General features: G+C 39.1%; 1 protein-coding gene and 1 long non-coding RNA gene across 23 annotated transcripts; one reads left to right on the plus strand and one right to left on the minus strand.

The window, feature by feature from the left end:
- Positions 1-4,957: 4,957 nt before the first annotated feature.
- On the plus strand, positions 4,958-104,630 carry ELF2 (E74 like ETS transcription factor 2). Of its 22 annotated transcripts, XM_025462249.3 has the most exons (13): positions 8,240-8,634; positions 8,804-8,890; positions 9,070-9,140; positions 34,181-34,268; positions 36,525-36,760; positions 54,773-54,938; positions 92,358-92,489; positions 93,972-94,145; positions 96,720-96,758; positions 97,128-97,214; positions 100,479-100,671; positions 101,695-102,039; positions 102,433-104,630. In XM_025462249.3, exons 5-13 carry the CDS (start codon positions 36,689-36,691, stop codon positions 103,058-103,060), a joined length of 1,836 nt encoding a protein of 611 aa, XP_025318034.1. In that variant the 5' UTR covers positions 8,240-8,634; positions 8,804-8,890; positions 9,070-9,140; positions 34,181-34,268; positions 36,525-36,688; the 3' UTR covers positions 103,061-104,630. The 22 variants fall into 22 exon arrangements, with proteins under 22 accessions (XP_035557991.1, XP_025318035.1, XP_048953163.1 ...); XM_035702098.2 differs by lacking the exons at positions 8,240-8,634; positions 8,804-8,890; positions 9,070-9,140 and adding an exon at positions 4,958-5,027; XM_025462250.3 differs by lacking the exons at positions 8,240-8,634; positions 8,804-8,890; positions 9,070-9,140 and adding an exon at positions 7,248-7,394.
- LOC118351474 (uncharacterized) lies at positions 79,976-82,670 on the minus strand. Its single transcript, XR_004806942.2, has 2 exons — positions 82,233-82,670; positions 79,976-81,083 (listed from the first exon to the last, which is right to left on the minus strand). It is a non-coding gene; the product is annotated as an uncharacterized LOC118351474 (long non-coding RNA).
- Positions 104,631-106,505: the final 1,875 nt, after the last annotated feature.

Here is a 106,505-nt window from a genome sequence, read left to right on the forward strand (position 1 = left end):
TAGTAAGATGATGCTAAATTTCACAAGTATTTTGCTGGTATTTAGGACTCTGATCGCATATAAGGACAGACATTATCAATTACAATGCCTATCATGAACTCTTGAATATTAACTTTAACTATAGAACTATTATTATTTCCCTCTTTCCTTCACATTATAGGAGTTTCCAGTCACTCGTATAGATTCACAGTATTTTAAGGATTTATTTATTTATTTATTTATTTATTTATTTATTTATTTATTATTTATTTTAGAGAGACAGAGAGAGAGCATGCCAGAGTGGGGTGGGGGTGGGGGTGGGGGTAGAGAGAGAGGTTGAGAATCTCCAGCAGATTCTTGCTGAGCATGCAGCTCCTGGCCAGGCTGGATGTCACAACCCTGAGATTATGACCTGAGCCAAAGTCAGAGGCCTAACTGACTGAATCACCCAGGCATCCCTAGGATCACAGTATTTTAAAACTCTCAACCCATCTTCCCATTTATCCCATTCTTTTTTCTGCCTGGTATTCACATTTTAATTATAGTTCTTCTTCTTCTTCTTTTTTTTTTTTAAATTATGGTTCTTCTTAATCATAGTGACCCCTTCATCCTCCATATTGATTGGCTTCTTCTCCTGACCCTAATCTCTCTCTTTTTTGCATACCAGTCAGTGTCATCAGCAGATGTGGGAGGTCTATTCAGACACAATAAAGCAGACAGGAAGGACATGAAACAGGAACTGGAGTAGAGGGAATATGTTGGCAACCCGTGGACGAAGGAGTGTCTGGAGAGACGGAGATAGGGAAGGTGGCCAGAAACACTCAACCATCATCTGCAGCAGCGTCTGCTACATTAGGCAGAACAGGGACCCAAAGAGAGGTGAAATAGAGCTGCAAGGTGGCATCTAAGCCCCCAAAATTGGGGGAGTAAGACATGAGGCTGGTGTCAAAGCTGAGGAAGAGGGCAATGCTTTTTGTCCTTGATGTTTGGTGATGAACCATTAAAACACACCTGCACTTTAGAAGTACTGGTGGTTAAAGCATGAGCTCTGAAGGATCCAGTATCCAACTCTATTGTCAACTGTGTAACTGTGAATGAGTGGCTTGACCCTTCAATGTGACCTGTAAGATGGAGATACTTGTAGGTAATTCATAAGATTAAGAATACAAAGTATTTAGCACTATACTAATTGTGGTCAATATTATTGTTATTATTGTCATTATTGTCATTATTATTTCCTCTTACTAAAATATTGCCACTCACTCTGGTTAGTTGACCAGTAAGAAAAAACTGCAGAGGGGAAAGCAAATAAATCGTGGAAAAAAACAGAATGATTAGTTTGCCTTTCTAATCTTTAGAGTGATCCAGGAAATGAATGGAAAGAAAAATTTCTATTAATTCATTTTAACTTAGTAGCATGGAAGAAACAGTTACACGCCCTTGAAAACTGGTCAGCTCACAAATATGGAAATTTATTTCAGAATTTTCCCCATGGACTATATTTATCTTTGTATTTTAATTAAGTACTATGGCATTTATCCTGAATTTTATTAAGAAACCGATTTCATTCAGAAACTCTAAAGATTAATATGATCTTAAATCACTAATATCTTTACGTACATTTCATTTGGATTTTTAATTTTTATGATAAAGACAAGGAGGGCAGCCCTGGTGGCTCAGTGGTTTAGCGCCGCCTTCAGCTCAGGGTGTGATTCTGGAGACTAGGGATCGAGTCCTGTGTCCGACTCCCTGCATGGGGCCTGCTTCTCCCTCTGCCTGTGTCTCTGCCCTTCTCTCTCTCTCATGGATAAATAAATAAAATCTTTAAAAAAATAAAAACAAGGAGGCAAATCTGCTTACAAAAATTGGTTTTATCATTGAAAATATTAGAAATTATATCTAAAATATAATCTATCCTAACCCTTCAAATATTTTAACAGAGCAATAAAATGTATGCTAAAAGTAATTTGCTGATAGAATAAAATGCTTCCAACTAAAGCACTATCTTAAAGAAAAAGCTACTTTAAAAATATATCATGAACTCAAAGTATGAAATGATTTTAAGGACTTATTTTACTAGAAAACATTACATGGTAAAATCACATGTGTACTTCTTGAGGATTTAGCTTCTCTTCTATACTCAAAAGTTTGTACTTCCTTATTTTATCTGATTGCATTTGTTTTCTTTTTTATTTATTTATGATAGGCACACAGTGAGAGAGAGAGGCAGAGACACAGGCAGAGGGAGAAGCAGGCTCCATGAACCAGGAGCCCGACATGGGATTCGATCCCGGGTCTGCAGGATCACGCCCTGGGCCAAAGGCAGGCGCTAAACCGCTGCGCCACCCAGGGATCCCTATCTGATTGCATTTGATGGCACAAATTTCATCCTCAAGAATTGTTTCATTGGATTCTAGAAACATAATAGGTTCCCCACCCCCTATTATTTTGGTTTTGGCCATTCTCTGAGGAAAGCCTCTTATAACTTGTTTACTACATAATATTTAAGAGATTCTGATTCATACAAGGCAAAATGATGCCTAAAACAAAAGTGAGTCTGGAGACTGGGTTCCTTTGCAGAACCAGAGTATGGGAGAGTTAGGAATAGTAGTCATCTTTGCAGAAGCCCAGAAAGGGGTAGTGGAAGGGATGGACATAGTGGCTTCTAAATGTAGGTTAATACCAGGATATAACTGGACAATAGCACCCCGAACCACTTATTCTGTAGAGAGAAGCAAAAGAAGAGATTTTTCTGGCTGTTCTTGTAAAGTCTAGTTGTTGGTAAACCTAGGGATTTGCCCACCTGGGATGATTGGAATCCAACAGGTTTTAAGACTGTGTCAGTGGGGATCCCTGGGTGGCTCAGTGGTTTAGTGCCTGCCTTTGGCTCAGGGCGCAATCCTGGAGTCCCAGGTTCAAGTCTCACAACGGACTCCTGGCATGGAGCCTGCTTCTCCCTCTCCCTGTGTCTCTGCCTCTCTCTCTCTCTCTATGTCTATCATAAATAAATAAATCTTAAAAAAAAAAAAGACTGTGTCAGTAATTCAAAGTTCACTACTGCACAATGTCCTTGTGGTAGCCAGCTTCCAACAATCCTCACTGGCGTGTGTGTGTCTGTGTGTGTGTGTGTGTGTGTGTGTGTGTGTGAGAGATTCCTGAGGCTACGTCAGAAAAGGTAGCACATCATTCCCTTCTCTTGACTACTCGCTCTGGAATGTTGTAAAGGAATATAGTCTTATTTAATCAACCCTAACTCAAAGTGTCCAAGGATTATCCCAAGCAAGAGAATTTCCAGTTTGGGAGAGGAAAATGATTTACTGGCTAGCACTAGAAGAATTTAGTCTTCTGTATTCCTTATGTTGATTATCACTTCCATCCCTAAAATGGCTCTAAAAACTCCTTTTCCCATTTAACATTAAAAAAAAAATTTTGAAAAAAAATAAAAAAAATAAAAAAGATTTTGAGAGAGAGAGAGAGAGAGAGAGAGAGAGTGAGAGAGGGAAAGAGACAGGATGAGAGCAAGGCCAAGCAGGGGGAGTGGCAGAGGGAGAAGTTGGCTCCCCACCAAGCAGGGAGCCCGGGTCAACTCCAGACTTGGTCCCAGGACCCTGGGATTATGACCTGAGCTGAAGGCAGACGCTTAACAACTGAGCCACCCAGGTGCTCCCCATTTAAGATTCTGGTATAAAAGCAGGAAAAACCTCGTAGTTAACCCATCATACTGAAGACAGGCTGAAATTTTAAAGACTTTCTTAGGTAAAAAAAAAATGAACAAAGGGTAATAAATGGAGAAAAGGAGTATAAAAGTGTCCTGTTTTTTTTTAAAAAAGTGTCCTGTTTAATACACATACCATTTCATTTATAGTTGGTCTACATAATTACATGTGTATGTATATAAAAGCACAGAAAAATGTCAGGAAGCTGAAATGCTAAATTATCATTCATGGTTACCTATGGAAGAGTAGAGGTGTGGAAAGACCACCATGGATGCAGGGTGAGGAGTGGAAAGGGAAATAGAAAAGGAGACCTGACTCTCTAAAACATCTGTTTTGTATTACTTGAAAATTGACGATGAGACTGTATTAATGAAGCACCTGCGTAATTACAAAATAAATTGTGTGCTATTAAAAACAGAAGAGCAACTTAAAAAAAAAAAAAGATTTATCTTAGAAAGAGAGGGAGAGTATGAGGAGGGGGAGGAGCAGAGACAGACTGACTCTGCACTGAGTCCAGAGCCCAGTGAGGAGGTGCTGGACTCCGTGACCCCTGAGATCATGACCTGAACAGAAAGCAAGAGTCAGGTCCTTAATCCACTCAACCAACCGAGGAGCGGCCCAGGCACGCGGGAAGCAAGAGCAGGTGAGCGACCCCCTGCAGATCTCACCGTCTATATTCCTAAGCCAGGACCACTGAGCACATCACCCCTTTCCCACGGAGTCTGAGGTCTTAATGCTTTGCTACAAACTTCCTAGTCTGCTTCTACGAGACGTGCCTTTCCAAGACCTACTAGGAAGTTTTTAGAGCCAGAGGCATCAGTTTGGCGCCTCCAAGGCCAGTACCAAGAGAGCAGGTGGCTCCATCTCCTGTGGTTCCGGCCAGCAACGGGGACACGGATCCTGGGTAGCAGAGCGCTCCCCAATACCATTCCTTTTTTCCCCCTGCAGGCCACTGGCTGCAAGCTGGGGGTGGGGGGCGGGGGTGGGCTGGTTCTAGGGCCGCTTGCAGGCTCTCCTCCTTGTACCCGCAGACTGACTACCGGGCCGGTTCTTCCCACCGTGGAAGGCAGGCGTGGGGGCGAGGCAGGCGGCGGAAACACGCCGAGGCCCCTCCCGGCGGGCTCGGAAGCGCGAGCCGTCCTCCGCCCGGCCCCGGCGGCGCAGGCCCGGGGCACCGCACGGCCACCCGGCGGGGTGCAGGCGCCTGAGGCCGCTGCTTGGAACCGCAAGGCCGCGTCGCAAAGGGCACGCCGGGGAGGAGCGCGGAAGATCCGCGACCGACGAAGTGCTGCCCCGTCGTTAGCCACCTGGGACTTTCCAGGCGCCTTGCAGGTGCAGTAGGAGAGGGGTGGCCGCGGCAGGGGAGACCCGCTCCCACGGCCGGGTCGGGCTGCGTCCCCGCGGCTCCTCGGCCCGAGCGCTGCTGCGCGGGGATGCGCAGGGTCACCCCGGGCGCCCCGAGGGCGCAGCGGCCCCTGTACCCGCGGAGGGAGCGGACACCAACTGCCCTGGAGGAGGCGGGGGGCGCTCGCGGGGCCCGGTCCCTTGTGCTTAAAGGCTTGAGTTCCTTAGTTCAAGAGAACGCCCGGGCTCGCCGTGTTTTCCAACTAAGGGGCCCGTGAAACTTCATCGGAGTTAAGAGGATCTCTTCACGAACCCCGTTTGCTGTCCGGCTGCCCCCCACGTTTAAAAGTAAAAAAGAAAGGGACGCCCGGGTGGCTCAGCGGTTGGGCGCCCGCCTTCGGCCCAGGGCGTGACCCTGGGGTCCCGGGATCGAGTCCCGCGTCGGCCTCCCCGCTGGGAGCCTGCTGCTCCCTCGGCCTGCGTCTCTGCCTCTCTCTCCCTGTGTCTCTCATGAATAAATAGTCTTAAAAAAAAAAACAAAAACAAAAAGCAACTCTCTGAAGAAGTCACCAGAGTGGCTTTTCCAGGTGGGGAAAGAAGAATCCCGCCGGCCCCCCCCACGGGGCGCCGGGAGCCCCAAGAAGGAAGAGGCCCCACCTTCTCGGTTCCCCGGGGACAGCGGCGCGGCCGGCGGCTCTGAGCTGAGCCGCACCCCTGGGGCATTTCCAGGGCCCCCACGCCCTGCCTTCAGGGGCTTTTCTGGCCTCGCGGCTGGCCGAGGAGCCGCGGGGAAGCTGGAGGCGGGCGCGGGGAGCCCGGGCGGGCGGGGTGGGGGCGCGGTGCGGGCCGCGTGGGTGCAGGGTGCGGCCGGGGGGGCGCGGGGCGCGGGCGGGGCGCGGGCGGGGCGGGTGCAGGGAGCGCGGCCGCAGGAGGCGGGAGCGCACGCGGCCGGTCGGTCCGCGCTCCGGGGCGCCCGTCGCTTTGTTCCGGGAGCGGCGGCAGGGAGCGGGCGGCGGCCGGGCGTGGCGGCGCGGGAACCGGCCGAGGCGCAACTTCGCGTCCGTCCGTCCGTCCGTCCGCACCAGCGCGCGGGAGCTCCTCGCCGCCGGCGTCCGCGCACCGGGGCCCCTCGGTGCCCAAGGGGGTCCGGGGCGTGCGGCTCCCGCCGGGTCTCGCTGCCGGGCTCCCCCGCCCGGGGCGCCCCCGCCGCCTGCCCGCCGCCCTCCCGCCGCGGGCCGAGCGGGGCGCGACAAAGGCTCGGTGCGGGGCCCTCCGCGCCCCGCAGCTGCGCGCTGAGCCCGCCGCCGCCGCCCCCGCGGGCACCAACCGCCGCGCCGCCGGGCCGTTGGGCGGGGGTCATTTCTGGGAACGGGGCGGGGTCGCGGGCGAGCGCGGCGGCGGCGGCGGCGGAGGAGGAGCGGGCGGCGCCGAGGCCGCGAGGCGGGGGGGCGGGGCGGCCGGAGCGTCACGGGCGGGGCGGGGCCGGGGCGGGGCCTGGAGGGGGCGGGGCCGCGGCGCGCTCGGTCCGCCGCGCCCCCGCCCGTCCCTGGCGGCGGCCGAGGAGTGGAGCCTGGGCGGGCGGCGGGGGGGACCTGCGCGGGGAGTTTTCCCGAGCCCCGGCCCCGGTAACGGCCGCACTGGCCGAGCGCGGAGCTGAGCCCGGGAGGGGCCGGAGTGACAGCGGGGCCGCGGGAGGCTGTGCCGTGCGGCCCGGGCGGCGGGGAGCGGGAGCGGGAGCGGGAGCGGGAGCGGGCGCTGCAGGTGCACGCGCTGCCCCCGCCCGGCGCACGGCGGGGCCCCCGCGGAGGGCTGCGGTGGCAGCGGCGGCTGCGGGAGCCCCGAGCGGGGACGGGACAGGTGGCCCGCCTTGACCTGGGCGAGCGGGCTCGGGAGAAGTTGGGGGCCGGGGGCGGGCCGGGGGCGCGGGGCCCCGCGGGGCGCGAACTGCCGGCCCCGGGTGACAGGCGCGGCGGCGACGGGCGGGCCTCCCGAGCCGCGCGGGGAGGGGCGCGGCGGGGCGGGGCGGGGAGGACGGGGGAGGCGGACGCGAGTGTCCTGGTGGCGGCGGCAGGAGGCCGAGGGGGAGGAGCCGAGGCGGGGGGCGGGGGCGGGGCGGGGGCGGGGGCGGGGCGGGGGCCCCCACTGCTCCCCGCGCCGGGCTCTGTGTCGCCGCCGTCGCCTCGGCGGTTGGGCATCGCGGGGCGGCGCGGGCGGGGCGGGGCGCTGCGCGGGGCGGCCGCCGCTGTTTTGTTCGGTCGTCTCCCGGCGGAGCGGCTCGGGCTGCCGGGGAGGCCCCGGGCCCCTCGGGGCGAGTCGGCGGCCGGGCCGGGAGGAGAGCGGCGCGGCGGAGAGCAGGTAAGAGCGCGGGCCGCCGGGGCCTCGCCGTCCGGGTCCCCGCCCCGGGCGCTGCCGGCGGCTCCCCGGAGGCTGCGGCGGTGACAACGGCCGGGCGCCGCGGGGCAGCGGCGGGGCGGCGGGACTCGGGGCGCGGGGGGCGGGGGGCCCGCGGGCGGGGGATGGGCCGCGCGGCCGGCCCGCCGTGTTTACATCTCCGCGAGTCGCCCGTGCGGCCGGGACGGGGCTGAGCCGCTGCCCCGCGGGGAGGCCGGGCGGCGGGGCCGGGCGGCGGGGCCGGGGCCGGGCCGGGCCGGGGCGGGGGCGGGGGCGGGGGGCGGCCCGCAGGAAGCGCGTCCCGGGGGCGGGGGGGCCGGGGGGGCCGGGGCGGGACCGGGCGTCCCCGGGGCGGCGGGGGGCCGGGCGCGCGCTCCTTCCCCGTCGGGCCCTCCGGCCGCCGCTCCCGTGCCCGCCCGGCGGCTCGCGTGGCAGGTTGTGCGCGGTTCTTCTTTTATTCTCGGCTCCGCGCCGGCGCCCGCCCGCCCGCCCGCCCGCTGCCCCCGGGGGCCGGAGGCTCGAGGCTCGGCGCTGCGCGCAGGCTGGGCTGGAAACCAAACAAAAACGGGCTGTGTGGCGCGCGTCCCGCGGCCGCCCTGGGTCCCCGCCGGGCGAGGCTGCCCCCCGGGACCGCGCGGGAGGGGGCCTGGGGCTCCGCCGGGGCGGCTGCTGCGGACTCCCCAGCGCCTTCGCGAGCCGAGCCCCCGCGCCCCCCGTACTCCCCGAGCCCCCCGAGCCCCGCAGCCCCGCACCTCCCGAGCCCCCCGCACCCCCGCTCGGCTGGGACATCTTTACTCCATGTCGGTAAAGGACGGAGAAAACACCCCACAAGGGCCCAGAGCAGTCCCGAGTGCACCGTTCCCCGCGTCTCCCGCCGCCCGCCCCCCGGGCTCCCTTCCCAGGACCTGGACTCGCCGCCGAGCGGCCCGAGAGTTGTTAGTCGTCGTTTAAACGAGGGGGGAGGACGGGGGGGAAACACTTCATTGGAAAACCTGTAAAATTTCCCCCCCTTCGTGGCCATTTGCTCTCAGCTGCGTGGTTTACATTTTAATCCGGTGATGATACAACAGTAATCTTGCGTTTGGTAATCAGATTTGCTTTCCTTTTTACCTGTGAGTCACTGTAGAGAGGGAAATGCGCACTTTCTCTAGGGCCGTGACACAGAGCAGGGCCAGCACCGCGGAGGGACGGCCGCTTTGCCAAGGTAGGATGGGGCACTCGCGTTTCAGAGTTTCTTCCTTTCTTTAAGAGGGAGAAACGACTTTATGCAAGCCTGGGGATCACTAGATTACATGTAAGGAATTTAGGGACGACTGAAGTTTGTATGTCGTGCAATACAGTTCATGCAGTGTGTTGCTTTGAATGTCCCCGAGCTCTCTCCTAGTGCACACATTAAGTAGAAGATTGAAATATCTTGGGCATATGAAGTTTGAACATTTACTGTCAACCTATGTTTAAAGGTTAGTGACTGAACTAGTTACTCTGATTAATCATTGCTTCCCATTTCAGATATGTATATATACATATATATACACACACATATATATGTGTATATATACAGACACACTAATTTACCAAATTATCAGAGTGTGATTGGAAGGTATTTATAACTTTGAGATTTTTCTGTCCTAAATATTAGGATGTTAACTTTGGATGTGGCAGGCCTAACCAGTGTTGTTGGCTTTACCTACTCACCGGTCATACACCAAGGTGGGGTTTTTTGTTTGTTTGTCTTGGTAGCAGTTTTATTGAGATATAATTTATGTACCATTCAATTCACCAATTTAAATTTAACGTGTAAAATTAAGCGGTTTTTACTATATTCACAGAGTTCTTGCACTATCACCATAATCGATTTTAAGACATTTTCATCATCCGGAAAAGGAATCCTATACCCATTAATGGTTACTCTTCTTTTTCCCCTAAAATCCCTAGCTCTAGGCAACCACTGATTTGTCTCTATAGATTTGCCTATTGTGGACATTTTTTTTATAAGTAGAATCAGGAGCGCTGGGTGGCTCAGTGGGTTGAGCTCTGACTCATGATTTTGGCTCAGGTCCTGATCTTAGGGTGGGAAGATGGAGTTGGGGGTGGAGCCTTCTTAAGATTCTCTCCCCTGCCTGGCCGCCCCGCCCTTGCTTAAAGCACACACACACTCAAAAAATAAAAGAATCATATAATATGTAATTTTTCATGACTAGTTTGTTTTAATATACTGTTTTAAAAGCCCATGTTGTAGCATATGTCATTGTTTCTTTTTATTGCTAATATTCTATTGTATGGATATACTACGTTACTTATTAGTGGACGTTTGAGTTTTCACTTTCTTGTTATTATGAACAATGCTGCTTTAAACATTTTTGTACACTTTTTTGTGGTTATGTTTTCATTTCTCTTGGGTATGTACCTAGCATAGAAAGTTAATATGCAAAAAATAAAAATAAAAAAGAAAGTTAATATGCATAAGTCTATTGCATTTCCATTCCCAAATATGAACTATCAGAGAGATTAAGAAAACAATCCCATGCACAATTGCATAAAATACTGAGGAGTAAATTTAACCAAGGAGTTAATAGACCTTACTCTGAAAACTATAAAACATTGATGAAAGAAATTGAAGATGAAAAAAAAAAAAAGAAATTGAAGATGATACAAATAAATGGAAAGATAAACCATACTCATTGGATTAGAGAAATTAATATTGTTAAAATATCCGTACTATCTGAAGCAATCTACAAATTCATTGCAACCTCTATCAAAATTTCAATGGCATTTTTCACAGAAGTAGGAAAAATAATCCTAAAATTTGTATAGAATTTTATTTGTATACAAAAGACCGTATAGCCAAAGCAATCTTGAGAAGGAAGAATGAAGCTGAAGATACTAATCTCCCTGATTTCAAACTATACTACAAAGCTATATAGTTAAAGCAGTATGGTACCTCCCCAAAAACAGACATAGATCAATAGCACAGGATACAGCCGAGGAAATAAACCCATTCTTATAAGGTCAAATAATGTTTGACAGAGGAGGCAGGAAGTTACAATGGAAGAAACGTCTCTTCAATAAATGGTGCTGGGAAAACTGGACAGTTACATTGCAAAAGAATGAAACTGGACCACTTTATTGTTTTATTTTTAAATTTTTATTTATTTTGGAAGTAATCTCTCTGCCCAGTGTAGGACCTGAACTTATGACCCCAAGATCGAGAGCCAAGTACTCCACAGATTGAGCCAGCCAGGTGCCCCTAGACTACTTTCTTTCTTTCTTTTTTTTTTTTTTTTAAGATTTTATTTATTCATTCATAAGAGAGACAGAGAGAGAGAGGTAGAGACACAGGCAGAGGGAGAAGCAGGCTCCATGCAGGGAGCCCAACGTAGGACTCGATCCCGGGACTCCAGGATCAGGCTCTGGCCTGAAGGCAGCGCTAAACCGCTGAGCCACCCGGGCTGCCCGGCATTGGCTATTTTTACATATAATTATTAGCCATTAATGTATCCTTTTTGTTGAAGTAGCCATCCAAATCTTTGCCCATTTTTATTTTATTATTGAGTTCTAAAAGTTCTTCTTTTAAAAAATGTATTTACCTGAGAGAGAGAGAAAGAGAGAGAGGAGGGAGGGGCAGAGGAAGAGGGAGAGAAAATCAAGCAGATTCCCCAATGAGTGGGAAGCCTGACCTGGGGCTCAGTCTCACAACCCTGAGATCATGCCCTGAGCTGAAATCAAGAGTCAGATGCCTAACCGACTGAGCCACCCAGGCCCCCTGAGTTGTAAAAGTTCCTTATGTGTTCTGGATGTAAGCCCGTTATTAGATACATGATTTGCAAATATTTTCTCCTAGTCTGCGGCTTGTCTTGACCTTTTTTTATTGGAGCCCTTTGAGATGCAAAAAATTTTAAAATATATGTATTTTTAGAGTTTTTATTTTTTAAAGTATGCTCTAGGCTCAATGTGGGGCTCGAACTCATAACCCCAAGAGTCCATATGCTCCACTGAGCCAGCCAGGTGCCCCCCCCCCAAATTTTAATTTTTATGGAGTTTAATTTCCCAGCTTTTTCTTTCATAGATCATGCTTTTGTTGTAAGAACTCTCTGCATAATCCAGGGTCTCGAAGATTTTCTCCTTTGTTTTCTTCTAGATGTTTTATAGTTTTTGCTCTTAGATTTAGGATCTATTTTGAGTTAATTTTTGTTTTTGTTTTTGTTTTTGTTTTTGGTTTTTTTGAGTTAATTTTTATGTATGGTGTGAAGTAAGGGTCTAAATTCATCTGTTGTAATATGGAGTGTGTTAGAACAATTTGTTGAAAAGATACCATTTCTCCATTGATTATAAACGTAAAGATTTATTTCTGGACTCAGTTCTATTATCTATATATCTATCTTTACACTAGCTGAGACTAACTCCGTCTTTATTATTGTGCCCAGTGGTAACTTATGAAACCAGGTAGTGTAAGCCTCTGGTTTTGTTTTTGTTTTTAAAAGTTATAGCTCTTCTGGGCCCAATGTAAGAATTTTAGGATTAGCTTATTAATGTCTGCAAAACAGTCTTGGGGTTTTTATGGGTAGGCATTGAATCTGTAGGTCAGTTTGGGGAGAATTATAAATCTCGGAATATTTACTTTTCTGATACAGGAACATGAAAATTTCTCTTGATTTATTGACCTTTAATTTTCTCAGTGATGTTTTGTAATTTCAGTGTATAAATCTTATGCTTAATTTTTTAATTTTATTGTGGTAAGAACACAACACAAAATCTACTTCCTGAACTTTTTAAGTATTTAATGCAATACTGTTTACTATAGGCACAGGTGTTGTATAGAACATCTTTATATTTGATAGAGGATTCCTTTTAAATCCTAGTTTGTTCCTGAATTTTTATCATGAATGAGTATTAGGTTTTGTCAAATGCTTTTTCTGCATCTGTTAGCTTGACCAACTGTCACAGTTTGCCCAAGACTGTTGTGGTTTTAGCACTGAAATTCCTGCATTTTGGGAAACTCTTCTGCCCTGAACAAACCAGTATGGTTGGTCACCTCAGTATCTTAAATGATCATGTGGTTCCTGTCCTTTATTCCATTAATATTGTGTGTTATATTAATTGATTCTCAGATATTAAATTTAGCCTTAGTCCTAGGATAAATCTCACTTTGTCATGGCATATAATTCTTACTATAGTTGCTGGCTTTCCTTTGCCAATGTTTAGTTGAACATTTTTGTGTCTGTGTTTATGAAAGATACTGGTCTGTAGGTTTTTTTTTAAATATATTTTTGGATTTTGTAACATAGTAATACTAGCCTCAGAATGAATTGAGAAGTATTTCCTCTTTTATTTTCTATAAGAGTTTGTGAATAGTTGATATTATTATCTCTTGGAATACATCTGATAGAATTTACTACTGAAAGCATCTGGGCCTGGATTTTCTTCTTTTGGAAAATTTTTAAACTGCTAATTCAGATTCTTTATTGGTCATAGGTCTGTTCAAATTTTCTGCTTATTTTTGAGGTAGTTTCTGTAATTGTGTTTCTTGGGATTTGTTTGTTTCTTCTAAGCTATTTAATATTTTTGGCACATAGTTCAGAATGTTCTTGGATGTACTTTTAATTTTACTAGTGTAGGTAGTGATGTCCCTCCTCTTTTTTTTTTTTTTTAATTTTATTTATTTGAGAGAGGGCGCATGAGGGGCAGAGGGAAAAGCAGGCTCCCCACGAGCAGGGAGCCTGATGCAGGGCTGAATCGGGGGACTTCAGGATCATGATGTAAGCCGAAGGCAGATGCTTAACCTGCTGAGCCACCCAAGCATCCCACTCCTTATTTCTTTTTTGTGAATTTGACTTTTGGACTGGTTATTTTCTTTCAGTCTAACGGATTTCGTGTAAGATTTCTTGTGTGGCAGGTCTGTTATCAATGAACTATTTCAATCTTTGTTTTTTGGGATTGCTTTTATTTTGCTTTTATTTTTGAAGAATAGTTTTGCTGGATATAGAGTTCTTTGTTACAGATTTTTTTTCTTTCGGCACCTTGACTGTGTTGTTTCCTGCTTTCTGACCACCATTGTTTCTGATGAGTTGTTTTTCTCTTTGTGCTTTCATGATTTTCTATGCCTTTGGCTTTCAATAATGATATGTCTAGGTGTTGATCTCTTTGTGTTTATCCTACTTTGGATTCATTAAACTTGAATCTATAGATTTCAACAGTTTGGCAAGTTCTGACCATAATCTTCAAATATTTTTTTCTGTCCTTTTCTCCCTCTTTGTTCCTTCTGAAACTTGCAATAAATGTACTTTGGTTGTTTGATGGTATCCCGTAAGTCTCAGGCTGTGTTCATTTTTTAAAATTCTTTTTTTCTCTTCTTCAGAATTGGTAATTTCTGTTGATGGATCTCCAAGTTCACTGACCCTTGTGTCATCTCAAATCAGCTATTGAACTCTGCTAGAGAATCTTAAATTTTGGTTGATTACTTTTTAACTCTTTTTTTTTTTTTTTTTTTTTTTTTTACTTTTTAACTCTTGAATTGTATTTTCACCTCCAGAATTTCCATTTTTTCCCATATTTTTAATGTAGTAGTAGTGTATCTTTTTTAAGATTGCCCATTTTTTGAGTTATAGTTGTCATGCTTTCCTTTAATTCTTTAAACATGATCTCTTTAATTGCAGATAAAGTTATATTTTAGGTAGAAGATGATATCTAATCTATGTTAAATTCTAAAACGTTGCTTGTTTTATTTCTTAATTATGTTCAATAATTTTTATCTATCTTATGATAGACAGGAGTGTATATTACTCATAAATGCTAAATTTTATCTGATAGTTTTTATTTAGACATAATTAACAATTCACTTATAATTTCTAATGTTTACTGATATGTAGGATCAGTGTATAACTTGAAAGATATACCATTAATTCTGAAACTTTGAGGGGATCCCTGGGTGGCTCAGCAGTTTAGCGCCTGCCTTTGGCCCAGGGCGTGATCCTGGAGTCCCGGGATCAAGTCCCACGTCAGGCTCCCAGCATAGAGCCTGCTTCTCCCTCCTCCTGTGTCTCTGCCTCTCCCTCTCTCTCTCTCTCTCTCTCTCTCTCTATGTCTATCATAAATAAATAAATCTTTAAAAAAAATTCTGAAACTTTGAGTCAGTTTCTGAGCTGCTTATACAGTATAACATCTTCTTGCTGTACATATTTTTTAGTTAACCAGTTCTCTTACTGTAAGTGTTAATGCATAGAAAAAAATGGAAGATGCCTTAAGAGAGCCATATGTGTGAGAATGGTTATAAAATATCAAAATCTTCATATTAGGGACTCACTTAGTTTTGATATGAAAACCTAACTGATATTAATTTTGCCAAAAAATATCAAAATCTGCCTGACTTCTGATCATTTTGCTACTAAAGATGGTTCTATCAAGGATGGTTTGTCTCTTGCCAGAGTTAAGCAACTTGGATGCTAACAAACTATGGTTACATACTAACATGAGAAAAGATCTCAAAAGGAGGTGGAAAATAGTGATAAAGATAGAAGAAACTTGAGGGCAGCCCAGGTGGCTCAGTGGTTGAGCATCTGCCTTTAGCTCAGGGCATGGTCCCGAATCCGGGCAATCAAGTCCCATGTTGGGCTCCCTGTATGGAGCCTGCTTCTCTCTCTATCTGTGTCTCTGCCTCTCTGTGTGTCTCTCATGAATAAATAAATAAAAATCTTAAAAAAAACCCCAGAAATCTCCATATTAGCCTGTACATTTAATAGTATAGTATTAATTCATTTTAGGTTCTTGAGAGATTGTGGTGAACAAGATAAATGCAGTACTTGCTCTTATGGAACTTACATTCTGGTAGAGAAGACAAACATTAAACATAAATGAGTAAGATAATTTTAGTGATAAATATAATGAAATAAAATAGGTTATTGTGATATCAGATAGAGACTGATGAGGGAGCTATATGGCGATGGATGATTGGAACTGGGGAGCCATGATAGAAATGGCTCTTTATTTTTAAAAAAATTTTTTTCTTAATAATAAATTTATTTTTTATTGTTCAATTTGCCAACATACAGAATAACACCCAGTGCTCATCCCGTCAAGTGCCCCCCTCAGTGCCCATCACCCATTCACCCCCACTCCCCGCCCTCTTCCCCTTCCACCACCCCTAGTTCGTTTCCCAGAGTTAGGAGTCTTTATGTTCTGTCTCCCTTTCTGATATTTCCACACATTTCTTCTCCCTTCCCTTCACTCCCTTTCACTATTATTTATATTCCCCAAATGAATGAGAACATATAATGTTTGTCCTTTAAAGGGATGGTTCTTGAGGTGATATTTGTGTAGTGGGTGAGGAGGATTCAGTCTGTGGATGACCTGTAGAGCCTGTAGCCTAGGGAATGGGAGGTCCAGAATAAGCTTATTTTGTTGCAGAATAGGGCCACCGTAGTTGCAGCTCAGGAAGCCAGTGAAGGAGCTGAGGTCAGAGAAGTGGGGTGGGCTAACCTGAGATGCTCTTTATATAGACCATGTTTAAGATTTTAGATTTTTTTTTCTAAATGTGGTGGGAACCCACTGGAAAAATATTATAGTGACCTTCATTCTTATTTATTTATTTATTATTATTTTTTTTAGTGATCTTCATTCTTGACTAAAGAGTTAACTCAGTTTGTTTTTTTTTTTTTGAATTAAAAAAATTTTTTTTTATTTTTAATTTTTATTTATTTTTTATTTTATGATAGTCACAGAGAGAGAGAGAGGCAGAGATATAGGCAGAGGGAGAAGCAGGCTCCATGCACCAGGAGCCCGATGTGGGATTCGATCCCGGGTCTCCAGGATCGCACCCTGGGCCAAAGGCAGGCGCCAAACCGCTGCACCACCCAGGGATCCCGTTAACTCAGTTTGTAATTTTATTCTGTAATGATTTTTGAGTATGAGTAAATGTATGTCAGATTTTTGTCTAAATGATTTTAGCTTTATAAAGAGCAATAGGGAAAATCACTTTTCCTAATGTTTCTAACTTGAAAATTAGCTACCTAAAAATGAAATAAAATGTCAATATCTACAAAACTTTAAATTTGTTATACAGTTATAACAATGACAGAGATTCTTATAACAATTTTATTTATTTATTTTAAAGATTTTATTTATTTATTCATAGACACAGAGAGAGAGAGGCAGAGACACAGGCAGAGGGAGAAGCAGGCTCCCTGCAGGGAGCCTGACATGGGACTCGATCCAGGGTCTCCAGGACCACACCCCAGACCGCAGGCAGCGCCAAGCCGCTGCGCCACCGGGGCTGCCCTGATAACAATTTTAACCAATTTATGTTAATATTATAAAATTATACTCTCAACTATTCATAATTATGAGCTAAAATTTACAGATGGCATGATGTAGTTAGTTGTATGGTGACTTTCTAAATAGAACTATTTTTCCTCTCTGTTCCACTAGCAAAAACAGTCACAGTTTTTTTAAAAAATATTTTTAAAGATTTTAGTTTTTATTTGAGAGACAGAGAGAATGAAGGAGCCTGGTGGACAGGGGTGGGAGCCAGAGGGACAACTGGACTCCCTGCTGAGCAGGGAGCTGAATGGGGGGCTCCATTCAGGATCCATCCCAGGATCCCGAGATTATGATCTGAGCTGAAGGCAAACACTCAACCAAGTGAGCCACCCAGGTGCCCCAGTCACAGTTATTTTTGTTTGACTAATATTAACATAAAATAAATATGACTTCAAGTCACTTCAGATTAGACAAAGTGGAATATAGTCCTCTAAAGCTTTATGTGAATAAAATTTATGAAGATAAACTACTTTTTCAAAATATTACTATTTGTTAAACGACAGTAAATTATGGTTTTTGTAAGTGAAAAGTGAAAGTGAATAGTAACCTCCAGTATTTCCCCTTATAATGTCATGTATATTTTTAATATTTAAAATGTACTTTTCTAGAGGTGCCTGGGTGGCTCCCTTGGTTAAATGGCTGCCTTTGGCTCAGGTCATGATCCTAGGGTCCTGGGATTAAGTCCTGTGTTGGGTTTCCTGTTCAGTGAGGAGTCTGCTTCTCCCTCTTCCTCCGTGCCTGCCCCCCTTTTGTGCCTTCTCTCTCTCTCTCTCACAAACAAACAAACTGTGCTTTTCTATAATATTTAAAATATACTTTTTTGGTATTAGAAATATATTGAAAATTTCAGATAAGCTAGCTATATCAAACCAACTCAGGTATAATATAATTTGGAGGGTACTTTTAAATTACTCTAATTCTGTGTTAATATTGGTTTGCAGTGTGTATCTGAATATATTTCTTTGCCTTTTTTATTCACTAACATTTAATCTGACTATATTCAGTATTATATATATAGTTGTTAAAAGGTGCTTCCTTTTTCCCCCCAAATGATTTATTTTTTTATTTTTTAAAATATTTATTCATAAGAGACACAGAGAGAGAGAGAGAGAGAGAGAGAGACAGAGGCAGAGACATAGGCAGAGGGAGAAGCAGGCCCCATACAGTGAGCCCGACGTGGGATTCGATCCTGGGTCTCCAGAATTATGCCCTGGGCCGAAGGCGGCCCCAAACCGCTGAGCCACCAGGGCTGCCCCCAATAATGATTTAAAGAGCCTTAACAAAGGACACACAGAGATATATATTAGTGATAGTAAAATAGAGGAAGGAAGCCAAGAACAAGAAAACTTGAGTCAGGAGTTAAAATTGTTGTCTATTATGTGCCAGACACTGTTCTGAGAGGTGTGTATACGATGGTGATTAAAATAGCTATGGCTCAGCTCTAATGGAGCTTATATTCTAGTTTGTGTTGGTGGGGTGATAGAACGATTTGCATTAAGCATGTAAGAAAAAAACCTTCACCTTTTACTTCATTCCAGAGGAATGACAAGATGATTTGGGACAGGATAAAATCCAGACAACTAAAAAATTCTATTGTCTAATGCCTTTAATATCCTTGATATGATTCACTTAAGTAGAATAAAGCTAATTTGTTTTGGTTCCCACGCTAGCATATGTTACTTTACATTATTGGATTATAAATTTGGTCAAAAAAACAAAACCAAAAAATTTCTCTAATCTGGTAATTTATATGGTCTATAGGTTTCTACTCAGCGATAATCAGAGATGATAAGGAAGCTTAGAGGGACATTGCTGTAGATTGATTATAGGGCTAAGCTATATAAATAATGTAAAAATAAGTTAAATTCATGAGTTGGGATAAAACAAGCAAATAATATAGTAATTTCAGAATAAATACTAAAATGCAGAGTCCTTTGGTTTCTTATCTATACTTGAAGGCCAAAGTTTCTTTTTTTTTAATAATAAATTTATTTTTTATTGGTGTTCAATTTGCCAACATACAGAATAACACCCAGTGCCCATCCTGTCAAGTGCCCCCCTCAGTGCCCGCCACCCAGTCACCCCCACCCCCCACCCTCCTCCCCTTCCACCACCCCTAGTTTGTTTCCCAGAGTTAGGAGTCTTCATGTTCTGTCTCCCTTTCTGATATTTCCTACCCATTTCTTCTCCCTTCCCCTCTATTCCCTTTCACTATTATTTATATTCCCCAAATGAATGAGAACATATAAAGTTTGTCCTTCTCAGATTGACTTACTTCACTCAGCATCATACCCTCCAGTTCCATCCACGTCGAAGCAAATAGTGGGTATTTGTCGTTTCTAATGGCTGAGGAATATCCCATTGTATACATAGACCACAGCTTCTTTATCCATCATCTTTGGATGGACACTGAGGCTCCTTCCACAGTTTGGCTGTTGTGGCCATTGCTGCTAGAAACATCGGGGTGCGGGTGTCCTGGCGTTTCATTGCATCTGTATCTTTGGGGTAAATCCCCAGCAGTGCAATTGCTGGTTCGTAGGGAAGGCCAAAGTTTCAATCTTTTCTTTCTTTTCTTTTCTTTTCTTTTCTTTTCTTTTCTTTTCTTTCTTTTTTCTTTTCTTTTCTTTCCTTTTCCTTTCTTTTCTTTCTTTCCTTTCCTTTCCTTCTTCCTTGCCTTTCCTTTCCTTTCCTTTCCTTTCCTTTCCTTTCCTTTCCTTTCTTTCCTTTCTTTCCTTTCTTCCTTCTTTCCTTTTTTCTTTTCTTTTCTTTCTTTTTTCCTCCTCCCTTCCCTTCCCTTCCCTTCCCTTCCCTTCCCTTCCCTTCCCTTCCCTTCCCTTCCCTCTCTTTCTCTCTTTCTTTCATTTTTACAAGATTTATCCATTTATTCATGAGAGAGGCAGAGAGTGGGGCAGAGACATAGGCAGAGGGAGAAGCAGGCTCCCTGCAAGGAGCCCCATGCGGCTTTGTCCCGGGACCCTTGGATCACACCCTGAGGGAAAGGCAGACGCTCAACCACTGAGCCACCCGGGTGACTTTAATGATAAAGCATCTTAATCTTCACATATCTTTTATAGGAGAAGATGGGGGTCTGTGTCTTCTTCATTCCAGATCATTATGATTTTTATCATCTAAAAGTGCTGTTGGGTTGAAGATAAAGTTAGAAGTTTTACATTATCTGCAACTTTCTGTAGCTCTCATCATTATCATGAAGTGATCTTTATGAAGTCTTGCCATCACACTGGATAACAATACTATGATAGTTACATTATAATAATCATAGTAGCTGTGAGGTAGTTTCTATTGTTTTTTCCTTTTCACAGATGAATCTGAGACTTCAAGAAGTTAAATAACTTGCTGCATGGTAGAGTTAAGATAGTAGGTCTGAGACTGCTCTCCTTGGAAAGGCCTGTTTGCAGGGTTGGCCCATGGTTGGCATCTGGGAACTCCGCTCTCAGAGTGTTTCCAGTAACTGATGAGGTTGATTCACTGTGCCTAGACTGTGCAAACAATATGGTTTATGTTGAACACCTGCTTTCTTTCTGGGGGTCTGGAATTTTGGCATACATGTGGCAGAGGGTACCATGTGAGCAGCCCTCAATAAAACTCTGGGTGCCTTCTCTCTGATGGGCTTCCCTGGGCAGAAACATTGCACATACGTTGGTGTTTTTTTGTTGATGGGCTTCAAGTAAGTTCTGCATGCCCTCCTCTCATGGGAAGGAGAGAGTGTAAGGAAGCCTGCTGGTGGACTCCTCCATTTTATACCTGTCTCTCTTCTTTATTGCCTGCTGCATATCTTACTGTATCCATGAATGCAACTGTATGCTGAGATCTGTGAGATCTCCTGACACACTTTTTCAAGACTAAGATTCAGCCCTGCTGAAGCTGAGGATTTGTGTGTGTGTGTGTTAAAGATACTTATTTGAGAGAGAGAGAGAGACAGAGAGATTACAAGGGGGGCAGAGGGAGAAGCAGACTCCCTGCTGAGCAGGGAGCCGGACGTGGGACTCCAGCCCAGGACCCTGAGATGATGATCCAAGCTGACGGCAGACACTTAACTGACTGAGCTACCCAGGCGCCCTGAAGATTGGTGTTTTAACCTCTGGGGAAGCAGTTTATTTACCTTTGCCTGTCGATTAGAGACCTAGGTACAATGGAGAAGATGCTATTTCGTCCTTCAAATAAAAATAAGCCTGCATTCGTTCAGTCATCCATTCATTATACATTCTATGGGCCCATATGTGCCCATGTTCCAGGCCCTGAGGGGGGAGCTGTAAACCTTGGCTTCATTAGGTAAAGAGAGTCACCTTGTAAATAGTTTAGGCCTCAAAGTGGCCTAGGTCTTGTTGCTTCTGCAGGGGGCCTGCCTATCTATCTATCTATCTATCTATCTATCTATCTATCTATCATCTATCAAGATTTTTATTTTTAGGTAATCTCCATAGCCAACTTGGACTCAAACTTAACCATCCTGAGATCATGAGTTGCATGCTCCACCAGGGGAGCCAGACAGGCACCTCTGCAGGGGACCTTTTTGTTTAGCACTATGAAAACGTTTATATTTTGGTTTTAGATAGTTCTTTTATTTGAAATAATAGGTAAACTTGAACTATACGCCCTATATCTGAGAATATTCGCTTGCTGCTAATACAGAATTCCACACCAAAATTTCTTTCTAAAAAGCAAACTCAACGCTGAAGAGAGCAAAGTAGAAAGAATTTCTAATGCTTTCACTTTCTTCCTAAGGCCTATAGAAATTATATGAGAGAATCTATGAGTTGAAGAATTCACACCCCCCCCCCCCCCGGTCCATGCCCCTCCCCCACTTTTTTTGAAAGAGAAAAAAGATCTATATACTTAATGTAGATAAGATATATATAATTTCCACTTAAAACGTTTTAAGCCTTCTAATTAGCCCATGTTATGAGCCAATTAGAAATAAGGAGAAAAATCTCCCATGGTGGGGTGGGAGATATTCTATGCATTTCTTTTACAGTTTTAATAAAACAAAAACAGACGCCTGTATAACCAAGAGACAGAAAAACTTAAAGATTGAGAGCATAGATGGACTCTGGAGCCAGACTGCTTGAGTTGAAATTGTGACTCTGTCACTTGTCTGTTGCTTAACCTTGGGTAAATTATTTGAATCTCCCCATGCCTCAGGTTTTCCCAAATATAAAATAGGAATGATAATGCCTGTTTTGTAGGATTGTGCAGATTAAGTAGTTAACACATATAATGAATTTAAACCAATGCCTGGCACAGAGCAAGTGCTGTATGAATGTTACCTATTATTATCCCTCTTTTGTTTGAGAAAAGAAGGAAAAATATTGTAAACTAAGCTAATTATTGACTGTCCTCTAGGATAAATTCACTTTAATGGATTCATGTCCTATCAAATCAGAATATTTAAACAGTTTGTGCTCATTTCAGCAGCACATATACTAGAATATTAAAATGATTCTAATATAAGGCAGTTTTTCTTTTTTTTTTAAATCCTGAAAGTAAGGAAGTTGGTTAAGTTTTTAGAATTAAATATACCAAGATGTCAGAATGTCAGTTGCTGGACTGGCAATTTATCCCTCCTTAAGAAAGAAAATTTCTTCCAGTTTGCTTTTTGGAATAGAACTTAACTAGATGTTGGGCTTTCTTAATGACTGGGAACCTGCCATATATCCCAACCACCTCTGTCTTGTAAAGGACTTGCTTGGCTACCATGATGCAGTTGAAACAAGACTTCTAAGCTTTTATGTATCTCTCTCTTTTTTTTTTAAGATTTTATTTATTCATGAGAGACAGAGAGAGAGAGAGAGAGAGAGGCAGAGACACAGGCAGAGGGAAAAGCAGGCTCCATGCAGGGAGCCCGACGTGGGACTCCATCCCGGGACCCCAGGATCAGGCCCTGGGCTGAAGGCGGCCCTAAACCGCTGAGCCACCCAGGCTGACCTATGAATCTCTTTTTGTATAAACAAGAGGCTATTGTAACCAGACTTTAGACTTTTCAAATCTCTGAGCAATAGTTAGGGAATAAGCCTTTACTTTGATTGTTACTTTTTCCCTAACTAAACCTCAGAGTATTTGTCCTTTTATCTGGTTCTGAATTGATTTGGAAATTTGCTTGTTTGCAGAATATGCATGGCTAAACATATTTATTCCCACAATTTAGTATTTCTTACAAATAGTTCATGAAGTCAGGGAATGAATAGTCCCATAAATTTGGGGTTATTGATAAATAATCAAAACTTTGTTGCTTCAGCCTCAAGATAGGTTGGATTCTATAGCTTTTGTTGAAGATTTATTTATTTATTTTGATGGGGGTAGGAATAGAGGGAGAGGGAATAAGAAACCCAAACAGACTCGTGCAGAGCACAGAACCCGATGTGGGGCTCAGTCGCAGGACCCTGAGATCACAACCTGAGCCAGAGACTTAATCCAGCTGGGCTATCCAGGCTCCCTGAGATAGTTGGATTCTAAACTGCACTTGATGTGAGTCCTTCCTCCATATACTTATTCTGACCCTTATTATCGCTGCCCTAGACTTTGAGCATTATGTGAACTGGTAACAGAGATTAGGAAGATAATAATATTAAAGGAGTATAACTAGGCAACAGTATAATTTTTTAGCTTCAATGGTGACTGTGGGCAGCCAGGTCAGGTTTGTTTTGCCTTGGTGTCTCTTTGCTCCTCAGTTGCTGTTGCTGCTGCTGCTGTTGCTTCTTCAAGATTTTATTTATTTGAGAGAGAAAAGAGTGAGTGAGAAAGAGCATGAGCAGGGGGAGAGGCAGAGGGAGAAGCCGACTCCCAGTGAGCAGGGAGCCTGACGTGGGGCTCCATCCCAGGACCCTGGGATCATGACCTGAGCTGAAGGCAGCTGCTTAACTGACTGAGCACCCAGACACCGTCATCAGTTCTTTAAATAACTGTAAAGTTTGAGTATTTGGAGTATTTTTAAATGTTGTTGTTTTAAGAGAGAGCAAGTGCCTTTGGGCGCATGTGCAAGTGGAGGGGGAGACAGAGGGAGAGAGAAAATCTTAAGCAGGCTCCATGCCCAGCACAGAGCCTAATGCTGGGCTTAATCTCACAACCCTGAGATCAAGACCTGAGCTAAAATCAAATTGGACGCCTAACCACTGAGCCACCCAGGTGTCCCCAGAGTATTTTTATATGATATGTCTCTTTAGATTTTAATCATCATACTAAAATATTTTGAATAAGTTATCGTTGATTAGGTTACACCTGGGAACCTGGCCATTGTAGTTCTTAGGTTGAAGAAACCAACCAAAGCATGCTTTCAGGGAAAGCATCAAAATATTGTAAACAATTTAGATGAAGTCAGAGATTATATAAATTCAGTTCTTATATGTCATTCATACGTATTGTGCATAAGAATATATAAAGTTAAGAAAATGTATCTTAGTTGGATTAAGAAAATGTATCTTAATTGGATAACAATATCAGGGCCATGAGTAAATAAGGATGTTAAAAATACTGTTATCCATGGTATGGGACTCTTGAAATGCAAAGCTTTTTACAGTTGGTGAGCTATTTCACTCAATTTTCTGATTATTCTCTTCCATCTAATTTTTTCTTTTATAAAATGAGCTCATTTTCTTTTATCCTGTGCAATTTCTACAACTGCATTTATCGTATAAATTTCTAGCATCCAATTTTAAATATCTGGATCAATCACCTTGCCCTAAAGTAGGTCTCATGACATGAACTCTTGCTGCCAGATTTATTTCCAGTCCTGACTTATGGGCCCAAATATTTCTAAACTGTATGCTCCTTAGACTTAGTGAATGGCTTCACTCCCATTTCAAAGGAATCTTTTTTTAAAAGCTTCATTAACTAACTTTTTATCCTTTTATTTATTTAAAATTTTTAGTTTTGTTTATTTTTTAAAGATTTTTATTTATTTATTCATGAGAGACACACAGAGAGAGGCAGAGACACAGGCAGAGGGAGAAGCAGGCTCCTGGCAAGGAGCCCGGTGTAGGGCTCGATCCCAGGACTGGGATCACACCCTAAGCCAAAGGCAGACGCTCAACCAGTGAGCCATCTAGGCATCTCATATTTAAAATTTTTTTTTTTATTTAAAAATTTTAAAAAAGATTTTACTGTATTTATTTTAGAGCAGGATAGAGAATGAGGTGGGGGAGAAGGGCAAAAGAGGGAGAGAGAGAATCCCAAGCTGACTCAGTGTGTGGAGCCCGACGTGGGGTCAATCCCAGGACCTTGAGATCATGACCTGAACCAAAATCATGAGTCAGATGCTTAACTGAGCCACCCAGGTGCCCCTTATTTATTTGTTTTTAAAAGTGTATTCATTTGTTTGTTTGCTTAATTAATTAATTAATTAATTTATTTTTAAGTAATCTCTATATGCAACATGAGGCTCAAACTCAAAACCCTGAGATCAAGAGTTGCAGGGTCTTCTGACTGAGCCAACTAGGTGCTCCTGCTTTTTATACCTTTAAAATGTTGTACTTAAAAAAAAAAAGTTGTGCTTATTTTTGTCTTAAATCATAAAAATGAACAGCTCAATTTTGCATGAAGAATAGTTAGGTTAGGTTTTAGGCATAATCTATTCTGCTACTGCTTTATTCTTACATCAAGCTTTAGAAATACACAGTTCCAACATTCTACCAAAGAGATGATAATAATAAATTCAATGATATTCAGTGCTCATAATGTACCAGATGCTTTATGTGAGGAGTGAAAAAAACTAAACACACCTACTTCCCAGAGTTGTTTTACTATCTTATTTTGGATGAAGACATTGAAGTTTAAAGAGATAAATAATTGTCCAGGATTATGTAGTCAGAGGTAAAGCCAAAATTCAGCAAATATTTGCTGAGTGCCTACTGTGTTCTGGGGATGCAGTAGCCAACAGGCTCTTACCTGTTAAATCATAGTAGCTCTTAAATATAAAGCATACTGTCAAAATAATCTTCATGTAATAAGGGGGACAATTATACCTACTTCTTAGGGTCCAAGGATGAATAGACAATGCATACAATTGTGTGGTTCAGTAACTAGAAAAATACATGGTGAGACTATTATATTGAGACTATTAGCATTATAAACTATTTATATAATTCCTGTCAGACTTTGTAGATAATTTTTAAAAATGGGACAATGAATATATAAATCAAAAGTATTTCAGGAATTGAGTTCCATATTAAAAACATTTAATTTTACCAGTAAAATGGCTAAGAATAATAAGGATTTGAGGGGAGAGTATTTGAGAATTTACTGATTCTACAGGCAAGGATCAGTTGTGAATTAATTGTGTATGGATTTAGATTACAAGCTATAGTTCTTAACATCATAATATTGTTAATATTGAATAAGAGTGTATCTAATAAGTTAAATTCTAATTTTCAACACTGTCCTCTCCCTCTTTTAAAGTCAAGTTTTTTGAAGTTTATATATAGTGAAATTCATCCTTACATTTCCATGAGTTTTTTTTTTTGTATTTCCATGAGTTTGACAGATGCTTAGCATTCTGCAATCATTACCACAATCAAGATATAGAATATTTCTAGCATTCCAAGGGGTGCCTGAATAGTGTATTCAATTGAGCATCCAACTCTTGGTTTTGGTTCAGGTGCAGATCTCAGGGTCGTGGGATGGAGCCCTGGGTTGGGCTCTGCGCTCAGCACAGAGTTTGCTTGAGACTCCCTCCCACTTGTGCTCTCTCTCTCTCAAATATATAAATCTTTAAAATCTTTTTTTTTTTTTTAAAGAACATTTGTATCACCTCCAGAAAGTTTCCTGGTGCCCTTGGAGGTCAGCTCCTTCCCACTGATTTTCTGTTCCTATAGTTTTACCTTTGGTTGAATATCATATAAATGGAATTGCCCTTCTTCCTTCTGTGTAGTTGTTTAGATATGGTTGCTGCAGTAGTAAACAAGATGACTAACCCCTATGCTGATATAGCTTTCTCACAAATTAGGAATTGCAGTAAGAAGCAATTCGATGAGAAACACATGGCTTGTTAAATTGTAAAAAAGACAGTTTGTCAAAGGATTAGTATTTTTCAGTGTATATGACATATTTAAAAAGAACCGGTTTAGGTTTTCATACTTCAGATGGGAAACTAATAAAATCAAAATGGTTTTGAACCTCCTACCTTGGGCCCCAGTTGTACAAAATTAGGTGAGTCATAATCCTTGATCCATGAAACACTTAAATACTTAGCCCAAGAATGGCTGTTTATTTTTTTTAATAATCTAACAAACACACATTAATCCATCATTCAACATGAGAACTAGAACCTTATCAAGAATTCACTTTACATTTACCCATGTGTATCTTGATTATATAAAAATCTTCTTTTTTTTTAAGATTTATTTATTTATTTATCATAGACAGAAAGAGAATGGCAGAGACACAGGAGGAGGGAGACGCAGGCTCCATGCCTGATCCCGGACTCCAGGATCGCGCCCTGGGCCAAAGGCAGGCACTAAACCGCTGAGCCACCCGGGGATCTCCTATATAAAAATCTTTTAATAGAATTTTGGTTATATATATTTCTTATTAATTAGTAGGTGTATTTTCCCCTCCCTTTTTTGGGAGGGGGAGGAAGGGAATAAATTTTCCCAGTCTCTTGTCCTTCAATTTTGTTTTTGGTTTCTGTTGTTATGCATTAAAAAAAAAAGTTGGCGTAGTCAAGTTCATTAATTCTTTGTTTTTTGCTTTCCATGTCTTACTAGTAATTTTTCCTTAACTCTGAGTTCATTAAGATATTGTATATTTTCTTCTAATTTTGCAAAATATTTTGTATATTTAGGTTGTTAGCATACCTGTAATTTGTTTTGTGAATGGTGTGAGGTGTAATGATTTAATTTCTTATCTTGTATGGATAATTACTTGTCTCAGTGTCATTTATTACATTTTTCATTGATTTTAATACACTCCTGTCATATATTGTTTCCAATATGCCTGAGTCTTTTTCTGGCCTTTATATTCTGTTCCATTAGCATATTTGACTGTATATAAACCGCTACTTATTTTACTTACTGCCTAACTGTATAGACTAGGGCAATTCTTCAGGAGGGTCTTAGCTGACTTTTGCCCTGTACTCTTTTACATACTTTTACTTTTTTTCACTATTAAGTTTTTTTGTTAAACGCTTTTGGGATTTTTGGCTGGAAATACATTAAATTTGTTAGATGAATTTGGTGAGAATTGACATCTTTAAGATATTGAGCTTTCCTTTCCCTGGGCATGGGTATCTCTACAAATACATAAGACTTTTTAAATTCCTTTCAATAAATTTTATGATTTTCTCCATAGAGGTCTTTGTACATTTTTTGTTAAATTGAATCTTAGGTGTCTTCTAGTTTTTGTGATTATGTTATCCCATTGATTGATTGATTGATTGTACTCCATTAATATGCTAAAGGTCATTTAGTTATATACTTTATTTTTTAAAGATTTTACTTATTTATTTGAAAGAGAGAGTGAGCACAAGCAGGCAGAGGAAGATGGAGAAACAGACTCATTAGTGAGCAGGGAGCCTGTCGCAGGGCTAAATCCCAGGACCCTGGAATCATGACCTGAGCCAAAGGCAGACACTTAACCAACTGAGCCACCCAGGTTCCTTGAGTTAGATGCTCTAAGTGGGCAACTGAGTGGTATGTCAGTTGTATCTCAGTAGAGTTCTTTAAGGGGCTCCTGGGTGGCTCTGTGGGCTAGTATCCCACTCGGTTTTGGCTCAGGTCATAATTTCAGCTCCATGTTCAGTGTGGAGTCTGCTTGAGATTCATTCTTGCTCCCTCTCCCTTTGCTCCTTCCTCTGCTTCTCTAAATTAAATAAAAATATTTTTTAAAAAAAGTTCTTTAAAAAAGGGTGTGTATATACTTTACTTAGATATTGCCAAATTGTATCAGTTTGCATTCCCACCAGCAATGTATAAGGGTGCACAGTTTCACCAACACAATATACATTTTAATTTTTCACTTTAGTTTTTCACCAATTTGATAGATGAGAGAAATGGTTTCTTATTTTTAAGAAAATTTTTAAAATATTTGCATTTCTCTGTGAGTGAATTTGAACATCTTTTCGTATGTTTAAGGGCCATTTTTATATCTGCTATTGTGAATTGTATGTGTTTTCTGTATTTTTCTCTTAGGTTTTTTGGTCCTTTATTCCTCTATTTTAAGTGTTCTTTATGTATTAGTGATATTAACCCTTTGAAATACATTATCCCATTTCTAATATCATAGTTTGAGTTTTCCTTGCTTTTGCACTTTATATAAATAAAGTTATACACAAACTTTTTAAAAAAATATTTTATTTATTTATTCATAGAAACACAGGGAGAGAATGAGAGGCAGAGACACAGGCAGAGGGAGAAGCAGGCTTCATGCAGGGAGCCCGATGTGGGACTCGATCCCGGGTCTCCAGGTGGCGCTAAACCGCTGCGCCACTGGGGCTGCCCTACACAAACTGTTTTTGATGAGAGTGTGATTTGTACTCTAAGCACCTAAATTATAGTCTGAGCAGAATTTACTTCTGAGTGATACTTAAGTTTTTATCATTTTGCAGTTTTTTTCAATCCTGAGGATAGCATTTGTTATTCAAAGTTCTCATTTCTACGCCAATTTCTATCCTGTCTCCTAGTCCCAGAGCAAATGATGGCTCCTTTCTGAAGTTTTTCTAGAACTCCCTGAGGTTGACTCAGATGTTCCTTTTTTTAATATTCTATACTTTGTAATTTCTTTAATGGGATTTACATGGTTGTAATTGCTTTTATATAGTTTCTTTTTACTAGACTTTAAGCTGTTTGAAGGCTAAGTTCTGACTTCACTTTTGTGTTCCTGGCATAGTTCTGTGTTTGGGAAATACTAAGTGCTAGATAAAGATTATTTGGGATGCCTGGGTGGCTCAGCAGTTGAGCGTCTGCCTTTGGCTCAGGGTGTGATCCCGAAGTCCCAGGATCGAGTCCCACATTGGGCTCCCTGCATGGAGCCTGCTTCTCCCTCTGCCTATGTCTCTGCCTCTCTCTCTCTCTCTCTCTCATAAGTAAATGAATAAATAAATAAAACCTTTAAAAAATAAAGATTATTAAAAGAACTGGTGTAGTAAGAGATGGGAAGGGGATGACATAATTGTAGGGAAAAAATTTGAATAACCAAAGAAGAGGGCATTCCTGGTGAGAGAAGAGCACTAGCAAAGGGAATAGGGATGGGGATGAGCATGGTATGTAAGTGAACAGTGAAGATACTTGTCTGATTGGAACATGTTTGTTTATTCTTGTACTCGTCACGTCTTTATTGTGTATCTGCCGTATGAAAGGCACTAGTTTAGATGATATAAACCACAGATTTTTAAAACTTGGTACTTTGGGAAAGTAGATGTAAGATCAGGAAGGTAAAGAGGAGCAGGATTTTAGAGGGGCTGGAAGGAAGTTGGGCTTGAAGATTGGTAAGAGGTGGCAAGTGAAGGATCTGCTGGAAGTTGTTATTTCTCTGATGTTTTTATGAGGGAGGTACATGTGTGGCTGGGGGAAGAGAGTCCTAGAAGATGATATTAAGCCTGAGGGGATCAGGTTACCTTACAGCCTGAGACCTGTAAGACAGCTGGGAATTGGCCAAATGAGCAAGCAAAGGAAGGATATTCACGATAAGAGAGAGAGAAGGACATACAGAACTATGAACAATGTGGTTTAACATTAGGTAAAGGGAATAAAGGAAGATGAAACTGGACAAGTGAGCATGGTTTGGATTTGTGATTTCTGTACCTGAGCATATCAGAATGAACATTTCATAACTTGAGAAAAGTTGACCTATCCCCTTGCTTGTTCCTACTAAGTTAAGATTTGCACTCCCCTTGCAAAGAGGTTGAGATTTCATTGCACAGGTGATGAGGAACTATTGAAGAATTTTGAGAGTGGCCTAACATTATTGCATCTTGGATCATCCTGATATTGCAGAAGGTAGAGTTGAAGGATGGGAAGATGAGAGATAAAGAGGCAAATTCGGGGCCCATTAAAACAATATAGAGAAATGATAATAGGACCTTGGCTAAGGGAGGATATAAGATTATAGAAATGAGGTCAAGAGTGACAGAGTATGATAGTGTTGATTAACTCTGTTTTTCAGGAACTCTGAACTTCAGGAACTTTACTTTTTAGACAACTTGTGTGGCTGTTAAGGCAGCTTACTGAGCTAGCACAGCAGGAGAAGTAATGTTTCCTAGCAGAGGAAGAAGTGGGTTTAGTTTGGGACACATTGGACTTCTCTTCCCACACTTTCCTCTATCCCATTGAATGGCTATTCCAATGTGCTTTGTTGTCTTTGGATTCATTCTTGATTCTTCTTTTTATCTCATATCCACATCCAGATTGCTATAAAATTTGTCCATTTACCTTCAAACTATATCTAACAGTTGATGACTTTTTACTTTCTCCAGAACCTACCACCCTCATCTTAACCACTATCATTTCTCACTTAATTATTATAGTAGCTTCCTAACTGATTTCCCTGTTTATGCCTTTGTCGGTTTTCAACCCAGCTTTGAATGATTCTTATAATAATCAATCATCTCTTTGCATAAAACTCTCCTTTCCTTGGAGTAAATGTCACAGACTTCAAGGAGGGCCTACATGATCCTTTCTCCTTATTCACTCTCATCTTTTTTTACTTTTTTTTTTTTTTTGCTTACTTCACTCCAGCCACATTGGCCTCCTTGCTGATCCTTGAACTAATCTGACATATGCCATTCTGAAGATATGCATTTCCCTTTCCTTTGACTAGAGGGCTCCTCCCTCAGTCACTGACACAGTTCACTCCCTACTTTCAGGTTTTTACTCATTTGTTACTTTTTTAGTGAATCCTTCACTGACCATCCAGTTTGAAATTATAGTTCTCTTCACTGCTGAATATTCTTTCCCTCTGGTTCATTTGTCTCCTTAGCCTTTATCACTATCTACGTGTATGCCAAACATATTTTGTTTATTTTCTTTTTTTGTTTAAAAGATTTTATTTATTTATTCATGAGAGATAGAGAGAGAGAGAGAGAGAGAGAGAGAGAGGGAGAGAGGCAGAGACACAGGCAGAGTGAGACACAGGCTCCATGCAGGGAACCTGATGTGGGACTCGATCCTGGGACTCCAGGATCATGCCCCGGGCTAAGGCAGGCGCTAAACCCGCTGAGCCTCTCAGGGATCCCTATTTTGTTTATTTTCATCTCTTCCTACTGGAATTTAAGATCCATAAGAATGAGGAGTTTTGCTTTATTTGCTACTGTACGTTTAACACTGAAAACTGTTAGCATATAATGGGTACTCAATATTCATTGAATGACTTAAATTAATTGATGGAATGTTTGGGATATCCTGGGATAGATGCTTACTATTTATTTATACCCTTTTTAATTTCACAAAGAAGTAGGCAAGGAAGTGTCTAACAGACAGGTATGCCTGGATAGCTCAGTCAGTTAGGTGTCTACCTTCAGCTCAGGTCATGATCTCAGTGTCTTGGGATTGAGCCTGTATCAAGCTCCCTGCTCAGCAGGAAACCTGCTTCTCCCTCTGCCCTTCGCCCTGCTCATGTCCTCTCTTTCTCTCAAATAAATAAAATATTTTTTAAAAAAGAATGTGTCTAGTAGACAAACTGGAGCCCATTAAAATGGTTTAGATTGGAAGAGAGATATGCATGAAGCCATGGCAATACATAAGATAGCTTAGAGAGAGTGTAAAGAGTCAGAAGACGATTAGGGGTGGGATTCTGGAAACACCTCCATGTAAGGGCTGACCAGAGAGTAACATTGTTCTTTGACTTTGACAAGCAGGAACCTGCTTTAGGCCTTGTGGTTTATGACCTTGTGAAGGTCCTCATCCTGACCTTCATGGAGCTATACCCCTCCTGATGGGATGAGGCGTGTATGTGTGTATGTATGTGTGGCTAGAGAGGGGAGCACAAGGGAACTAGTTCATTTGGTACCCATTTCTAGACTTGAGTTCTGAATATTTGAACCCTAGAATTCCCTGCCCACGTGGCCCTTCTAAAGCCTCTTCTCTTCTCTCTTGACTGAACACATGTATGGGCTTCTCTTGGTGTAAGGAATGACCAAGAAGCTGCTGTTTGCAGGCATGTGGCCAGAACTTGGACATGTAGGATGGGATGTCTACATGTATACATATGAGGTTCCTTATAGTATGGAGTAGAGCTAAAGGTGGGAATAGAAAAAGGGGCAGGCTCCCAAAGAATTTGAGTGACTCCCATGCTCCTATAAAACTTGAGGTGGTTTGAGAATTCCAATCAGAACTTAGCCTTTTAGGTTGTTATCAAAGTATACATATCAAGATAGGAGGATAGAATAATAATTTAACAACCTGTTAGCTTGATGTATAATTTAAAAATATTTAGACATATGGAATGTAGGCTTCCGTTTGTACTCTTGATCTAAACCCCTTGAAAATTAGGGGTTGGCTTACAGGAGGGAACTGCAAAGGAGTAGCTAGAGAGGGAGAGGATAAATTCAAGATAGAGTTTCAAGGAGGGATGATAAATAGTGTCAAATACTTCAGAGACATTAAGTCCTATGAAAACAGATGTATCCATTGGATTTAACCGACAATCAGAATTTAGTAAAAATTTCAGCTGGTGGTGATGGTTGCCAAACTCCCATAAAAGGGAGAATACCTGAAGAATTAGGAAGTGGATATTGAAGATAGAAGTTTGTTTTTTTTATATCTGTCTCTGAGAAAGGAAGAAACTAGAAGAGTAGCTGGAGTGGTTTGTAGGGTCATGGAGGAAGACCTTTCTATGTTTAAGATGAAAATGTCTTACAAATGCTGAGATGTTAATGGAGAGGACCCAATGTCAAGTAAGAGAAGATTAAGGAAAAGGAGGGAATGATTGATGGAGCAAGACCTTACATCCAGTACATGGGTCATTAGATTAGCCTTTGAAGGGATGAGGGCTATTTGAGGAAGCTTGGGATGTTTGGACGTATATGGAAGCTAAGTTTGGAGGATTAGAGAGTCGGAAAGTGACTTAATAGGCAATAGAATATTGATTTTGTTTTACAGTGGTTTTGTGAGTTAGTGTTTTTAAACATGATTTTATATTTCTAGGCATCAGGGGTTATTATACCTGCAACCACTCCTGTCGGTTGATGGAAATATAGCCATACTATGAGGCATAGGCTGTAGCATTTTGGATCTATCATTATTCAAAAGATCCAGTATAACAAATATATAAACTCGGCAATTTAGTGGTGACTTAAAATTTCTGATTCCTCCAGTAGCCTAGAAATAATTTTTTATTATGCTTATTATATATATGTATGTATATTATATAATGTATGCTCAGGATTTGGAGATGGTTTGTTATAAGAAGTACATATTGTCTGAGTCATACCTATTTTGGGCAAAATATTTTTAAATAGAATTATATTAATACTGTCTTTTTCCTCCTCCCAACAGTAGTTCCAAAGAACTGCTGGTTTATATTTTAGCTCTTGCCAAGTTGTGAAAATAGTGAAGGATGCTTACACTACTTAACATTCAAATTGTAAGTAAACTTTATTTCTGCTATTATTACCTTTATGTTAAGAAAACAGAAATTGAAAATAGTCATTACCCTAATATGATAATAGTGAGCTTTAGTGTGATGTGGATTATGGATTTTTACTAATTTTTGTTGTTAAGATATTAATACATCCTATCCCATTTTCTGTGATGAGATCAAAAAGAATATTTATAGTTCTGAATGAATCTTATATAGTAGGTATGAAATTTCTGCTTTTTTCCCCCAGGTATTTTATTGTATAAATTAATGGAAATTCTTTATTATTTTATTTCATATCTGTATAGTGCCAGTGGTCAAACTTAATGTAGGATATAATATTAATGAAATGATTTATTAGAAATACATGTTTAGGGATCCCTGAGTGGCGCAGCGGTTTGGCGCCTGCCTTTGGCCCAGGGCGCAATCCTGGAGACCTGGGATTGAATCCCGTGTCGGGCTCCCGGTGCATGGAGCCTGCTTCTCCCTCTGCCTGTGTCTCTGCCTCTCTCTCTCTCTCTGTGTGACTATCATAAATAAATAAATAATTTAAAAAAAAAAAAAAGAAATACATGTTTATTTCTCTTTAAATATGCTTACTTCTTCTACATTACATGATTTTTATCTGAACATCTGCAAAAAATAAATCTTTAATTCCGCCATGAAAAATTTAACCTATATAAAATCAAATAAAATATAACTTTTTAGGAATAATCTAATGCATAAATCTAGATGATGTATGTATATATCAATATTCATCTCTGCTAGGAGAAAAAAGTTTGAATTATGTTTACTTGAAACCATTTGCTATGTTGAAATTTTTTTTAAAGATTTATTTATTTTAGAACGAGCACGAGTGGTGGGGAGGGGTGAAGGGAGAGGGCATCCTTGCTGAGAGCAGAGCCCTACATGGGGCTTGATCCCATGACCCTGAGATCATGACCTGAGTGGAAACTGAGTCAGACTCTTAACTGACTGAGCTACCTAGGTGCTGCTACTATAGTGAATTTTTTTTTTAAAGATTTTTATTGATTTGTTTGACACTGAGAGAGAGAGAGAGAGAGAGAGAGAGGAAGAGTGGAGGGAGAGAGAGGGTGAGAAAGAGAGAGAGAAAAAATAAGCAGGGGGAGCAGGAGAGGGAGAAGCAGGCTCCCCATTGAGCAGGGAGCCTGTTGGGGGGCTTGATCCCAGACCATGGGATCATGACCTGAGCTGAAGGCAGACTCTTTAGCCTACTGAGCCACCCAGGCACCTCTGCTATAATGAATTTTTAACCAAGAGCAAAAAAACTAGTTTTTTTTCTAAATCAGGATATTTCTACTTTATTTTATTTTATTTTAATTCAATTTGCCAACATGTAACACCTAAGGCTCATCACATCATTTGTAGCAAAAAAACTATAGAGAAATTAAGAATGTTAAAGTAATACTAAAGGCATTCCAAGTGATTTTGCTACTTTATTTTTGAACTACTCTATTTGAAATTATAAATATACAACTCAGATTAATCCGTTTTATATGCCGTATATGGTATTCAAAATCTGAACACAAAATGAGATTGCTACTATAAGCAAAAGACAAGTGTAATTATATTATTCAAATAAAGAAACCAAATGAGCCAAAGAATAGTGAAATATTTACAAACCAATAAATCTTTTAATTTGCTAAATAGGCAAATAGTTTTAGAAGTTGTCTTGATTTAGCATATTTTGTTATCAATGCATAAAAGATTTTTAAAATTTCTACCAAAATTATTTTGGGAATAAAAGTACATCTTCATAAAAGGACAAAGTTATAACATTTTATCTCTTGGAATGTCAATGTCATAAGGTCATCCATGTGCAATAGCTTGGTTGCAATAAATTGTTTATGAACTTGACAGCTCTAAGAAGTAGAATGCTCATTACTGCCCTCTTTAGACCCTGGCTTTATTTTTTTTTATTTTATTTTTTAAAAAAGATTTATTTATTTATTCATGATAGAGAGAGAAAGAGAGAGGCAGAGACACAGGCAGAGGGAGAAGCAGGCTCCATGCCAGAAGCCCGACGTGGGACTCGATCCCGGGACTCCAGGATTGCACCCTGGGCCAAAGGCATGCGCTAAACCGCTGAGCCACCCAGGGATCCCCTAGACACTGGCTTTATAAGCCTAAGCTCCTTTTTCTTGGTTTACAAAAATGTCAAAGATTAGATTGTAAAATAGGTTGTACTTTATATACTTCCTGTATATTTTTAATAACTTTTCAAATTCTTCCTCTTTTTAGGCTCTTTGGCTAATCATCTTTAGAAGACTGGATTTCTGGATATCTCCTTCACTCCATGTCTATTGACTTTTAAAACATAATGCAAACCTGTACCACTGGCCATCATCCATGAACCTTTAAATTACACTGATTTATAGTGTTTGAAGCTTCCTCAGGGAGTAACAATGACATCAGCAGTGGTTGACAATGGAGGTTCTATTTTGGAGCTTTCCAGCAATGGAGTAGAAAATCAAGAGGTTAGGCATCCAATGTATTACATTTCTGTTTTGTTCATAGAAATCATTATATGAACTAATTTTGAAATTAATGGGAAATAGGTATTTTTGAGTAGAGTTAAATGTATGATGCATGAAATTGTATATGTCATGTGCCCTCAAAACTTAGTTAGGCTCATCTGAGTTGTTGGAACATGCATATGTTGGAATGAACTGGAGGAAAAATTGAAAGAAAGAACACAGAAAGTATTAGTTGAGATAGATTTTTAATTCCTGATAAAAATCCATTGTTTTGGATTAAAGTGTTTATAGGTATATACTGTATCTAAGTACATAAATTATATTCATCTTAAATTAGAATTCTGTATCTCCTTTAGTTGTCATCTTTTGTTATTCTACCTGATTCAGTGTGAAGATCTATCATATTTTAATCCTAAGTGTATATACTTAAGAATTTGGATGGTTTGTAAATCAGAAAAGTTTTGAGATTTTATACATATAGATCTCTGCATCATTAACATATCTGGTTATTTTTTTGTTATTGATAACATTAAAGAATAGGAGATAGAGTAGAAAAATAACAGTACCAGAAACATATGGACTTCCAGGGCCTGACTTCTGTTCCCACCATTCACTAAAGACTGAATATTGGGAAGAATCTAAATTAAAATATGGTAATGCTGTTACAATAATAGACAGATACTTGGTCAGAGATGAGAGGGACAAATGGAGAGTTGGCTGTATTTAAAAAATCTGTTTTCTCTATATTCTGTGAAAGATATTGCTGTTACTGGTCCTTAGTACCAGCATATAATACTGTGACAGAACCAAGAAATAAGTTAGGATTTAGGCTGTTTTTGGAGTCTGCTTCTTTTTCTTGCTTGTTTGTGTCTCTTCAATCTTCCAAGATAACTATGGTTAAAGTCAGTGGGAAGGAGATAAACTGAAGATATTACTTTTTCTTTGTTCTCAGTGGACTTGGTAACCAGAATGTTCTAATTGTATTTGAATCTAAAACTGGTTCAAAGTCCATTAAGAGAAGCCACAGCCAGAGAACATACTTAATTCTCTTCATCGATTTCTACTTGTTCCTTGAAGATTTGCTTTCTATATAATCACTTCTAGGTATGACTCACCAAGGAGATCAGGGTCTCAGGGGACTTACTATCCCCTTCACATCACCCAGACCAATTATTATTTCTTTTTCCAGTGCTTCCTCTTTGTTGTATAATTTTACTCTGTAGTATTTAACCCTAAGAAGGGAACCACCAGGAGTAATAGGCAGAGTATATTTACCTTGTACTGGTTTGGTATCATTAATGTGGGAAAAAGAATACAACAGTTTCTGGAAGACACTATATTTTTCTTTCTTTATATGGAACCCAGTGTTCATGGTCTGGAGAACTGATTATTATATAAGAATGAATCTGATAAATGAAATCATTTCACCAAGGCATTGTTGACTAATGATTTATGTGGTAGATAGTCACAGGCATTTTAGGTAGTATGGCACTAGAATGGGAGAAATTGTTCTTGGGGAACTCTTTCTTCAAATTATATGATATAGGTACCCACTTACTTTCACTTATTTGTCCCTTCAGCAGATATTAATTGACCACTTTCTGTGTGTCAAGTACTTTTTAAGGCATTGGGAATAAAAATATTTGGCTATGAAAAATAAATCAGGGCTAGAAATAGAGAGGTGGTAGGGGATATTTTAGTTAGGGTGGTCAGGGAAATAGTTTCTGAAAGAGTAGCATTTTAGTTTAGATCTAAACAAAGTAACGGCTTGGGCTATAGAAATAGGAACATCTAGGGGAAGAGAATTCCAGGAAGAAATTGAAAAGCCACTAGTATCTGAAATATCTCCTAATATTACAGAGGGAATTTTGAGGATAGTGTATGGAAAGATAGATTTAATAACTACACTCTAGAATGTGGGGTGGGGTGAAAAAAATGACCTGTTAAAATTTTATAATCACAGCTCTAGAATCTGAAGAAAAAAAATAAATGTTTAAAAAGTTGTGGGCATTTGAAGAGTTATTGATGATTTTTAGGCTTTATTTTTTTAACTTTATTCCTTATTATAAAAGTAATAATTTTATAAAATTAGAATAATTATATTCCTTATTATAAAAGTAATAATTTTATAAAATTAGAATAATTATATTTCTGACAAAGAGACCTGATTATAAAAGTAATGCATTTTATAAAATTAGAATCATTTTATTTCTGACAGAGACCAAAAACCAAAGATACCTACTTACTTATCGGAGTATAGATGCAAAAACAAAAAATAGAATAGAAATAAATATATAAAATGGAGTCCAGTGCCAAATAGGATTTCAGATACACAAGGATATTTCAATATAAAAAAAAACCTAGTTAATATATATATAAGCCCTAATAATAGGATACATGATCTATGACATGTTAATAGGGATAAAATAACTGATGAAATGAGATTTTATGAAATTAAATATCCATTTCTGATAAAAACTCTTAATAATATAAATATAAGTATATATTTCTGTAACATTGTAAAAAAATAACTGTTACAAATCAGTAGCCAGAATCCTGTTTAATGGTGAAGTACTAGAGTATTTCCTCTAAAGTGTGGGCAGTACCATAACTATTATTTAATATTTTCCTGTAATCAGATAAGATAATGAAAAAATATATAAGTGTTAGAAGACCAAATTATTATTTTCAGATAATATGATTCTCTACCTGGAAAAACCAGAGGAAATCCATGAAAACCAATTAGAACTAATAACAGTGCTTGGTAGTTTGGCGGGTACCCTGATTTAATTAACTTAAAAAATATCTAGCTATCCTTTGTAAGGAAATAGAAGAGATCATGGAAAATAAGATTCCGTTCAGAAAATTAGCAAAAAATATAAAATATTGAGGAATAAATGTAAAAGACATATGGGGCTTCTTTGAAGACATTGAAGTACATGAAAGAAGGTACATGAAAGAAGACTTCCATAAATAAAGAGATATACTTTGTACTTGGATAGGAGAGATGGAAGGAGTCAATATTGTGGAGGATGTCAATTTCCTGCAGTTTATGTATTTTATTCCATCTCTATCAAATCTTAGGGCAAGTTTGGGGGAAATTGATAATGAATGTATATAGATTGTATGGAAGAATAGATAGGAATAACCAGATCAGTTTTTGAAAAGGAAATGTATAGCAGGTAAGTCTCATAAAAGTCAGAGTTAATGCTGAAAAATAAAGAGGATTTAAATACATTTTTAAAAACATAGCAAATACAATTCTAGAGAGCATCTACTTTCAGACAAATAAGATTGGGAGTTCTGTGGAATAACTGAGACCAGATTTTTATTCCCACCATAAACAACTAGGAAAATGAACAAACATGTGAAAGCACAGTTCTGAAACATTGGTGCTATGGCCTGAATGTTTGTGACCCCCCCTCCCAAATTCATATGTTGAACACTACCCTCCAAACATAATGGTATTGGAAGCTAGGGCCTTTGGGAGGTAATTAAGTCATGAGGGAGGAACTGTCATGCATGGGATTAGTGCTCTTTTAAAAGGTTCCATGGAGATCCCTTGTTCCTTCTGCTGTGTAAGGATATACAATAAGGAGTCCTTGACCTGGAAAAAGACCCTCATCCAGTCATGCTGGCACCTTGATTTTGGACTTACAGCTCCCACAACTATGAACGATAAATTTCTACTGTTCATAAGCCACATCAGTGTTATTTTGTTGGAGCAGCCTGAATGGACTAAGACAATTGGACATCAGGAAGCACAGCAGTGTGTTTCTTAAGAGAAGAGCAGATAATCTCTGTACTGACTCATTGCTTGAAGCAACTTTCTGGATCTAGCATAGTGGGGAGGAACCCAAGCAAAGAGTGATAGTCTCACTGAATTGAGGAAGTACAATTTGGAATATGGAGAGACAAACATGACTAATTTGAAGTGCAAAGTATCTGAGAGGAAGAAGCTGCTCAGAGGAAGAATACCAGAATTCAGCCTCAAGTAACCTGATCTTTAGCTGAATAAGCTGCTCAGATATAATATGAAACTCCATGAAACCAGGCAAAGAATGACCAGAAAGGTATAAATTCAATAATATACCGAAAAATCTAGAGTTCAGTCCTAAGCAGTTAGAAGAGAGAGTCCTTATTAAATGCTCAGGACATTCCTACAGACTCCAGAAGTGTTATGCCTTCCAGTAGGGCTGTAGTAGCCGTAGAATAAAGGGTAGTTCAAACTTGACCTAAAAAGTTAAAAAAGAGGCCTTGAAGAAGTTGATCATAAATAACGATTTTTTTTTTTAGGATTTTATTTTTAAGTAATCTCTACACCCAACATGGGGCTTGAACTCACAATGCAGAGATTAAGAGTTGCATGCTCTTCTGACTGAGCCAGCCAGGTGCCCCTTGAGCCATAAAGAACCTAAACATTATTAAGATATGACAACAGTATGTAAATTGTACCCAACAGTGTAAAATTTACATATCTAACACCTAACCATGTTAAATGCAAAGAAGCAGGAATAATGTAACCTATAACCTGAAGAAAAAATGTATCAAGACAAAAACAAATGATAGAGATGACGAAAGGAGCAGATAAGACTTAAAAACAGCCATTATAAATATGGTCAAGATGTTAGAAAATATGCACCTCAGAGGAGAGGCATAAAAGACATTAAAAAAAATTCCAGAGATGAAATATATACTTTGTAAAGAAAATTTCACTGAATAAAATTAAAAATAGATCAGGTACTACAGATGAAAAGACAAATAAATTTGAAGAGAGCAATAGAAACTGCATTATGAAGCACAAAGAAAAACTGAAAAAAAAAAAACATGAAAAAAGACGTAGTTATCTGTGGGAAATACCAAGTTGTCTAAAATACATGTAATTTGAGTCACAGAATGAGAGGAGTGGAGGGAAACAGAAAACAATAAATGAAATAATGACCATCAAAATTTTCAATTTTGATGAAAAATAAAAACCCATAGATCTGAGAATCTTAACCTCAAGCAGGATAAAGCAGAGGCACTGAGGCACATTATTATTATTTTTGACACTGGGCCACATTATAACAAAAATGCTGAAAGCAAATTTCAGAAAGAAAATCCTGAAAGCATGCAGAGAAAAAAAATCCTACAAACAGAAAAACAAATGTAGTGACAACAGACATCTTGATACTGATACTATGCAAGTGAGAAGATAATGACTTCTTTAAAATGTAGCAAGAGGGATCCCTGGGTGGCGCAGCGGTTTGGCGCCTGCCTTTGGCCCAGGGCGCGATCCTGGAGACCTGGGATCGAATCCCACATCGGGCTCCCGGTGCATGGAGCCTGCTTCTCCCTCTGCCTGTGTCTCTGCGCCTCTCTCTTTCTCTCTCTCTCTCTCTCACTGTGTGGCTATCACATATTAAAAAAAAAGAAAATGTAGCAAGACTAAAACTTGTCAGCCTATAAGGATATAGCCAGTGAGAATATCTCTCAAAAGTGAAGTGAAAAGTGAATTTGTCATCAGCAAACTTTTGTTAATAAGAATTGTTACAAGAAGTTCTATAGGTAGGGCAGCCCGGGTGGCTCAGCGGTTTGGTGTTGCCTTCAGCCCAGGGTGTGATCCTGGAGACCCGGGATCGAGTCCCATGTCGGGCTCCCTGCATGGAGCCTGCTTCTCCCTCTGCCTGTGTCTCTGCCTCTCTCTCTCTCTTTCTGTGTATTCTCATGAATAAGTAAATAAAATCTTAAAAAAAAAAAAAGTTCTATAGGCACTAAGGTAGATGATACCGAATGGTATAGATCTACATAAAGGAATGAAAAGCCCTGGAAATGTGTAAATATAAAATTTATATTTATATAAACATAAAATTAAAGATCAGTTCTTAACTTAAAAAAATATTTGTTTAAGACAATAACAGTGTCTTGGGTTTACAACGTGAAGAAGTAAATGTATGACAACAGTAAGCAAAGGATAGGAGAGAACTGTAGGAATACTATTGTAAGCTTGTACATTATACACGAAGTAACATTACGCATATATAAACTGTGGTAAACATATTGTAAACTTTAGAGAACCACTAGGAAATGAAGCAAAGAACTATGGATAGCAAGCAATTTTTGAATTAAAAATTGCTACTAAAAAAAGACTCAGTTCAAAAGATGACAGAGTAAAGAGAGGAATAAATGAAACAACAAACAGAGCAAGGGGGTGGATTTAAATCCCATTTTATTGATAATAAATGTAAATATTCTAAACAGTGCAATTAAAATGCAGATATTGTCAGATTGGGTTAAAAACCAAATCTATTTATGTTTCATACAAACAACTCATTCTAAGTATAACAACATAGCATAAAAGTAGTATAGGAATACACTACAAACATTAATCATAAAAAAGCTGAAGTGGCTTCAGGACAAAAATATTACCAGGGATAAAGATAGATATTTTCTATATGATAAAAGGACCATTTGTCAAGAAATAGGTATGCATTCAATATTAGAGCTTCAAAATACATAAAGCATAAAGTGACAGAAGTGAAAGAAAACATAGATAAATCCACAGTATTAGCTGGAGGTTGCTGCATTCTTCTCAGAAGCTGCAATCCTCTCAGAAGCTCTCTACCCAGTAGTACCAGAATACACATTTATTTTGAGTGCACATAGTGAACCAAAATAGAGAATATGCTGGGCTATATATCTCAATAGTTTTTTATTAATTTTTTTTATTTTTAAGTAATCTCTACACTCAACATGGGGCTCAAACTCAACCTTGAGATCAAGAGTCACATGCTGAGCCACAAAGATGCCCCATACATCTCAATACTTTAAAAAAAATTATTTATTTATTTTAGAGAAAGAAAGGGCAAGCAGGGAGAGGGGCAGAGAGAGAGGGAGAGGGAGACAATCAGATTACCTGCTGAGTGAGGAGCCTGACATGGGGCTCGATCCCACAACTCTGAGATCAACCTGAGCAACCTGAAATGAAATAAAAAGTTGGATGCTTTCCTTCCTTGATTAAAACTTTCCACACTGTAGGGATAGAGGGAACATACCTCAGTATCATAAAAGCCATTTACAAAAAGCCCACAGTGAATATCATTCTCAACAGGGAAAAACTGAGAGCTTTCTCCCTAAAGTCAGGAACACGGCAGGGATTACCACTCTCACCACTTTTGTTCAAAATAGTATTAGAAGTCCTAGCCTCAGTAATCAGACACACATAGAAATAAAAGGCACTGGGGTGGGCAAGAAGAAGTCAAATTCTCACTCTTCACAAATGACATGATACTCTATGTGGAAAACCCAAAAGATTCCACTGCAAAATTGCCAGAACTCATACAGAAATTCAGCAAAGTGGCAGGGTATAAAATCAGTGCACAGAAATCAGTTGCATTTTTATACACTAACAATGGGACAGAAGGAAGAGAAATTAAGTAGTGGATCCCATTTACAACTGCACCAAAACCCATAAGATACCTAGGAATAACCAAAGAGGCAAGGGATCTGCACTCTGAAAATAATAGAACACTCATGAAAGAAATTGAGGAAGACACAAAGAAATGGAAAGATGTTCCATGCTCATGCTTTGGAAGAAAAATATTGTTAAAATGTCTATGCTACCTAGAGCAATCTATACCTTCAGTGCGATCCCTATCAAAATATCATCAACATTTCTCACTGAGCTGGAACAAGTAATCCTAAAATGTGTATAGAACTAGAAAAGGGACAGCCCGGGTGGCTCAGCGGTTTAGCGCTGCCTTCAGCCCAGGGCCTGATCCTGGAGACCCGGGACCAAATCCTGCGTCAGGCTTCCTGCACGGAGCCTGCTTCTCCCTCTGCCTGTCTCTCTGTGTCTCTAATAAATAAATAAAATCTTAAAAAAAAAAATAGAAAAGACCAGGAAAGGGTTGTTGAAAAAGAAAACCAAAGCCGGGACATCTCAATTCCGGACCTCAAGCTCTATTACAAAGCTGTAATCATCAAGACAGTGTGGTCCTGGCACAAGAACAGACATATAGGTCGATGGAACAGAAGAGAGAACCCAGGAATGGACCCTCCACTCTTTGATCAACTAATCTTTAACAAAGCAGGAAAGAATATCCACTGGAAAAAAGAGTCTCTTCAACAAGTGGTGTTGGGAAAAGTGGACAGCCACATGCAGAAGAATGAACCTGGACCATTTCCTCACACCATACACAAAAGTAGACTCGAAATGGATGAAAGACCTAAATGTGAAACAGGAATCCATCAGAATCCTAGAGGAGAACACAGGCAACAACCTCTTTGACCTTGGCCACAGCAACTTGCTTCTAGAAAAGCTCCCAAAGGCAAGGGAGACAAAGGCAAAAATGAACTATTGGGACTTCATCAAGATAAAAAGTGCACAGCAAAGGAAACAGTTGACAAAGCCAAAAGACAACCACAGAATGGGAGAAGATACTACAAATATCTTATCAGATAAAGGGCTATTATCCAAAATCTATAAAGAATGTACCAAATTCAACACCTGAAGAACAAACTGTCCAATCAAGAAATGGGCAGAAAACATGAACAGACATTTCTCCAAAGAAGACATACAGATGGCCAGGAGACACATGAAAAAATGCCCAACATCTCTCAGCATCAGAGACACATTGAACACTTTTACAAATCAAAACCACAATGAGAAACCACCTCATGCCAGTCAGAATGGCTAAAATTAACAAATCAGTAAATGAGATGTTGGTGGAGATGTGGAGAAAGGGGAACCGTCTTACACTGTTGATGGGAATACAAGGTGGTATGGCCTCCCTGGAAAACCATGTGGAGGTTCCTCAAAAAGTTGAAAATAGAGCTGCCCTACGACCCAGCAATTGGACTACTAGGTATTTACCTCAAAGATACAAGTGAAGTGACCTGAAGGGGCACCTACACCCCAATGTTTATAGCGGCAGTGTCTGCAGTAGCCAAACTATGGAAAGACCCCAGATGTCCATCGACAAGAGAATGGATAAAGAAGATGTGGTACATATACACAATGGACTACTACTCAGTTATTAAAAAAAAAAAAAGAAATCTTGCCATTTGCAACAATGTGGATGGAACTAGAGGGTATTATGCTGAGCGAAATCAAGCAAAGAAAGACAGTTCTATGATTCACTCGTGGAATTTAAGGAACAAAACAGAGGATCATAGGGGAAGAGAGGGAAACATAAAGGAAGACTAAATCAGAGAGGGAGACAAACCATAGAGACTCTTAATTTTAGGAAACAAACTGAGGGTTGCTGATGTTGATAGGGGTGAGGAGATGGTGTAACTGGGTGACTGGCATTAAGGCATGTGATGTAATGAGCACTGGGCACACAACTGATGAATCACTGAAATCTATACTTCTGAAACTAATAATACACTATATGTTATTAATTGAATTTAAATTTTTAAAAATCCCTCCACCAAAATAAAATAGTCCATGTTTAAAAAAACGTTGGATGCTTAACTGACTTAGCCACCTAGGTGCCCCACATTCAATAATTTTTAAAGGATTGAAATCATACAGAGAAAGTTGTTTGACCAAAGCATAATTATGTTAGAAATTAACAAAAACGTTTGCAAAATCTTTAGATATTTGGATACTAAACAGCTCACTTTTATAGAACTCATGGTTTAAAAAGAAATCACAAGAGAAATTAGAGACTATCCTAACGGAATGAAAATGAGAACACAGTATATTAAAATTTGAGGAATGTAGGTAAAGCAGTACACAGAGGGAAATTTATAGCTTCTTTTTTTTTTAAATAAAGATTATTTATTATTCATGAGAGAGAGAGAGAGAGACAAAACAGAGGCAGAGGGAGGAGCAGGCTCCATGCAGGGAGCCTGATGTGGGACTCGATCCCAGGTCTGAGGGATTATGCCCTGAGCCAAAGGCAGACACTCAACCGCTGAGCCACCCAGGCATCCCAATTTAGAGCTTCAAATACTTATATTAGAAAGGGTGTAGCCTAAAATCATTTAAGCTTTTATCTCAATCAGCTAGAATATGAGGATCAAATTAAACCCAAAGTAGAAGGGAGGCAATAACCAAAATAAATAAAGGTCAGTGAAGTAGAAAATGGACAAACATTAGGGAAATTAACTATCAGCTGGTCCTTTGAAAAGATTAATAAGGGACACCTGGGTGGCTCAGCATTTGAGCTCCTGCCTTCGGCCCAGGGCATGATCCTGGAGTCCTGGGATTGAGTCCCGCATTGGGCTCCCTGCATGGAGCCTGTTTCTCCCTCTGCCTGTGTCTCTGCTTCTCTCTCTGTGTCTCTCATGAATAAATGAATAAAATCTTTATTTTAAAAAAGGAAAGATTAATAAAATTAACAAATCTCTAAGTAGACAACCAAAGGGAAAAAGAAACAAGTCAAAAATTACTAGTATAAGGAATGAAAGAGCCATTAGTATAGATACTAAATATTATGAACAATTTTATGTCAATAAGCTTCTTAACCCAGATGAAATGGACAAAATCCTTGAATGTCATTCCAAAAGGAATAGAAAGTCTGAATAGCCCTCTATCTTAAAATAAACTGAAATTCTAGTAAAAACCTTTTCCACAAAGAAATTTCCATGGCAAAGTGGCTTTATTAATCATCTGGGCCTGCTCTTTTTTTTTTTTTTTTTTTTTTTTAAAGTAGTCTCCAGTCCCAGCATGGAGCCCATGGCAGGGCTTGAACTCACAACCTTGAGATCAGGGCCCTGAGATCAGGACCTGAGCTGAGATCAAGAGTCAGACATTCAACTGACAGAACCACCCAGGTGCCCTGGCTTTGTTGATGATTTAACAAGCATTTAGGGAAGAAATAATAACAATCTTATAGAACTCTTTTAGAAAATAGACATCATAGCATTTCCTAACTCATTTTGAGTCCAGCATTATCCTGATACCAAGATAAAAAATACACAGGCAAAGAAAACTACAATGTCTTTCATGGGCACATTAAAAAACATTCTTGATAAAATACTAGCATTTAAACCCAGTAACATATAAAAGGGATCTATGTCCCAATAAGGTGGGTTTAATCAATCAATGCAGTTTATCACATTAACAAAAAAAAATCATGTGATCATATCAGTAGGCACAAAAAACCCTTTAGGCAACTTCTTCAACCCTATAAGTGCATCTGTGAAAAACCCACAGCCACATCATGCTTAAAGGTGAAAAAGGAATATTTTCCTTGTGAGGTTTATAGTAAAGCAAAGATGTCTGCTCTAATCACTTCTATTCAACATTGCAGTGGTGACCTTGCTGCAGGGTAAGAAAAATAAAAGACGTATAGATTGGAAGAGAAGAGTAGAAGTGTCTGTATTTCTAAATGATACAGTCATATGTATAGAAATTCCTAAGAAGGGACACCTGGGTGGCTCGGTTGTTGACCTTCTGCCTTTGGCTCAGGCTGTGACCCCGGGGTCCTGGGATCGAGTCCCACGTCCGGCTCCCTGGATGGAGCCTGCTTCTCCCTCTGCCTGTGTCTCTGCCTCTTTCTCTGTGTCTCTCATGAATAAATGAATAAAATCTTTAAAAAAATTTCATAAGAAATCTATACAACTGTTAGAAGTAATAAATTTAGAACATGTGAATATGTAAAATTCAAGTACGTTCATATGTCTTTGTGAAATACAACTGGAAAATGAAATTTAAGAAGCAGTGCTTCTGGGCCACGTGGGTGGCTCAGTCAGTTAAACCATCTGTCTTCAGCTCAGGTCATGATCCCAGGAGCCCGGAGTCAGGCTCCCTGCTAAGCAAGCAGAGAGCCTGCTTCTCCTACTCCCTCTGTCCCTCTCCCTGCTTGTGCTGTCTCTCACTCTTGCTTACCCTCTCTCTCTCTCTCTCTCAAATAAATAAATAAATAAATAAATAAATAAATAAATAAATAAATAAAATCTTAGGGGAAAAAAGTACTGGTTAGAAGCATCAAAGTAACATAGGGATATGTTTAAGGAAGTAACTAAAAGATCTGTATGGAGACAACCACAACATAATGTTGAGAGAAATTAAAAGACCTGAATAAATGAAGAGTTATACTATGTTTATAGATTGGAAGACTTATGTCAAAGAAAGTCAGAGGGCTTATCTACCTGCTTTAAAGATTTCCCTTGACATTCCAGTAATTGAGACAGTGTAGTTTGATATGTCAATAGACATGTAAATCAGTTGACATAATATGGAGCCACATAAGACTGATTATTTTTCAATAATGGTGGCAATGTAATTTGGTGGAGAAAGGATAGTCTTTTAAACAATGGTGAAACTTTTGGATATCCATATGCAAAAGAATGAACTCAATCCTTTCTGACATCATACACCATGAACTCAAAATTGATCCTGGAATTAAATGTTTAAACTATAAAAACTTCTGGAAGAAAACACAGGAGAAAATTTTTTGAATCAGTGGTTTCTTTAGATTGAACACAAAAACTTGAAAAAACTTGAAAAGAAAAAAATGATGAATTTAAGTTAAAAACGAATGTTCTTTAAAAAATCTTTAAAAAGGTGAAGCAAAATTTGGAAAAATACTAAATATACTGACAAAGGATTTATATTCAGAATACATAAGTTGGAGATAATACATTAAAATGGGGGAAAGATTTGAAAGGATAATAATATGACTGGCTAATAAGTGCATATAAAAATGCCCAATGCTATTCACTGTCAGGGAAACACAAATTAAAACCACAGGCAAGGGTGCCTGAGTGGCTCAGTCAGTTAAGTGTCTGCCTTCAGCTCAGATCGTGATCCCAGGGTACCGAGACTAAGCCCCGTATCCAACTCCTTGCTCAGCAGGAAGCCTGTTCTCCCTTTCCCTCTGCCTGCCACTCCCCCTGCTTGTGCTTTCTCTCTTTGTCAAATAAGTAAATAAAATCTTAAAAACAAAAACCAGAGGGAGATACTACTACATACTTACGCAGAATGGCAAAAATAACAGAGGGATACCGTGTGTTGGAAAGGTTGTAGAGCACTGGAACTCTCATTTATAGTGCAAATATAAAATAATACAATTTGAGTATTCTTTTAAAATGAAGTGTACAACTACTGTATGATCCGGTAAATTGACTCATAGGTGAGTATGGAATAGAATGGAACAGAAGGGTGGGGAAGAGCAGGGACGTTCACAGGAGCATTACAGCCCAGGTTATGATAATTTGTTATAGTAGCTCCAAAAATTAATATACCCACCTTTGCAGCCTTATTTCCTGCATTACTTCTCATAGCTCTTTGATTACTTGCTTTGCCTCTAATTCCGCAATGTGAAAGCCTCTCTGACTTTTGCTCGTGTTCATCTTGTAGCCTACAATTGCCTTCCACATCTGTCCAAATCCTTTTCATCCATTCATGACCCAGTTCTAGGAAGTCTTCTATCATCCCCCAATCTGAATCAATTCAACATCTAACAAGTGGGTTGAGGGTTATATTTCAGAGTGTTAAAAACCATTGTTTTGTGTGTTCAACCTTCGTTTTAGACAAATGAGGAGTCATGAAAGCTTTTTGTACAAAGAAGTAATACAGACAATTCTGATTGTAGTGTGAAGAGATGCCTTCCAAAGTTGAGGGCAAATAGTAGGTTTGAATACTATTGCTAATGTTACAATATGATGATTAGCTGTCACTAATCGAGTATTTACTTTGTTCTAAACGCTGTGCTAAGTATATGTACTTTGTGGATATTTAATTCTCAAGGGACCTTGAGAGGTATGAATATTGTAATTTTTTTAAATGTGAAGAAATAGGTTGAGAGAAGAACACAGGACAGGGAAACAGGTACAGATGTTGACAATTTGTTTTAATATTTATTTATTTATTTATTTATTTATTTTTAACATTTAAACATGTTAAGCTTAGAGTATTAGCTGATTATTCTTGTACTGATGTTAAATTGGTAGTTTAAAATCTGGTTCGGGAGTTCAGGTGATGAGTCAGAGAAGACAAATATTTAGTAATCATTAGTATAGAGGTGCTATTTTTAAAATAAGCCCTAAGAATGGGTGGCCTTGCCAGGGAAGGTAGAAGAGAGTAAAAGGGAAATGCTGAAGACAGAACCATAGAAGGTTGGCTATGTTTTAGTCACTGGAGACGGAAGAAGAATCAAAGATGCTTAAAAGCAGAGTGGTAGAGAGAGAACAAAAATGATGGAAGCGACAGTTTTTAAAGTGAGGTAAGAGTGTAAGAGTCTGCAGAAAGGGAAAGGAGGATGAAAGCTGGAATAGAATTTTGTCCTTCTTGACATTTAAGAGAATAGTTTCAGTGTGGTGGTGGAATCCAGATCACAAGGTAGGTGTAGATAACTAGTCAGGGAGTTAAACTATCTTTTGAGAGGGTATACAGGTAAAAGAAGCAAAGATCTGGAGTTCAGTTGAAAGAAGAATTGAACATTTTTAATAAAGATTTTTCTTTTTTATAAAAATTAAGGAGAAGGATGGGGCGTCTCAGTCGGGTAAGCGTCTGCCCTCGGCTCAGGTCATGATCTCAGGGTCCTGGGATGGAGCCCCACAGGGGGCTCCCTCTCATCGGGGAGCCTGCTTCTCCCTCTCCTCCCTCCTTGTGCTCTCTCTCTGTCTCTCAAATAAATAAAATCTTTTATTTATTTATTTTTTAAATAAAATCTTTTAAAAAAAGTTAATGAGAAGGAACCATTGAGATCTTAAAACCCAACTAACGTGTATAAGAGAGAAGAGTGGGTCTAGAATCCTAATTGGTGGAGAAGAGAGTATAGATGGGGAAATTGGCTTTATACAGACTTCTAGACCTCAAGTATTTCATAGTTTAGAAAATTTATTTCCTGCTGGTAAGGTGGAGGTGGAGAGTTCACAATATAAAATGATTTCAGGTTAATGTTACTATTAATAATACTCTTAGATTTCAGAGGAATGAGAGAAGTTATAAATCTCTTGGGTTATATATAAATATTTACTGGGTGGGTCAGTACTAGCCTCAAATGCTACTTATGTTGTTGCTTTCTGAGTTTTTGATGAGCGTAGATCTCATCAGTCTTTTCTTACCCCACGCTTCTCATTAACAGCTATTACAGCTAGGTGATGCTGCCTGTAGGTTGTGGTTATAAAGCTGAGCAAGCAGCATAGAGATTCAACTGTTAGTATATCCAGTTTGTGGAAAGAGTTTTTTTTAAAGGCTTATTTATTTGAGAGACAGAAAGTGCTTGAGTAGGGGGTAGGACAGAGGGAGAGGGGAAGCCGACTCCCTATGAACACAGAGCCTGACAGGGGGCTTAGAGCTTGATCCCAGGACCCTGAGATAGTGACCTGAGCCGAAACCAAATGTCAGTTGCTTAACCAAGTGAGCCACTCAGACGCCCCAGGATGGTTTTTTTTAATGTTAAAATTTTTTAGTCTTACAGAGTAGGAAATTCAATGTTAATATTCAGCATATGCTTGCTTATTTTTAATTTATTATACATTTGTTTTTAATATGTTTAAAATTTATTGTGAAATATTTGATGCAAAATGAAGTGTATAAAATATATGTTTAAGAGCAAAAAATAGTACGTATCAGTCAGGTTAAAAAATAGAAATTAGTAGTATTTTAGGATATTAAATGTGTCCCCTTTCTTAATAACCCCAGAGATGCCATTATCCTGACTTAATAAATGGTAATATTCCTTTACTTTCCATTATAGTTTTGTCTTTGTATATATTCCTAAACAACATGTTGTTTACTTTGAAAAAATGATTAATGTTCCAAGCTGAGTTAGGAAAGGATAGTATTACCACAGTTAGATTAAAGTTTCCAGGAAAAGGAGGAGTAGTCTGGCATCAGGTTCACTGAGTTTCAAGAGGTTCTACTCAGGAAATCAGCAAGCAATGTTATGAGTTAGTTCTTAGAAACATAGGGCCGTCTTGGTCAGGTTTCAGGCAATAGTATGATCTGGTGTTGAAGGTTTGTTCAGCAGGTATACATGCAGTCACAGGGAAAGAATGCTGGTTGGTTGTTTTTTGTTTTGTTTTGTTTTGTTTCTAGGCTTTGTGGTCTTCTTCCAACACTTAAGGGTAGATCAAAGCAGAACACATCTTGGAGGTGAAATGAGTCTTAACTGATCCAGGTAGCAGTACAAGGTAGAGTGAATAGATAAAGCAAACCAAATATGAATGAAAACCAGGAATAGGCTTATCTGGACACTCTGTCCTTAGGAGCAATGCCAGTGGTTATCTTGGTGATGACAGTTTATAATGCTGTCTCCAGAATCATGTTCCTACAATCCAGACTGGTGGCCCTATAAATCTAGTGCATAGCGGGCATCCCAGAATCTCTCTTCACAAGATTCTCTTGAAGATTACCGTCATCTCTCCCGTTTTGGATCTCCTGTATTCTCTATCTTGAGTTGTTGTCTTTATTAAAATTTTACTTTTGTTTTGATGAAATACACTCTCCACTTGCTTCTTGAGAAAGGATGTATGGAAGGTAAATGTTTTGAGATCTTTTGATTCTGAGAAAGTATCTTATTTTCATAAGGTGATTTGACTGGCTGAAGAATTCTAGGTTAGAAATAATGTTCCTTTACAATTTGAAGAAATTGTTTCACTGTCATTTCCTTCTAATATGACTGTTGAGAAGACAGAAGTCTGAGTCCATATTCTTTGCATGTGACCTGTATTTTCTCTCTAGAAACTTTAAAATCTTCCTTTCTGTCCCCAGCATTGTGATGTTTCACAGTGGCATGCTTCAGTGTAGTTCTCCCTTAACTTTTTATATTAAGTATCTGGTGGGTCCTTTCAAATGGGCAGCTTGTATCTTTCAGCTCTAGGAAATTTTCTGGAATTCTTCTCATTTCTTTCCAACCCTTTTTTCCCCCTCCTCTATTTTCTCCTTCTGGAACTCTATTATTCAGATATTGGACCTCCTGGACTGGTCCTCTAATACTGTTCTGTCTTCTGTCCTGTTTTTCAAAACTTTATCTTTTTTCTCTGATTTCTGGAAGACTGCCTCAATTTTATCTTCCAACCCTCTGTCTTTTTTATTTCAGTCATTGTGTTTTTAACTTCTAGGAACTCTTTCTTTTTAAATATCTTTATTAAATTGTATTCTGTTCTTGTTTTATGGATTTATCTTATCTGAGGAAGATTTATCTTATCTTCTGAGGAAGATTTATCTTATCTGAGGAATATGACTGTGTGTTTGTGTGTGTGTGTGTGTGTGTGTGTGTGTGTGTGTGTATTCTGTGGTAGAGGCTTTTCCTTAGATGGTTAATAATACTTAGCTGTCTGGTCATGATTAAAAGTGGAGGACTAAAAAGCTGATTGAAAATTCTCTTTTTAATGCGGAATCAATGCTAACAAATCAATGCTAACAATGTGCCTAATATACCTCAAAGATGCTCTTGTTTTTCCCTCACCAGAAAGTTAATTCTCCAATCTTCTGCTGAGATGAGGGCCAGTTGCCCAGCATCATGGAGGGAACAGGTCTAGGAATTAAAGTGCTTTTCAAACAGCTTTAATGGAACCTTCCTGTTTGAACCCCTCCTTTCTCTACCACCTGCTGCTCCACTTCCAGGAGTAATGGGTACTGCCTTCTGTGGGTTCTCCACTGTAAAGTGTGTCATTTCTCAGCTTCTTTTTGCTGCCAGACTGTGATTTGGCTTTCCCGGGTCTGCTAAACCATTTCATAACACTTACCCATCCACTTTCAATCTTCCAAGATTTTGTTGCTCTTATTTCTTCTCCTTTGTTGCTCTTCTCTCTTCTCTTTATGGATTTGTGTTAAAAAGTCTTTTACTTTGTTTTTGTGGGTTTTGTGAGACAGTGCAGTTGCATGCATGTTTTTAATTTGTCATCTTAATTCTGAAGCCCTGCTTATGTAAAATGTTTATGTCTTACCTCCTGAGATTTGAAAAGATGATTAAAGTTCCCTTTTCATCTCGTTTTGGTTTTTACATTCATACTCGTAATACATGAAACTTGTTATGTAGCCCCCTTGACACTATGTGAACTCAAGTATTTATAAGTAAATCCAGAATTTGTGAATTAAAAGGTTGTTTTCTAAATTTGCTCTTGCAGGAAAGTGAAAAGGTTTCTGAATATCCAGCAGTGATTGTGGAGCCAGTTCCAAGTGCCAGATTAGAGCAGGGCTATGCAGCCCAGGTCCTGGTTTATGATGATGAGACTTACATGATGCAAGATGTGGCCGAGGAACAAGAAGTCGAGACCGAAAATGTGGAAACAGGTAGATGTCTCATGAAATGTTCATTACTTGTGAGTTCTTATTTGATGTGTCCACAGTACTATTGCTAAATGAGTAATAGAGCACAGAACCTCTTTCTGCTTGGAAACTGGTGGCAAATCTTTCATTGAAGGGAATTTTTTATAAAGTTCAACATTACAATTCTTTGAAGTATAACAGGTTTCAAATCATGGACCCTAAGGACAAGTTAATAGGCCCATAATAATAAAATTATCTTTATCATTTTTTTCTAAGAGTGTGAGTATTGACTAGTTACTTATAGAAGTCTTTAGGCTAGTAAAGGAGGGTAACTAATTCAAAAACAAACACAGTATTCTCATTCTATAACCAATTAAGAATTTCTTTGAATCAGTATTGGTGGAGCAGCATGATTCCTTTTTTCTTAGATCAGGAGCATCTTTCTAACAGTCTATCAGAGTCTCCTTCCCTTTTTGTCTTCTGAGAAATTTTGGTATTTCAGTCTGTCTGTGGTGAGATAACTATATGTTTAATTGGAGGTTAATCTATATAATTCTTGGAAACCATTTCATTTTTGCCACTGACCATAAAGAAAATAGAGTATTTTACCAGAAAGACTGTAATGACTATTTTTATAAAAATAAACATTAAAATTTATCTTTAGCTCTTAATGGAGAAAAAGAATCCTTATGCTTGGTTTATAATTCTAATGAACACCCTTAAGTATGTATGTATGTACTACGTATGTATTTATGTAGGCTCCATGCCCAGCGTGAAGCCTGACATGGGACTTGAATTCATGACCAGGAGATCAAGACCTGAGCTGAGATTAAGAGTTAACCAACTGAGCCACCCAGTTGCCCCAGCATTCTTAAGTATTTAGATAAATTTCTATAAATGTAGCAAAGTCTCATGATTAAAAATTTTGAATATTTGATGTTTTTCTGCTTGTGGAGGCCCAGTAGCACACCCTAAGACTATTAGCTTAGTCTAGCTTAATGGCTTAATGCTGCCCTTCCTCCAGTTTCACTTTTATTTTGTTTTTTCTCTCCAGTTTTATTTTTTATTGAGCTAAGGGATTAAAAGTTACCTTGCTCTGCAGAGCAATGATTACAGCAGTGCCTGCAAACCCCATGTGAAGGGATAATCAGTTCATTTTCTCAAAATAGGTAGCTACACACTTTATAGAGACTTTGTGACTAGACTGGAGTGGTACGTGATGGACAGTAGATAATGGAAGTGGCAGGAAGATATATATGTATGTTTTTTTGAGGGTTTTGGAGAGTTTTCCAGTCTGAAGCCAGAAGCATCATGGCAGAGATGAATTTTCTTCTTGAGGAAAAAAATTGTGAGAACAGTTAAAAGTATTATGCAGGATGATATTTTGAAGTAGATTTTGTAACTGATTTTATTATGGAAGTATAACTAGAGTGTAACTAAACAAAACTAGTAGCACAAGAAAAAAAAGCATGATAGCTTAAATTGATTGAAAAAAAAAAGAGCCGGTTTGAAATTTCTTGAAAGTGTTTTGTTTGTTTTTTGTTTGTTTGTTTTCAAAATTTATTTATTCATGAGAGACCCACAGAGAGAGGCAGAAACACAGGCAGAGGGAGAAGCAGGCTCTGTGTGGGGAGCCTGATGTGGGACTCGATCTCAGGACCTTGGGGTCACGCCCTGGGCTGAAGGCAGATGCTCAACCAATGAGCCACCCAGGCATCCCCTGGAAAATGTTTTGATCAAAAAAATAAAAAAGACTATTATTTTGGTAACAAATGGGAAACTTTAAAATATGAAAACTACAATACCAAATTCCCATTAAAAAATTTTAAAAAAGGGCAGCCCAGGTGGCTCAGCGGTTTAGCACGCCTACAGCCCAGGGCGTGATCCTGGAGACCCGGGATCGAGTCCCACGTCAGGCTCCCTGCATGGAGCCTGCTTCTCTCTCTGCCTCTATCTCTCTCTCTCTTGATTAAATAAGTAAAACCTTTAAAAAAAATTTTTTTTTTAATTTAAATTATGGATACTTATCACATTAAAATACCAGAGCAGGGCTGAGCCCCGGTGGCTCAGCAGTTTAGTGCTGCCTTAAGCCCAGGGCTTGATCCAGGATCAAGTCCCATGTCCGGCTCCCTGTGTGGAGCCTGCTTCTCCCTCTGCCTGTGTCTCTGCCTCTCTCTCTCTCTCTCTCTCTGTGTCTCTCATGAATGAATAAATAAAATCTTTAAAAAAAAATAAAATAAAATGCCAGAGCAGATCAGCCAAATCTTATTGGTTGTATAAATTGATGATTAGTGCTTCATTGAATTACTTAGGTAAAAACAATTTCAAATAGGAAGCGAATATCATCTGTTCAAAGGATTTTACTTTCTTAGTTATCTTGAACTCTAAGGGTGATGACAGTCATTTGCTGAGCACGGGTATGAATGATTGTGATATTGAAAAATGGAATATACATCATCTGGCTAAAAAGAACAGTTACTTTTGTGATATTTTAAAAATGGTTTTTGACTAGTTGGTAATATGTTTTAGATTGATTTTTCTTCAACACTAAAAGGAAATGTTAGTAAATAACTTACATTATTCTAAAATAGTCTAAAAGTACTTGAGAAGTTCATCTTAAACATTTTTTTAAAAATGTATGTTTGCTTTATTACTTCAAAAAATAAAGAATAGTATAGTATAGCTATTCTTGTCTCTCTTTATAGAATAACACTGAAACTTAGAATTCATTTACAGCTCTTTTAAAGGCAATGCCAAATTCAGACTGAAATCTGCTGGCTCATACATCTCATAAATGTATAATTAGAACAATTTAAAATACTCCCATTTATTCATCATAAGGCATGCAGAACTTGAGACTACAATATACGGACTTACTTGAAAATACATGTGGCTAATGTAACTTTCTAAGGATTGTTAATATGTATAGATTAGTTTAGAATCAGCTAATCTAAACTTAATTTTTTAATTTAAAGAATAAAATGCATTTTTAAAAAGATTTTATTTTCACATAATCTCTATACCCAGCATGAGGCTTGAATTTAACAATCCTGAGATCGAGAGTCCCATGCTCTAATGACTGAGCCAGCCAGGCACCCCATAAAGAATAAAATGCATTTTTAAACAAGTTAAAATCTGAATAAATATTTTTTCATTCTTCTGATATCTAGAACATATACAGATAAATAAAGCTGTTATGACTTATCCTAATGTATGTTTCCTTTTAGGTAGTTGATTAGGATTAGGTTCATTTCTTGTGGTGCTAGACATTTTTAACCTAAATTCCAGATATGTATAGGCTTTGGAAAAGAAGCTGACTAGGGAGAAAAGGAAAAGGAGTATTTATAAGATGTCTACAGCAGTTTTTATTTAGTGAATTGGTGGAAATGAGATCGTATAGAACAAGATTTCCTTTTGTACATCTAGGAACTACTTCCTGGAATGCTCCTGTATTATAACTTAAATTATATTAGTCTAAAAATGTTCATAATTACACTTACTGACCTGTTATATTTGTTTCCTGCATGTTTACACTGAAGTTTTTCTTGTTTTATTCCTATATACCCATATGTATATGTCTCCAACAGAAATAATGTTCATGATGAAATCCAGGCAGGAGTACTAAAATTATTTAGTGATGTACATTTAGCCATCCTAATTATTTTATGTATAAAATGATTTCTCATTTTGTTAGTTGTAACTGTTGGCTATTTTGCTTCACCTTTTGTATAGACCAAGAAAATGTACATTTTCCTCACAGAGCTTATATGTAATAGTAATCCTCTCAAATTTTATAGGAAAAACCAAACATGTTTGAGACTTTAAAAATAAGCGTATTCATCTATAAATTGCCTTTTTAAAAAATAAAATTGTTTTTTGATGATAACTGGAGATCAATAATCATAAAGTGTCTTTAAGGAGTGGTAATGGAGTATGAGTGAAGGGTGGTCTTGACTGGCAGGCTGAAAGTACCTTTGCCAGTAGCTGCAGACCCCACCAGCTCTGGAGGCCCGCTAGATAGACTGAGGTGGTGAGTTGGGGATGGAGAGGAGTCTCTGGGATTCCCTACTAAGATTTGAAGATGTAGCTTTTATGTTCACTCTCAAAAAATTATATATGTGTGTGTATATATATATATATATATACATACACACATGTATAAAATACATATAAATTTTAAAGGTTATTAGACAGATTACCATTTAACAAGTAGTAAGTTTATGCCAATGCAACCAATAGTAGCTAAATGTTGATAGAAATATTTTAAGGCTTAGCTGAGAAGATTGACCTATTTAGGATCTGTTTCTTCATTTTGCACTTTAACTTACTGTATTTATCCCCTTAAACTTCTACTTTAATTTATGATAATATATCAGTAAATAGTTTGTATTTCTTATGTACGAGAGTACTATCTTCAACATGTTTCTTTCCCTCAAGGGGTTAATAATTTACATATATATATATAAGTTAATAATATATAATATATATTATATTGAAAATATAAGGCAGTATAGAATCAACTGAGTGCTATTTACGAAGTTAAAGAAATTTTCAGAAGAAAGTTCAATTTACAGAATTAGGGAATGGTTAGAGAAAGTAAAGGAGGACAGATGGTGGGATTAGGATGGGACAAGATAGGAGGTTAGTGAAAGGCAGAGGGAAATATAATTAATAATGGGTGGAATATTAAAGTTTAAGGCATGTTTAGAAGTTACTGAGTAAATGAGACCATGACAGGGAGTTCCACTAAGAGTTGTGACTAAAATACCATTTGAATCCAAGAGTTAGTGATAAGGCATGTAAAAAGCAGAAAGACTTGGAAGGTTTTGAGTAGAAAGTACTATGTAATTAGTATCTCAGGAGATACAGGATGATTGTAGGGGAAGGGATGAAGCAGGAAGACTAGCTGTCGTAATATGAGTTAAGGGATGACTTGAGTTAAACAAGGTAGAAACCACAGGAACAGAAAGGGCTTATCTAAGTAATACTACTACATAAGATCTAGCAATACTTTTTTTTTTTTTAAGATTTTATTTATTTATTCATGAGAGACATAGGGAGAGAGAGGCAGAGACACAGGCAGAGGAAGAGGCAGGCCCCATGCAGGGAGCCTGATGTGGGACTCAATCCCTGGTCTCCAGGATCAGGCCCTGGGCCAAAGGGGATGCTAAACCCCTGAGCCACCTGGGCTGCCCAGATCTAGCAATACTTGACATGACAAATTAGGGGGACAGGCACAGGTAGGTAGATATTACTCAGTTTTTTAACCCTACGTGATGACCATAGTATCATATAGGGATTTGAGGAAGGCAAGACTGTTTTGGGAACCATATAAGTCTGGTAGTAGTGTTGATTTTGAGTTGAAGCAGAGCTTCTAAGGAGAAATATTTAGGTATTTAAAGGTGCACAAATGTATAGTCAGGGCCCTATCACAAGGGAGATGTCATACTCAAATTAGAACAATTTAAAAATATTTAATAAATGACTAGTCATAAATATATGGGCAAGTATAGGGTGACCATAAAAAATAGAACTGTAGTTCAGAGGTGGCAGTAGCAGAGTTGTTTCTTCCCATAGGGAGGGAATGATTGCTGGAACCCAGAAGGAGAGAGCCCTGGAGAACGAGGATTACCTTGGGAGAATCTGGAACCTTTGGTCAAGGATACAGCTGGCTTGAGGGTAATGGCACAGAGAGGGAGCCAGGGAATAAGGACTCTGATTTTCTTCTCCTTCTTCCCTCTAATCCCCTGGCAAGGCTCTCCACTGACCAAGTGCAATCTAAAGCAATAGGATGTTGAAGTCAGCCTTCTGGGACAGAGAGCAGCATCAAGAAGGGTGGAGAATAGATCTGGAGGGGCAAATAGAAGTTATCTAGTACAAGTGAAGCTTAGTAAAGAAAGGTCAAGGAGAGATAGTTTTAGAAATCAGTAATTGATGCCATGGAAATAAATGGAATCTCCAAAAGCAAAGGTATTTGAGAGATTTCTCCAAGGGAAAGATATTTAGATTCTGTGTTTGACTCTCTGTGATCAAGAACAAAGGACACAGGATTAAGAAGTAACCTTAGGGAATGTTTACATTTTGAGGAACATGAAGAAGAGCCAAGAATAGTCAGATATGATAGAAAGTCCTATTCCTGGGATTAATATTTTTTTCTTTTAAAGCCTTTTTAAGTAGTTGTCTTTAGAAGAAAAGGGAAGAATATTGATGGTTAGTCTTGGTTTCAGATTCCTACTTTATTACTTACCTGTCAGTGTTTAACTTTTTTGAGTCTGTTTCACAGTCATAAAATAGTAATTCAAGATTGTGAGGACTATATAAAATAAATATACAAAGCACAGTGCTTGTGATGTAGTAAGTGCTCCATAAGTATTTCCTTAACTTCATTAGGACCTTTGCTTATGTCTTCGAATATGGAGAAGGTCTTTTATACATTAAAACAGAACATTTGTTTACTTCTCTGTTTTATTTTTCTCTTTCCTTTCACTTCACTTTTTTTAAAAAGGAAAATGCTCTATACCTTCAGTCTGTGCTTTTTCCTTGTTATTCCTTCCTTAAGTTACTGTGCTTTGGCACCTACATTTATCATTCTTCTGAAGCTCTTTATTAGATTTCAAAAGCCACTCCTCTGCCAAGATCAGTTACCCATGGAATCATCCAGAAGTAGATCCTTCTTAATCTGGACTTCTTATCTACTGAAACATTGTATTCTAGGTTTCCTTATTACCCCTTGCATGGACTGTGCTATTTATGCTTCTGAGCTTTTGTGCAAGTATAGTTTTCTATCAATACTGTGATTAGATATTATCCATTTCTTCAAGGCCCAGCTACATGAAGCTTTCCACAGTGGTTATGGCCTACATTAAGGATGCTCTTTCCTGATCTTGTGTTAGACCATCTGGACTAAAGCACTTGATCATTTACTTTCTTATACTGTTCTTGTGTGTATACATACTCCTTTTGTTTTCAAAGTGGATATATAAGTCTCTTGAAGACAGAGACCATATATTTAAATTTTGTTGAATATAGTATATAGTGTTTAACACATAGCTCTTAGGAAATGAAGATTGAAATAAATTGATTTTTGCCTCAGTATTGCAGATAACTGAGAACCATCTATATAAAATCTTAAATATATTTTCTTTTTTGAAAGGTTTATATGCTAAACCTTGAATACTTCAGTGTTATTTAAAATATAAAAAGGTAGTCATCCAAAAACATAAATATGACCATCCAAAATATATCAGAGCCATAATGTTGTCATATTAGATTAACTTCATCTGAAGGTCACAACAGGTTTTAATCATTCATTCTTATACCTAAATTTGATTTTTTTCTTATAATAAAATCAATACATGCTCATTGGAGAAATTGGGAAGTATTAAAAAGAAAAAAAGTGAAAATCACTCATAATCTTACCAGCAAGGGAACAGCAAGTACTTCTTTTTATATTTCCTGCTGGTCTTTTAAAAATGTATATTTTAAGCAAAATTAACATCATGTTCTGTAATACAAGTAGATTTATTAATCTTTACAAAAGACATGGCTGAAAGCAGTCTGGTAGCTTCTTACTTCTCTCTTCTGATCCTTAGGACCAGGACTTTGGTTTTTAACCAGGTAGCAAAACATAAAAATTTGGTGTTAATAGTTAAATAATTCAAGAAAACTTTTTTGTGATCAACAAAATTGCGTTTAGATTCTAGTTGAAAAGGTAGACAAATGATAAGAATTTTTACATAATTCAACAAGAAAGAACTGCTTTTTTTTTAAGTAAATGAAAGCTTAGCTTTTTAAAGTGCAGTTTTAAAAAATAAAACGAGATTTCTGTCTTGAAAAATAAGTTCAAGAGCCAAATTTCTTTCTTGAAAAATCTCAAGATTAATTTGACTTCATGATGAGCTGTGATAACTTTTGTATTTGTTATACCATCAGAAATCCTCCCTGTGGCACAAAAGGACTCTTTTAATTAGAACATATTGTTGCCACAGGGAGGTAGAAGATCGACATGAAAAACTGGGGATCTGAAAAGGAGCCCCTATCCTAGGATTACCTGAAGGTGAAACAGATTGAGCCAGAAGGAAGACAATGCTGGTAGGTTGGTTTTTAATTTACTAAGAATGTTTACAATTTTACATTTAATTACAATTATTTCAACTACTTCTACCATATTTTTGTTTAAAGGGTGACAATGATTCCTCCTTAAGGAGAAAAAAATAATACAACAGTATCTTTCCTCCTAAATAATTTGTTATCTTTGCTAACCCCTGCCATGTTCCTAATATTTGTTTCTTTTTATAGATTAAGCTCTAGGGCTATTTCATGCCTCCACTTCCTTGGAAGCTACTACTGACTGAACATCTTCAAGTCTTTTTTTTTTTTTTTTCATTTCTGTTATTTCTGCTTCTTAAATCTAACTTCTGCTGCATTTTTATTTAAAGAAGCATTTTCTTTCAATTATCTACTTTTTGAGTTTAGCCTAGTCACTAGTTTTCTAAAAAGGTAAAACATGAATCTTAAGTTTATTTAGTTTTGATTCTAGAACTGTTTGAATTATTATTGTACTGTGATTTAGACCAGTTAGAAAGCATTATTAGAGAAAAGTTTAAAACATTTTAATAACTGTGTTTCATTTAGCCAAGATACAATCTATTGTAAGAAACATTTTTAGACCAATAAAAGAAGTAAATGCTGCCAATTATAAATTTTAGGATACCATCAGTTGTAAGACACATCTTGATTTCAGAGGTGTTAAAATGTGAAAAAAAAAGTACATCTTAGAATTAATGAAATACGGTATCATGCAATTAGGAATATTCCTGAAAATCCCTATTTACTGGGAATTGGACATTACAAGTATCAAGTTTATAAAAAATGGAGGTGAGTTGTGTTTGTGGAAGCCCGTATATGCTGAGTAAAGTCACTAAATTCTTTACTTGTCTTTTAATAGAGGGTGTTTAAGTGAAAAATCATTTAACCATAGTGTTTAAAAGTATACAAAGTAGCTATAAGGTATTAAATTATGAAGAGTGTAGAAGATGAGTGTTTTAATATGACACATTTACTTAAATCAATAGAGTTTTATTGTAGTTGTTACTTTTTATAGAGATTTTGCGATCCAAAAAGAAAATAAAACAAAGCTTCTGCTTTGTCACCTATAATTGAAAAACCAGGATCCTTTAAGGCCTCTTTAAAATAACAACTGATTCTTAGTGCACTTGAATATATGTTTTACAGGTTGTTATGTAAAGGAAAAAAATAGTGGCCAAAAGTAAAGAACTACCTTGCCAGTTAATAAAGCAGAAACGAAAAGGAATGGTTTTAAATGGTATTTGTATGCTCTAAGAATCATGTTTTATATAGAAGGAAAGAGAAGTATATATAGCTAGAAAACAGATCAATAAAGGGCGTTTGCTTTTGGAAACTAGTAGCACTCATTCTTTTGTGCTCAGACTTTTAGTTTTTATTTTTTATTTATTTTTTAAAAAGATTTTATTTATTTATTTGAGAGAGAGTGAACGAGCAAGCAAGGGGAGGGGCAGAGAGAGAGGTAGAGAATGATCATAACCCCGAGATCATGCCCTGAGCTGAAATCAAGTGTTGGTTGCTCAACCAACTGAGATACCAGACATTTTAATTTTTAAAACACTAGTTAATTCTCAATTTCACTATTTAACAATGTGTCTAAGTAATAAATTTTTACTCATTTAGACGGAGGAGAAGGCTAAATATTGATTATATAGAATTTTAAATGAGTACACAAGGTTTATAAATGTCAAGTAGGGATAGCTAAAGGTTCTTAAATGTAGGAATGCTTTAAAACCTATCTGTAGGCAAAGTATCCATCTATTCATCCTCTACCAGCTGTTACTGAGGGCTGTAGCTGTCAGGCTCAGAGCTGAGTGTCTTGTGGTAAATAAGACCCTGTCTTTGCTCTCACCAGGCTTTCAGCTATATGGAGGAATGAACAATTAAACATGTTATTATAATCAAATGTGATGAGCCTTATGAAAGGATTAATGAAAGGTTTAGGGAGTATACCACTGGGGAATGCCTAGGAGGGCAGAGAGTGCCTCCCTGAGGAAGTGACATTTGAGCATATTTGAAGGGTTTGAAGTAATTAGCCAAGCAGAGACTAGCATGGTTGGAAGTCTGGAGGAAGACAAACATGGACTATTTGAATTATAGAAGGAATTGAATATAGCTAGAATATGGGTTATGGGAAGGAAAGGGGATTAAAATGAAGCTGAAGAGGTAAGAGAGTCTTATTGCTGACGACTTTGTAAGGTTTGTGTCTCTTTGTTGGGCTTTATCTAAAAGGCAATGGAAAGCCTCTTAAGAGTTTTAAAAAACAAAGTCTGTTTCTTTTTTTTAAAATTTTATTTTTAATTAATCAATTTATTTATGACAGTCACAAAGAGAGAGAGAGAGAGAGAGAGGCAGAAACACAGGCAGAGGGAGAAGCAGGCTCCATGCACCGGGATCCCGATGTGGGACTCGATCCCAGGTCTCCAGGATCAGGCCCTGGGCCAAAGGCAGGCACCAAACCCCTGCGCTACCCAGGGATCCCCACAAAGTCTGTTTCTTATACAAATTTAGTTGTTTCCCAAATAGTACTGTAAATGAAAAGTAAAACAAGACAATCAAGGCATTACCTAAAATAAAGTCTGAACTCCTTAGCTTCTTATTCAGAAGTCCCTACTAGTTGGTTAACTATTTTTATTCACCTTCCACTAAATGGTCTGCCTCTGTAGATCGGAGCTATAGGTATGCCCATCGCTTAAACTAAACTAAAAATGATAGAGATTAAGGTAGTCGCAGCTTGCCTTTCTTTCCAGAATGCAAAGCTGCGTGCCTTGGTACAATGTTGTTTCAGGAAAGGGAGTCGTTGTCCCTTATGCGTCCTTCATGCCCACTTGTAAACTGGGAAAGAGGCTTGTGGGTTTTCTCAGGTTCATGAAAGGGCATCACTTAAAGGGGGTCAAAGAACATTTTCAACATAGCGATGAACTTTTCTAGAGTTTTTTTCATCTTTTTTGTGTCAGGCCTCTTTGATCATATGGTGAATTCCAGCCTCTGGGCCTTCTCACAGAACAATTTTTTAAAATATATAAAATATAATATCTAGGATTACCAAGGAACCAAATACAGTAAAATGTAGCTTTCAGACTATTTTTAATTGTGATATATTAATGCACTTGCCTTGTTACTAATGCATTAAATAATGAGAGCTAGTGGCAGATCTAATTTATGCCTGTAATTTCAAACTAGTGATGACCATAAATTATATTTTGAGATATCTGTAATAACTATAAATATGAGAATATTTATGATTTCTGTTGGTTATAAAGTCACAGATATTGCCAGAACTATTGTGATTGTGCCTTTATTTGAAATGAAAGTGCTTACTTTCAATTAGAATATGAGAAGCAGTTTTTCTAGGTCTCATCCATGTATTATTTTTCTCATACTTTCCTGCTCTGTAATTCTGTCTACCGCTGTTGTTTTTTCCCTAATAACTCATAGTAGGGATCTGAAAGCCATTTTATTTTATTTTATTTTATTTTATTTTATTTTATTTTATTTTATTTTATTTTTTTTGTTTTTTTTTTGAAAGCCATTTTAAATGTCGCTTGAATTGAATACACTTTTATGATCCTTGCTAAGGAAAAAAAAATGGCCTTCAACTATGTAGTGGTAATTTTCTTTCTATGTCTCTTAAATTGATTGACCTCATTTAACTTATTGTAGGACACTCTAATTTTTGAACATGTAGTATATTTCTTTAAAGCCTCATGTAATATTTTATGACCTGTGTTTTGAGATCCCTCTATTTCCAGACAAAAATTTCTGTGGCCGGTGGTTCTCAAATTTGACCACACATCAGAATCCTCTGGAGCACTTGTTAAAATACAGATTGCGAGCTGCACACCTCCAGTGGATCTGGGATGGGACTTGAGAATTTACATTTTTAACAAGTCCCTCGGTGGGTGATGCTGATGCTGATGTTGGCCAAGGGGTCATACTTTGAGAACCATTGCCTAGACTATTAGGAATGATAGTGCTGGAAGAGAGCTGCTGCTATTGTGAAAACCCAGTTAATGTACTAGCTTTTATGATACTGTGTTAGACCTATCACCAAATATTGTTATTGGGGTGGGGGGGTAGATACTAAAATTCTTTTAGGTTTATATGAGATAATGTAATGAATTCCTATGAATTAATTTATCAGTAAATATTAATTGAGCATCTACTATATGCCAGGCACTATTCTAAGCATGGACTAGAGGGGCAGACCAGACAGGCAACATACCTGCATTCAAGGTGCTTAGAATCTTAGAATCTAGAAGAGAAAGCATATACATTTGCCATACTATAGAACTGCTCTGTCACAGCTCAGATCACATAAATGAACACCTCCTGAAATTGTTCTTTAATTCGCAATTAAGCTAAGACCATTTCTTTTCGAACATTTTGAAGCAGCAGAAGTTCTCCCTCTTCCTCTGTCATATGATACTCATTAAGTACAGTTGAGATACTGGTAGGCTTCACATTTATATGTACAAAGTACTTACATTCAAACAGCGTCGTGGCTTCTAGGGAGTAAGTGATTCAAAGTTGAATAAGGCATGGGGCCTGGCCTCAAGCTTACCAACTAAATTAAGATACACAAGCATTCAAGGAAATAATACTATGGAGTAGGGAGGGCTGGGGAAAGTTGAGAAAAGACAAAGAATTGCCAAATAGGGTAGCTAATTTAAAGGTTCCACATTATTGCATTTTTGCTATGTGGTGGGACATTTTAAGTTTCATCGTGAGGGCATAGTTGACAGTTAAGGCCTCTGGGTTTAGGGGCAGAGGAGCAAGTCAAATGGAATTAAGCATTCCTAAATGTCACCATTTTAATTTTTTTATGTGTGGAAATGGGCCCATGAAACCCATGAGCGACTTTTTTTTTTTTCCATTCACAAAATCAGGACAATGAAAAAACACAAATTGTTTGCAGTGCTTAGTTACAATTTGGGAGTGGGTAGGAAATGAGATGGGACTAATTGTTATTTTTAAAATTGTGTTTCTGTAATTTTTTTCATTGGGTATGTCAGAGAAGAAAATATAACCCATTTCTTCTCTTTCACTTAGTCATTTTTAAGACAGAGTGCCAGTTTTTATAATAGATATCCCATATTCTCCTAGATTAAGGTCAATGCCTGATCGTAATTGGATGTTTGAGTTCTTTCCACTTTGTTTCTTAAAGATTTATTTATTTATTTGAGAGAAAGAGCTCCTGGGAGAGAGGGGTAGTAGAGGGAGAGAATCTTTCAAGCAGACTCCCTCCTGGATCTATCAATTTCTTTCCATCTTTGTTGCTACTAGCTTAGACCAATCTGTAGTTATTTGTTATTATATAGGTTACTACCATGGCCATTGGCCTTCTAACTTCTTGTCTTCATTCTTGGCCTTTCTCCCTTTTACTCCAAGCAATGTATTCTCTATATATTAGCCAAAATGATTTTAAAAATATATTTGTAAATTTAATCATTACACTCCCTGCCCTAAAACCTTTCAGTAGGTTTTCTTTTTTCTTTTCTTTTCTTTTTTCCTTTCAGTAGGTTCTAATTGCACTTAGGATAATATTCAGAAATTTCAACATGGCCTTCAAGACACTGAATAATTTGGCTCCTCTCACTCATTTGGAAACAATAATAGCAACAAAACCAAAACCCTAAAAAACAAAAACAAAACCCCAAAACCCTAATATTTAAAATTTCTTTACTATATTGTCAGGAATAGTTCTTAGGGCTTGACATATTAATATATTAATATTCTAAACAACCTTAGTCTGAGTAACCCTTCCAAGGTTAGACAGTTCTTTAAGTGGTGGAGCAAGGATTTAAATTCAGATAGTAAGTAGGGCTCCAAGAGTCCAAGCTCTGAAGCATTATACTCTGATGAATTATATTCCACCCCTTTCACGCCAGTACTCACTCACACCCCCCCCCCCCCCAACACACACACAGTTATCTTTTTGGAGTTCCACAAATCCAAACTTGACCTTCATAGGGTGCTTACATAACACTGTTTACTTTCCAGTTTTTCGGTTTCATACTCCTGGTCATTCTTTAGATCTCAGTTTGAATGTCACTTTCTCAGAGAGGGATTGCCTTTAGCTGGTACTCATCAATCTCAACTAGAGGCTGTTCTGTTATTTTTGTCCTAGGCCCCCAGTTTTCTTTTTTGGTTAGTAGCTACAACTTGTGATACAGTAAACTCCCACGATGAGGTGATTAAATAATTCTAAAAACCTTAGATCACAAAAAATATGGCTTTATTGTGAGTTTAATAAAACGACCCAACACAGTGTGTTGAGGAAGATGTGTGGAAGGGGTTCCAGGACTCAGATAAAGACCTCCCAATCAGTCAAAGGTCTGGTTGTGGTTTGGTGCCACCTGGTGGGTAGTTGTGTATTCCAGTGACAGTTGTTTGAGGGTATAGTGGAAGACGGGAGCCAATTACCACCAGTTAACTTAGCTGAATTCATTCATGTATTCATGGTGTTCTATTCTGTTCTATTTATGTTTATTTAATGTTTCCACATGATGCTTCATAAAACCAGGGACCTTATCCTTTGCATTTACGGTATTGCTCAGAGTTAGGCACCAAGTAAGTTTTCAATAAATTATTTGTTGATTGAATGAGATAGTAAATGAGAAGACATCACGAACCAGAAGAGAATGCCAGGAATTTTGTATTTTATTTAGAGATTGACAAGCAATATGGTTTAACTAGATGTATGGCTTTGTAGAGGCATATGGTAGAGAGAGAGGTAAGGCTAGAAAGATAGAGTGGAACCAGACTGTGGTGGCCTTTGAATAAAATAGTTATTAGGAACTGTGTGAAATGTGATCTGGAGAAGATGAGAAGTGAAAAGGACATTTATTTTAAGCAACTAGCACATACTAACATAATAGAAATAGAAGGTATAGCTTCTAAAATACTAAGTTGGGGGTAGTAAATAAAGTAAACTTGACCAATCTAATAAAAGGCAACAAAGGAGAAAAAAATGGAAATACAAATCATAAATCAAAATAGTAGAAATAAGTCCAAAACACCAGAAATTATATTAAAATAATCTATGGTGATCTTAACATGAGTCTGTGTTATTTTTAACAGATACACAAAACAAAATGTTATAAAAAGGATAGAATAATATCTTCATCCAAAAAATCCTAACCAATGTAAGCTGGTGTAATAAAATAGAATTTAGTGTAAAAAAATTTTTTTTAAAGATTTTATTTATTTATTCATGATAGTCACACAGAGAGAGACAGAGAGGTAGAGACCCAGCAGGCTCCATACAGGGAGCCCGACATGGGATTCGATCCCAGGTCTCCAGGATCGTGCCCCGGGCCAAAGGCAGGCACCAAACCACTGTGCCACCCAGGGATCCCTAGTGTAAAAAAGTTTTAATTGGGGGCAGCCCCGGTGGCTCAGTGGTTTAGCGCTGCCTTCAGCCCGGGGTGTGATCCTGGAGACAAAAGATGGAGTCCCATGTCAGGCTCCCTGCATGGAGCCTGCTTCTCCCTCTGCCTGTGTCTCTGCCTCTCTCTCTCTCTCTCTGTCTCTGTCTCTCATTAATAAAATACATAAAATCTTAAAAAAAGTTTTAATTGGGACAGAGACTCTTCAAACTGCTAAAAGGAACAACCCAGAAAATAGAATCATCATAAACTTATATGCATCTAACAACATAGCCTTGAGATATCATTTAAAGCAAAAACTTTTAGAATTGCAAGTAGTGGACATGCCTACAAAACATGAGACTTTAACACACCTCTGCCAAAATTGAAAAATGAAACAGATAAAAAATGAAAAATGAGATCAAAGAATTGAACCACAGGATTGACAAACCTCATAAACTAGAGATATGTGGAACATTGTACCTAACCTAATAAAATGTTGTACAGGGTTATATACTTTTTTCAGTTATATGTAGGTCAGCTTTTAACTGTGTACTAGGTTATAGACAAATCTCAACAATGTCCAGAAAATCTGTATCATTCAAAATGTATCAGTTCATCATAAAACAATAAAATTAGAAAACGAGGTGAAAATCAAAATACTTTATATTGTCTCACTAATTAATGGATGAAAGAGAAAATGAACACTATAAAATATTTGCAACTAAATAACAATGAAAGCATTGCATATAAAAATTTGAGATGGGATTTAAATAGAACCCACTGGAAAATTTAGTAGCTCTAAATGCACTTATTGGAAAATATGAAAGATATAGTGAGCATATGTTCATCTAGATGGTAATAAAGGTCCAACAGAATAAATCCAAATTAAACAGAAGAAATTATAAAGATAAAAAATAAATATTAATGAAATATAAAAGAAAATAGTAAAACCACAAAGTTTAAAAAAATAGATGAACCTCTGAGAAGACAGATCAAAGAAAAATGAACACTATGAAGAACAAGAAATATGACCAATAGAATAGTTTGAAAATCATAAGAAAATACTATGAACCACCTGTTGCTAAGGACTTTGAAAACCTGTGGACAATTAAAAAAATATAAATGTATGTAAATTACAACTGACTCAAGAAGAAATAGAAAACGTTCAAGTCAGGCTTTTAAGTTCTTTAATTTTACATATGCATTTCCTCATTCAAATAAAATCCATCAGACCCAGGCCTATTACTAAAATTTCAAGGAATACATAAGCCTTATTATACAATTATGGAAACAGTAAAAGAGAGAAAGCTTTCCCAACTTATTTTATGGAGGTGTAGTTAACCTTAACTTTAAAATGGACCCAGCATTTAAAAAAAGTAAGTTTCTTGCTGAATTTATGTATCATAATAGCTACAAATATTCTAAATAAATAATAGTAAATCTAGCACTGGTTTAAAAACACAAAATGGGGTCCTTGGGTGGCTCTGCCTTTGGCTCAGGTCATGATCCCGGGGTCCTGGGATCCAGTCGTGCATTGGGCTCTCAGCTCAGCGGGGAGTCTGCTTCTCCCTCTCCCTCCGCCCCTCCCTCCTGCTCATGTGCATACCTTCTCTATCTCTCTCAAATAAACTCTTAAAAAAAAATACATGATGACTAAATACATACTAGGAAGGCAAAGAAGGCCATTGGAAAATCTGTTAATATAATTTGCCATATGAATAGATTAAAAGAGAAAACCCATATAATCATCCCAGTAGATCCAAAAAGCATTTGTTAAAATTCACCATCTTCTGAGACTCTTAATCTGGATTGGGACTTGATAAGGTGTCTATATTAAAGATTTATGGCAAGTATCATATTTATTATTGATATATTTATTTATTAAATAATATCATATTAATTATAATAGGGAAACAGGGTGTCAGCTCCCATCTTTCTAACAAGCGTAATTTCCAGGGATTCTAGCGAATGGGAGTAAGAAAAACAACTAAAAGTCATGAAGATCAGAAGGGAAAAAACAAAATTGGTATTCACGATGTTTTAACACAAAAATTCTAAGAAACTGTATAGATTTTAAACCTGCATAGAGAGTTAATCAGGGATACTGTATACAAGAACAACAATCAGAAAATGATAAAGATGTGGTGTGTACACACACACACACACACACACGCACACAATGGAATATTACTCAGTCATAAAAATAGAATGAAGTCTTGCCATCTGTGACAACATGGATGGACCCAGAGGATATAATATGCTAAGTGAAGTAAGTCAGACAGAGAAAGACAAATATCATACAGTTTCATTTAATATATGTGGAATCTAAAAGAAAACAAAAACCACAAACAGGTCCATTAATACAGGACAAAGTGTTGGTTGTCAGCTATGCTTCAGTAATGAAAATTTAAAAATAAATTTTTTTTTAAAAAAGATCCCATTCACAATGGTAAAAAAAAACTTAAATAGGTATCTAGGAATAAATCTAACAATAATATGCAATGCCTTTATGAAAATAATAATTTAACTTTATTGAGGGGCATAAATAAGTGAAGAGATAAACAACTTAAGAGAAAATAGACCAAAACCATTTGATTTCCTTTAATCCTTAACCCACAAACACACATGGAAAGATGGACAAGATAGAGCTGTTAATTCTTCTGCATCTATATATTCAGAACAATTCCAGTCAAAATCTCGAGAGGACTTGGTTTTGGAGGAATTTTATAAACTCTTAGGTAAAGATCCAAAAATCTAGACAATTATGCAAAAGAACAAATTATAGGGTGCTTGCCCTCCTTCCTACAGGAATGATTCTAAGGCCCTAGAAAAATTTTATTTTATTTAAAGATTTTATTTATTCATGAGAGAGAGAGAGAGAGGCAGAAACACAGGCAGAGGGAGAAGCAGGCTCTATGTAGGAAGCCTGATGTGGGACTTGATCCCAGGACTCTAGGATCATGCGCTGGGCCGAAGGCAGGCGCTAAACTGCTGAGCCACCCGGGGATTCCCCTAGAAAAAATTTAAATGTGTTGTTGGCCTGCAGACAGTTTATGAGGATAGACTAGAGACCCCAGAAACAGAGTAAGAATGTATTTATACCTGGCATTATACCTCTATAATAGACATAGATTTATAAGTCAGTGGGAAAGGATGGACTATTTAATAAGTTACATTGATAATTGACTTTTTATATAAAGAAAAAGGTTTTAGCTATTTCATACCCTGTTTTTTCAGTTGATGTATTCCTTTCTACCCTTTTTTATTTATGCAGCAGTCATCTCCCTCGCTCATAAGCATCCAATGTAATTTGATTAATACATATTTTTAACATATTGTGTATATGCTGTCGTATATATTTAACATTTATATAAATGGTCTTATGTATCCTACTGTTTCCTACTCTTTTTGGTAACTACTGTTTTTAACATCCATGCATGTTGCTTTGTATGTATCTAATGTGTTGCTGCTTATTGCCGCACAATACTCCACTGTAGATATCCATCACATTTTATTTTTGTAGCACTGTAGATATCCATCACATTTTATTTTTGTAGTCGCCCAGTAATGGATACCCATAACTCCTTACTTGTGTCAGCTATTGTTGCATAACAACCACCACTCCCCCTAAAGTTTATTGGCTTAAAACGAGAACTAGTTCTTGGTTTTCCTGACACTGTGGATTCTAGCCATTTGGTTCTGCTGAGATGAGCTGCACTGATTTCCCTATCTGTGGTCATCTGTGGATCAGTTGGGAGCTCACCAGTCTAGGTGGGCTTCAGCTGGTACAACTGAGCCCTCCTCCCTTCTTTCCAGTTATCTTACATCTTTTTCTTACAATGTTGGTCAAGAACTCTAATATGATGAGGAGTGGTGATAATAATTGGCATCACTATTTTGTTCCTAATCTTGTAGTGTATTTCAAATTTCAACTTGAAGTTTAATGTTTGTTGTAGTTCTTAGCGTATAGGGAATTCCCATCTATGCCTTTGTTTTGGTTTTGTGTTAAAGATGGTTTTTCTGCATTTTTTGGGTAGATCATAATTTTTCTCCTTTAAATCTATTAATGGGGCCAGTTAATTTATGGATTCTCAGATGTTGAACTCTCCTTGCATTTAAAGATACATGTTGCTCATCATTTTGCTTTGTTTTCCTTTAAGTTTAGGACCTTTCATAAGTAATATGGAAAGGAGGTTTTGGACTACATTTTAATTTCTTTACTACTTAGTACTTATTTTCTTCTTTATATAATTTACACAGTTTATACAAGTCATCCACATTTAAACTTAACATATAATTGTTCAAAATACTGACTTATTTTTTATATGTATTGTCTCTGTGGTTATTTCTCCCCCTTTAGCTTTATATTTGCGCTTTCTTTGTTTTTGATAATTCTTGCCGAGGTCTGTTTTACTAATCTTTTCAGAATCATCTTTTGATTTTGTGAATCTGTACTATTTTTAAAAATCACTGTTCTCAGGACACCTGGGTGACTTGGTTTGTTAAGCATCTGACTCTTCATGATCTCAGGGTTGTGCGATCAAGCTCCCATTGGGTTCTGTGCCAGGTATGGAGCCTGCTTAAAATCATCTCTCTCTCCATCTGCCCCTTCCTGCACCCTCTCTAAAAAAAATTATTGTTTTCTATTCATTTTTCCTATTCTTTTTAAAAAAAATTTTTTTAATTTTTATTTATTTATGATAGTCACAGAGAGAGAGAGAGGCAGAGACACAAGCAGGCTCCATGCACCAGGAGCGCGATGTGGGACTCGATCCCGGGTCTCCAGGATCGCGCCCTGGGCCAAAGGCAGGCGCTAAACCGCTGCGCCACCCAGGGATCCCCACATTTTTCCTATTCTTTATTATTTATTTCCTTCTATTTCTTTGGTTTTGTTCTGTTGATTTGTCCATCTTTATGAATCAAATGCTTAGCTTGTTTAAGACCTTTTCGTCTCCTGACCTCTGAGTTCTCTTTTGTGTCACACCTATTTGACATATTATATTTTAATCATAATTCGTTTCTACATATTTCTTAGTTTCTTTATGATTTCCTTTTTTATTCCAGGGACTATTTAACATACATTGGAAGGTAAAATGTGTATTAATTTGACTGCATCAAAGTCTAAATTTTTGTAGGACAAAGGATACTATAGACCAACCAAATTAAAAGTCAAACAGCAGTTTGGCTGAAGGTATTTGCAACACATATCTGAATTATCATCTAGAATATGTTAACATTCTATAGATCAATAAGACAAAAAGTATCACAGAAAAATGACAAAGGATGTGACTAGGCAGTTTAAAGGGAAGTATTATAATAGCCAATAAGTACGTGAAAAAGTAACCTCAGTACTTAAGTACATGCAGATTAATATGACAGTTTTTTTGTCAGCCAACAGATGGAAAAAATTTTAAAGTCTGATTATATTTTATATTGACAAGAATTTGAGAGAAGTGGATACTCTTAAAACATCATGTGGAATTTTAGGCTTTCACAGCTACTTTGTGTGAGTGACATAAAATTAAAAATGCACTACTCTATTATGTAAAAATTCTATTTGTATGTAAAAATTTATATTATATACTGTGGAGACAATCTAGCACGCATGTTTAAGGAAACACGGAGGAGTTTTTTGCAGCATTGTTCATAAAAGTTCAAAGTGGAAATAAATTTATTTGCTGACCAGTAGATAATTTGATGAATAAAGTGGGATAAACTCATGCAGTGGAATAATGTGTAGCATCTAAAAAGCATAGCTATATTTATTTATACCAACATGGATAGAATGTAAATCTTGAATGGAAAGAAAGAAAATTTTAGCATGGCATATATAGAATAATGTCATTTATGTACCCAAAGCATGCAAAATAGTATATATATTACTCTGGGATTCACACACACACACGTACACAAAAACATAAAAGTGTAAAAAATAGACTAGAGGACTAGAGATAAAACTTAATGGTAGTAGTTTTTTCAGAGAGATGGGATGGTGAATGAGAACTGGGGGTGGTAGTATTCAAAGATGCTATCTTCCCCTGTAATGTGTTATTTCTTATGGAGAATAAAACATTTTTAGGCATAAATAACAAAATGTTAACAGTTGTTGGTTCTGGGTGTTGGGAAGGTGACTGTTATGTTATTTTTTATAATTTCATGTATCTTTTAAATCCTCCTCAAAAGTTGTATAGTAGACATGTTCCTAAACTAGGATCATAAGTGACTCAGATTTGTAACCTGGGATGATGGTAATGTTATTGATAGAAGAAACAAAGGAGATTTGTAGATAAAAGACCTTTAAGTACCAGTGGGTTGGCCAAATAAAGATGTTTGCTATATAATTGGAGATTAGAACCTAGATCCAAAAAAATAAGTCAAGCCTGTAGTCAGTGATTTTTGAATCAGTAAAGAAATAATATTGAAAATCCCGGCAGTCACTGGACAATAAATACAATTCTTGGGAGAGTGAAGGATGAAGAGAGAAGGTGGTTAAGGATCCCACTTTGGGAGAAAACCACATTTAAGGGTTGTGCGAAAGTGGATGAAATCAACTGAAATAGAAAACAAAGGCGGACAGTTTATTCTCATGAAAATTAAATGAAGGAAAGGTTTTCAGTAGCAGGTGATTAATAATGTCACTTGTTCAGAGAAGTAGAGTCAGGTGAAGACTAAGTGGAGATAGATGGATTTGGCAATTCAAAGCTCAGTGATGACCTCTGAGGAACTTTTGGGTGGGTAGAGTGCAGAAGCTCTCTTGTAAGAGTGAAGAAATTAGTTGTTCTGAATATTCCTTTAGGAATCAACCAAAATAGTATTTGATTTAACTCCATTATAAATTTTTTTCATGAACATGCTAAATGAGAATGTGTGTTATTAGCTCTTACACAGTTTCACAGGAATTGAAAAAAATTTCCAAAGTATTCAAGATACTCCATATTCTCTAATGATAACAAACCCAAGCCCTTGAAATCACTTGTCATAAATGTTATCTAAAATATAGAGATCATTAATTATTTAAACTCATTTTGCAGGAGGTCTTGTACATATGGGTGCTTAATAAATGCTATTTGGAAAGAGCTGTTTGTCTAATACTGTTAGAAAAGACTAGCTACAATATCAGTCTTCTAGGAGTGGCTGCTAAGAATCAGAAGCAGTGTGTCTACCTTCACCATAGAGTGAAGAGTCAACAAGCTCAAGGAGGGTCTTGCCCAGGATAACTTAATAAGTAAAATGCAGAAAACGTGAATCTAAACCAAACCATCAGCTTTTTTTCTTAAGGCTTTTATTTATTTATTTTAGAGAGGTAGAACATGAGGGAGCACGCGGGGGGGGGGGGGGGGGGGGAGAGGGGAGGGGAGGGAGGGACAGAGAATCTGGAGCAGACTCTGTGCTGCCCTGAGTGCAGAGCCCCACTTGTGGCTCCATCTCACTCACTGCCGGGAGATCATGACCTGAGCTGAAACCAGGAATTGGACTGAGCTACCCAAGTGCCCCAAAACTATCCATCTTAAAAATGGTACATAATGAATCTTTACTCAGTGTAGAGTGTTTGTAGTCCATAAATGCATATGGCAAGGTAGCTTATGATAAAATAACTTTTAGTAATCATGGATCTCTTTGAGAATCTAAAACAAGCCATGGCCCTTCTCTTTAGAAAAATGCTCATTGTACTAACAAAACGTTGGCTTTGTGAACCCCTCATTAAAAATCTATCCTTTATAAAGGCTTTTTATACATATAAATACTTTAACTTTCCAGGGTCATAGTCCAAATGTAGTATATACTCACTATTTCTCTAATTTCATGTATAATCAATTTCATATATCATACTGTCTTTAAGGATTCGACCCTTAGTGGGAGGTCTGTGTGAATTAGGAAGGCTTAATTTTTTTCTTTTGTTATATAACAGTGCTACCAGGTGTAATAATAGATGCCTAGGACAGAAACTTGCTCAAAGCAAGTGCTAGATAATTACTTGTTGAATAAATGGATGAATATGCAACTATGGGTTCAAACACCTTCATTTTAATAATACTTTATAAAAACTGACTATTAGGGATCCCTGGGTGGCGCAGCGGTTTGGCGCCTGCCTTTGGCCCAGGGCATGATCCTGGAGACCTGGGATCAAATCCCATGTCGGGCTCCCTGCATGGAGCCTGCTTCTCCCTCTGCCTCTCTCTCTCTGTCTGTGACTATGATGAATAAATAAATAAAATTAAAAAAAAAAAACCAAAAAAAAACTGACTATTAAGTAAAACAAATCAGCAGTATAAAAAACTGCAAATAGATAATAGCATAAAATGTGAAATAATTCATTTTTTTCTCTGTAAATCTGTAGACTGTACTTCTACATCAGTTGTCAAGGCTGATGAATTAAGCTTTGCTGAGTGGTCCTAAATCACTTGATTTCCAGTTTGTCCTTGATAAGCATATTTTTCTTATAGTGTAGTTTTCTTGACTTTTTTTTCTCTTAAACATTGCCAACACATCATATCCCAGCTTTAAATTTTGTTAGTAATTCAGTTGTATCAGAAAGCTTAGACCATCTGGCCTCTTACTCTCCTACCATTCACTGCTTAAAATTTTTTTTCATTTTTTTTCTCAATTTGTCAGAAAGACATTAACCGTTGCTTTAACGTTTGACATTAAAAAGCAAAACTTCAATCATTTTGCAACTTATAGTTCATAAATACAGTAGCAGTAAAAGGGATTTAACTTTTAATCTATTTTAGGGCACCTGGGTGGCTCAGTGGTTGAGCGTTTTGGCTTCGACTCAGGTGGTGATCCTGTGGTCTTGGGATCGAGTCCATGCCCCGTTCCCCCCCCCCCCCCCCCCGCAGGGAGCCTGCTTCTCCCTCTGCCTCACTCATGAATAAATAAATAAAATCTGTTTTTTTTTTAAGGATTTTATTTATTCATGAGAGACACACAGAGAGAGGCAGAGACAGAGGCAGAGGGCGAAGCAGACTCCATGCAGGGAGCCCGATGTGGGACTCGATCCTGGGACTCCAAGATCACCTTCTGAGCCAAAGGCAGATGCTTAACCGCTGAGCCACCCAGGCGTCCCTAAATAAATAAAATCTTAAAAAAAACCCTTTTCATCTGTTTTTTAATTTCTAAGTTTTATAGAAGATTGCTCTTTAGAATTTTTGACCTTGAAATAATAAGATACTACATGACTGATCAAATTATTTAATTTCTTGGGCCCTCAGTTTTTCCTGGCAGACACAGGCAGAGGGAGAAGCAGGCTCCCTGCAGGAAGCCTGATGTGGGACTTGATCCCAGGTCTCCAGGATCGTGTCCCAGGCCAAAGGCAGGCGCTAAACCGCTGAGCCACCCAGGCTGCCCTAAATTGGTGATTCTTAAATAACTCTCATTGTTAGAGAGTTGTTATTACTAACATAGGAAATTGGCATCCTTCTTCCGAATTGTAGGAAGATAGCATTAATGCATGGAACGTCTACTCCCTTAGATTCCAACCCATAATTCTTTTTAAACTTTAAAGTCTGTGCCTTTTGTTTTTATTAGTATCTAATAGAGCACATAATTATATATTTGGTTTTTAAAATGTAATGTATCTAACATGGTAGTGAGGAAGAGAGATCATGATATTCAGGTTCTTTATTTTTTGAAAAATTCTAGGTGATGTTTCCTCTAGGATTTTTTCAATCTGTAACATTTTATGATTCTTTATACTAGTTAAATGCAAAGCACAAATGAAATCATCAAGGTAATCTAAAAATAAAAACATCTGAAACTTATATGGTACTGGAAACAATTATATATCTATATCTCTCTCAAGAATGTTTTCCATTTTGGTTACTATGGGACCGTAAAATCAAAAAGCCAAAGGAATCTATTTTTTTTTTGGTTATATTAGACTGTAATGATAATGATTATATTATAAAGACTTATTTTTAAAATGGAGAGGTTGGAGGTTAAGAGTTGATGCCCAGACTATAAAGAATTAAGAAATGGGAAGAACTGCTCAGGATTCTGTAGTTAAAAGTTAAAGTTATTTATAAACTTTACCCTTTTTTAAAAGCCTAAGCTGTGAAATGTAACAAGAGTTTAAATGCCTTCCTTCTGTATTAATTTTCCTTTGCAAACAAATTACCCCAAATTTAGCAGCTTAAAGCAGCAGTCATTTATGGTAGTTTTTATGGTTAAGGATTGGGGAGTAGCTTACTTGCTGGCTGTAGCTCAGGGTGTTTCCTGAAGCTGCAGTCCTCTGAAAGCTTGGTTAGGGCTGACGGGCCGGTCTTCTAATTAGCTCAGATGTAAGGCTGTCGGCAAGATACCGTTGTTTCTTGCCTAAAGGGCCTCTCCACAGTTACCTGAGTGTACTCATGACATGGCAGTTGGCTTCCTTGTAGAGTGACCCAAAAGGAAGGGATCAAGCGGACCGTTTCTGAAGTCCCACACCATCACTTCAGCTTTATACTGTTGGTTAGAAGTGAGTCACGAAGTCCAGCTCACACTCAAAGGGAGAAGGGCATTAGGTTCTATGTCTTGAAGGAAGGAATATAAAAGAATTTTCAGGGATGCCTGGGTGGCTCAGTCGGTTAAGCATCTGACTCTCAATTTCGACTCAGGTTACAATCTCAGGATTGTGAGATCGAGGCCCATGTTGAGCTCCACACTGAGTGTGGAGCCTGCTTCAAATTTTCTCTCTCCCTCTCCTCCTGCCCTTCCCCTGCTTGCTCGCTCTCTATAAAAGAAGAAAAAAAAAGAATAATTTTCAGATGAGAAAATGGACAGGTACTAAATGCATTATAATTAATAGAAAGGTCTTGTTGCTTTGGTGCTTCAGTGGTGTTTGAGGTTAAGGGCTCTGGAGTTAGTACTTCAGTTCAGATCCTGGACCAGCCTTCCATGAACTGTATGACCTTAGTCAAGGAACCTTAGATTGCACATGTGTAAAATGAGGACAACAGTAATATATATTTCACAGGAACATGGAGAGGACTCTGTGAAAAAAGTGAAGGTAAAGCATGCAGCATAGCGGCTTTTGTTTCAGGAAGAGATAGCTATTTTATTTTATTTTACTTTATTTTATTTTATTTTTTTTGCCCTCGTAGGACATAGCTGGGATTTTGATGTAGGAGAGATCTTTCTGTAATGTCATTAGTAGAGTATGAATTTCTCTCAAGTGTCTACCATGATAAGCAATCCTTACTCAGTTTTTTATTCTGCTTATTAACACCTGCTTACTCTTGAAGACTTGAGAAATGCAGAGGAGTGTGCACACGTGCATACAGTATATTACATACACCTATTCACATGTCCTATAGAGTTTGAGTCATGATGGTGTTAGAAATATATATTTAAATCTTGGCACATGTGTATTTTTACTATCTTACTGTATTGTTAAAGATTTTTCAAACTCTTTTTAATGGAACAACCCATTGAGTGTCTTACTTCCTCAGGCAAGGTCCAGGAAATGAAACTCCTGGGGTCAGAGTGTGTGAACCTCTTTCAGGTTCTTGACATATAGTGCCACGCTGCTTTCCCGAAAGTCTGTACCAATTAATACCTCCAGCAGCAGCCGCCGCCGCCGCAGCCTATCCTTACTTGCTGTTTCCAATACAGTGTTTTTGGTTTCTAGGAAGTGTTGGTGGCTCTTGAAAGCCTGGTTTCGGTAGCAAGGCAGGACTGCATAGAGCCCGGGGAGTTGTGTTTTTACAAGAGCTGTACATTTATAGGAATATTTTCCGGCCTTTCTGAATTTATGGTCCCACGCCCGTACACTGTGCAGTATTAGGCAGGGGTAGATGCAGCTCCTCTTCTCCTGGCGCTCAAAGGGCAAGGCGGGGGGAATACATAGGATCAACATGTACAAAGTAAAATTCTCACATACCATTGACTTGTTAGGATCTATCTCAAGAAGCCAATTGTGAGGTGGAAGTTACCCATCAGGCTGCAAATCGAGTCGTGTACTGCATGTTCCTTCTTGAGCCACGTTAACCTGTTGCCTCCGGAAAAGATAAGCTTGTCTTCCTTTTTAAGTGTGTGAAAAGCTACTGGCTGATAGTGGAGATTCCGGTTTCTGGTCAGTTTTGGTGAGGTGTCAGCGCCGGCCAGGGCTCCCCGGTGTCCCCTGCCCCCCCATCCCCCCGTTAAGGTGCTGCGTGGAGCGGGCGGCCCCGGTTCACACCGACTAGGGGCGAGGGAGCTCCCGGCCGCGAGGCGCCTCCGGCCCAACAGGTGAGGCTGGGCCCGGCGCGGGAGGGGGCTCCCCGGGTTCGGGGGCCGTGGCCGGGCTGTGGCCTCCCGGCCGCTGCGGGCGGGGCGGGGCGGGGCGGGGGCGCGGCGCCGGGGCCCGGGGCCGGGGGGAGCGAGGCGGCGGGCGGGGGGGGGGGGCCGGGGGGGCCGGTCCCGGGGACTCCCGGCGACTCACGGTGCGGACGGCGCTGCTGTGCGGCCCGCGCGCGAGCCCCGGGGCGGCGGGGCTTCGGCCCCTCAGGGTCATTTCAGTGAGGCTTCCCGCGGGGGCGGCCCCTCGGCGGCGGGCTCGTCGTCCCCGCGTCTTCCTCCTCGTCCTGGTCCTCATCCTCGTCCGCCGCCGCCGCCGCCGCTCCGCGGGGGTCGCCCCGGCCCCTGGTCCCTGGTCCCTGGTCCCTGTCCGGGCGCGGGCCTCGTCGTCGTCGTCCTCCGCCGCCTCCCCCGCGGGCCGGGCCGGGCCGGGCCGGCGTCCGCCTCAGGTGCGTGCGGCCGGGGCGGCGCCGGCGGGCGGGCGGGCGGGCGGGCGTCGGGACTTCCTGTGTGGGCGCGGGGCGGAAGGATCGCGCCGCCCGCCGCCGCCGCCGCCGCCGCCGCCGCCGCCCCTGCCGTTGGTGCTGGGGCCGCTGAGCCCCGCGGCGGGAGGCGGGAGGGAGGCGGGAGGCGGGAGGCGGGCGGCGGGCGGGAGGCGGGAGGCGGGCCGGCCGCGGCTTCCTGTCGGCGCGCAAGGATCCGGGCGTGCGAGTGTGTGCGAGTGCGTGAGTGTGTGGGGCGCACGGCGTGGCCCGGCCGCGGGTTCCGCCTCCTCCCCCGCCGCCGCGGCTCGCGGTGGAAGCCAATGTGAGGCGGCAGCTCCAGCCCCGGGGTAAACATGGCGACGTCGCTGCAGGAGGGGCCCACGAACCAGCTGGATCTGCTCATCCGCGCCGGTAGGGACGCGGGAAGTGCGCCCCGCGCGCCGCGGCGGCCGGCGGGGGGCGGGGGCGGGGGCCGGGGGGGCCGGGGTCGGCGGCGGGCGCCGTCACGGGGCGGCCGGGGAGGGGGCGGCGAGCGCGGCCATGGAGGCGGCGGATCAGGAAGTGAGCGCCGCGGGGGCGCCTGCGGCCGGAGGGGCGCTGTCGCCGCGGGCTGCGCTGGGCGGGCGGCGGCCGGGACCCGCCGCAGCCGACTCGGGGCCCGGGGCGCGCGGCGCGAGCGCTGGAGCCCGGCGCCGGCAACCAGGAAGTGAGCGAGCCCGTTGTCCGCCGCGGCGCCTGCCACGCTGTCCGCCGCCGCCCGCCCTCCGCCCGCCCGGGGCTGCCGCGGGGCCCGGGGTAACGGTTCCCCCCGGGGCGCCGGGGGTGCCTCGGGGCCCGCCTCCCGCCCCGGCCCCTGCCCCTGCCCCGTCCCCGCCCGCGGGCTGCTGCCCGGCGCTCGGGGGCGGCGGTCCCGGGGGAGGACGCGGACGACGGCGCGGGGCGGCACGTTTACTGGGGCGCACGGGGGCGCGGGCGGGCGGGCGGGCGGGCGGCGCGGGGAGCCCGGGCGCCGAGCGGCCCCGAGCGGCCCCGAGCGGCCCCGAGCGGCCCCGCTCCCCTCCGCTCCCCTCCGCTCCCCTCCCCCCGGCCTCCCACCGCAGCGGAAGCGCCGCGCAGAGGACGGCCCGGCGCCGATTGACGGGCCGCGGGTCCCAATCTGCTCGCCGACAGGTTCCAGGCGAGAACGCTGGCCGCGGGGGGCGGGCCCGGGCGCTCGGCGGCCAATGGCGGCGGGGCGGGAGCGAGGCTGACAATGCACGCCTGGAATTGGAGGGAAGAGGAGTGTAAACACGGAAGTGGCCGCCGTGGGGGATGTGCGGCGCGGCGGCGGCGGCGGCGGCGGCGGCGGAAGGGCCCGGGCCGGGGCCGGGGCCGGGGCCGCGGGGGGCCGGGCGCGGGGACCCGCGGGGACCCGGGGAGGAGGGGGGGCTGCGGGGCCCGGGGGCGCACCCGCTCTGCACCGTCGGCGGGGGGGCTCCGGCACACGAGGGCGCGTCGCCCGACCTCGCAGGACTTTGAGCCCGAATGAGTGGCCTCCGTGCTTCGGCTGGGCTGGGCCGGGCGTTGTGGGGCACGCCGCGAGCAGCCTCGCACTCTGTAGCATGTCCCATCCCACGACTCAAAAGGCCCCAAGGAAAAGAAAATCACAGTTCACGGCGCGGCCCCTACAGCACGTTTCCCAGTTATTTCAGGTACGAGCAGGAACTCAAGGATCAGGAAGGCAGACCTTGGGGTCCTCCGTGTACGTTGGGTCCGTTAACACGGGCACATGGCTCCAGGGCCGGTGCCGAGGTGCCTGCGCCTGTGGGTCGCCCCGGGGAGCCTCGAGCCACTGCAGGTTCCGGGCTGACGTTGCCAACGAAGATGCCGCTTTGGCCAGCGTCGGAATCAGGAAGCTGAGCGGCCGCAGGTGCTCTGCGGGGAGCGCAGACCTGGAGCCAGCCCAGCCCCAGGCGCAGCCGGTCTCTCCCCTCCGGAGAAGGCGGCTTCTGGATTCTGAGGTTGAGCGTCGTTTTCTGGCCCTGGCGCATTCCTTCAGTATTTGTGGATCTTAACAGCTGAAGTTTCCTTTAGGATAATAGTGTTTTGTAAGGAATGTTTTACATATAGTTGTGTTCAGATTGCTTCCTCCATCATTTTCATGTAAGCTGAAGCTCTTACAAGCCCCTGTCGTAGAAGGAACTTGAGACAGGTTTGCTGATTGACCCAAGTGTTGAGGAAGGAAGGTGGTCGCGGATGAAGAACCACGGATCTCACTCAGTAAAAATTTATATTGCCGCCAGTTTCCAGGGATGTCGGGAGAGGCATGTTTGTGAAGTTTGTATGTGTAAAATAGAAGGGTGCCTTTTTTTCCCCCTTGAGGGGACTGTGTGTTAGGCATGATTCTTCCTTACAAAGGTCTTACAGTCTGAGTGAGGAGACAGCTGTAAATCTCCCTAGTACGGAAATGCTGATACAACTACAGTGATTGCTGTAATGGTTTGATTACTAGTGCTCTAATGACTGATTATTAATGAAGACTTACAGAGGCGATAAGCTTTAGGTTGAATATTGGCAGCATAACTCTTGTTTCTAAGCAATTACAAAGCACTTCATATTACCAGTGCTGTATTGTTATATTAGGGTACCAGGGGATATACTTTTGCTGTTAATTTTCCTTCTTTTGAGGCTTAACAGTCAACTTTAGTTATCAGCTTCAGCTTTAGTTACCAGCATTTTTTTTTTTTTTTTTTTTGCTGTCAGAAGAGTCTGAGTTAAGAATGAAATAAATAAGCTTGTTTATTAAAGATCATTTATTTCAACATACAAAATACTTTTGTGGTGAAGATTTGACACATTTTGTGAAACTTTGACTTACACCGTGATGTATGAGAAAGAGTCTAGACCTGAAGTCAGGAGAGGAGGATCACATCTCACTGTCACGGAACTAGCTCTGTGTTAGTGACTTAACTTCTTTAACGCTTCATATTTTGGTAAAAGGACAAGATTGGCTAGGTGATCTCTACATAACTTTTAAGGCTCTAAAATTATAAGTCGTTTCAATAATTTAATGGAAAGTGAAGGCTTCTTTTTCTTTCTGGATTTTTTACATTACATGGTGTGAATGAGGTGTGTCTGTAAGGTCATTACATAATTGGGAGGTTCATTTCTGCTAGCCAGTGTTTGTGCCAAATTGGAACTTGCAGCCAGGTCGGTCTATACATTGAGTGAGACTAGGATACAGTTTTGGATCATCTTCATATACGTATACATAAAAGTTCTATATATATATATCATATATGTATATACACACACACTGTTAATCTTTCATGTATAACAGATTACAGGAAAAACATGCCTATAGGGAAAAAGTCTTTATGTGAAAGTATTGTGTACCTATGATCTAGATTTTCTGGAAGATTTTCAGTTTAAAATGTTCTGCCTTCTTATTTTCAAGTATACTTTCTTTGACTTGTTTCTTCTCTTTTTGAGAAACTGAGAATTAAATTGGAGAATTTGAGAGTTGAGAGATATGGTCACCCAACTTTTGTTCTATTAGGTCGCTGTTATTAAATGGGAGGGAGGGAGTTTTCTGGAAATCTAGCTTAAGTATTTTAACTGATAAGACAAATCTGTCTAGTTTGTCAAAGTTCATTGTGAAATTTGAACTTGAAAATCTTATTTCCAGTTTACTGTAAATGGAAATATCTGGTATCAATCTTGAAAAGTTAAATTTGAAAACAATTTAGGATGTGAAAAGATGAAGCATATGTTGAAATAAAACTGGAAGAATGGCATTCACTTTTTGTTTTTATTTTTCAAGATCTATTTATTTTAGAGAGTGAGCGTGAACACAGCTGGGAGGGGCAGAGAGAGGGAGAGAAACTTCAGCAGACTCTGTGCTGAGCTTGGAGTCCCAACGGAGCCCAACGCGGGGCTCAATCTCACTACCCTGAGATAAGGAAGGACCTGAGCTGAAACCAAGAGTCGGAGGTTGAACTGACTGTGCCACCTAGGCCCCCATTATAAAAAAAAAAAAAAAAAAAAAAAAAAAAAAAGGAAGAAAGAAAAAATAAATTATTTAAAAATGTGTTTAAGAAATTACTTTTCAGAAGTCATTGCAGCATTATTAGTAAAATTCATGAAAAAAATGAGTCGATGAATAACATCAGTATTTAAGGATTCAATCAGGATAATTGAACATAAAACAATTTCCTTTAGAAACATGTGGCTGGTGGAGAAGGGCAGGCAGGAGCATGTTCTTGATAATTATTTAGATACCTTGTGTTATCTATAGCTTAAATGTTCAAAGGGATGCAAAGAAAGTATTTATGAAAAACTTGACAAAAACTCCTTTATGTGTAAGTGGACAAAGTGCTGCTGTACTTACGGAAAATGGAGTCATCGTTTTTCATCTGTACACTTGTTTAAAAGCTAAAGCTTATAGAAACATGAGGATAGAATTGGGTGTTATTACTATGTTTGGTAATAAATTATAGCTGCAGTTCTTAAAGACTGAAATAAAATCTGATCTGAGGATCTGGGGAGTCAGTCCCTAGACTCTTTCAGGGAGTCTGTAAAGTCAGAATTGGCTTCATAATAATTCTAAGACATTATTTGCCTTTTCACTTTCAGAGTTTTCTAGAGGCGACGTGATTTGATTTTACAGGAAATTCAGTGAAGAAGCAAATATGAATCCAACTGCTTTCTACCATGTATTAAAAAGATTTACCAAAATGTACAACAAAGCTACTCACTAATTTTATTATAGAAAAGCTATTTTTTCATTAAATTACTTAAAAGTGTTAGGTTTATTATCTTAAATGAATTGATAAATATTTTAATGTCTTCTTAATTTCAATTGAATAGAATAATGTCTAAAATTAGGACTTACATAAACAGAATCTCTTTGTGGTCCTCATTAGTTTGAGTGTGAAAGTTTCTTTTGACCAAAAAAGTTTGAGAGTAGCTGTGTTGCAGTTTTGTTTTTGTTTTTTGTTTTTTGTTTTTTTTGGTTTTCTTTTCTTTTTTTTTTTTTTTTTGGTCTGCACTTTTCAGTACCATAGCCAGTAGCTATTTGTATTTGTGGCTGAAAAACTGAATTTTTAATTTTTAAAAATTTTAAATGTAAACTTAACAAGCTGTGGTAAACTTTTATATTGATTACATCTTGAAGTGACAATAGTTTGGCTATCCTGGGTTAAAGGAAAGGCATTAATTTCAGTTTCCACTTTTTAAAATCTGGCTGTCGGAAATTTGAAAATTATACGTGGCTCACGTATTTTCATCAGGGAGCTCTGTTTTAGAAAATAATTTTAGTTCCTTTTTCCTTTTAAACTTTTAAATTGTAACTATATTGATTAGAAAGTCAGAGAAACCAGAAAAGATGGAGTGTCCCAGAGTTTCACCTTTGCCTCTCCCCCTCCCCTTTTTATTACATTCATTTGTATTCTTCACTCACCTATTATGCCTTGGGGCATTAGAAGATAAGCTGTGGTAAGTCAGGTGCCTGCTTCTGCCTGCTTGAGGGATGACCTTGTATTATTAGTTTATGGTCTTTTGCTTGTAGGGACATACTACTATCATTTAAGGAAGGGTTTTCTAATTTTTTCCCATTGCTCTCAAATTAATTGCTATTTTTATTTTTGACTTTAAGAACTTTGTTATGAGCTAGATCCATTGCCAGTATTCTCTTCTGCAAAGCTGAGAGGTATGTCTCTTGTCAGACTTAATTACCAAGTTTGGTATTTTGTAACAGCTGTTGAGTGAGTCTGGAATAGTCTACCATACAAACACCAGTTGATTAGAAAGCTGGAAATGGAACAAGAAGACTTTTACCAATAGTAAAGGAGGACATGAGCAAATTTGATTTTTGGCACTATGATTAAAGTTAAAATTCTTTTGAAATTTATTTGATACGTTTATTTCTTCAAGAGGAATTGACCAGCAACACCAAGTACTACTCTTTAAGTAGAAAATGATACCTGTCAGATTACTTTTAGCTTCATTGTTTCTATTTTTAAAAGGAATTGCTCCCCCCCCCCCCCCCCATTAATTTCATACACAGGTCTAAAAAGATCCTAGTAAATCAAGTTTTAAGTAAGAGATAAGGATTTTTCAGCCCTTGCCTATAGTGTGCTTATTTGCTTCCTTGGATTGTACAACACTGTTAAATTCATGTTTATCCTTAAGAATTGTGCATAATTCTAGTTTAAATTGTATTTTAATTACTGAGTTAAACGAAATGAATTGAAAAATTTTCAAAAATTATCAAAAGCTATTGACATAACAAAAATTTTTTTAAAGTGCTTTCTTTTTCAAATGGTGAAGTATTCTTGGAAACTGGTAGGTACACTATTGTAAATTGATCTAAGTATGAGCTGTTAGGTATTTATTCGCATGTGCTCAGAGTTACTTGATAAAAATGACAAAAAGTAGAATTAGAAAGCATAAAAAAAAATCAGTGCTCTACTTAACAAGCTCTTAGCTTACAGAGTAAATTATTTTATACCTTTCGCTAGTTTTGAACTGTTTTATTTCCATTTGTGTTTTTGATACTACTGTTTATGTTTTTGAACTATTAGTACAAGCCTCACGAGGCCAGAGATCCATTCACATTTATCTTTCACATTTATAACACAGGGTCTGGCATATGTGGTAAATGCTCAACACCCAAATGTTGACTGTACATAGAGTACTAGATCTGATTGAGAATATTCACAGAGAACGTATGCATTTTTTATATTCTCACCCTAAATTTAAAATATGAATTAATAAACTGCATTCTTAAGTTTGTATGTGTTCTGTTTTACTCTGTAAATGTAAAATATTTCTGGGAAATAATATGTTGAATTTAGGGGGAAGGGGAATTTGAGGTCAGAGATAGGAGCAAGAAAATGCACTTTTTAAGAAATGATTTCCAAGGACATGACTAACATGAAATCATGGTTTTATGAATGGGCCTCAAACTACATAAAAACCTGGGGCACCATTACTTGTAATTGTTAGGCATGCTTCATTTTGCTTATAACTGAAAACATTAAAAACTTGGGTAAAATTCTGTTGCTGTATTATCAAGTCTTTGAAGCACTTATTTTAATATGGCAAGGTTTTTAGGGTGTGTCTTAATACAATTACATAAGGAATTAGTTTACCCGGGATAGTTTATTAATAGCACCTAAGACAACACCTAAATTGCAACACAAGCAGACTTTAAAGAGAATGAAGTTCCTAGAATAAATCTAAAACCCTGAGAATTTGCTTTCCAGGGTTCTTTAGTATATGTGAGTATTGTGGGAAGCACTGAAAAAAATTCTTGAGAATGGTAATATATTTTATACTTACTAAGTTTCTTAAAGTTGAGCTAGAAGGACTGATTGAATCCTTTGCTTCAGTGAAGCTGCAGATAAGAGTAAGCAGGGTCACCTAAAGATAGATTTACTTAGAGGTTTGGCTGCCTCTCTGGAACTGTTTAGCTTTGAGCAGATTTCCATAAATGGAAAGAGCAACTGGAGAGACCCAGTACCTTGGTTGAGAGTGTGGATGATGTGCAACAGGTGGTAAAACAGTCGCTGGATTTTTTTCTTTTCTTTTCTTTTAATAAATGCTCTCCAAATGACTGCTGTTTAAGGCTTTATTATTAGCATTTGGTGAATTTTGTGATTAAGTAAATTTTCTTTTTCAATTTAAAGTTTGCTGGAAGCAGTTTCTAAAAATTCGTATCATTAGTGTATAGAACTTGTGAATTTGTGATAAAGTTTATAAGATATGTACAGATACTTCCTTTTTTTTTTTTTTTTTTTTTTAAAGATTTTATTTATTTATTCATGAGAGAGAGAGAAAGGCAGAGATACAGGCAGAGGGAGAAGCAGGCTCCATGCAGGGAGCCCGATTTGGGACTTGATCGATTTGGGACTTGATCCGGGGTCTCCAGGATCACGCCTTGCCCCAAAGGCAGGCACTAAACCGCTGAGCCACCCAGGGATCCACCCCCCCCCTTTTTTTTTTTTAAAGATTTTATTTATTCATGAGAGAGAGAGGCAGAGCAAATACTTCCTTTTAGTCTTTTTAGAGGACATCTTGAGAAAAATCTATCAAATTAAAAACTTACATATTCATGTTTCAGAACCAAGTAGAATATCCAATATTTTTAAGGTAATATCATTTATATAAGTTTGTGTTTGAATGGCCAGTTTCCCTGGGTTGTTCTTAACCTTAATATATAAAAGAAATCCTTGCGTGCCTGTTGTATTAAAAATCTACATTGGGAATTGTAGCAGATAATAAAGATGAAGTAAGATAGCCCCCACAACCTCAAGAAACTTAGAATCTTAACAGAAATGATAAGAAATTATCACCATCTATTGAATTCTTATCCATCTGCCAGGCATTGTACATGTTTTTTTATGAGTATTACCTCACTTAATTCTCACAACTGTATGAGGTTAAGTGGTACTCCTCCGTTTTGGGAAAGAGGAAACTGAGCCTTACAAGAAATTAAATTGCTGGTCTAGGGTAACCTGTAAGTAGCAGAGTCTAGGGCCCAACCTTGGACTTGAAAAGCCAAACGATCACTGTATACTTGACTTTTTCACTAGTTATTCAAGCAGCACAGCATAGGGTAAGTGCTAAAAGGGAGTTACAGAAGGTGGCAGGATTGGAAAAAGGCTTCAAGGAAAACAGACATAGACACTTTAAAAGCAAATTTATTGGGTAAAACCAGAAAAAAATTGAGTGAAGTCTTGAAGAAGAAGAGACAAGGTTATTGGGAATTGAGTTCCTGGGTATCTGGTGCTGTGCTGCTGCACTCACCTCGGAAGGTCTGTAAGAATCCGAGTAATTCGTTTAACTTAGGAAATGCATGTTTCTGACTGATTCTGCAAGTTCCTGCCCCTGATTTCAGTGGCTGTATGTATATCACGATACATCATTGACCTCCTGGGATTGTTCATCGCCAGCCATCCTCCCACCACCTCCAAGTTAGTTTTGCTCTAAAATTGATACAGGGTTCAGATTTCAAGGGTCTTTCTTTGTTTTCCTTTGGATAAGATTCAGAAGTTTCTCAGTAATCATTGCTTGATAATCAACATCCATTTTGCAAAGTATAGATACTAGTGATTTCGTTTTTAAAATTATTTCTGTAAATAATTTATATGGACTGATATGTGTCAGTGACTTAATTTAGAGTTATCCACACAAGAATTAGTTTTTCATAGAGTAATACATTTTAATTTAGTCATGTATTCAGTGCATTTTTAATTGAGTAGAACTTCTTTTCCCCCCAGTGGAAGCATCAGTTCATAGCAGTAATGCACACTGTACAGATAAGACAATTGAAGCTGCTGAAGCCCTGCTTCATATGGAATCTCCTACCTGCTTGAGGGATTCAAGAAGTCCTGGTATGTGACTTGTTCTTTTTTATATTAAACACGTCACATCACTTCGCATATCTACAATGGGTGTTTTTCTTAAATACGCGGGGATTATCGTTGTTCTCAAGGTTTATTATGCATGAATACCTGTAGCAGCAATAAATGATCTTTGTCAAAGTTCCCAAGTCTCACATACTTGAAATACTTAATTTTTTTATAATAAATGATACAGAAAATGCCTACCGTAGACAGATAAATGTTTGTTAAATTGCTTTTTTTTTTATGCCCTTATGTCTTATTTCCTTAACTCTGGGTAAATTTATAATTTTGTACTAATTATATAACCTTTGTAGTCAGTCCTTAAGGCAGGTGGGGGTGGGGGAGTTGTGTCCCGTGACTACTTTCTATCTTGTATTCAGTGGTAAATAGGCAGTAGCTCCAGGGAACCTTCCATGGTGGAGAGAGGAGATAGCTTCCACCATTTCCTCATACTCTCTCTCAGGCTGAGAGTTTCCTTCTCTTTTGGTCTCTTTTTCCTTAAGAGTGCCTTTGAGAGCCATTTTGCCCTCTAATTTTAATGCCCGAGTGTTAATTTCACTTAATTCAATAATATTGGCCCTTCTTATTAGAGGGATTTATAATAACTACCAAGAGCAACTGTACTTTTCAATTAGAATAGGAATGCCATGTATTATTCAGTGATGTGAGAAGAAAATCAGGGCATATTGGTCAGTGTATTAATCCAGTTTTAGCACATGTGCTGCTGAAGTGAGTGCAATGTATTAGTCCACAGTAGCAGTATTAACTGTCTCTTAATTGAAATAGTAATGACATATCATGACTATTCAGGCACTTTGGAAGGAAGCTGGAGCAACACTGTTGTATCTAACAGAACACCAAATGGCAGTCTCTATGTACTGTTTTAGTGACCTAAGACATCAGGACTGTTATATTTAATAAAATTTTAGATACTGAAAGATGATATTCCTTGGGCTTTGATGAACAGGTTTTTCTTTTCTTCATATTTTGAAATGATCTGTAAGTGCTTTCTTTTCATTGGAGACACATAAGAATGTTTTTAATTTTATACCATGTGCATGTTTTACCTAGTTAGAGAATAATGGTGGGCAGTAGTGGGAAGGAAAGTGACTGTTAAAGAACTCATTATTATTCCATTATTTTATTTCCAAATGTTTTCCCAATTGTCAGAATAACTCAAAAGTCTTCTACAGTAAGCTTGAAAGTATGTCAAAATGTGAAGAAAGGGGGTGATTCCTCATGACCCCTACCTTACTTATGGGATTAACATTTTCCTTCAAGGTGATTTTCTTTGCATTTATTTCCTAACATACTTTAAACTGTATTACATATTCAGCAAAGTAACTTCAGGCTCTTACCCTACTTTGATGAATTGTTAAATAAACCTCACCTCTATTAAATATTGAATTGTCCACATGAGAAAGTACTAATGGGGGTGGGAAATTTTAATATTTCAACTTTTTTTTATAGTGGAAGTGTTTGTCCCTCCTTGTGTATCAACTCCAGAATTTATCCATGCTGCTATGAGGCCAGATGTCATTACAGAAACTGTAGTGGAGGTGTCAACTGAAGAATCTGAACCAATGGATACCTCTCCTATTCCTACATCACCAGATAGCCATGAACCAATGAAAAAGAAAAAAGGTAGAGTATATTTACAGATTTCCAGAAAAGTGGGTGAAATATCTTTCCCCCCATCAGGGGACTTAGGAAATATATGCTGTAGATTTAAGATTGATGTTATCTTTACCTAGGTATTCTCAAAGTATCAGTCAATTGAGATTTTAATTTTGTGTTAAGGTGTTCATACTGTTTAAAGGAGTTAGTATTTGAGCTCTAAAGAAAGTTGCCTGCTTGTGTTGGACAAGCAGAAGGAAGATCAGAGATTCACTGCTTGTTTGCTTTCTGATCCTTTTAGGGTACTTGGTTATTTTTAAAAAACATTTTATTTTTTAACTTTTTCTATTTTTCATCTTATCTTCCCACTCTTTTTGTGGGCTTTATAATAAAAAGCCCAATGCTGTTTTCTCCCCTGTACCTTCCGTCTTAATTAAAACACCCAAGGTTGCCAACAAGGACTTTTAAGTGGAATAAACTCACCAGTGGGTAAAGAGCATTTCATTTCCACTTACTATTTGACTCCTGCTGAAACTTCTCCTCACTCGATCCTGATGGGTGAGGCCGAAGGCCCCTCACACCTCCAACAGCACTAGGAGATGGGCAGCAAGTGGGTCCTTTTCCTGTCTGAATCAGAAGTAAAACTTGAAAGAAATAAAATTCTGTATAAATGAGTACTCATCTAATTCCACTTTCTTCTGTATCTTTTTTTCACATGTTAGAAATCAAAGGCAAAAGTAAAAAAAAAAACTTGTGTTAGAAATAATGGTATTTTCTTTCATTTGTTAGAGGTATTTCAAATTGTTGTGGTGTTGGTGGGTCTGTGCTCGTTATTGTGAGGGACAGAGTGAAGAATAAGATTTGAGTGTCTTCCCTCCTGTATTTTGTGAGATTACATGTATTTTGTGAGAGGTATGACCGAGAGAATTTTGAAGGAAGGATTAGTTGCTGCTGTAAATGTTTAAAAAAAAAAAAAAAGGCAAACATATTAATAGTCCTGTTTACCTACTTCCTCACTATCGCCTTTGGCTGGTTGTATTTGATAGGAGCTATTAAAAAATATTTAGAAAATTTTTAGATTTATTTTTTTAGGGGGTGGGGGGTGGGGGGGACACAGAGAGAGAATCTCAAGCAGGCTCCATGCCCGAGGCAGGGCTTGGTCTCACGACTCTGAAATCAGGACCCTGGCCGAAATCCAGAGTTGGACATTTAGCTGAATGACCCATCCATGTGCCCCAGGAAATTTTTAGATTTAAAAGAAGATGAAAAAGACCATAAAAAGCTGGGAACCAAGACCTCTAGATAAATAAATTGATCTGCTTATGTGGTCTGATATAACCCAGGAAATGATTTGCCAATTTAATATTAATTTTATTTATTTGAAAATAGATTATCTTAATGATCATTTAGAAATTATTTATAATGTATATATAAATATACATATATTATGTATTTATTTGTGCTTAAGTTCATTTGGGACGTGCAAAGTTAGGTTACTTTTTAAACTTTTTATTTAAACTCAATTTTAGAGCTTCTAATATACTAATGTGTGTTGTGATTCTGCGAGAGAAGATAACATGCAGTGTTCTAAAGTTAATTTGACTGTAGAACCTTGTTTCTTACTCATGAATAAACTAGATCTTAAGAAGTATGATTTAGGAAATACTGCTTTATATGAAAATAAATTAGGCCTTTTAGGGCTAACGTTTTGATGAAGGAAGTTGAAGGATTTTTTTGTTGTTGTTTTTGTTTTTTTTTGCTTGAGTCTTATCACTGATTGATTTATACTCTGTAAATTGAGAAATTAATTTCTGTTCTAATAAAGGAGACCAGAGAAACTTTCCATTTATTTTTGCCAAAGCACACTTCTTACTGATTAGTTACCATAATGAAATCCGAGAATATAATAGCTATGTATTTTGAAATAAATTAAAACACTTTGATTTTTAGGTATTTATTTAGCTCTAAATACACTCTGCTAATAAAGAGCAGAGTGACATCAGAAATCCCAGATGTATGACAGTCACCAAATTAGTAATAATATACTCAATCTGCAAATTATAATAAACTCGACTATTCCCAGCCTTTCTGGAGGCTTCCCCTCGTCAGCCAGCATTCTTTTACCAGTGCTGAGGATTGAAAACAAGGCATTTCAGCCTTATGCCTTCTTTGGTATAATTATAGCTTTTGCTTTTCCTTTCATTGTGGATGCTAGTCTGTCTGAGAGAACCTTACGGTAGAAGTGAAGAGAAGCGAAAGGAAGGGCACACTTGGGACACCTGCATGGCTTGGTGGTTGAGCATCTGCCTTGGGCTCAGGGTGTGATCCCGGCCAGGGTCCTGGGATCGAGTCCCACACATCGGGCTCCCCGCGAGGAGCCTGCTTCTCTGCCTCTCTCTGTGGGTCTCTCATGAATAAGTCAAGTTTTATAAAAGGGCACACTTATTAAATATGGGAGATAATTAATTTTTTTTTATCTGTATAATGTACCTGCATATCAAGGTGGGGAAATTTGAACACTTATGCTTAAATTCTGGTGAATTGATTGGCTCAGAGCAGTTGAGTGTTTAAAATAATATTTTTTACTTTTCCTCGTTTGAGCTCAAAGGGCCTCGCAGATTATCAGATCCTCTGCAATAGGTAGGTAAAGCTTTTTCTAACAATCCTGTAGAACAGAAAAGAAAAAAGTTTTGTTCTAGAATTTGTTTCCCTTGCTATACATTATTGGAAGAGGTTTAGCAAATTGAGGCTCTGACCGAGTAAATAATAGGTTGGTAGCACCTGACTTGCCATATACACTGAAATTATTGCCAACTAACTGCTGTAATCTAAAATTACAGAAGTGCTTTTAATGCTCCTTTTAAATGCAACTTTTTGTATACACACTGAGTATATTAATCCACAAATTAGTGTCTAATTTCATGAGTAATGTGTTATCAAAGAGTCTGCTAATCATGCTTCTATTATTTTTCCTGTTTTCAATGTGTGGTTTCAATCTTATTTTTTCAGTTGGCCGTAAACCAAAGACCCAGCAGTCACCAATTTCCAATGGGTCTCCTGAGTTAGGTATAAAGAAGAAACCCAGAGAAGGAAAAGGTAATTTGGGGAGGGCTGTTTTGGAGGTTGAGATGATCGTTTTTTTCAGTTGACATTTTTTGCATTTGTAAGAAAGTTTGTGAAGACCATTATTTCCAGTACATGTACAGGTGAAGTACTGTCTTTGGTAGTAGTAGTATCCTTAATCAGAGATATATATGAGCATTGCCTCGGGAGCTTTTTCCCAGTTCCTACCCCACTGAGATTCTATAGTCATAGATACACTGCAGGGGAATAAACGATAGTAGGCATTTGTGTTTGGAAAAGGCCATCTAACATGCAGTCTGGGGATGGCCGGGTGGCCCAGTGGTTGAGCATCTGCCTTTGGCTCTGGTCGTGATCCCTGGGCCCTGGGATCAAGTCCCACATCGGGCTCCCAAAGGGAGCCTGTTTCTCCCTCTGCCTGCGTCTCTTGTGAATAAACAAAATCTTTAAAAATAAATAAATAAATGAATACATACATAAATAAGTAAATAAATACATAAATAAATAAATAAATAAAAATGCAGACTGATGCACAGCCTTCTTAAGAGCCATTGTTCTTAAGGGAGGTACGTGTGTATAATAGCACTCCTCTTCACATAGAGCCACTTGGAATTGAAGGGGGGTAGGTTTATAACTAAGAGTTATTTCTAATACCTAATTTTTTCACTGATAGAAGTAATGCAAGAATTCTCAAGGCAAGTTGAATTCAATCTCCTAGTCAACCAATTTCAGTCATACCAGGAATCAGAAAAAAAAAAACCTTACCATATTTTGGCTTTAGAATTTATTTTATTTTCATTAAAACCAAATTAATGACAAACCTCCCACATTCTGCACTCTTAGTTTGTTAGATGATTTAAGGTAGTGTTTTAATCGTGGTTTTAGGTATGTTCTGATAATCAGAATTTATCATTTCTGTGAATGTTTTTAGACTAATATTTAATAGATAGATTTTGGATTAATATATTCAGGTTTATTCTATCCTCAACAGATGGTCTTATATCTACTCTTAAATAATTAAATCAAAAATTAAATCTCTAGGGGAGAAAAAAAAAGTTCTATTAAGTCTATCGAGAAATTTAGAACAAAAAAAATACAGTTACATTTAACTGTTACTTATTCAGGAACTAATAAAATTCAACATAGGATAAATTTAGGATATTTTTCTGTCTTTGGTCATTTTACATTTCTAACATCTTAGGTTTTGTCTTTTATGTTGAAAACTTTAAAACTTACATAATAGTATTAAACATTAGATAAACTGTAAGTCTGTAGTTATTTTATTGTGTTTTAAATAATTCCCATCATCATTGGTCTCTTGTACCCAAAGACCTTATGCTTAACACTGGAGAAACACATTGTGATGACCTGTTTTTGCCAAAGTTTCAGTCTTGTATCATCAAACTTGAGGCAACATGTTGAATGCAAAGATTAAAAATTAAAAATCTAATACAGGGCATCTGGCTGGTTCAGTCAGTAGAACATGCGACTCTTGATCATGAGGGTTGTAAGTTCAAGCCCCATGTTGAGTATAGGAGCACTTAAAAATCTTAAGGAAAAAAGATCCAGTGTTTCTTCTGTAAAATATCAATCTAAATGCTGATAATGTCTGTCATAGGCTTAATGAGCTACCTTATCTGATAAATGTGGCTTCCCTTTCTGAATTGTTCTCCTTAAAATGAGATAGAGAACTTTGAGTTTTAACTTGAGGGTGGGAACTGGGGTGGAGTGAGTATCCAAAGAGAACCTGAGGAGTGTTGTTGAGGGTTTTTTTTTTTTGGTCTGTTTTTTTAAGATTTCATTTATTTGAGAGAGTGCAAGAGAGCACAAGCAGGAGGGGGGGAGGTGCGGGGGTGGGCAGGGGGTGTTGGGAGAGGGAGAAGCAGGCTCCCTGCTGATGTGAAGCTCCATCCCAGGACTCTGGGATCACCACCTGAACGTAAAGGCAGATGCTTAACCGACTGAGCCACCACCCAGGCACCCCGGGGCCAAGTTTTAAATGCTTTTCTGTATCCTCTACTACACTTAAGCATATAGTGTATGATGAATAAGTATGTTATTCTGCAGAAATACCTCATTTTCAGATTTGGATAGTCATGTGATCAAATGTTATAGTTAGCATTTGATGAATGCTCGACTAGTTAAAGGAGTTGCTTGTTACTTTAATGCTGAAGCACAAATGTATTTACTCAACTGTTCATATATAGATGATGAAATCCTAATATATATTGCTGGTCTGCATCGTGACCAGTAGAAAGAGATTAGCAATAAAAAAAAGAACCTGCCAGTTTTTAGAGGTGGGAGGTCTCCTTGATGATCAAATCCAAATTAACTAGTAGTCCAGAGGGTAATGGAAAGCTGTTTAAAGAGTCATGGGTAATTTGTACTAATTTATACGCTTCAGAGTTCCTGCATAATGGTGAATCAAAGAAAAATATATGTTTTGGGGTACCTGGTTATCTCATTTGGTGGGACATGTGACTCTTGATCTTGGGGTTCCAGCCCCATGTTGGGTGTGGAGATTACTTAAAACCTGAAAGAAAATTAAAATAGGTTTCTTTTAAAGACACTAGGACTGATGTCTACAAGTTTTGCAGATTTCACTGTGTATTGCTTGTCTTTTCAGCAAATAAAGTGCTTTTTGATGAATTTTGATCATGGAATTGGGGCTTATATAACAAACATACTGGTGCAAATTTTATTCATGGTTTATATCTGTGTAAATTAATAAATTAGAAAACTCTGTTTAATTCAGGTTCACTTTGTGTCACGCATTATGCCTTTGCCTTGCCTTTACTGAACTCAATTTAGGATAAGATGATGCATAATAGTACAAAATCCAGGACCTCTATTATATTAGTATCATAACTATTAGTGACTAACAAATATATTTAGGATTATGTTACAGTGTATATGAAACTTACTAGGCAACACACTTTGATACTGTATAAATGATTGCTCATATAATCAAATACTTAATGACAGACTGCTAGAATAGTTGTTCTACCATTAGGTAGTGAATTTTTGTCCAGTGTAGTTAAATACTTGCTTTTTGTTGTTGTTGAGCGAGAGGACAAGTGGAGGTGGGGTGGGGGAGAATCTTAAGCAGGCTGCACACCCAGTGCAGAGCCTGACATGGGGCTCAATCTCAGAACTCTGAGATCATGATCTGCAGAAAATAAGAGTTGGATGCTTAACTGAGCTACCCAAGTGTCCCTGAATATTTGCTTTTAATTATATTAATGAATTTTTAACCAATGTCTTTTCATTTCTTCAAAGGAAACACAACCTATCTGTGGGAGTTTCTTTTAGATCTACTCCAGGATAAAAATACTTGTCCGCGGTATATTAAGTGGACCCAGAGAGAAAAAGGCATATTCAAGCTTGTGGATTCAAAGGCCGTCTCTAAACTTTGGGGAAAGCATAAGAACAAGCCAGATATGAACTATGAAACTATGGGACGAGCTCTGAGGTAGGAATACAAGGAAATGAATTTTTAAACAAAACCTACTTGCCTCTGTATTATCTATTAATTGTTTAATAGAAAAGCTCTAAAAACCTAACCTTTTTCTAACTTTGAATTTTGGGGGATATTCTAGAGGAGTTCTTGGACTTGGAGGTAGATGGAGATAAAGATTTTGGTCTAGATGTCTGAAATCTCAGCCATCATTGGAAAAATGTGTCTTAACACTTAGGACTGACTGTTCCTTAATCAAGAAGTTGGAAGGCCTTTAAGAAAATTAAACCCAGATGAAATAATAGTTTCCAATACAGCTTTTCAGTTCTTGTGGATTTATCTTAATAGGAATATTTCTCTGAAGTTTTGTCAGTTTTTGAGAAACCCACAAAACTGCAGTGTAGATGGCTTCTAATTAGGGATGTTTGTAAATGGACACAGTTTATATATAGGACAGTATTCACGTGTCCCACAGATTTACCTGTTTTTTTTTTTTTTTTTTTTTAAATCACACAGAGAGAGAGAGGCAGAGACACAGGCAGAGGGAGAAGCAGGCTCCATGCACCAGGAGCCCGATGTGGGATTCGATCCCGGGTCTCCAGGATCGCGCCCTGGGCCAAAGGCAGGCGCCAAACCGCTGCGCCACCCAGGGATCCCCAGATTTACCTGTTTAAGCACAGCTTAATTTTTCTATATAATGCCAGATTATTCTTATAACCTGTGTAAATCAGAGTTGAATTTTTGCTGATGCTGTAAAATACAATAAAATATTCAGTATTTAGTTTGAATTATTTCCTTTAAGAAAGAGAACTTTTAGCTACTTTATAGACCTAAAGTTTTAAAGGACCTTTGGTACTAGGTTCCACCTGCATTCCTAGCCAGATTCTTAGCCTTTTAAAACAACCCAGCCAATAAGAGCTCCTTCTCATCTCTAACAGGAATAAGCGAATGTTTCTACATGGTGGGTTTTTTTTTTTGGGCGGTGTGTGTGTGTAAAATACAATACACTTGACTCATTTAGTACTGTCTCCGTTACAGGTATTATTACCAAAGGGGTATTCTTGCAAAGGTCGAAGGACAGAGGCTTGTCTATCAGTTCAAGGATATGCCCAAAAACATAGTGGTCATAGATGATGACAAAAGTGAAACTTGTAATGAAGATTTAGCAGCAGCTACTGATGAAAAGTCATTAGAACGAGTATCACTGTCTGCAGAGAGTCTCCTGAAAGCAGCTTCTGTTCGTGGTGGCAAAAACTCATCTCTAAACTGCTCCAGAGCAGAGAAAGGTGTAGCTAGAGTTGTGAATATCACTTCCCCTGGTCATGATACTCCATCCAGGTGTCCTACTACCACCGCATCTGTGTCAGCAACAACAGCTCCAAGGTCAGTGAAGGAAAACTACTTGTGTTTATTTCTCAGCAAGTTCTTTAGCAAAAAACGATTATGTTCCTTTTTTACCGTTAGCAGCTTAAGAATCTACTGTCGTCAAGACTTTGAAAAGTGCTTGATGTTTAAAAAAAAAAAAGTGCTTCATCTTTTAAATGTATTTTATTTTGTTAAAGTAGAGGTCTCAACTAACTTGAATTGGTTTTTTATGGTTTTACAGATGGAACTTAATGTGGGCAGCATTTTAAAAATATATTTCATGTTTCATATTCTAAATGGTCATATACCTGTAAAATTTGGGAACATTCCTTCTGTACATTAGATTTGCATCATCTTTTTGCTCAAAAAACCTATTGTTTAACATTAAATCAACTTTTTTGAATCTACCAGGACAGTTCGTGTGGCAATGCAAGTACCTGTTGTAATGACATCGTTGGGTCAGAAAATCTCGACTGTGGCAGTTCAGTCAGTTAATGCAGGTGCACCATTGATAACCAGCACTAGTCCCACAACAGCAACCTCTCCAAAGGTAGTTATTCAGACAATCCCTACTGTGATGCCAGCCTCTTCTGAAAATGGAGACAAAATCACCATGCAGCCTGCCAAAATTATCACCATCCCAGCTACACAACTTGCACAGTGTCAACTGCAGACAAAGTCAAATCTGACTGGGTCAGGAAGCATTAACATTGTCGGAACCCCGCTGGCTGTGAGAGCACTTACCCCTGTTTCAATAGCCCACGGTACACCTGTAATGAGACTATCAGTGCCTACCCAACAGGCATCTGGCCAGACTCCCCCGCGAGTTATCAGTGCGGTCATAAAAGGGCCAGAGGTAAAATCAGAAGCGGTGGCAAAAAAGCAAGAACATGACGTGAAAACTTTGCAGCTGGTACAAGAAGAAAAACCGGCAGATGGAAATAAGACAGTGACCCACGTAGTGGTTGTCAGTGCGCCTTCTGCTATTGCCCTTCCTGTAACTATGAAAACGGAAGGACTGGTGACATGTGAGAAATGAAAGAGCAGCTCTGCCGTGGGCTTTAGACTGTTAGTGGGAGTACTAACATAAATGTTCCCAAGGGAGGTCATCAAGAAAAGTCAAAAGACTTTAAAACATTTTTAATGCATATAAGAAAACAATCAGACTTACTGGAAATAAATTACCTATCCCATGTTTCAGTGGGAAATGAACGTACATACGGAGATGCTGACAGAAAACTGCCTCTTACAGTAGGAAACAACTGAATCCTGTCGACGAGGAGGAGGAGGATTGAAAGGGACCAAGCAACTCACTACAATAGCAAGTTACACTAAGACTTGGAACACTAACATTCTGTAAGAGGTTCTATAGTTTTCAGTGGGGAGGGGTTGGGATGGGTGATCTCGTTGTTACATATAGCAATTTTTGATGCATTTTATATGCATACCAGCAATTATTACTGTGTTCACACAGAACTCACTTAACTGGTGCTATGTGAAGACTGCTAATATAGGTATTTTAGAATGTGAATTGAAAATGGATCCAAAAGCTTTTCAGAAAGAGGATAGCAAAAAAGATCTAGTGCGATTTTTTTTTATATCATATAGCTTAAGCTGATTTAAAACAAAGGCCTTAGACTAATTTTCAGTTTTCTTTATTGAAATAAGCTAATGGCTTGTTTGTGTAAAGCTTTTTTATTAAAAGAAAAAATTTAAAAATCTTGTACCTAGCACAGTATTGTTATAGAATTTACATGTAACATTTTATATGGTAGTTTTAAGTCTGTCAGTTTCTTAATTGTGGACAAATTAACAGTTGGCTCTGGCCTTTTGCTGTAACCTGCCTGTGTCACTCACTTAGCCCTGGCATCTGTGCAGACATATCAGTTTCAGTTCTTCTGTCACTTGGACGTTCAGGCTCAGCATGAATTTTTGTCAGGTAGCTCTAATACCTGGTGTTTTCGTTTGTTTTTGTTTTCCTTCCTTTTTTTTTTTTTTTTTTTAGTTAAAGTTTAAGAGGGAAAGTACCAGTGTTCAGATTTGAACTATAATAGTTTGTATATTCAACATTTGAAGTATATTCTATTTTGTTGTACTCTTGTTTCAAAGTGTATTCAAGTAGGTTTTCTGAAATATAGAAACGAAATTTATGTTGTGTTTTGGTCTCTGGTATTTATAACAATACTCAAAAGTAGTATAGAGACACCGTTTTAGTTAAGAAGTCTTATTTCTCCTTCCCTACTGTGTGAAGAAATTTTCCTTCTGTTTTGTTCCATTACATCAATATCTGGCAAATATCTGCATGTTGCCACTTATTTTCTATCATGAACTATAATGTTCTATTTACCATAATGAGTTTATTATTTTAATGTTGGCCACACTTAAAGAATTTGTATTTCAAATCAGACCAGTTACGTTAAGAAGATCAAGTAATACCCTAGCCCTTTTACAAATTTAGCAAATGGAGGTACCGGAGGGATTACATGAACTTCCTAATTTCACACCAAATTAGGGCCTGTGACTCTACATCTTAATGCTCTTTCTACTACAAAGAAAAGTTGTCTATTTTTACATCTTTTAGAAATTAAATAAACTGATACTTAATGTTTTGTGGCCTTCAGTTGTGCATTTGATCAGATACTAATACTTAGGTCGACAAAAATTTTTTTTATGACAGCACCCTCTGTACTTGTTGTCTTTTCCATAAACATACCTGATGGTACTTTTCAATAAAAGCTCAAAGAAAAACTCCATTCTTATCCCATTTGGGAATTAAGTTCAAATTCTACCTACTTTTAAAACATTTCCTAAATATTTATTTCAGTTTTCTCTGGCGCTTAATTGTATCGTTTCCTCTAGTCCTCCTGTCTCCCATATTTTTAGAGGGCAAAGAGTAAATAGCTTACACCATACCTACACCTCTCCCCAAATGCTGAGCATACTGAACGCTCAGACGTGTCCTGGTTTTGGTAACACATCTGCTAAGAATCTAAGTCCGTTGCCGTGGAGGACAGCTAACGGGACTCAATACTGTGTGAATAATGCCCACCCGCAATGTATTTCTAGTCGGTTCTAACTGGGGTAGGTCAGAACTACCTAGGTTATCTCCACCTCTCTTCCTAGACATTTTTCTGTCTCTTTAAGTACACCTGAGGTCTTATTTGGAAACAGATGTAAACAGTATGTACTGATCAGAGTGTTTCTGCGGATTAAGAGTGGCAAGGCTTTTTGTCTTAACCCGTCCAAACTATAAACCACTGTAGCTTACATTTACTTTTTGTCCAGTATCTTAGAGAACTAAAAACAATAGCTTGATGCCACTATGTATTCCAGCTTCACTTAGGGCCTTTGAACCATCACCAGCAGTCTGTTCATTTATTCCCTAGGTCTTCTTCCAGCAACAGCTCCGGCCTTACCCAAATGACCAGTATACCTTTTAAAGAGAAGGTGGAGGTCACGAGCTGTGAACTCCCTCCACTTCTGGACCCTTTGCCCTAAGAGCATCTACTCCCTCTGGCATCCATCCTTACCCACCTGTTTCAGGAAGGAGGCAGGCGTGTCTTCCTCCTGTACTCAGCCTTTCCTCTCCTTTCACACCTTCTTGGTCTCCTTGTTCCAACAAGTTTTATAGCTATTACTCTCTCTTGAGGTAGCTGAATCCTGGCTCAGAGAAACAGTTCTCATTAAAGCCCAACAATCCAGTAGTAAAATCAAACAGACACTTCATTTTTTTTTTTATGTGATCTTGTGTGTCAGCCTACTTCTTAAAAATCCTTTGGTTTTCCACAACATCCTCCTCCTGGTTTACTTCAGTCGTCTGAGTCTGCTTTGCTCTCCTTCAGTTTCCCATTTAGCGTTAATGCTTTGCAAGATTCTGTGGGTCTCTTCAGAGAGTACTTGCAAGAATTAAATGGATATATTAAGGACTTAGAGTCAGTGCCTGGCATATAGCAAGCACTCAAAGTGTTTACTATCATGATTTCACTTCAACTTAATGGTTAGATAATTTCATCCATGCCTGTGGTTTCCACTCCCAAAAGTGTTCTAGCCTAGGGTTTTAAGGCTCAGATGGGTTTATCTAATTGCCTAGGATTTTGTTTCCTCCTGAATGACCTTTGTTCTAAAATCTGTTCTTATTACCTCAGTAAATGACAATTTTACATGCAGCCCATTACTCACGCCACACACAAAAACCCATACCACTCTAGACAACTTACTTCCTACCTCCAGTCATTCATCAAATCCTGCTGATGGTATGTTTACATAGCTTCCTTCCCCAATCCCCCCTACCTTCGCTGTTTTTCCTCTTATGAAGCCTCCCTCTAATCTGTTTCTCAAGCTACAAGTTGAGCGCATTCTAAAATGCAGATTTTGTCACTCCCCTGCAATTGCTTTACATTCTTCAATGGCGGGACAGCCTGGGTGGCTCAACCGTTTTTGAGTGTCTGCCTTGGGCTCAGGGCGTGACTCCAGAGTCCTGGGAT

The sequence above is a fragment of the Canis lupus genome, chromosome 19, assembly GCF_003254725.2.
Source record: "Canis lupus dingo isolate Sandy chromosome 19, ASM325472v2, whole genome shotgun sequence".
NCBI lineage: Eukaryota > Metazoa > Chordata > Mammalia > Carnivora > Canidae > Canis > Canis lupus.

Excerpts from the sequence above, each read along its gene's own strand:
- ELF2 (XM_035702098.2), top strand. The coding sequence starts at position 36,689 with ATGACATCAGCAGTGGTTGACAATGGAGGTTCTATTTTGGAGCTTTCC. Across the intron at positions 36,761-54,772 it reads ATGGAGTAGAAAATCAAGAG|GAAAGTGAAAAGGTTTCTGA; the intron begins GTTAGGCATCCA and ends TTGCTCTTGCAG. Across the intron at positions 92,490-93,971 it reads GAGGGATTCAAGAAGTCCTG|TGGAAGTGTTTGTCCCTCCT; the intron begins GTATGTGACTTG and ends TTTTTTTTATAG.